Here is a 144,179-nt window from a genome sequence, read left to right as displayed (position 1 = left end):
GTTATAGTTAGGTGATGAATCTGATTGCATGAGCACTTTTTAATTTCTTGAACTGCTCTAGCTGACAAACAGCTGTTTGTAATGTAGGATTTAGAGACAAGCTTATTCTACAACAGAATGTAAATTATTCACTTTTTCCTCCCCTTTCCCTAAATAATCTTTTCACTGCCACCCCTTTCACCATCCCACAATCTCTTCTTGCAAAAGGCATTCATGTAAAATGAAGATCTTGCAGCCCAGAATGCTGGGTCTTTTTGCTCCAGCACTGAGCAGATTTGTAATCTCTCTATAAAGTTATTAGCAACAGCATCCATTCACGTGTTAAGAGAAAAATAATTTATTTTTCCTCCCTAAATACCCTATCTTACAAGTTACTCCATACATCAAGATGTGTGAATGTTATGCTGTTTCCCTTAAAAGATTTATGTGTTTGTGGCAAGAAGTAAAAATTATGTATTTCTTCATTTTATTACTCTTGCCATGTAATCCTTGCTGAAACATGCTGGCTATTACCATGCTCTGTAATGTTGTATATGACTGATACTCCCCAGCTTGGTAAAGATTGATTGCAGATATTCAACTAGATGACCTAAGCACTTGCCTTACATGTTTTATTTAGGCTATGTAACACATGGAGCCACAGCTGGGTTTGCTGAAGCACCACAATACATTATGTTCTTTGACCTATAAAAAAAATCCCTGCTCAGAGGAAGTGGGGAAGAGCAAAAAAGGCAAGTGAAAGCTTACTGAAAATGATATCCAGGAGGTAAGAGGCACAAAAAAGAAGCTGCAAAGAAGAGAACCAAGCTTTGAAGTATAGTAGCATGAAATATTTAAGGATGTCCACGTCAGTCAACATCTGCCAGCCCAAATGGAGAAGGTAGTGGTGTTTGCATTGCGAAAACCTCCTCCCTCCCCCAAGATTTGTTTTTATTTTGAGCCAGAAATAAACATTCCTTTTATAATGCACAACTTAAATTTCACCACTGAAACAGTTTTGCCTGATTTCAATCATAGTTGGACAGATCCTCTCCCATTTTGTCCATTTTGCCTTTGAGTATGATAAGCCTGCCTATGCTGTACTAGTAATAAGCTATTAGATGACAGCCTGATTAATACATGCCCTTATTTACCAATTTTGAGAAAATCTGGCTTCTCATTATTTCCTGAGAAGTGTCTTAAGCAGGGAAACATTAGAGGGAGAGTCAAGATCTGTAAGTCTTCTCTGTGGTTGACTGGTTATCCGCAGTACACCAGAACCATTCAAGTGCCACATAAAAGCCCTAGTATAACAGATCACCTTTCTTCTTTGTAAATTTTTGATATGATTCTATATAGCCATATCACAGCGCATAAAGACCTTATTATCTGGAAAGCATTCCAGAAACTAAATTTAATTTTAAAGAAATATTTCTTTTCTATCAATTAGCTATAAAATTTCTCATTGCTTGTCTCTTTAAAATAAAATAAAATAAAATAAAATAAAATAAAATAAAATAAAATAAAATAAAATAAAATAAAATAAAATAAAATTCAACCCAATTCAACAAATCTGATTGTATCTGTGTTCATAAGCACTGGGGGAAAGCAGACATCTTTGTTGATTTTTTTTTTTTTTAACTAATCTAGCAAAGATATTCAAGGTCTATTTTTCATTTTATGCAGTATAAAAATTATTCACAAATTAAAATGGTAAAATGTACTTTTGTGTGAAGAGGAGTGCATGTGACCTAGTATGTGATAACCATTTCTGCTGCTTCTTTGGAACTCAACCATTGTGTCCATGAATCCATCAAAATGCAGGGTTATGGAAGAAGAAGTGTGTCTGGGCTTGATCCCTAAGAGCAAAGGAGGACAGAACCACAGGATGCACTGAAGAATGCGTCTTCGATGCAGAGCAGGAGCAGTCATGGAGAGCTCTTTTCCAGAGTATCTAAACAGAAAGTTCCCTATAGACGTACATTGTGCCATGTTCCATCTTCCTCAAAGTCAACAATAAAACTCTGTTAAGGGATGTTGTTTAGCTAATACATATTTTTAAGATATTAAAACTTATCTGTTAATCGCTTTAAATCTATTCTGCTATTAGTGTTTTGTAACTATAATTTTAACTTATTTTTGTCATCTATTTGTTACATGTAAGAAGAAGTTATATATAAGAAGTCTAGGACACAGTTCTTCTACAGGGATAAAAACGCACCTCACAAGCGCACCTTCAGGGCAGAGGAATGGGATTTCAGGGCTACACAGAGCAAAAGTAAGTGAAGGTCCCCTTTCTAATTGCCATTCTGGGAAGACCGCTTCTCATGACCACTAGAAAAACTTGTCAGTGTACGTTTTCAGAAATAACTTTTCAGAAAACCTTACCATTTAGAATTAAATATTCACATCCTACCTTTAAGAAAAAAAAAAGGGGGGCGGGGGGAGAGAAGGGCAGATGACACTTAATGCCCAAGCCACCTGGTTTGTTTTTAAGCCACAGTTTCTTTTACTACATTTAAACAGAAATCGTACCGTTTTTGACAAGTGTCTTATTTGACATTTTATATCATTCATGTCAGTCACGCTGTACTTCCTAACGCAAAGTGACATGGGCAGCACTAAGTCAGAGTCACTTGTCATGCTGTTGTGTCTGCAAGAATAATCTCTATGAAATAGAATTTTTCTTAAATTCAGAGATGGAAGCAAGTGTTACTTACAATGAACTTTTCCTTTTCTCTCTGGAAAGCAGATGCTGCAGTGGAGCACATCTTTCTGCTTGCTTGAAGTTTTACTCCCTACCACAGGAAATTAATTATTCCCATATATGGTGAGGGGTCACTAACCCTCCCCTCTATCTAATAGTTTTGGTTTTGGTGAACAACGCAATCTTTAATAATCTGCTGTAGTTAGATTAAATTATGTTAGATGTTTAAACAAAATGTTAAAAAGCCAACAGCTGAAATGGGACTTGAGCAGTACCAGTATGAACTAGCTTTCCTCTACCTAAAAGGTAGTTATAGAGGAGATAGAGGTACTCTCTCTAGAAGGAAGCACAGTGATAGAGCAAGAAGCAACAGATGCAACCTGGGAAATTCCATAAAATTTCTTTACTATGAGATCAGTTAATCATTGGAATAGGTTTCCCAGAGAAAAGGTGGAATCTCCCTTGCTGAAAACATTCAAGATTTGCCTTGACAGGGACCTGAATAACCAAGTCCAATGCCCTGCTTTTAACAGGAACTTGTACAGGTGATCTCCAGAAGGCCCTTCCAACCTAGGCTTTTCCATCATTCCAAGATTCTTAATTGTGGAAAAAAAATATATGAAAAAGTTACTGTATGTTACCATTATTTCTAATTTCTTTTTCACGTATAGCATAGCAATGTATACTGGCATATTTCAGGCAAAATTAAATATAAAGCTGGAACACAAAAAATGTAAATGTCACACTTCCATTATGACTTAAGACAAAGATTATCGCTCACTAAAGGTCTGTACAGAACCTCACACAATGCTGTTCAAATCTGCATAGCTATGGGCACAGTCAACAAATGTTTCATAAATCATCCATCATTTCACTCTGTTTTTGCACAAATGTCTTGCACACTATCCCAAAAGACTATTTTTAAAAATATAGAAAACAGCAAGAGATCAAAGCCCCTGGTTATGAGGCTTTTGTTAAGAATTATGACCTTTCCCAATTCTTTCTGATCTGCTTACTGACACTTAACTAAAAGCCATAATATTTGGTGGTTAGTTGTGGAGCCTTGTCATGAGGTGCTTAAAAATACTTCCCTATGATAATGAAAACCACACACATAAGATATAAAACAGGGAGATCAGTTGAGAGTGTGGGTATAAACTTGCTTAAGATTTTCTGAAAAGGCAACTTTATACATAGAACAAGACCAGTCTGCTTATAGTGCTGTCATCTAACTTGAAGTCTGTTTTGTGTACTGGAGCAACTTTTTTTTTTTAGTAATTTTTTCCCAAAAGTGTTTATTCACTTGACCTGACATTATTCATAGACATGCATAGGTGATAGCAAATGCTTTCAGATAAGTTATATATTTACATGGTGAATATATTTATCCATTTTCCTCCCCTTCCTCTTGCCCCTGTCCTCCCCACAAGATCCTATAACTTAGTTATTAGAATAGTTATTTGCTCAGAGATTAATTTAAATTCTCATTTCTCCTCTGCCCAAATCACAGCAAGTATCTGGTTCAAGACACCCATACGTACAAGTGGAGTGGCCTAATTACCAAACCATGAGAACAGTCTGACCCAGGGTGTCCATTCTCTCCTGTTGAAGGTGTTACGCTTAACATTAGCTAATATCAAATGTCAATAGAACAGCAATATTCATATCTCCACTGAAAGAATATGCTACCCATCACCCTCACTGTTCCTGACACAGTGAGTGCTCAATAATTCATGCAGAGCAGAACAGCATTACATGGACATGGAGAAATCAAATTCAGGTGAACAATTGTCATACTTGGTTCAAATACTTAAACATGAAATTAGGAAAAGGGGAGAGCTGAATCCAAAGCTCCTGAAAACCTGTCTTCATACCCAGCCCCAAAGAATGTTAACAATCTCCAGTGTCATATATAAACAGTTCATTCTCTGTTTTGGGATTTATTTTTGTATGTCTTTCTAAAGTAAGACCATCCAAGTGCAAAGCAAAACAGAGTAAAAGGTTTAGAAGAGTGGTCATGAGAGAGTATTAACCATAAACTGGGCAATTCACAGTCCGCATATTTTTGTATTGATCAGACTTGTATCAAATGATCTGCTGTGATTTTAGCTCTGTTTCTGGTGGAAACTGATATTTGCTATCTCCTAACTTGTAAGGAAGTCCACCAGCCAAACGTGCATACATGCCTAATTATATCTGCTCTAGACCAAAGTCCCACCTGGCTGTTTAGAAGTTTGAGGACCTTTCTTAAGGAAACACCAAATCAGACAACAATGTTTACTTGGTTTCTGGCTACGTTAGGAAAACGAAACTCTGGGTTTGCTAAAACAGCAGGCGAAGTTCAGCAAAGCCAAGGGGATTCCTTGCCAGAATGGCATATGCCTGCCTCAGACTAACAAGAAAGCCAGTATTATCTCAGGTATAAAGGAAGAGTTTCCTTGGAGGAATCAGTAGTTATAAGTATTTAGAGTAGTATACAGTATATATATAATAGTTATAAGTATCAGTATAAGGCATTAATCAGCCAACTTCTGTTTCATCAAGTTTCTCTCAAGAGATTTCTTTTGAGATGTCTCACTTCAAAGATACTGAAGATACTATGAACATAAGATCCAGACCCGCTAATGAAATCTAGCAGGTTTTCCATAGATCCTCTGGGACATTTCACCACATCTGTCTTCCCAAACAGTTGTTTTCCTAACTTTAAGGAGAAAAGAGAATATGTCCTTCATGCATGTTATAACTTTTTATAGATAGGAGGTATGTATCTTTCATTCCCTTAACATCCTTTTATGCCCTCCTCCCCAACGCATACCAATCTCTGCTCATCAGATCCTCATTACTCAATCATTTCCCCTCTTTTTTGTGGTGCTTTGTCAAATATTTCTTGGTGATGTTAATATTCTGAGGACAGTTCTCAGAAAGCCTGAAAAAATAGCAAGATTTCTGTAAGCAAATATTACCAACCATTATTGGGGGAGAGGTGTCAGCCACAATTGTCAAGAAAAAACTGAGAATCCCATCCATGATACTGGATTAGTCCTTGGCTATTCCTCTGGCTATAACTCTTTCTTTGGATAACTGCACTACCGAATTAACAGGTTGAATAACCATGCTGTTGAATTAACATGTTTAAGTTGTTAAACGTATTGTTATAAATATGTATAAATAGAACAGTTTAAGTGTTCAAGAAGGATTTAAAGGAAAGGAAATTGCAACTAGGTCTTGAAATTACAGGAGGAAAATTTGAGCAATTTAAGTATCAGTCACATTACCCTTTTCAGTAAGATGAACAGCCGCATAACATACTTATTTTAAAGAACAGATAAGATTTAGGAAAGGCACAGTAAATGTCTTCAGTAGTCTTGCACTGAAGATCTTATTAACACTTCTGGCATTGGAATGCATGGGTAAAGTGTATACAGCTATATTTAGAGACACAAAAATTTTGGATAAGAAAGAAAGCACAGGACCGAATTACATGTCCAAATTAGAATAAGGCCAAGGCAACGTTTTATAGAATGGTGGAAAAGAGGGTTTACACAGAAGTCTTCTGTTCAGGGAGATTGACTGTACTGACACAGAAACCCAAAGATAATCCTGAGCCTGCAAACCAGTCTGAAACCTCTATTTTAAAACAAAAAGTTCCTAAACTGTACCAGATGATATTCAGTCCTGACATTAAAAATATTTTTATAGACTTTTCTTAAGGATTGTTTTGTAATGATAGATCAGGAAATCCATGAAAGTTGTAAACCAGTCTCACATGACTGCATCAAAAATTCCTCACCACAAAAACACTGTGGCTTCCTTTAACTATGTGCAATACAAACACCCTAACAGGTCTTCCCCCAGAGATTAGTGCACATGGTTGGCAAGTATAATGACCTTTAAGTTTTCCTTAGATGTGGTAAATGAGAATAGTGACTGGGCTCTCCAAAACTTTACAGCCCCCACTGGAATTACAGTCATACCTCCCTCAACAAAGGCATTTGTATCACTCAGTCCTAGGCACCGTACTTGATCAGTGGATACCATATGCACTCTACAAGCCAAGGGGAAGGACACTCTTTTTCTCCTGTAAAAAGAGAAATCCACAACATCCAAGATGATCTCATAATTTGAATTACCATTTGGTGCAATCCTGCAGTAACCCTGTTTCTCAAAACCAGAGACTGCAGCAGAAAAGCAGCGATATTCCTGACCTGCCCATCATCCTCCAAGCACTGGGCTCTAGAAACACAGCTTCCTGCCCCAGGCCCCTCATGAATCACCAGTCCAACAGATCTAGACATGCTTCCATTTATCGTACTGTCATTTAAAATTCTGCTGCATACCCTTAACTTCTTATCATCAACAGAAAGATGTAAAGAACTCTCTACAGCCCAAAAAGATATAAGAATGTCATTAAAGTGAACATAGCATTAGATGCTTTACTGGAATAGCAGAGGGAAAAATGAGTTCTTACTGCTTAATCACCCAACTTAATTGTTTGGATTTGTTTTATTATCCTAATTGTAATATTCTAACTTTATGGACATTTTCTCTAACCTTCAGTATGTTCAGATTCCTCGTCAAGTTCTAATTCATAACTGTTTGCCTAATACTTGAGGAATTAAGCCAACAAGACAAACAATTTACTGCAGCTCTTTAAAAGGTTACTTTTTAGTTTTACTAGGGCTTTACTCACTTGACACATTAGGAAGCACTTGCCTCGACAACTTGCCCCAGGTCCTGATACATTACTGCAGCAGTCAAGTTAATTTATCCGAAAGAGGTCTTACTGAACTCAAATCACATACTGCAGCATTTGCAGGATCAAGGTTTAAGGTCCATTACAATTTCAGTGCAGTGACAGGTTTTCAAATATCTTCTGTCATAGAGGAGGAAAGTTGAACAGTTGGTCTGAAAGACACAAGAATGAGACTGTAAATTGAGGCTATGTAAACGGAAGACAAGTTCAGATATCCTTCTTTAGATATTTAAAGTTCCCCTGACCCAGTGGGGAGTTTGAGATGGAAAAAAAAAGAGAGAGTGAGTACTGTGTACAAGGCTGTGGCACAGAGCATGACACTTGGGCCCTATTCTGTATTCAAGTCTCTAAAGCCATTAATACCCATGAGAGAAGAGTGTCAAATTATACTGATATGATGTAGTGTCTTCATGCACGCTATGTTTTGATATAGGTAGCAATGTGAGATACAACTTAGTCGAGAATCACAGCTTCTGCTTTTCTGTCTGTCTCTATGATCACGTATGATTCATTAACCAGAACTCAGGTAACTGAAAGAAATGAAAGTAAATCAGATCAACTCCTAGCCTGCATTCTCCTAACCTGCCAGTCATATAGATAGGCATAAATACAAACTTGTTAAAATGACTTAAACTGAGATTAAAAAAATGTCAGAGATGACACTAGAATATTTTGAGCAAAACCTCAGGCTTGCATTTGTTCTGTTTTCTCATTTTCCTGTATTGAAAATTCATGTTTTGCTTCATGTATGGGAAATGTAATAAAAGCAGTTAACAACATGATGTTAAGCTTCATTTGAACTGTTTGAGAAAAATCAGAATCTGTCCAGCCCATTAGTAAAATGAAAATTGTACAGGCAGAATTCCAGCACTTTTGAATAATTGAATCTAGATTTGTTCATTACAGTAACCTTCAGGGAACTATAATGCAGATCCATGACACCAGCAGCTCTAATAGGGACAAGAATGTGAATTTGACAGATATTCTCAGAATTTTTCAACACTAAATTGCATTTTGCTTACAGACACTAAGTATATGCTCTTTATATCTCTTTACACAGAAAGTTATTATCTTTTTGTCATGCTGGAGACTGTGACAAATATATATATGTGTATATATATATATATATATATTAGCAGACTGGGGTGGAAGACTCTTCTGTGCCCATCTCCAGGGACAGGGTTCTGAAGAGGTGACTGTGACAACAGAAAAAATAATTCAGATGCTGACCTACACCTAGTAGTATAAGTCACTTTGCTACTGCAAGACAAATTTCTTCTCTTCCTGAGGCTACCTGCACCTCATGCCCAGTCTTATGGCCCATCTTCTCTATTAATGATGTTTGTGTCAAGAAAAAATGAGTATCTGTTTACTAGACTTGTATGCTTGCAACGGACTTTTAACATCTTGAAGTAAGAGTTGGAACTTGACAACATTTAAGCTGTGTTGTGGTTTAACCCGGCTGGCAGCTAAACACCACACAGCCGTTCGCTCACCCTCCCCCCTCCCTCTCTGGGATGGGGGAGAGAAACGGGAAAGTGAAGCCTGTGAGTTGAGATAAAGACAGTTTATTAAGACAGGAAAATAATAATAACAATAATAATAATAATAGTGATAATGGTAATAGTATTAACAATAATAATGTGTAAGAAAACAAGTGATGCACAATGCAATTGCTCACCACCCGCTGACCGATGCCCAGCCTATTCCCGAGCAGCCGGCCCCCCACCCCGGCCAGCCACCCCTATATATTGTTTAGCATGACGTCAGATGGTATGGAATACCCCTTTGGCCAGTTTGGGTCAGCTGTCCTGGGTCTGTCCCCTCCCAGCTCCTGCTGCACCCCCAGCCTGCTCGCTGGCAGGACAGAGCGAGAAGCCGAAAAGTCCTTGGCCTGGTGTAAGCACTGCTCTGCAACAATTAAAACATCAGCATGTTATCAGCGCTCTTCTCATCCTAATCCAAAACATAGCACCCTACCAGCTACTATGAGCTACTTAACTCTGTCCTAACTGGAACCAGGACAAGCTGTTTCTAAAAATTTGGCATGAAATTGGATGGAAAAGGAGTTTCTACATGTAGAAATATTTGGATCTCATGTTGAATTTTGCCTGAACCGAAGGACTGCTTATCTTAATCCCTCTCTATCTTGACTCCTTTCATACTTTCCTTCCAGTATAGAAAGAGACCTCTTTGAAATGGATAGTGCCATTTCCTTCGATGTGGGAGGAGGGTGACAGAGGAAGAACACCACTGATATCACATCTCTTGCATCCTCTCTTGCTTTTCCAGTTCATTATTAGTATAGAATGAGATCTGAGAAATGGCTGTGCCTATGCATTCATTGGAAAAACTGCAAAAACTGCAGAATACCATCCCACGTTTGTAAGCAAGTGACTTTACAGTTATAGATAAATTCTGTCTATTGATAGACTATACAATATTCCCCAATCAGAAAACTGCCTGAGTTCCAGCACTTTGAAACTATTACATAATAGAAATGACAGAGCAATCAAAATGCAAACAGTTTTTACTGGTTACAGCTTTCCATTATTTATAGCTTCATCTCCCTTTTGGGAAATGCCATCCCCAAATTAAACTTAATTTTAGTCTCCAAAATTAGGCAAGTCCTATGACTCAGTAGAGGAGAGAATGTTACACATGCAAACTTCTAAATGGGGCGGGCAGTTTAGTCTATTAGAATTCATTAGAGTCTGAGTCATGGTTGTGAAACTGAATTTACTTAGGACAATAACCTTCAAGTAAAAATAAGTATGACAGTGAGCCAGTTCTCATCTCAGCACAAAGTCAGGCAGCCTCCAAGCTTTAATAACTGTGGTAATTCCTTAAAGTTTCTGCCTGGCAGGATTTAGGCTGCCTCTTCTACTTTCGTATATAAGAACTTTAGCACACATGATACCTGCAGAAATATAATGTGAAATTGGTATTTGGCTGCCTGGCATGTTTAGTCTGTATGATACCAGTACCAAGACACTAAGAAATAATTCCCAATCTAGTTAAGGTGTAAAATTAGAAAGAGACCACATGCAAAAATAACATGAATAAGTAGAAACAGCTGAAGTAATTCCCTTTGCACACAGCAAATAAAGTCTAATAATAATTTATTAAAACAAAATGTTAAATGTCAGTTGAAGATCCAAGGCTAAAGTACATCATGCTTGATCACAAGATTATTGACTGTTGCTGAAATAAAAAATAATTCTGAAAGAATTAATGCTCTCTGTCAACAGCTTCTCAGTTTGGCGGGAGATAGCTATGCCCCACTATGTGAGGGCGTGATTTGAGTAATTGCTTCTCATGGGCTGAGCATGAGAGAGGCTGATTTTCTCAGTTCTGACTTTGGAAAGCACTGCGAGAAAAGAATAACTTTAATGGTAGAGGATTTTTCTTCAATTTGTATTCTGTTATGGGGTCATAGAAGCAATAATGCTGGAGACAGTTTAGTGCAGTTTCAGACCTTGATACTGATTGGAGAATGTCAAGTTCTTGGTTTTATTCTTTCCTGGTTGAGCGGTGTGCAGTATTCATGTACACTCAGGTGGTTCCGAATTTAATTTTTTCCCTAATGTACATAATTAACAATTAATACTGATGCTTCACAATTCATTTAAGCATACAGCAGTCCTCTGTTTTTCACAGTGGCAGTTGTGTTCCAACTCAATTGGGACCCCCCTAAATCTATCCTTTAATAGCTTGCTTAATTTTATTTTTGTATTCCACAGTCCTTGATAACAGCAAACTAATTTCTATAACTCTGTTTGATGAAAATGTGCTGATGGAACTCATATTTCACTTCATTGACTGTAATGAGCTATTTCATCAAACTGTCCATGTGACACTATTATAGAGAAAATGATAAATTTACTAATTTATTCACTAGAAATTCCATTGGAAATTTAAAAAGGAAAAGAAAAGAGCCATGAAGTGAGTTACATTAGACTTCTACCAAATGATATGTCAGGGTCTACATGAAACAAAAGCACTGACTACTGCTACACTTAATGGAGTGTAAACATTAAGTATGTGTTGATTAATTACTAGGCTTGCTGAAAGTCGACAGAACAAAAACATGCTCCGTGATTCAGGTTTTCCCTTGTAAATATTTTCCCCACTCATCACATGTGGCACTGGTACCATAAGAAATCAGTTTCATTCATATACTTCCTCCCTGCCTGTGAGACCTCTTATCCACATTAAGGCACATGGATTTGGATAAAATCAGCAGCTGGCAAACAAGCTTTGTGATGGTACTGAGTCTTCCTAATCGAGCTTTGCAGCATGCTAAGTGGCAAGGCAATGATTCCTCCAGAGATCATTTTTTCCAAAGATTATTTGTATTTACCCCTTTTAAAAAGGAGTTATCTGCAACTACACTCTTGTGTAGGATGGCACAGTATTTTTGGAGGACAGTAGGGAGCATGTAATTAGACTATTCATCTAGTGTTAATAGTAGCCCTGAAAAAAAGAGACTATCACATGGCCTGCCTGGCTTATTTTAATTAGATGTCCTCCACCTGCTATTACAGTTATGATCCGTATATTTGATTGTTCTGCCAGAGACTATACTGAAACCCAGACATCAGCTTGGAGAGCATACCAAGTGGAAAACCACAAAACCAAGCAGGGACAATGGCTTACATTCTTCTTTGCTTCCCATTTCATGCCTACTCAAACCTGTAAATGCACACCCCCTACAAACTTCCTGCACTTGTTTGTTGTGGAAAGAGATTTTGCAAGAGGTTTACAAAACAAACAAAAACAAACAAACAAACAAAAAAAACCACCAAAATTAATTACCTTCAAATAAGTCTAAAAGCAGCAAAGATGGAAATAACATAATATTTTCTGTCATAGAAGATAAATTAGAACTTTCTGTTACAGTATCACAGTATCACAGATTTCTAGGTTGGAAGAGACCTCAAGATCATCGAGTCCAACCTCCGACCTAACACTAAGTACTCCACTAAACCATATCGCTAAGCTCTACATCTAAACGTCTTTTAAAGACCTCCAGGGATGGTGACTCCACCACCTCCCTGGGCAGCCCGTTCCAATGCTTAATAACCCTTTCGGTAAAGAAGTACTTCCTAACATCCAACCTAAAACTCCCCTGTCGCAACTTTAGCCCATTCCCCCTCGTCCTGTCACCAGGCACGTAGGAGAACAGACCAACCCCCACCTCTTTACAGCCTCCTTTAAGGTAACTGTAGAGAGCGATAAGGTCGCCCCTGAGCCTCCTCTTCTCCAGGCTGAACAAGCCCAGCTCCCTCAGCCGCTCCTCGTAAGACTTGTTCTCCAGACCCCTCACCAGCTTGGTCGCCCTTCTCTGGACTCGCTCGAGCACGTCCATGTCCTTCCTGTAGCGAGGGGCCCAAAACTGAACACAGTACTCGAGGTGCGGCCTCACCAGAGCCGAGTACAGGGGCACAATCACTTCCCTAGACCTGCTGGCCACACTGCTTCTTATGCAGGCCAGGATGCTGTTGGCCTTCTTGGCCACCTGAGCACACTGCTGGCTCATATTCAGCCGACTATCAACCAATACTCCCAGGTCCTTCTCGGCCAGGCAGCTTTCCAGCCACTCATCTCCCAGCCTGTAGCTCTGCTTGGGGTTGTTGCGCCCCAGGTGCAGGACCCGGCACTTGGCCTTGTTGAACTTCATACAGTTGACCTCAGCCCATCGCTCCAGCCTATCCAGATCCTCCTGCAGAGCCTTCCTGCCCTCGAGCAGATCGACACACGCACTTAGCTTGGTGTCATCTGCAAACTGACTGAGGGTGCACTGGACGCCCTCATCCAGATCATCGATAAAGATGTTAAAGAGGACCGGCCCCAGTACCGAGCCCTGGGGGACACCACTAGTGACCGGCCTCCAACCAGATTTGACTCCATTCACCACAACTCTCTGGGCCCGGCTATCCAGCCAGTTTCTAACCCAGCGAAGCGTACGCCAGTCCAAGCCCCGAGCAGCCAGTTTCTTGAGGAGAATGTTGTGGGGAACGGTGTCAAAAGCCTTACTGAGGTCAAGGTAAACCACATCCACAGCCTTTCCCTCATCCACCAAGCGCGTCACTTGGTCATAGAAGGAGATCAGGTTCGTCAAGCAGGACCTGCCTTTCATAAACCCGTGCTGACTGGGCCTGATCGCCTGCTTGCCCTGCAAGTGCCGCGTGATGACCCTCAAGATAATCTGCTCCATGAGCTTTCCTGGCACTGAGGTCAAACTGACAGGCCTATAGTTCCCCGGGTGCCATACATAATATTTTCTGTCATAGAAGATAAATTAGAACTTTCTGTTCTGCAAGGTTTAGAGGAAGCCATGTTACATAGGAAGTTTCTGTTTTGTTTTAAATCTACTTTGCTAAGATTATTGCTTTCATAAGCCACTTTATTTGCTCGTCTAGTCTCCTTGAAGGAGAAGATGATCTGGAAGACTAAAATCCCAAACAAGACAATTGTATAGAGAGCCCAAACAACAATTTGTATGGAATACCTTATATTCTGCTCACATGTAAATAGAAAACTGCTAACAAGGAGACAGCAAAAGGGCTTGTCTTTTTCTTCAGAACATGAACATATTAAGATAAGCCACTCCATGCTCTAAGCTGGCAACAGCCTGCTGAAGGCAGTGAGTAAGGAGCACCTTTTTCCCAGCTGCACAGTAGATTTCTTCTTAGGGTGTGTTACATGGAGAAACTGATCAATTTGCATGGTTTAAATCAAACCAGGAAGAAAGCAGTCCATTGATTTATTAATGACTTAACATCAGTCAACTAAACAGTCAAGATCAGCAATACAGCACATAAACCGCAATATTAGACACTTCCAGAATGTTAACAAATACCTACAAGTTTCTAACCACATATATTTATTAGTAATTTCAGATTTCCATCCCCCAACAACACCATCACACATGCACACTCACAGTTGCACACACCACCCTCTTTCAGGGCGTGAGGGTTACAAGCCCTCACCACTCTAATCTGGGAATACAGATTCTCCTCCTTGCACCCACATCTTGCTGGAAATGCGGGTGCTCTAGCTTTTTGTGAACCCAGGCTGCCATCTACAAATGTCCTTGTGGTTGAGAAACAATCCCATGTGTTCATATTCACATGTCTTTAGTTTTGTACCCTGTCCTGTTAGTCCGATGCACAGACCACAGGCTGTTCATGGCCTCTGACAGGGAGGATGCTCTTTTAGGCCTGGACAATGGTCATGATGCCAGTGAGTGACTTACGGCAGTATCAAACTAGGTTTTGTCTGCTGCTCTGCTCTCAGTTCGCTCCTCTCACCCCTCTCATGCTTTCTTTTTTCATGCTTCTTTTACACTTCTTTTCAAGGTGATTCCACCATTTATTTCAAGTTTCCCGGTTAGAGATGGGTCTGTGTGGGTACCCCCACAAGGGTATACCAATTGGTCCAGGTGGAGAAGGATGCTGAAGGCAGTGATGAAGCTCTTCTTGAGAAAGGATATGACATGTTTCTACCTCATGCATTTAAACAGCATCTAGTCAGAGAGAGCTCAAACTCCATCGGTGCAAAGTATGCAGCAAGCTCACCACTGATGGTACCTGACTGAGGAGGTGGTGGCTTGTATTGCTACCAAACTGTGCCTAATGGATTCCATTCTCCCTGCTTGGACTGGGTGCCTGGGGAAGTGCCATTTATCCTTCTGCTCTGGCTCTAGCTTTAATTACTCCTCAAATTGCCTTAATATTTAGACATTCAAATTACAAGGATCTTGTTGTGCTAAGGCAGCTAGCCCTTAGGAATATAACCTCCATATATCCTCTAGAAGTACAAACTTTGCTTTAGAAGTAGGTAAACACTGAGGAATTGAAGCTGCTCTCTTTTTGTGAGAGCAAGTATGCCACTCTCTAATTAAGATATAATTATATAAGTCCTGAACACTTCAAGTGCCATCAGAGCCCTCCTAAGAGATTTCCATGTAATAGGCCAATTACTAGTCCCTAGATCCTTATCCTAGAATTTGAAAAAAAAAAAAAAAAAAAGTGAGAGGATCCAAGAAAGATCGATTCTGATGCTATTAGTAAAACAGACCACATACTCATCTTCATGCATGATCATCAGTAACCACTATGCTGATGATACTTGTACAATATCTGTCTGAGAAGTGCAATTTCAGCAGGCTTTTCATAAAGCATAATTAGATGAATTAAACTGTTCCTGGTAAGTCTGCAGGCTTCAGAATGCCACTGTATGGTTAATTTAAATGTCTTAGTTCTAGTCCCATTTTCATCTTTTTTCTATTTTCTAATTCAATCTGTATAATTGTCTATAAACATGAATATAGTCCTGGCATAATTGGGGGGAGGGGGGGGAGGGGAAGCATCAAAAAAGGAGTTTCTTCTATCATATCAAGGAACACCTTCATCTCAGGAGGATGTGTGACAGCGATTTGTCTGCAGAGTATGGAAGCAGCTAGGAGAACCAAGCAGCCTTAAGTGTTGCTTTTGTACTCCACACTATGGCCAGGGAGCAGAAGAGGCAAATTAACACTTCGGTCCTCTCCATCAAATATTTAAATCTGGAGACTGTTACTATGAAGTGCTACTGCAGGTTTTTTTATTTGGTTGGTTATCCACCCACCCATCAGAGCCATGGTCCTCATAGCAGTGAGACAGAGTGGGAACACAGCAAAGATAATAAGACTTACAGCTCAGTATAATTAATATTAAATATTTCATCAAGTCAATTAAAATGGATATTGTTGCAAGTTGTCAGGCATAAGAAGAGGAAAGATCATTTAACAGAAGAGAACTGTAAAATAATTTTCAGAATCTGATTTTCTAAGCAGACTAACCAAGCATCAGAGACTAGCCAACCCTTTGTTTACAATACCCCCTTCCCCCCCCCCCCCCCCCCCCCCCGTTCCCTTTAGCTATGTTTCTACTCACATTCAAGATTAGCACAAACCCATCCATACCAATACAAAATCACCTATTTGTCACCTTCTCGGACAACATTCTGCCCACAATCCCTCGCAGACATCCTGTTTCTTACAATAGCAAAGAGTGTGATCCCAGAATCACTTTGTGGAGTAATGGACTATACTAATACTGGTAAAAACTAATTGAAGAAAAGCTTGCATTAAAAAATAAACTACCTAGCTAGTCAATCAGCTATCTAAAACAAGTATTTACCATAACTAAAAGAGCATAAGAAGCTTGAAATTGAAGGACTATAAGTAGAAGCTTACAGAAGTGCAGAATTACTAACAAATCTCGTGAAGAAAACTACATGCAGATTCTGAAATGCCAAGTTGTCAGTTGAGCTGAAAGAGCCATTTCATGACCAAAGGCCCTAATAAAAAAGAAATAAATATACAGTGTACTTAAGAAAGAAGTGACCAGACAGAACAGACACAGTGCAGAAATTATTTTAAGTTACAAGTCATCATAAAACTCGTTCTTTCTGTGGGGTGATGAATTCTACAAACACTAAAATCTGCCTAGTTCTTCAAGCATGTGATTCAGCTGGAATTTCAAAGTTAAGCTCCAGTTTCTAACATGTTGCCAAAAACTCCTGGCCAGCAACCTTGAAAATAAAACATGCTATGCACTGATTCAATTGCTCTCTTACTGTGAGTTGGCACAAACCACTCGTTGGTAGTTCAGGCAGAGTTTGTGAGCCTAACCCAACAGGCTATTTCATCGGCTCAGAAGAAAGTGTTGTTAACATAGCAGTCCATGTGGCAGCATAACTTGTTTTGATCCTGTTTGCATAGACAAGATCAAAACACTCAGCTTGTCGTGGTGTTTGGAAGCCAACCAAAACTTGCACGTCTGATTACTGTGTGCAAAACATGAACAAATCATGTTTTAAGAATTTTTCTGAAAATGCCAGATTTTCTTTCAGAGTAGGGAGGGAAAATACATAAACAATCTAATCTGAGTTATATTAACCACATAAGCAATTTATAGAGCTCAGAAGAATAAAAATTAATAGCATTTAATAAAAGCACAATTTCTATCTTATCAATATAATCTTAACAACATGTGAGTTTCTAACTGCATTCAGGTGATGCTTACTGAAAGAGAAGGCACTTTCTTGCACTCTGTCATTATTTAGTGATGGACACTTAACAACCTAGCTAATCTGAAGTGCATTAATGAGGCACTAAAATGTTTTAAGGAATAAAGTAGTTTTTAAGATTTTTTTGTTACATTGTATTCATTTAAAGGTAATTCATTTAAAGTTTGCTTGTCCTCTTGATAGGCATATAAAAAGGTTTGTTATACAGAGATATTACTCATTATTCATTTTCAGAGTTCATTTACCTTTGATTCATTTATTAATTCAAGCAGGCTTCACTGTTCTCAGAAAAGGAAAAAAAGGGTGTTTCATATAGCTTTGCACATTTATGGTGGATTAGCAAAGAAAAAGACAGGATATAGAAGAACAATTCATAACCCCAGAAGAACAATGTACTTTATATATATTGCTCATTTTTCAGTTTCCTCTAATTTTTCTATCCCATAACAATGATATATCTAAGGGCTGAATACAGAATTCTTCAGAAAAGAGAGCTTCCACTCCATTCAGTGTCCAAGGTGATATCTTAAAACTGGCCGTATCTTTAACAGTGATAATTTTGTTTCAGTGAATGGTGAACAGTTTTCAATGAATCAGTTCATTAATTGAAATTCAGGGAGATTTTTCTGTAGCACAAAATAGCAAGAGGGTTGCTTTATTTCCTAAACAAACAAGCAGAAGTTATGAAATTGAATTAACTGCTCTTAAAGAAGATAAGAAAGGATTAAGCAAAACTCTGAACACTTATCAGCTGGAGAAAGAAAAAGCATTAAGAGTTGGCAAGCAACAACAACAAAGTCTGAGTTGCAACTGTTTGCTTTACCTGTATTTAGAGAAATATTACAAAGGGAGGTACAAAGTTAGGGAGGTTTTCTGGAAGGGATCCTTAAAGTCGAGATGCTTAGACTCATAGATAGTATCATACAGTTTCTTTTTTATACCTCAAGAGTTCCACTTCAAGGCCCCTACAGAGTTGTGCTTGCCCCGCTGTCATAGGCATTCTGTTTTAAAACCCACTTGTAGCAACAGTTAGAAGTCTTTATAAGCTTCATCCCTACTTTTCTTTCTGGGCAGATTTTATTCATTTGCCTTTATATTAATGTTAGAACTTACCATTCTTTTTCCTTTTTTCTTTTTTTTTTTTAATTTATTTCTCTATGATGTATCTAAACTCACAAGTTTTATCTCCACTCATTTTTTATTTATTGAGATGCAGAAATCACTATCTTGGCAACAGCTGACCACAAACAATATAACTGCATCAAGATTGTATTGCAGCTAAGGCAATTAGCCCTGCTGAGAAACACTGCTCGTTAGCCCAGGAATTCAGCTAACATACCCGTGCTGCCTCAAGACAAACTCTGATCCTTGGCAAAATAGGCAGTTACTGAGAGTTACAGAACAGACCTAATACTATGTTTACTTTTTCTTTTTTTTTTTTAATCTGGAAAACCAAGCTAATAACTTTTTCTGAGGGAAATATTGGAATATGTAGACTATTGGTTGGGCTAGTAAGTTAGATGAGCCTGGCTGTTCCTCTGCCTTTCTTTCCCCTGGCTGGCCTTTCTGTAGTGACAGCAACTTAGCCATTTCCTCTCAGCCTTCAGGTGACAGAATTAAATTTAACCTACAATGATGAGAACCCTTGAGCTAGCACTAACACTACCTTTAAGATCAGTACTGTTCTGTCTACACACCGCTGTGATGGACTGTTGTGTTCTGGCTATTTCTGGGATCTGCTGACATATCCCTAGTTTCTTTTTGTATAACAAACTTTCCACAGAACATGCCAAAATCTGACTTGGCTAACTTATCCAACAGGAAAACCATCACACCTCTGTCAGACTATATAAAGGACAGAACAAGAGCAGACATTAAACCTAGATAGGCCAAGAATATTTCTTTTCTTTAAATATGAGTTATTGATGTATTGAGTTGTGTACTGTTTCAGGGTAGAGTTGCATGACTGAATTCTGTCCAGAAATGAATCTCCTAATTTCTTACTTGCTTGACTTTTATTGGTTGCAATTTTCTATTTGTAGCTTACTACACTGGAACAAAAAGCAGAAGAGGGCATAGGCAGTGGTTAGTTTTTCATCGTTGTTACCTTTATTTGGTAGGGATTGTCAGAGGCTTTTTTTCAAATAATAATTGTTGCTTTGAGAAGATAGTCAAATAATAATCCCCTGGTCATGTCATAAATCTTTTTTGTTAGGCTAAGTTCTACCATTAGCGTTTGGCCTTCTTATGCAATTACAGTTCATCAGGCATAAAAAAAAGTATTTGTCAGTCTATTAATTTCCCACTGGAATTCTCCATTACTGGTCACTTGAGTGTGGAGTGCAAGCTTCCTTGGGATCCAGCTGGTAGTGACCACTATCAGTAAAGAGGAATTCCAACCTCTGGTCAACCCTCCCCTTCTTCAGTATCTCCTAACTTTCTCAGAAAAATCTATCAAGCCAAAAATGTCTGTGATTGTTTTCAGCCCAGTGCTGAATTATTTTGGAAAGCATGAGTAATACCAATTCAGTCACTTGAGTTAAACTAGCATGAAAAATAAACTGCACTTTCACCATATGTCCTGATTGAAATTTTCAAGCGTGGAAATCTTAAAAATGGCTAATTCTCCACACATTGGTCCAGGTTGTTTTATAAATCCTCTTAGAGGAAGGAAAAATTATTCATGGCTAATGAAAAATGGTTCAGTAATTGTAAACTTATGAGCATTTAAAGTTACACATTTGTTTAAATTTTCCCTGAAATAAGGAGTGAGTTAACACTGCTTGAGTTTAGAACTAATCAATTACCAGTAATGCTTCCTTGGTGAAGTCTGTTTCAGCATACAATTAAAGTGTGGTTGCATCACATTTTAAAAATATTTTTTCTTTAAAAAAATACAATAAAAAACACTGACACAACATTAATGAAGCAAGGTTTCCCTCAAAATATGACTCTTCCTCCAGTATCAACTCTGTTATTCAAAACATACAGTACTTACGCTCATTTTCCTGCTTTTTCCACTTCCTCAAAGTACTACTTTTTTCTGTTGTTTAAATTGTTAACTTGCATACAATATACAGAAAAAATACTGTGACTGAAACAGCAAAATGATGTTACTTATCACATATCAGGGATAGTTATAGCCTCCATCTTCACAGGGAGAGAGGAAGAAGTGCTGGACGTTCACACAAAAGGACTGTCTTGCCTACAAGTCAGGGTACACCAAGCTCAGGAGTCACTGATTAGGGAGGAAGGAGGAAGAAGCTTTGGATGCCCCTTCCCCTCACAGTAAGTTGACATTTGCTTATACAGTGCTAGAGCCAAAGATTTCCTAGGACTCCATAGAAACAAATGGAAGAAGACAAATCTTGCTTTGAAAACTTTAATCTTTGAAGATAACTGCAAGCAAGGGAAAATGACTTATCACAAAAGTGGATTGTTAAATGAGTGACAGTGCCCATCCTGTCCTCCTCGATGTATTTTGTTTAAAGGCTGGGGAGGTAAAGTCAAGAGTTACAGCAGGTATTGTGTTAAAGCAGCCAAAGAAGTATAAAAATAAAAGTATGTTAAAAAATAATAAGAGGAAACAAATGAAAATAGGTATGGTGGAGTATATAATAGGAGGTTAGAAGATCAACACTCTTTCAAGGAAATACTGCTACATAAAATACAAATCAGTGGAGAGTATTGAGCTAAAGGTCATTTTTCTCTTCCAATTTCCTAACCAATCTCTCTGATGAAAGCTTGATCCATCTAGGATCAAGGAGCACACGGAATCTAGAATCAAAAGGAGCAAAAATTTTATAAAAATTAAATAAATATCTCTGGATTTGGCCTCTAGCATTTCCATTTGACCTATTTTTCACATTATTACCAGCAGGCTACAGCTTGATGTTAGAAAGGTAAAGCATCTGGGTAGTAGTAGTCAATAGTGTTCTCATTAAGTCTAATTAATGTTCTTAGAATTGCTTGAAACACTTTATTTGCCATACCAGCAAGGTCAAAGACTTACAGAAGTAAATTAATTGTAGCAGTGTTTGTCCTACTTGAAAACACCTGCAGCAACTCTTGAGACCAGGTGGTCAACGCCACTAACCTAATCCAGAAAGCAATGATATGAAAGTTAATGATCTTGATAGAGAAATGATCTTGTTGCTTTTAAAGTTTAAGATTAAAATATAAAAATAAAAGACTCACAACCTCTACAAGAATATTTTAGCGTAAGTAATAACACAGATGAGTCTCTGTAGAATGAGCATCATGGGATCTGTACATCCAGTGGTGCATTATCACCTACATTTATTCTTTTATGTTTCCTTTGTTTATTTGAGTTGTGTGTGCTCAACTGCATTAAATATTCAAGTGTTCGACAGCTCTATATTTACAGTACAGGCAACATTAGCTGAGCTTTCCATATAGGTCTGCTCACAGATCTATTGAATCTGACCACAGCATAGATTGTCTCCTCATAACAGCATCCAAATGCTTTTGTAACCATTCACATTATAGTTGAACTTGGTTGTGATCTCAGTGTGTATGATATAGAGCTAATACCTTATTGTTAGTCAATCATGAAATGTTTCTCAATATGTATATATACTTTCTTCCTCAGGCTATGTTTCAGACAACTTAAAATCAGATACAATATTAGTTTTTTTATGACATTATAATACATTTTTACTTTTTTTTCCCCCGAATGTTCTTATAGCCAATAAAAATAAATGAGATTCATATTTTTAACATTTTTATATTTTTGCCTAATTTTAAAGTCATCCTGACAAGTAACTACTTCCTGTGAAAGTCAACACACACACACGCACAAAATCATCTTGTTAATAGTGTGAACAGATACTAATAGTGGTGAATGCTTCTATCTTTAGCAGAGCAAACATTGCTGAGCAGATCAGTCTGTTACATGAGAAACATGGGGTAGGAAACTTGGCATATATCTTCCCTGTGTGACCTGATTTAGCAGGGATTCACTGAGAGGTCTTACTGCACAGGATGTTGCATCAACACACAGCAGCTGCCTCTTTTCAGTTTAAGTGGTTTTGTTATGGCCCTATTCTTCTTTCAGTTTCTTAGAGGCTAGTACACTTAAACAGGGAGGAGGTTTTCTTTTACCTCGGGGGATTAAGACTTGCATTGCCAGGAAATGTAGTCACTTGCCTACAGGTTACTTAAGGGGAAAAGAGATATTCTGCACTCTTGGTGTGGTTGTGCCACTGTGCAGCAGAGAACAAAGATTCCTTGTGGCAATGTTTCAGCAAAACTCTTTCTAAGGGTTAAAGTTTCTCACTTACGGATTGCTTTGTCCATTTAATTAGCTAGATTGCCAGTTCTCCTACTGAGAATAGGTTCACTTTTTTTTAAACTTACCTCATACTTTCCCAGTATGACCTTTACAGGACAGCAACCAAAAAGCTTCCAGAACAGGCTGCACTCCGCTGCAGTGGTGCATCACCCAGCAGCATATGGCTCCCAACAGTGGTTTCTGAGATTCTTAAGGACATATTCATCATATGTCCAAGTAGCACCCATGCCTGATAACCCTATGGATCAAATTTCCTGTAACGTGACATGACTGGTTTAGCTGAAATGCAATTAGTGAATCTAAATCTGGCTTTTAATTTGTGGAGCTATAAATATTGTGTGAATATCCAGATCCTCTGTATTGAGGACTTGGGAGCCTCACTAAACACAAGGATAGGGCATTCAAAATATCCTTGCTGAGGTGTCTTTTCACAACTGTAAAGATGAAAACAGAGGAACATACAGGGATACGAATACTTTCAATTAATCATACGTATTTACTTAAATGTAAACATTCATTCTGTCATCCTTTCTGTTAATTCAACCCTTCAACTCCAACACTGCAACTCAGTATCAGATCTAGAAATTATAAAGCACTGCTGCCATCTTACAAATACATGTGGATATCCTGAGAACAGACTATACACTGTGCAATCAGATACCTTATATTTAGTAAATAACTTGTATTTAACATTAAACCTACTTGTGCTTCTGATGTAGTTGCCTAGTAGCAAATGCAATGTCAGGTATTTTTATCTTGTGCAAGCTATGCTTCCATGGGCAATTATAATCTAATTAAAGTCATTAATGTTTATGCCCTAGGGAAACATTCAGTTATTTGTAGGCATCTGAGTTTTTCCTGTCTTCCAATCCTTGTTGTAATTTATGCTCTGTTGAGCACTTCTAAATATCCACAAGTTATTTCACTGCCACCCCAAAGCAATGCCACCCTGTAGCCTGTGGCATTGTTTTCAGTGCTTCTATTTAGAGTTAAATTGAATAAACATGAGTAATGTAACTATTAAAGTTTCAGAACTGGAGCTATGGCTTTGGAAGGCAGATTTTATAAAGTTTTCCTGTACACCAAAGGATGCTCAAGCTTTTCAGATCATAAATCATGCCTTAATCAGTGTTAAGAACTCTCTCTTTCAAATGCAAGCAGATATCCAGGAGTGCCCAAAAGAATACACTGGTGATTTCAAAACCTAGACCAAATATATGAGATGCTACAAGGCAATATAGGCATTATTTTGGAGCTAGGAGGAGCACATAGCAAAGTATCAGTAAGGTAAAGATTTTAAGGTAATATTGGAAATTTTCCTGTAATTTACCAATTATATGCCCAATCTTTTCATCACCAAATGAATAATGTTTTATAAAGCAATAAGATTTTCTTTCCAAAGTTCTACAAGGACTTGGTCTATAGACATTAAAGACAATATAAAGAATCCCACTCATAGAAGTAAGATGTGGAGCAAATTTCTGTGTCTATTAAAGCCAGTACGCTCAGATTATGAGACAGAAGAAGGAAAGGTGCCACCATTACCAAATGGTAATGATAGCTTCCCAGGTTTGAACCTTTCCTACTTGGAACTGAGAATTTTTGGGTGCTAGGTGAAACAGCTGGCAAAACAGCACATGATTTCATTTCAAGCAATCTAATTCAATTACTGCAAAGGGTGAGGGAAGTGGTCTGTGCATATCATTGCTGTCAGCCAGAGGAAGGATTATTGCTGATAGCCTGTGACAAGCAGAACATTTTCTCGACTGTCTGTACTAGTCTACCATCAAAATGTTCCCCATCACTGCAAAGAACAATCCATTTCAACTACAGCAATGAAAAAGTATTTTCTCATCCAGTGTAATTCTAGTTTTCAAACATTTTTCACTCCTTGTTGGTGTGAAGTCCCTTGAAGGTTTTCACAAAGAGAAAGCATGCTTTCCCTGGCATTCACTGATCAGGTTCAGCATGTTCTACAACCTGGTCTAAACAAGGGTTGTAAGGCTAGGCCTTTTTCTAATGTATCATGATCCATGTTAGCATGGATTTTATTCTCCAACACTAAAGCTGTTATACATGTATGCTATCTACAAACACTCAAGCATTTCACTCCAGGTAGGATTTCATACCAGTAGAGTTTATGAACTATAATTGTTCTGGTTTGGGACTAGAACTGTTTGTCCATCTTTATGGTTCTTCTGTGTGGGGCCAAGATAATTGTTCCAAACTAAGCTCAATGTACTTCAGTTTGAAAACTAGTGATAACCAAACATTTTATGACTAAAGCAGTTTCAGTAATTCCCAATCAGCAGCAAAAATGCTTCTTTTGGAACAGTTTCTACACAGAATTCAGCATGGCCAATTTGACCTTGTTTGAAATCTGCTAGGAACAGTTTTAATTAACACAATATTGGAAAGCCAGAAAACTACGAAATGTTCTCCCTCTTTTGACCAACTTTTGGCTAGCTTGACTTTACTCTAAATCTCAGATTTGAAAAAAATAAATGGGTAAAATTTGCAATAAATGTTCTATTTTTTCCCTTTCCCTACCTGCTTCCAGATTAACTCCATTTAGAATTACTCATTACAACAAAACAACAACAAAAAAAACAACCACAGATTTATGTAGTAAGAATTTAAACTATTCTGTGACAGGGTCAGTGGACGAAATACCTCTTCCCCCAGACTCTTTACCATTCCCATTGAGTTTGCTAGAATAAACTTCTTACATAATTTCAGTTACCTGTGCATAATCCAAAGTCATTCTGGAATCACGCACACACTCAGCTTTATTCAAACAGAGGAATTTTCAAGTCCCACACTTACAGACTGACATGGCCACAGAAATTTTTTTTAATCTGAAGTCCTTTATGTAGTATATGCTTTATGTAGTAGCTGAAGTGCTTTATGTAGTAGCTACATGTAGTAGCCCCATGATCAAGGCAGCACTTAATTGTGTCTTTAACAAGAAATGGGTGGAACTCAAGCACATACTGTCACATACCAGTTGTTCTAAGTATGGATAAAGACCTCAGTTTCCTTGGGAGTTACTTTTAACATGTGTAGAATTAAGAAATGCAAATAGATGTTCCATGAGGCTTTAGTCCCAATAATATATATATATAAATTTATCTTCAATGTTTTAAAGCTGATTTAAGAATACGTACAGAAATTACATTCTTTTTGCACGCTGGTCCATTTGCCATCCTGGAGGAAAATATCAAAAGCTAAAACTTTTTTTTTTTTTCAAAATAGGAACACATCAAACAATTCTGAACAGCTGAATCGCTTATATTACTCAGGAAAAGTGCTTGTCAACACTGAAGTATGTAAAGAACACAGATTTTAGGTTCCTTCAGCCTACGTTGTTCAGTGTGCATGTCAGTAAGGACACCGTAAGTTTAAGCGCTATGCTGAGAAGATTTAATTATCTGCTTTTTCCATTACATATCTCTAACCCACACTTTATTGTCCAAGCTATTAAATGAAAATTTGGAATACATCTACAGATGAAAATGGATTTATTTGATTAATGTGTGTATACAAGTGCAGGTTCTCTTGTGAACTATTCAAGTGTTGAGTTTAATTGAGCTACAGCTGGTGCTGACTATGTTTTCAGAGAGTAGGGATTTGCTGACTGATTGACTGTGTCTCCCTTTTAACCTGGAAGAAGATGCATTCAGTAAGAAGTGAAATTTCCTGATGATACAAAACCACAGGGATAACAGTAAAAAAGAGAAGAATGCATTGAGCAGAAATAAGGGCACATAAAATCAAGTAGCTTATACAGAAAGAGGGAAACTAGGCATACCAGTTAGAAAATATATTAAATTAGGAATTTTATTTGTAAATCTCTAACTTGAAAAAAAAAAAAAAAAAAAAAGAACGAGAACAAGTAAGAGCTGCTGTTTTAATTACGATGCAAGTGTCCTTTGCAGAGGCAGAATAAATTAAATTAATCAACTTTTAAAACCCTCCAGCTAAGAACACCTCTCCATTGTTGTCAGAGTTGGATACAGTTGTTCAAATGGCATCACAGAAAGAAAGCTAAGGAAAATCACAAAATCAGAAAAAGGAAGAGAGTAAATATTGGTGTCCCCTGTTCATGCAGGTCAAATATCCTATATGACCTGACATAATTAAAGTACTGCTTATCCTGAGAAAAAGGGATGTAACCCAATGCAAATTGCCAGAGTGCCAATGAAAATATAAAATAAAATAAAATAAAATAAAATAAAATAAAATAAAATAAAATAAAATAAAATAAAATAAAGCCATCTGTATATCTAAAATTATATATATATATATATAAAAGATCTCAGGCAGCCTTCACTGACTAGAATATAAATAATAATATAATAAAATAATCCCACACTTAACCCTTATAACCATTTTGGCTGAACAGCAGTAGTTCAGGACAATCATCCAGTAATAGACCAACGCAGGGCCTCTTCCCTGCTGTTCGGGGTATATAGAACCAATGCTTTATTTTCACGCTGCCCCTACTGTATTTTCCAACAGCATTAAGAGATTCCATGATGTCTTTCTTCATGTGTGAAAATCATTTATTTATTTCAGGTGGTCTCATTTCTTCTGTTTGATCTTTGTTCTTCTTTATCAGTAATTTCTTCCATGTCTTTCCATAAACTGTGATCTGTTCTTTACATGAAGGTTTCATACACTCCCCTGCTCCCCCCCCCTTTTTTTTTTCATCTCTTGCAGGGGAATAATACTGTAGTTTTTAATTCTACATAAGATATAAATCTTGTTGCTGTCCACAGTAATAAATCAAGATGTTCTACAAATGTGGTTTGCTTTCATGATTTATGTTTTTATTCATTTGGAAAGAATAGGTTCTACACAGAAATAATTGAGGAAATGTAATTGTTTAGGATATCTTAGTAGTTTTGAGCAATGTCCTTAATATGCTTTTGTATGCAGAGTCCAGGATGCACCAGAATTTCCTGTTTTTCCTCACTTTTTCATATAACAGAAGAGGAGCAATTTCAAGTAGACTCTGTGCCAGGTTTGCCAGTACCTCAAGGGCATGAAAGATGCACTTTTCAATGGACGTGAGAGAGCTGTGAATCAAGGCGTTTGGAACTAGGATGCTATTATGCCGCTGAGCGTTTTGTCTTCTAAGCTGTGTTTTCAAGCACAAACCTCTCTACCTGGCAAATCCTAAGCTACACTCTCATGATTTTGTGGCTCCTCCCTATTCTATAACCCTTATTAATAGATATATCTGTCAACAGCTGTCTGATTGGGCCAACCAGCTTCTTCTGGTGCATGGGGTCACCAACCAGCAAAGAGCTTTCTCCACCATGTGTTCAATATATTATGAATAAAAATATAAGGGTGGAGCCCAACCGACTGAATCTATTCCCAATAAATTCTCAATTAGTCTAAAGAATATATGCAGAGTATAAGACTTCATTCATGTGCTAGTCCTTACATCTCTTCAAAAATATCTATCCTTACCGTTCTGTCTTGAAGCAATTCAATGAAAAGAAATACTAAGCAACAGGAAAAAAAAATCAGAAAATATATATTCTATTATTTGATCGCTGAATATCAAGATGGCAGAGAGAGCCCTAAATTCCCTGACTCCTTTGTTGCAGTGTGCTCAACAAATACAATGCAGAATCAGTGGGAGCTTCTACTACTGACATTTCTCTAAATAGCGTCTCTTATGTCTAGATAGAAAAGAAAAGAAACAAATTGTGAAGAATATACTCAGCAGAATATAGAGAAGGTGTTTACAGTTTTGTGTCCTCCCCTTTTTTTCCTCTTAGGATGTTCTATACACTACACTAGAAATTAAATGTGTGTCCTTCTGGATTTTACATAGAACATTTAAAAGTTAGATACTAAAATGGCATCAATTAAAAATATTGTAGTAAAAAAAAAAAAAAAGAAAAAAATCATAAACTGTTAACAAGTTTAGCATTAACAATCTGAATTTCTTTAAATTGTACCAAGAAAAGAATGACAGCTATCACCTGATCCTCACACATTTGCACATACATTACCAAACGTGTCTACAGTGCATTTCCATTTTATTCCAACAAAAGGAGATAGTCTTTGCTTCAGCCAGCAAGTCCTTTATTTCTCCTGTACTAGAGTAATTAACAGCAAAGCTGTAAAACTTCTGATTCCTCCAAGGATTTATTGAAATCCTGCAATTTTTGATTATCTTTCTCCAATGCACTATTTATAAATCCTGCCTTTGAGACCTTTTATACAAGCTATTTGTAAAGCACGTTCAATTTGTAGAGTAATCTGGCTCCACCAAGTGACAACTGCTGTTATTGCTAGTCTACAACTGGACCTAAAATTACACAATTGGGTACTAAATATTAATCTGGTAATGTCAGGATTTTGTTGGAGAGCTTTCAACTCTAGTAATTTACGCACTTTAAGCAGATTAGGTTGATGCGCTGTAGATGATTAGTGAAAACACTGAAACATTGGAAAGAATTTATTTGCCCCACTTATACTGGATGATGTTGAAATCTGGTTTTACAAGTGTCCACACTATTAGTAACTGCAACACTAACACTTATAAGAATAACCATAGTAGGGTAGAAACAAGGCAGGAGAGCAAATTATGTCCTTGAAATTCATTCATTCCACGGTCTTCTGGATGCTGGACAGGTAGATAAAAGAGAAAGGCTCCTGGAACATGAAAAATGTGTGTAAATGAGCTTACTATACAGACTTTAATATAAAGGTCTGAAAGAAGATGCTTTGGAAGGCTCAAAACAAAGTGCTGAAAATCACAGTTTTAAGGAAGGCTATTTTAACGTGTATTCTGCATGCTATTTTTGAATGACAGGATATTCTGAAAGGAAACATTTTTAAAGCACTCCAGAGGAGGCTGAAGGCCAGGAAAAAGCCACACACAGACAATGAAACCGAGATTGCTTCGGATGCTGTCTGCATCAGTTCTGTGTACTCACACAGAGATCCTGGGCTTAGCTTTTGCAAGCTCACAGGAACATGAAAAAGTAGATCTGCTAAAACCTGAAACTACCATAAGGTATTTGCTACATTTCAGATTTCCTTTATTATCATTACTACTTGCAGGTTTGGGGGTGTGTGTGATTTTGTTTTGTTTTGTTTTGCTGAGGGAGACTACTGAAAGGCTGAACAAGTTTTCTTTTGCCTAGTTCAAAGTTCTACTTCAATCAATTATTACCAGAAACACCAATAAAATGAGTCAGCAGCTATTGGAAACTATCATAAGCCCATGCATACAGATAGGCACATACACAGAGGACATATAGACTATTAGAAATAAAATTAGTATCTTTGGCATTACAGTTCTCTCTGCCACTGTTTCTCTCTATAGTGGAGTATACAGGATATAGGGTAACACAGATAGTATTTGTTTTACTTGTGTTCATTTGAGAAGACTGCAGGAGGAGGAAGAACCCAGAAGCACTGTCATGGGCGAGAACATTAGAGAGATCACAGGAAGGAATAGACAGGAGATTCACAACAAAGAACAAAGAGCCTGGTGTCCAGAAAGAACAGAAAGAAATTCCTAGACAGGACTACACTGAGATTGTGGCTACACAGCAGCAGAAATCCAGGAACAGCCTACAAAGTCATGGTAGATGAGAAGGAAACAGTGCACAGATCTTATTTCTGCCCTGTCATTTCAAATTGCCTTAAATTTTCTTAAGTAGAAATGCAACTTTTTATTTAAATTAAGCATGGCTTCTTTTTGGTTTAGATTTTTTTGGTCTTTTGGGAGAGCTCATTATAAGATTAAAGTCTGAGGCATTTCCACATCAAAGCTGTACTCGACTCTGTATCTTGTCACAGGAGGGAACAGACAAACTTGCAGACCAATAGAAGCTGTTAGTGTCCTCAGTCCTAGTATTATTCTGAGGAAGGGCAGCGGGATGTGAATAAAATAACAGTGAAAATCACCTTTGGGTATGAACTGATTCCTTTTGAAGAACATATTGAAGTGCTTTTGTATATATTCTTTGTCATCTTGTGTTAATCTGTCGTTGAATATAAATAAAAAGTAAAAAGAAAGAATGAATCTTACTCTTCTTGATGAAGATCAGGAAAAAAAATATATATATACATATACATATACAATTTTTTTTCTCCAGAACTCTGTCCTTGTCTTTCTCAGATTTTATTCCTTTGGAGTTACACACTTAAGTACCATTTATATATGTGTATCAATGTCACATAAGAGAACACCAAATCTAGGGTCAAAATCCTGTTTATTCCAAACTATAAAATGACTGTTGAGCATAGAGCAGCTTAATCAGGCAGCAGAAAGGAAGGGAATAGGCAGGTAGAACACAATACAAATAAAAAAGAAAGTGTAAAGTGCACCAGTAAAACCTGTCCTGAAGGTCACATTGAAACAAAGAAATAGTGAGTTGCAATGTTTGAGGAATAACCTGAAAAAATTACATTCAAGTTATACTTTGGTGCAAGGCTTCAGGACAAAAATAAATAAATACACAAATAATAATAATAATAATTAAAAAAAAAAAAAGGCCAAAGAGAGTTTTCATGAAGCAACAGAGAAGCTACAATAAACCAGTACCACAGAAGATAAAACATCCTTAGCAAAAGGATCGAGGCAAATGCAGACTGCTATCTCTGCTTCCTCAATAATAAATGCTTCCTGGTTATCTACGGAAGACAACTGACTAAGACCTGAGCCTTTTTACTATCAAATAATGAATAATTTGATACATTAAATAAAAACAACATTAAAAATGGGTTGGCAGACGGGTAAAATATAGTAGTTCAACCTACAGGCAAGCATATAAAATATGACGTGCACATTGAGCTTCCATATTTTTTGTAAAAGTACCATTCTCCTACTTCTGGGACTTCTGTATTTCATATGTTTTACCCAAAATGGCCCAGTTTAGCTATTATTTCTCAGCTAGTATAAGTTGACAAAATGTGTGTGCATCTTGCTTTATATTTCCTTTTCCGATTGGAGCAGCAGCAGTCAGCATATCTGATCGAAGAGAGACAGTATCCATAGGAATGAAAGCAGAAAAGCCAGAAAGAAGCAGTTTTATCTAAATGAATATAATAAGAAACTAGACAGACTTTCCTGTGGCAGTTTGCACCTACTGTTTCCAAAACAAAAATGACAGGAAAGAAATGTAGGGAGGTGACAGAACATTGAGTGGACCCAGTCTCTGCATTTTCATTTTCTCTGCACCACAGATGCAAAAAACTGTCATCTTAGAAACTCAGTTTAAACAGTTTTGTGTTTGGTTCTCAGCAAACAATTACTCCATTCTAATTAATTTCACAAAATTTCTACAACATTGCTTTGTTTTGCAGCATTTTGAAAGTTTTCTAATAGGTCTTCTTCCAGCCTGTTTATACCAGAAATTGCTGGCTCACCTGCAGTAAAAAACTGGGAACATTGATTACATCCAAATTTATGACAAAATAGGTTAATCACTCTTTGTATTAATATTTAAATATTTTACAATGATTTTGTGATGTCAAGTGTTATGCTCTATTACAGTTGAATATTAAGATCAAATCAAATTTGGTCAAAATATCTCATTTTTCAAATGTTCCTAAATTTTAAAATACTTCTCAAGTCACACAAAATAAACCAAAAGAACCATGAAACAAACTCTAAACCACACTCTCTTTTTCAGTATGCTGCTTCTATGCTTCTTCTTTCTTAATGTAATCTCTAGTTCCTACTAGTGTATCTGCATATAAATATAAAATAACTATACTGACATTCATAGAATCATAGACGCATAGAATGGCTCGAGTTGGAAGGGACCTTAAAGATCACCCAGTTCCAACCCCTCTGCCATGGGCAGGGATGCCACCCAGTAGATCACGTTGCCCAGGGCCTCACCCAACCTGGCCCTGAACACCTCCAGGGATGGGGCATCCACAGCTTCTCTGGGCACCCTGTTCCAGTGCCTCACCACCCTCTGAGTGAAGAATTTCCTCCTAACATCTCATCTAAATCTCCTCTCTTTTAGTTGAGTGGAGAGAATATACTGAAAGAACAACAGCAACAATAACAGAAGACATTGCAGGGAATGAAAATCTGTAACACTGGTCTCTATAATACAGTCGCAAAGTAAGAGAATGATAGAGATGTAGAGAGGTTAAAATTGGCAGAAGTAGAAAGAAGTGCAAAGATAACAGAGCTTGGAGAATTCTGCCACTGTTCAGCTTTTCTGTCAGTCAAAAATCATGTCACGTATGAAGTCCACATCAGTTGCAGTTCAGCTGCCTTTCCACATCTCTTTTACCACTGCCATGCCACTTACAGCATTCTCTGGTGACAGATTTGCTTTAACTTTTGAATAAAGATCAGAGTTACTGGCAGGCTAAGCTGCAGAACCAAAACAACCCCAACACTTACAAGCTATTTTAATGCAAAACTTTATAAAGTCCTTTTGGCCATATAGTTATTAGTCATGTTTATCATCGTGAGCACTAGTCTTTCAAGTCCCTTATTTTTACCAAAAAAAAAAAAAAAAAAAAAACAGAAGTTTTAGCATGGTGAGATACATTATCAACAGAAGCTCCAAATGAAGGTTAGGGTATATTGCTTTTTTATAGCACTGACCATTCATTTTTCACCTCTACTTTGGGTTTTATATTACCCACAGCATTTCCTAGAAATTTGCTTAAGTAATTTTAAATAAATAAATAAATAAATAAATAATAATCAATAAAAACAAACAATCAAACAAACCTTCTTATGTTAATATGGGCAGAGTACCTAGAGCAGGCCTGAATGGACTACTACTGGGTAACAACATTTGCTTCCTTGTATGTCCTTAGTTATAAACTATGCCTAATCTTTTCCCCATTGTTCTCTGTGGTGGAGGGAAGTCATTAAAAAGTGCTTGTGTGGGACCTGTTGTGAGAGAACAAAGTGTCAATCTATATCTATGTCTTCTACCTACGAACAATGATTTGCTCTTTGAAAATCATTCACCCATGACCCAAACCTCTGAGAGCTGACTGCAGCAACACAACACCAGCAGGAAGGAAAATTGCTTTTCCACACTTCATAAAAATCTTCCTTAACTGAATATTCTGATCTAGAAACAGAGCTGATTGTCCACACATTTTTCCCTGCCTGATGACAGTGTGCTGTAGTCAATGTGCATGCAGTGATGTTTTTAATTATTTTTGTCCTTCATTTTGTTTTTCCAGTGGCTTTAGGAGCTAGGAAGGATTGTACAGTACCTATTGCTACAGGCCTCAAAAAAATACTTGTATTTGATGTCTAGTAGAGTAGTCATGTTTAAAGAGAGAGCTAGAACAAAAGAGATCAGTTTTAACCCGAGGTTTGCCCATATAAATCAAGATCCTTTCCACTGACATCACAGTCCATGGAGGGGATAGAGGCATACAGCAGCAGGACGCTGGTGGTACTCTGCTTTACCAGCACCCAGGGGTTCTGCACACATTAGTCACCTCTGATTATGACAGGTGTGTTAGCATTAAAAAAGTTATACCAAGGTACTCTATTGTACCCATGAATGAGTTTCTTTCCATTGTGTTAGACAGCATCATCGTAATCAAAAACCACTGTGCATATAAGAGAGCAAATTTTTGCCTTTGTCTCTTTGTGTCACCATTCTACTAGTGTATCTAAGCTATTTAATCATTCACCAGGAAAAGAAAAAAGGTCATAATTAGTGGAAAGCAATGTATTTATACAAACACTATAAAGAAAACCAGTCTTGTCAGTCAATATTCCATTCAACATATACCAAAAAACTTTAAAAACATTTTTTAAAAGCTTACTTCCTTAAAAATACCTAGAAACTCAGAACCAGTGCTAAGTCTTGCTTCATTCATGTCAGGCAGATATTGGTACAAGTTTTGGGGGTAGAGAAATTGTGGTGAGAAGGGTTGTTTCTGACTGCATGCTCTGCAACTGCTGCATGCTAGAGAAAGCCAGGGTTCTAGTCAACTGACAGGTGGCAAAATGAAATTAAGACATATATTCAATGGAAATACTGAGAAAATGTTAAATGTTGATGCACACCTTATTGCCTTGTGATTCCTCCTTTGCTCATTATACTTACATAGTTTCAAGATTTCAGACTGTTACTTACATTGTTGTAACAGGATTAAGACATCCATCTGGGATCTGGATCTTCCCTGGCACTGAAAGTAAAGATTTTGTGGCAAATCAGGCCAGTATATGTATGTTACAGTATTTTTAACAAATTATGTCTGTAGTAAAAGGGACAGTTGTATCTGACCCATATAATAATCATTGCATATATTTTCATCTCTGGAATCTCTCTCATAAATGGATTGAGATCCTTATTAAGCTTTCACATCCTCATTTATATTAAACTGATGAGTAATTGAAAACATTTTAGAATATATATGTACATCAAAAAGACATCAACACAATTAATACAGCTATGATGATTTATAGCTTAATTTTAGCTTAATGAAACACATGTTGTCTCACTTCAGTTAACTCATGCTTGTTTTCTTCTTACTGTATGTTGTTTTAAATGTAAGTAGGGCAAAGTATTTTAGAGAAAGAAAAAGATATAAGAATTCTTATTAGAAAATGGTTAGGGGTAATTTGGACAGAATCAGGAATATGCTACTAACGACATATTCCAAAGTAGAACTGGTTTGAATTTTAGCAGCTTATGGGCCTAATTTTATAAATCGTTCTAAAATGTGAAAAGAATAGAACACTAGGACACACATTAAAAAAACAATGACACCTGGATGACACACAATTCTTTTCATTCTTGCTGAAGGATAAATATCAAATGGCTGGCCATCAAGATCATTTTGGCTCCTTATTTCTACGGGATTTCCATCCAAACTTGGTCAAGTTAGTACAACAACTTTTTGCCCAGATATGTCTGTGCCAGCTTCTTCAAAAAATGTTTGCTTATTCTGATTTGGGAAGCAGCGCGTGCATGTAGCTCTCATGTACCAAATAGACTTCTTCATGACACTTCCAAGCTGATGATATCTACACAAGTCCTATGCAAAATTGATTAGAACTGAACAGTATGAAGGTATTTCAGAAAGAAGTCATCTGACAATCAAGGAGAAAAGCGCTGTGAAGAAGACTGAGTGGAGTGTGCAAGTCACAAGACTTGAGGACACAGCTGAGTCAGCAAGCCAGTGATGCTAAAATGATCCTCCACAACTCCACGGGTAATGGAAAGCCTGGCAGTGCTGTTTGTCTATGAACAGGTTCACCCGCCACCTAAAGGAGGGAAGTATTAGCACCGTGTGAGAGCCACTTCGAAGTTTGTCTTCAACAGAGAACACTCTGCAGTGTTAATCAATTTTATGTTACACATAAGAACATATTGTATATATATTTTGTCTTCTCAGTCGGTACTGTGTTGCATACATTGTAGTTTCCACCCCAAAATCTCGCTATCAGTCAACAGAGCATGGCTGCTGTTCAGTTCCAATCATTCCCTACATGACCCATGGTCATTAAGAAAAATGACTCAAAAAGGGGAGTCTAATCATCTGTCCTTATAGCGACATACATTTTATCCCGTTATTGACATCAATAGGTATTTTAAAAACATTTTCCAGCAAGGGCTGGATAAACTATACCTCTCAAAAGCATCTGCTAACAATGTTAAGATTTCTTTTATTTGAAGACTTTGATGTAGGTAGCAATAAAAGCAACTAATTAACATTGCATAAGGTATTTCATATCCGATTGCTTGCTCAGATGGTTAAAACAACAACTTTCTATGTATGAGCCCTTTACATAGATCGCAAACAAAATGTGTTGTACAACAGGATATAACACCACACTCAGACTAAAGCTCTGACAACATGCATCAAGAACATCGCCAGAATCACAGCTCTGATTCTTTTAATTTCCTGTAAATATATGAAATAACTCTTTCCTTTTAGTGTAAGTCAGTAAAGCTAAGATGAAAGAACATCTTTTAATGCTGCACCAACTTTAGTAACAGTAGCAGCTGTTTTGCCACATAAGTACATCCGCTAGAATTAAACAAATCTAGTGTATCGCTGACACCAATCATAGCATCAGTCTTCATAGAGGAAAATGTGAAATTGTTTAGAGCAAGAAGAATCAGCTGAGCAAGAAAAAAATCACTACCAGAGTGTCATAAATTCACTACTGATACTATAAATACTATGAAATAACATGGCGGGTGCAACCTGCCAATAATCTCATAAAAATACAAATTACTTGAGAATAATATAGAAATAAGCATACATTGGCAACAGTTCAAAGCAGATTATTGGGACATGTAATTTGGACATTAAAAAAAAAAAAAAAAAAGAACCTGGAGAAACATCTCAAAGTGTTTCTGAAAGAAATGTAAAAAGATTGAGTAACATTAAATACAATAGAAAAAAAAAGGTGATCAGAGGTTCTTTAATCTTGATATAGGCGTGCTCAAGGAAAAAAAATAAGTAATCAAGAGTAACAAACAAAGATAGCAATGAGGAAAGCATTCTTTTTCAATCAAAGCATAGTTCATTTAATCACAGTCACTGTGTATTTGTGCCAAGCAGATGAATGACTAATGGTTAAAAGACCTTACCAGCATTGCTGGAAACCACTAATTGCTGGTTGGGCAAATGCAAAACAGGTTTTAGCTTTACATGAAGCAAAGCTTATAGGAAAAGGCATTACTTTTGGTTAGACTAGTTGGTGCTGAGATGAAAAACAAATAACAACAAAAAAATGGAAGCTGAGTTCAATTAGATAATTTCATCCAGCACTTGGGGAGAGCTGCTTGCAAGGGTCTAGATGAGGTTGTTAGCCACTGTTGAGCAGGTATGCCTAATTACTGCCCATAAAACTGTGATAGGCCTGTAGGAAATCGATGAGAGGTTAATTGCGCAATATCATAAAACCGGTATTTCTATTACGTGATTTTCAATATTTGATACATTTTTTCCCCAAGCCTATGACAGTTTTTGTTTAATTTTGGGAGGTTTGCTTGGGGGCTGGAAGGACAGGTTGATAAGTATTTGGTAGACTAGGCAAGCAGAAAGAAAGGAGAAAAAAGATGTAAAGAGAAGCTAAAATTTTGTTGTTCTGGCCTTGTGTGACCCTATGAACTCAAAAAGAGGGCCTAAGGCATTTAACCTGCTAATAACTTCTCATGCTAACTCCTAAAGAAATTATGAGTCTTTTGTCTCAAAAGGGGGAACTTCTTTCCTGACAGGAAATGCAAACACAACTCTGTTGGTATCTGTTGATGAAATAAGAGAGTAAGGTGAGCAAAGTTTATTTACACTAATATAAAAACTACATAGATGAGGCTGGAGAAACAAAAAAATATAAAATCTTCCAAGAAGTAGAAAAGGGTATGTGTGTGCATCGTGGACTATGGTTTGTCATAATCTATAAGAATTTTTCCAGTTTGAAATCAGCTTGCCACACTACATCTAAGCTGTAATGAATGAAATCAAGTAGGCAAGAATAGCTGTTTTTAAAAAGTGCAGGAGCTATGAAATGCTCATTTCTCAGATACAAGAACACCAATTATTTCACTGTTAATAAGCTGCAGCTTAGCTGATTTATTTTTCTCCTATAATAGAGCGAGTTTAATCAAAGTTCAGCAGTCCATGCTCAATGAGCTTAAGTGTATAATCAGCCAGTGCAGTCTATGCAAAATGACACAACTGAGGAAAACGCTCCCCTGATCAGGTGGATCAGGAGAAGCGACATATCCCCATACCTGGCTTCAAGCCTGATGCTCCCCAGTGAAGGCTGCTATCCAGGTCAGGCTGCTAGCCTAGCGCAGACTTTGTGCTACGTTTAACGGCCTTTCCCCATATAAATCTCATGTTATGGTGGTTTCCATCTTATCGACGGTGTTTTTGAACAGTTCTTTTCATAAAACAAGACCGTGAGACGAGGTTTTCCTCAGCAACCCTTACGGTACTTTCATTTCTAGCTATGGTGTCAGGGATGAGGAGCATGACCCAAGAAGCCTGGGAAGGGCTCGCCTCACTCTTCTGTGAGAGCAAAACACTTTCAAGAGACAATTTCTTTAGGTAAAACGCACAGCTCTAACGCTAGCTTTCCCCCCTAGCTTTGCTGCTTAATAAACACCTCGCGTTCCGCCCCCGTTTCTCCCCGTTGAAGCCCAACCCCGCAGGGCCGCGCCGCCGCCGGCCGCCTCAGCGCCGAGCCCCCCCCAGCGGCCACAGCGGGCGCGAGCCGCCACAGCGCCAACGGCCGCAGCGGCTGCGCGAGCCGCGGGAGGAAGGGGGCGGAGCTTCGGCGGCCTCGTCGGCCAATGGGAGAGCGCGGCGCTGCAGTTTGAACGCCGGGACGCGGCACCAACGGTCGGGCCGCGCGCAGGGCTGCCCCCACTACCTAGCGGGCAGGCGGCGGCGGCTGGCGCCGGGCTCAGGCAAGCGGGGCGCGGGGCGGGCGGGGCCCGGCCTCCGCCGGGGGAATGGGGGGAGCGCGTGGGGTCCCTGCCCAGCGCCTCTTTGGGGGAGTAGGCGGCTGCTCGGCCCTAGTCCCGTCCCCCTGGGGAGGGGGAGGGCTGGTGCGGGGGGTGTAAAGGGGCCGGGGGCCGGTTCCGAGCCGCTGGGGCTCCGCTGCTGTCCGCTGTGCCTCCCCGCAGCCGGCCTCCGAGCGGGCATCGTGGCGGTGGGCACGCAGCCCAAATTGGGTCACTTCACCCAAAGGGTCACTTCTGGGTGCCTTCCGCAACTGTGGGACTCTCATGCGGCTCTTATGTGTGCGTGCTGATTAAAAACACCTCAAGTTTTAATTGTGCTTCTCTGTGCCTTTTCTGTTGGCATTGGGGAGCGCTGTGGAGCACTAGCCTAATGAGCGAGCTCTATGCCCTTTATGTTTTTGAAGGTAGAAGATGGCTGAACGCTTGAAAAAGCCCTTCAAAGACAGCCTGAGTGACATAAAAGAACGAATGAAAGAGAAGAGAAATCAGAAATTGATAAGGTTGGGTAAAACTAGCCAGAGCACAACAATGAAGTGCAAAAGACCAAGTAAGGCGCTCGAATATCCTAATTCATAATTTTTCTAATTTATCTATTTTTTAACCAAGTTGAAATACACACTGTTCCTTTGTAGCCAACAGCTCTGTGCAAATGAAGAGCATCCAAGCAAACAACAAAGCTCTGGCTCAGGCTTTGCAAGAGGAAAAGCTCAAACTGAGGGATGCCCAAACTACCATTCTTCATTTAATGAAAGAGTATCAAGATCTGAAGTTTCAGATGTTTGTCTTGCAAAGAAATCTTTGCTTCAAGCAAGCACAAGGACTTGTTGAGGTATTTTTAATAATAACTTATAATTCTGTGAAGCTGACCATTAGAATTTGCACCAGATATTCCACTGATATCTTTATGAACTCAAACGTTTCATAAAAGTTAACTTTTTTTCAATCAAAGCTGAAGGTACCTGGTAGAAGTGTCTTCTGATACAGGTATCTTCAGGATTTAGTTACTCATAATATTGGTGAGAGGATATTACATTGGTAGTTAATACCTGGATGTAACAGTAACAGCGTTGGGTTTTTTTTGTTCGTTAGACTAAACTGTCAGCCTTGAGTGAGATAATCTCAAAAGTTTCTAAGAACTTACTGGAGTCAGTTGATCTCCTTGGCCCAGCAAAGGACTTGTGTTCCATAGGTGTAGTAAGTACCTCTTGCTCTCTGTGGGGATTTCTTTCATTTTTTTCCCCTTATTCCTTTGAAGCAGCATAGATGCAGTTTTTGAGATTTCAGCCTTAGTATGGAGGTCTGACTAGTACCTCTGGGGGGTGTGTAGCAGGACTGAGGCTCGGCTATGAGGTGGGAGGGTTACCCTGATTTCCTATGGCTTTGTGTCTTATTCCATGTATCTTCCCTGCAGTTCCTTATCCTGCCCTCTATTTGTGTGATTGGGGTAGTGATTACTGTTTTGATGGAGCTGAGCATGTGAGATTCCACTGCATTTTGTGTTAGCCAGCCAGTAAACAAATAAAAGCAGCAAAGGGTCTCTCTGGCCCTTCTGTGTGTAACTGGGCTATTGTCTAAAATGTGGGTATGGTACAAGCTTGTTTCAGCTGTTTAGTTACAGTAAGACTTATTTTCTTGACAGAATCAGAGAGTGCTTTCTTCAGTGCTTGAAAATAATTCCAGTGCCATAAGAAAAATAAGTTCTGTGTAAGTATCTTTTGCAGATATGTATTTATATCTGAAAATCTTGTTACAGTAAACTTATTCTTCTGACTGGAAAAAGGGAAGAAATACAGTGTAATAGAAGTAGTTCACATTGTTATAAAATATATTGCTATTCAGTAAATACTACCTCTGGTATTTTCTTTAGAGAGCTTCCACAGCGTGCTGATGGAGGTGATCAAGTGCTTCCAAGTAGACTGATGGCTGATAGTGAAACAAACGAGCAGTCTCATTCTGTGACAGATACTTGTCAGTTACCTGGCAATGCCATTTCTTCAATCAAAGTAATTCTAGACAAAGGTAATTAGATCAAAGCGTCTGACATTACTTTATTCAGAAGCAGGGAAAAAATGTGTGAGTGTAAGTTTAAAACAAAATTACTGCTTTTGAAGTAATTGTGAAATCCTTTTCATTTGTTGTAAAGCTTAGGTATTAATATTGGCAACTGGCAAACTTTTTGAATGAAGATGCATAACAATGGGGGAGCAATGTGAAAATGGTTTTTCTTCTATACCTGCAATCTAGCTTCATTTATCTTCCAAACTGTTAATCAGAGTAAATTAATCTTGAGTCATGCATTATTTAAGAAATCAACAACTGTTAACAAAGTAAAACACTTAAAATAAATGACCTGGGGATAACCTCTCCAAACAAAACAGTTTAAAGGAAAATCCTGATGTAGTGTAGTATAACTGCTTTCTGTTTGGAGGCTGTAGTAAACATCACTTATCAAATCTCTGGAGAAAATTCTAAGATGGTCTTAATTTTTGACACATTTAGAACTTGAAAAAAAGTTCTCCAAATTGTTGTTACTTGGCATTAATATGTTTTCCTTTTCAATTACAAGGGCAAACATCTGATTTTCATGTGGACAACATAGTGTCAGAGCTGGAAAGTGATTCTTCAAATGGAGATGGATTTAGTACTGTGTTACCAAAAAATGTGTCCACCAGGCGTCGCTGTTCAAAGATGAGAAATCAAGATGAACTTTGCATGGGTATCTTGGACTGTTTGGAAGCACCTGATTCAACAAGAATGCCTTCTAAACAGGATGAAATTGGACTTGAAAGTCTATATACGTGTACTGTAAAAAACATAAATTCAGATATTTCTCATGTAAACAAGATAGGTTCAGAGCTGGTGTGGAGGCAGTTGGATTCTGAAGCTGCAAAAGTCAATTCAGACAACAGTGCTGATCTTAAGCAACAAAAATATAAAAGCAGAGAAGGCTCTCAACTAATAAGAGAGAAGCATCAGAAGGTAAAAGTGGAAGGGACTAAAAATACTTCCAGACCAAGACAAAAGAAAAGACAGGGTAAAGAGAATTCCAAAGAAAAACTGGATTTCTTGGGTGGCTCCAGTGATGCTTATGACTTCAATTTTGAAGAGAGTGTCCACGTTACACCTTTTCGACAAAATAAGGTCAATGACACAGATACTGTTGTAGATGACAAAGGAAATTCATCTGTAACTAATACCATAGAGTCAAGTGATAGTGAAGAAGATTCAGATGATAGCCTTTATGTACCTTATAAGAGTAAATCCAAAAAAAGGAAAAGTTCAGTGGACAAGACAGATGTGTCACCGGTCCACGTAAGGCCAAGGTCTAAAAGATGTTTGGTACAGCATGAGCAGAAACTCTTCAATGAAAAAGAGACTGAACGCAATAAATCAAGTGACAAGTCTGTTAGTAAGTATGGAAAGTGTTCTGTAATTGTTTCGTTTATATAAACCGTTGGGGGGGGGGGGCGGCTTTCTTCATCTTTCTTTTTGCAATGTTATGCTGTTTCTCCTTATTAAAGTCATTTAGTTCATTCTGACCATATCTTTTTTCCTCACAACAGAAGCAGGAATTAAAGATATGTTTTGTTTAAGAAATTGCTCAACAATTAGTTAACATTGTATTTCAGATGTGTTTCAAGATGGATTGAAGCTGGGGGGGAGGAGGGAGATCAAAAGTATAATTTGAGAGAAATGAAAAGATGGAGATGATAGTTACAGCTGAGAGTTTCTTCGTATCTAGTATGTTCATTGACATTCCCTTTTAGGATATTTGTCTGAGGTGTCTTAAGCAACTGTTGATACAGTATGCCTCACTTTTTTTTTTTTTTCAGAGCAATCTTCTGAACCATCTCGTGGTCATCTCTGTGATGTTACCAATATTGCTTCATCGCTCCCTAGCACTGGGAATGCACCTATTGTCCCTGAAGGCGAAAGACCATCTCCAAAACGCAAGCGTAGCTGTACTCTTATTGTGAGCTATAAAGAACCAAGTATTTCAGGGTAGGTGTCTTACTTTCCAGTTTGATATAAAGTTCATGATCAAATGAGGGATTTGAAAGGATTACTTAAATATTGGAAGTAAGTTCTTATTAAAAGATTCAAAGAGGAGTCGTGATTAGTAGTAGTGAAGTAGTTTGTGTGACATTGAATTTACTAGTTAGAAGATAATGTTTTTAATAAAGGAGGGAACAGAACTCATGTGTTTGTTTTTTTGTTTTTTTTACAGGAAACTTAGAAGAGGAGATCCATTTACAGATGTGTATTTTCTGAATTCTCCAATTTTCAAGCAGAAAAAAGATTCTAAACACAGTTCTATTAGGAAGAGATCTCTATCAAAATACAATGAGAAATTTGTTGGTTGTTGAGATTTCTTGTCATGCTCACAAAACTATGAAGAAAGGAACACTTTCATCCAAGAAACTATTATACCATGCAATTATGTCTAGTTGTCTAATAGTAAGAACATAAAGCGAAGCTTTTTGCTTTTAATCCAATAACTTTGTTTTTGGTGATGTAGGAGAGACAGATTACCTTTTATAATAACTAAGCTGATTCTATTTAAACTCTTTGGGGAGGAAACATTCCTACATCCTGAATCTGTGATTGTCAGAAATGTGATGGAAAAGATGGTGAATGAAATTTTATGACTTATATCCTGCTTCATCGGAGGCTCACCTGTGCCAGCCAGTCAGGCACTAAAGGTCTAAATTTTTTTTAATAACCGCGTTTGTACAGATCTTATTTATGTAATGGTTGTAGTTTCATATTGAAGCTCATAATAAATGTTTCTGTTGGAAAGTCAGAATTGGCTGTTCTTTTTGCAGGGTTTCCATAGTTGGTAGTAGAGTCAACTGTGGGTGTGCTGTGAGCCAAGGTACTCCTCATCTTATGCAGTATAGGCATGATTGGAAGCAAGATTGTCAGTTGTAATCTGATTATGTAGCTAGGACTCTCAAAATTATCAATGAGGGGTGGCTGGTACTGCTATGAACATAAGCTAACTAGATAGGAATAAAGAAAAGTAAGTTATCTGTGAATCTTGTAAAGATTGCTCAGTTGTGGGGACTGAGGAAGTAAACTGCAAACAGTTCTTGACCTCTTTGCTGTTAGGAACTTCATAATTCTGGACTTAATGTGCAAGTGCCTTTACAAGAGGAATACCTGCCACATGTGATACCACTTAGTACAACAGTTAGCAGTGAGCTAGAAAAACACTATTAGAAACCATCCAACAAGATTTCAAGGTTGCATAGCACTTAAACTGGCACTTTCTTTCACTTCAGAAACAGGACTGTTAATGGATGCATCAATAGAAAGAGGAAAACTGCATTCAAAATAAATGGGGAAGCACGAAAATAGAGGTTGCTCATTTGTTTTGCAACACTGCCTGTCTCACCTGTCCTACTTCAATAGGTAGAAGAGCTCTTTTCTATAATAAAAATGTAATGATTTACTGTTTTACTGGTAACTTTGTAGATGACTGGCTCAGCAGTTCTAATAAAAGCTGCATCTACTTACAGCTTGAGAACATCCAGTAAAAATCAAGTAATAAACAGCCTTTAGAGGTTGGAATTAAAATTTAACCTCCTACTGATACCCTAAAATTCTAGTTATTGATATTACCATCATCATTCTGAAACTGCCATTATCGAAACTTAAGCAGAATGACAATAACATCAGGTTGTTGTTTTTTTTTTTAGCAGATGTCTGCAACAGCTGTTTACTAGGCATTAAAAAAAAAAAAGATAGGCTAAGCAGCCCAAAGCAAATGTATTTATTTTTGGATAAGTTTGAAGAATCACAATTGTAGGAAGGATTCTGAGTCTAGCTCCCATCTGTTAACTAATATTCCTGGAAGTCTCTAAGAAAAAGACTGCCTTTTTTGAATGCTACTTTCTGCCCTCTGCACTGTACACTTCGTGACGTGGCACAAGACTCAATCTTACTGGAAAAAAAAAAATCTTTCATTTTCTAATTGTTTGTCAAGTAGTAGACAGATGCAGGTTTTAATTACAATATGCAAAATTCTACCCTCTGAGTAAACTAATGGTCACAGTAGGTAAGTACAAGTTCAAAACAGACTGCTTCTGTGTGTATCATATGTTGGTAATAAAAGGCCCTACTGGACAAAAACTAAGCAAAGGGCATTGAGACTTTTTGAACAGATAAATCCCTAAATTGCTTGAGTTGTTAAGGAGGCTGGAATAACAGCACTGTAGCTCAATTAACGTGAAGGTGGGACTGCTTGCAATGTTTGGAATCTTCACAGCTTTCCCTACTTTGCCAGCTCAGCATGGTACACCATAGCCAGTTAAGTGCTCCCAATGAACTTACGGACTAATTTCAAGGGTGTGTGGAAAATGCATTGATTGCAGTCTTACAGCTTCATGGTGCTCCACTGTGAAATTGTTTGAGTGTATATATTTATAATGGAAGAACTAATGGGAAAAAAAAGAGACCAAAATAAAGTAGGGTTTTGTACATATATAATTTAAAACTATTCTGTACCAATACAATATATTAATTTTACAAATGTAAAATTCATCAGCTGTTAAAGCATTTGCAAAACCACATATCCTACTGTAACTTTATTGCACAGTATCTATGAAAATATTAATTCTTAAATTAGAAAACGTTTCAATATAGAAGAGACAATCTGATTGAAAGACAATAAGAAAATCTACTCTGAAAATAACAAAATTTCACAGGATACCAAGCTTAACAGGTGCATCTGTAGGCCCAATCTACAAAAAAAGGATCATAGCATCTGGTACTGGCTATTAAAAAAAAAAATCTCACTGTACCTTAGTTATAGATCCAAATGTAGGTCAGACTAATCTCATGTGAAACACTGTTGCAATTCTAGTGTTAACATTTTTGAATACCTTATATACCACATTTACTACTTCCAGGTAGTTTCCGACATCTACTAGCTGTATTGATTTATGACTTAACATTGCACAGGCCTTTTGCAGGAATAAATTCCTTGATGCAGCATAGATGTTTTGTTTTTCAGCCTTATAACTATTGAGTTTTACCAGTGTATCATCTGTAAATATAAAACACCAAGAATGAGAATTAAATTTGTTTTTCACAAAAACAGTCATAGGTTATAGTTACAAACTCTAATTAGAAAACGTCAAGTGACAACTTTTTGGCCTATACTGATGATCCTCATTAGGAAGTTAGGTGTACCTCTTAAAATGTAGTGTAAGCAGCAAAATATATATATTATATATATATATATAACGTGCCCAATTTGAAGATATGCTAACATGAATTGTAAAATGTTAATATGCTCCTGGGTCTAAATAATCACAGTTAATAAGTATTTACAATAAAGCTTGGTAGAAAATCCAGTTTACCACAGAAGCAAGTATATAGGATAGAAGCTGTCATACATTGACTTTTGTGTACAATAGTCTTGTCTCTGTTGAATAACCTAAAGAATTTATCAGTGAAGAGTAGTAAATGGAGTGGATCATGAAGTGCATCATATCTAAATCTTCTTAAACCAATTAAAATTAAATCTAGTATAATTAAATTGGAGTCTCTGAAGTTATTTTGTGTACTTATGTCCTGCATAAGCCAAGTCATTATGACATCATGTATCTAGCCAGATATTTTTATTTTTTTTTTAAATAGTGGTTATGAGATTACAATTTGCAGGTTATATATTTATCAAAAAAAGAAAAAAAAGAAATAGAAAAACTTGCATCTATCAAAGGTTCTTTTTTCAGAACTGGCTGCTTTTATCTCACAGCTTCTCAACCAGCTGAGTATTTTATTTTAAAAAATAATATATTATAAAAAGACTCTATAATGAAAAGAGTGTTTCAGATGTTCCCTCCCCCTCCCCCCACTGTTGTTCTTTCTGACTGTTTTCTTTTTTACTGGAAAAAAAAAATAATAAAACTTTTCAAATAGGTACTGCATTAGGTAAGCTATAACATTCATTGCCCTGGAATTTTCTTCATATTCCCAAACATGTGCAATTTCCCATACTTTAAGGATTTTTCTGAGGCTGTGGCTGGTAAACATATGAACATATGATAATGGGCACACAAAAAATTTTCAAAAATTAAATATATTAAAAAGCATTTTAATAAAATAATTTTTGTAACTTCAGTATAATACATGTTTGCAAAACTGAAAGGGTTTTTAAAAGTGCTAATTATTAAACAGAAGTTTTTTGAAACATTATAGTCCCAAAACTGATATATAATGGTTTCCTCTGCCCATGATGTAGGCACACTGATTAGCTGTAAAAAAAAAAAAAAAAAAAAAAGACAGTGTCACTTGTCAATTAATCCGGCTTCTTTAATTTTTGTATAGAAGAATTTCTCCAGTATATTGGCACATTTGTAGTATTCGCTCTCAGGGGGGTTGTACTCTCTGCAATTTGTAAAGACTCGCTGCAAGTCTGCCATGAATAATTTCTTAGACACGTAGTACCTATTCTTGAGTCGCTCACTCATTGTTTTGAGATCTGTACAGGAAAAAAATAGATTAACAATGTTTGATTCAAATATTCTTGTATGCAATATCCCTTTATATTGATTTGTCACTTGACATAAAATGGCAAAGCTACGGTTTAGAATTTCTAATTGCTTTAATGGTTTGGTCACTGTTTTAGCTTCAAAAACATCAGTTGAGCCCCTGGAACTAAGTAATGATTTTGTGTAGAGCTTATTTTTCCTTCTTTAAAAGATTAAAGACTCATTCTTTTCTGTTCTCATATTTGTCTTGAGTTTCCTGTGGGTATCAGGTGTCCCTAACTCTCCTCTAACTGCTTTGTGAGGCAAAGCTGTTGTGAACTCTGTTGGAAGAGGCCTGAGGAATATATAAGCAAAGAATTTAGACATCTCAAAACATGTGTTAACTGTTTCTGTGCGAACACAGGAGAGAACAGACATCTGTCTGTACTACAAGCAGTACAGAAACAGCTGAAACAGAGAATTTCTGCCAACAGATACTGCTAGGGAGCAGAGACTAAAGACTTCTAGTGCAAAGGAATTAAACCTTACAACTTAGTAAAGTTACAAAAGTGATCTATTGAGTTATTATGACGTCCTGATTATTTCCCATGAGGTGTGGTTTTGTTTTTTTTAAAAGGAGATTTCACTTTGATAAAATAGAGAAAACCCTGTCATACTGACAAAAGAGCTTGCTGGATGCTCTGCAATACCTCTGACAAAAGAGTTTATTAAAAAGTTTGCTGAATGCTTTCAGATACCTCTTAAAATGATATATAACTTGCCACTTACTAGTGATGCATGTTTTTTTGCAAAAGCAAGGGTTTAATCAGCTGCCATTAAGTCTGAAATGTAGGTGCCTACATCTAAACTGTATGCCCATAGTCTTGAACCAAAAAGGCTGTTCAGCCCACCCTAAAGCAGACATTGCCTGGCTGATCAGTTACGCCACTCTCCTCTACAGTAAAAGTATGGCTCCTCCTCTCAAATACAACTTTCATATTGCAGATGGACAAGGAAAAAAAAAAAACAAACCCCACAGTACTTACTGAAAATAAGCAGCTAAAAGAACACTTAAATACAGTGTGTTGTGTTTTTTTGTTTGTTTGTTTGTTTTCCTATTTGAAATTATGTCTGAGTGATTTTTGTACAATATCTGTATGCTGGCAGTGAGAGCAGAAAGAAAGCAGAAGCTGATCATGAATCAAAATGCAGGTTGTGCTGGGTTCCTTAGCTGGAAAAGAAACAAAGGAAAACTAAACCCAAAGACCTCAACTTAATTCTAAAATGAGAGCTGCTTCCCCCACATCCAATGTAATAAATTTGAGCCAGAATAGGATAGATAGCATTCCTACTTCGAATTTGTCAATCCAGGCAGCAATTTCTTTGTATTTTTTCCAGTGGTTACTGAAAGATACATTCAGATTAAATTGCCATCTAGATCTAGTCTCTGCTCAGGAAAGCAGAGAAAGAAAACTCTGCCAAGGGATGGTAATCAACATTCTTTTTCTTCATTGCTAGAAAATATGTTTGTGTTAGGGATACAGGAAGCCAACTGCTATTTTATGAAGTACATAAATTGGTATATGCAGGGTAGGAGTCTATACAAAGCAACATGAACACTCCTTCACAAAATAGATTGATAGAAGTCTGCAATGAACTTGTGTTTCCTTCTCTAATAACATTAAAAGCAATCAGAAAGATGGAGGTATTTTATAAACAATGCAGGTACACCAGGATTCAGTTTTAAACCTGCTGCAATAACAATCAAAACAAGTATCTGTTTAGAACAGCACTGAATTGTTATAGAAATTACATGACAGACACCAAAAGCAAAGAAAAACACTATCAGCATTTGTGTACTTCCCTTTGCAAGTAAGTAACCTTGCATAAAAAATAGCTGTATGGAAAAAAAAAAAAAAAAAAAGAATACAGACAACTTTGGCGTATCTAAAACACAAAGATAAAAGTTACAAGAAATGATTCATATAATCTGTTGAATAAAATATTCTGCTGAACTTAAATTGAAGCAAGACCTTTGTTAAGGGTTAAATAGAAAACCCTGGTACTTTTGAAAAGGCGTTCTTTATGTGATTTAGAAAGATTTAATCTATTTTTCAAAGCAATTCAAACACTCAGATGTTCCTGAAAGTTTGCCAAGAGACTTTTTAACATACCAGTAGTTAATGCAATCACCAGTTACCCCACATATTCGTACAACTCATAAACCAGCTAACTACCAGAGAGTTTGAGCTGACTACATCATTTAAGAGCTCGCTAGGGACTTTCTAGGGTATACTGAGATTTCACATGTATACACCAAGAATGCTTCACAAAGGTCACAAACTAGTCATAAATTTTCAAATGACAGCATTGTACTCTTGGCACTTCAGTGCTGCAAGCTACCCAGCTGCAAGTAATATATCTTTTAACATAAAACAATCAGACTACAATTTGACTGCTATGTCTCCAGTTATAAAGATTTTTAAACTCTATACTTAAAAAATGTTAATGGAATTACCCATGGGAAACCTTATAACTTCATAATATCCAGGAGCTTCTGTTCTCTTCACAGGTTCCATGAAGGGCCAAGCGCTTTGATGGCTCTTTGGTAAAGAAAAAAGTAAGGTATCTAATATGGAAACTCTATATTAGAAATCATTTTAAAGTCTTTACAGAAGATAAACCAGAACACTCACCTTCACCTGTTGCAGGATAGTTTTTAATGTGCTGTAAAGTTGATCTGGATCCTTGGGCTCTTTACTTGAAAGAAAATATTAATACAAAAAGATTAACTTGAATCCCTCATCTTCATTCCTGTGATATACATCTTAACTAAAAGCAATTCCATAACTCAAGCATTTCATGGGAAAAAAATATATATAAAATAAACAAAACATTTAAGAACACATCCCTGGCAGATTGTATATCTATTTTCCAACAGATGGAAGGAAATTTCAAATGTCTTTGTTTAACAACTTTTCTCAAAAGAATCTCAAGTCCGCTTCACCATTTTTCACTGTTCAGCACTTACCCTCTTTCTTTTCCACTTGGTTTCCAGCCAGTCTCTCCTGTATACCAACAGCATGAGAGATTATATGAGAACTACAGTAGGTCAAAACATTAACTGAGTTATAGCAACTCTAAAAATATAAGCCATTTCAGCATTGACAAAGTAAAATGGGTTTGTTTTCATAAAAGGTACTCCTAATAGAAAACACTACAATCTAGCTTACAGCCCCATTCAGTTTCCTGCATGGCCCTCCCTCCAGACTGCAGAAAAGTTTCTAAAATATTCCTATATGAAACAGCCATTTTTAAAAGTAATTCAACATGTATTTTACCACAACCTCTATAAAGAATAAAGATGGCAAAGTTATTCCATTTGATTCCCTATGGACACAGAATAAACTGCAGAAAAAACACAGCTGAGGAAAAAAAAAAGATACTTAGATGTTCTATTTCTGTTTTTGTCCTGTTCTACGTCCATGTTTAGCACAGAATTCATTCTTGTACAGGAGTGCAGCACATCAGTGGTGACAGAGGGAAATTTCTGACTATATTGTGATACAAATCAAAGAGGGATCTGATGTAAATAAAATTAAACACATGTACATAAAGAATCATCACCCTGGGATGCCTACAGGAGTACTGAAGGCAGCAATTGTGATGAAAATGCAACAACCTTCACAGGTATCAAATTGACAGACTAAAAAACAATTACATATTAATCAAAAAGAAATATGTGACTATATTAGTATTTCTATTTTTAACCTTTCTTGGGTTGTTCTGCTTCTGTTCTACATTAAAAGAGGTTGATACATACTAATTCCAGGAATGCTTTCTATAGGAATCTGTCGTACTCCATCTTTGAAGCAAGAAAGGCCAGGATAAACTTTTCGAATCTGAGCTTGTTTCCTTTCTATGAGCTTTTTAATGATCTGTAAAAAAGCAGCAGAGAAAACACAAAGGAGTTGATTTGTTCAGAAGCAACCCAGAGGATTAAAGCAAAACTGTAATGGAAAACATTCACATCCCGAACTTATGGTCCCTTATAAATCCAAGCTGGTAACAGAGGCAAACTACCTGGCCAAACACCGATTCTGCAGGTGAGGTTAGCAAGTCTCCCAGATGCCTAGGTAGGCACAGATCGGGAAGAAAAGGAGTCATGGCTTGCTGTACTGATCACAAGCTGCAGGTTCCAGCAGATGTAGGGAAGGAAATTTCCTGAAAGCGGTTTGGGGAACTGGCTTTAATTGCAACGGCTGATACTTTTGGACTGCTTCTGTACCTCCTGGTCAGAAGTCTCAAGGCACATATTGAATGCACATATTTCAATAGCATATATGCTCATATTGTGAAGTTTTAGAAATAACTGTTGGTTTCAAAGCCTCTATATAATCGTAGGAGCTGCTTAGATATCAGTCAGAGATACTCTTACTGAAGATTTTATCTTTAGAAAGTCAAAATCGATGTCACTCTTTGTAACCAATATTCTACTTGTAAATGACAGAAAAGGCTTCCCCAGTCCAGAGGTTAACTCTGTTCGGCTCTGCAATCTCATTACCTCAATTTTAAGCAAATTGAGATGGTGCTTTTGATATACACTTAGACATCTACCTAAGTTTTGTGTATCCTGAATATGTCATTTTCAATATGGCTTACTTTAAAACTGAGTAAACAAATGCAAAATTGTCCAGACCACCACAGAGTCTGAGAGAATTCTTTCTTTGGAAATAGTAAAGACGGATGTATTGTTAAGCACCTTTACTCGCATACACATAGTATATTCTCTCAAAGAAGATGAAAAGAAAAAAATCAGACCTTCAATAGAAGTAATAGAAGTAACAAATGTTAAGGGCCTACAGCATACAGCAGCACCATGGCCACATTCTAGCATAACATAAAAATACCTTCAAACTAGTTGTAAAATGCAGCTTAAACTCATCTTGTAATTTAAGAACTCCTGGCTCTTCCTGATTAAAATGCACTATTCAGTCAGTAACATTGATTACTTAAAAGTCAGCAGGTCACAAAGCTTTGTGTAAAGGGATTTTTCATATTTTTCAGAATGAATGTAAATTAGCTACAAATCAGACAGCGCAAACTTACCAATGGCAGCCATAGGCATATACTCTAATTCTTTAAATAAAAGTTTAGAACCCATGAAAAGTTTGATTTTTAAAAGAGACATGACTAATAAAGTCCAATGTCCAGTACTGGCCCATACCACCAACTAAACAAATCAATACATAATCCAGACTGGGAACATTCAAAACTTTATGTATGTCCACAAATCATCTTCATTGCTTTTGATTTGACTAGAAAGGTGAACATGATAAAACTGCAGACTGTGAGGGCTATTTCTAAATTTCCTTGGAACAGAAAGAATAATAAAGCCTAATCTGTGTTTTGAATATCAAACAAGCAATCCTAAAATACAATTCAGAGGATTGTATATTTATTCTCAGAGAAGATACAATAGCAGTCATAGACCACTGTATAATAACAGCTTGCTTTCTGATAATAGTAGACATGGGATGTCCAGAGGATCAAGGCACTTCATCTCCAAGGAGAATGTCTCCAACTGATTGGGACAACATGGAATGCACACCAAATAAGAGAGTGAAGAATGTGTTGTAACTTCAAAACTAACTTCAGTTTTTGGAAGCTACATGTTTCCACTGCCATTAGGTATGTCTCAGACAAGCCACTTTAAAAGACTACTAGTCCACTACGTGCCCACCCCAATAACATCCCATCCCTGAAGGGAAGGTGATAGGTCTGGAAGAAGACTGGGATCTGAAGAGTAACCCAACCAAGCAGAAATGAGAGGTAAAAATCATGATCTGTGCTATATGGACTTTAGTTATTAAAGCCGACCTAATAAGTGAAGTTAAAAAAAAAATGTAAACTAAAATCATAGAATATCCTGAATTGGAAGGGACCTATCAGGATCATCAAGTCCAACTCCTGGCTCAGCACAGGACTACCTTAAAATTAAACCATATTTCTGAGAGCATTGTCCAAACACTTTGTGAACTCTGGCAAGCTCAGTGCCACGATCACTTCCCTAGAAAGCCTGTTCCAATGCCTGACCACCCTCTCAATGAAGGATCTTGTCCTAATATCCAGTGTGAACTTCCGCAGATACAGCTTCATGCCATTCCATTGTGTCCTATCCTTGGTCACCAGAGAGAAGCAAACTAAACGCATAGCCCTCAGATACTTTCTTTCTGCTAGCATGGGCTGAATAGTTCTACTGGACAATGATTGTTATATAAATAAACATTTTCACAGGAAAAAAAAAATGAATTTTAATAACCTTCGAAAGAATAAAGTTAAACTTGTAATTTCAATTTCTTTAAATACCCAAGAAGGCATTTAAACAGGAAGGTATTTAAACACAACTGGAAATGTCATAATTATTTTGCTAGAAAATTGTGTTATTATATGAAAAATTATGATAGAATAAATAAAAGACACCCCACATTAGCTTCAAAGGGACAACCTGGAACTTTTTTTTTGGGGGGGGGAAGGGACTTTCAAGTAAATACAGGACATAGTACAAACACCTTGTTCAAAAGTTACCCTCATGAACATTAGTGTGATTCAGAGGGTGGGGGGGACAGAAAGAAGTCAACAATATCAGAAAACTGCAGAACAAATATAGGTAGTCTCAGAAAAAATCTGTTATCTATAATGAATAAAATTAGCTACTAAATACTACCCAAAATATCATTACTTTTCAACATTTCTTACCCCAAGCCAGTAAGGTAGAACATAATTCTTAAACTGCAAAATTATGGCACTGAGACATGATTAAAAGTATTACTCAAATTTAAAATATGCACTCCAATGTTTAAAGCACTTAAGAGAAGAATAGAGAAAACCTGACACTAGCTACACTGTTTCTAAACAGTATTTCTAAACATCTAAACAAATGATTATGTTCAGTGCTTCATTTCAGCCTTTACCTCCTTTTGCTTTTTAATAATAACAGAAAATTCCGTGTAGGGGATCCTTGGATTTAATTCACATCCCATTAATGTGGCACCTTCATAATCCTTGATGTAGCCAACATATTTTGCTTTTGGTACTTTAATATCTTTGGAGAAACCCTGAAGAAGAAATAAACTTAAGTTATTATTATGCCATCTTCTTTTTAATTTTTTTTAATTAGAAAGCTATGATGATTTAGAACTAAATTCATCATAATGTTAAAATAAAATACAGATAATATAATGGAAAGAGTTACAGATCAAGGCTCACAGTGCTGCAAACACCTTCTTATGGAAGTTACTTTATACAAGAACAGTTAATTGCTTATATATATACATATATATATAGGGAGAAGAGGGAGGTATGGGAGATAAAGAGATGGAGGAAAATATTTTTACTACAGACACATTTCCAAAACTTTGGCATTTTAATATTAAAGTATGCCAGTCCTCTAAGTCATTAAGCAAGAAAAGTCAATGTTGAAGTCAATGAAACCTTTGTCCAAAGATTACAGTAACATCAAAGTGTCAGAAAAAATATATATATATAATTTTCACTTTTGTATTTCAAATGGAAAAAAGTAACACATCCTATTAAAAGTTCCGAAGTTATATTAGAGTCTTCATACAATTCTAAGTTAAATGAATAAGAAAGAGACAAAAGTGTTAATCAAGACACTAAAATACATAGTAAGACTCTCACTTGGGCTACATTTTATTCTTCTGTTGCAGTGATATCTACGAAACCTGGGTTTTAAAAAACAACAGCAACAAATAATAATAATAATAAAAGGAACCCAACCAGGATTTCTGCCTCATCATTTATAATCAGAGGCTTCAGACTTACTCGGAGACTAAGCAACTTCAAATTTGTGAAGGGACATTTCAGAGGTGAAAAGGAGTCTGTCTGCACAGGTATGATAATAGAATCACAAACCCATCCTTTAATTCATGTTGTATGTGTAAAGAATGAATTGTACCAGTTCTGTGAACAGAATCATAGAATGGCTCAGACTGGAAGGGACTTGTGGAGGTCATCTAGCCCCACTCCTGATCAGAGCAGGTCTCATCAGATCTGCGTGCTCAGGTCTGTGTTCAGTTTTGAAGACTTTCCAAGAATGGAAGTTCCACAATCTCTCTAGGCAGCATTTTCCATTTCACCGTCCTTATGGTATAAAAGGTAAGGATAAAAATCCTTATTTGCAATTTCCCACGTTCTATCTTGTGTCTGTTGCCCCTAGTCCTATTGCTGTAAGATTTTCTCTCTGAGAAAAATCTTACTCCAACTTTGCTTTATCCTCTGACTAGATAGTTGATGCTTGTTTTATCTATCGAACCTATTTGACAGATTAGACATCACAAGCTTTCTTGCACTTGAACATCATGCTTCATACCAGCAGGAGCAGCTATGAGCATGAGTTCAGGTAAATTCTAGTTTGTTGCGGGTATGTATGGTCCTTCTTTATACTTCTAGAATCAGTGAAGAAAGTGAATGAAGTCCAGAAGCAGCTAACCTATATCTGACTTTTTAAGACTTGACATATGATAGGCTACATCATGTAGTGATACAATACTCTTATATTCAGATGATTCCTTCAAAATAAAGTGCATTATATGCCAATATCATTACAGAAAATAAACACAAAGTACATTTTATAGATTTAAAATATACACTTAAAATCACACTACGCATTTTTAATCAACTAGTTTACTGTATCTATTTGTTCGGTTCAGTCACTGCTAGATGCTGACTTCTTGTGCCAAGTAATTTCTTAGATTGACTTACTTGTTTTTTGAAGTAGCCAATAGCATATTCATCTGCGTATGTGAGGAAGTTGAGGATGTTATGTTTGATGTGGTACTCCTTCAGATGGTTCATTAGGTGAGTTCCATAACCCTGTGTGAAACATAGGAGCAAAAATCCATCATGAAGCCTTTGAAGACTGCACATATTAGAAACTGTGGACTAAGAGTTATTACAGACTGGTTTTCAAAATGCAGCATTTCCTCTAGATCCTGTTTTAAAGATTTTGTCATAAGTAACTTGGTAAGCTATACTCAGGATCAAACTGTTTTCAGCCTTGTAAAGGTATCTTTGTGACCCAACAAGGAACAAAATATCACAGCTTCTACTGCCTGATTCGCTTTTAATATAAGAGAGACCAAAACCTAGACTCTCTAGGGGTAAAGTGTGCATCTAAAGGGATGCATTGCCCTGGGAGGTGCAACTCAAGGTGCATAATTTTTTTCTTAAGTTATTTATCATCTACTAACAGACATATTTCACCAATAACAGGACTGTGTATGTTGTAATAACAAAGCATCCTTTCTTTGCCACGTCACTTCAAATTTGCAAAGCAGTGGGACTGTCAGAATGACTCCTTCTAGGGGAACCCACTCTGACATGAGGCCTCTATTTTTCTGAGTTATGTGCACCTGCAGAAAAAGCTTCTGCCTCAAAGATTTCATCATCTGAATGGATCATAGGGTATAAAATGAAATTTTGAAACAGTTATTACCATAATAAGCAGCAGAAAATTATTGAGTTCCCAATCAAATAAATAGCTATACCTTTTGACTGTACACAAGAATAATTTCCATTTTCATTCAACGCAAAGTAAACAAAAGGTTCCTTTTATTCACAGTTCCAAGTAAGCTATAGTGTTGCCCTTCTGCTGTGTGTTAAGAAATGTGAAACAGACAGGAAAACACATAATAATGTGTTGTTCCTGCACATATTCAAATTTTAACATCATGGAGAATGACTGGATATTTATACAAATATACATGGAATGTTTTGTATGAAATTTTTACTTCTATATGTAAAACAGAAAAATAAATTAGAAAATACATGCTTCCAATTAACAATTTAATAGCCTCAAACATGGAAACAGCCAGATAAAAGCAAGTTAGGTAAGTGCTGAAGCTCAGCACAAAAATTTCATAATGACATATTTTTGAAAAGCCTGCCTCTCTAGGTACAAAATTAGTGTGTTAATCCAGGTAGTGTCTGGAACGTCTGGTGTTCAGACCTCATATTCAAAATGAAGCCTCGTGTGTGTAAAAATAAGTTCTTCTGAATTTGAGGAAGTTTTTACAGTCATATGCTCATTTGTTAAAGTGGCAGAAGTTATGCATCAAATACAAAGAAGTGTTTTGATGACTGACGACATGTTAAATGGCACAGCATTTCTTAGAACTCAGAAGTGCTCAAGACAATGAACAGGCTTTCTAACTGCAAATTTGAGAACTCAAAGAGGACAGTCTGAATGAAAAATTTTAATGAAAAATGTTTTCCTTAAATGCAAGTACCTGAACCATCCAAGCATTTCACTTCCCTTCTCATCAACAGGATGAAAGGAACAGCGTATGAGACTGACCTTTTATTTACACCTGAACCATTGCAATTTATTTCAGTAATTCTAAGACAGCTAAGCTCTAACAGCAAATGTCATCTTTTTACCTCTAAGAAATTCCAGCAATTACAATGACAATTAACTCAAATATTTTCAGTTGATCTATTATTTCCACAACCTTCACGGGATTTATTCATTCTCACAAATGCTTGCCAAAATCTAACAATTTTAAAGGGAAACTAAGTTAGGCATGGTAAAATTTAAAACAATTTTATAACATGATACCAGACTTTCTCAAAAACAATTTGACTTTTAAAGATCACATATAAAGCAAAACTTGATCCATATTTCTTGCTCCAGACTCAAAATAAATTAAAATATGAGTTTATTTTTCCCAAGAGTTTGCAGTGACGCCCATGGGTGAACATGGTTGTTTGTTTTGTTCTTTTCAGTTTTCTGCTGTTGGGGGTCATCTTGCTCAGAAAGGAATGTGGGAAGGCCAATTTTCAGAAGTAATCAACTGAACTTCACAAACCATGAGGCACCCAAAAGGTAACAGAAGAAATTGTGAATTATGTGTGCATCTGCAACCTAGCCAGGCACTCTGAGGAATCAGATTTTTTCTTTCATTATATTCTGAAATGTTAGCCCTTGAGAATCAAAACACAGCTTTGGCATCTTAACTTGTGTAGCGTGTTTCGTTGTTTTAATTTAATGAAAACACCTTTTACGATTTATTTAAGCATTGAACAGACATACCTAAAGCAAGATCTGTTATTGCTCATATTTGCTAAAACACTTCAAATATTTTTATGACAGGTGATTGCTATGTACGTGGGAATGTTCCTCTCTAACACTAGAATTGTATAAAATTAAATATAACCCAAGAACTAAAAGTTGTCAGGCTTGCACACAGTTTCCACCTGTTCAAGTGCTACAAACTCTAAATTAATCCACATCTCAGCTGTAACGGTTTCAACTGAAAAACATGTAGCTACAGCACCATCTAAAGGCAAAATCCTCAATGAGATACTTACAGTAGATCTATCTGTAGCCCTAGGGAAAGGGAGTTTAATCTCCTATATATTTATAGTGCTCTACATTCTTTCAACGTAACAGCTAATGCTCAGCTCTGAGAATATTTTGTGAAATTGACTCAAAAAAGAGCCTACAGAATAGCGTGGTTTTATTTTGAGGTGCATAACTATACCTAATTTCTTTGATATATCACATTTTCATTGAAGTTGTGTAACCCAATAAAGTGATTGAACATAAATTACAATCACATACAAACCGTACTTATTTCAGCCAACCATGAGGTGTTACTCTACACTGAGAGACAATTGCTGAAGACAAAGGAGTGAATAGTCCAAGAACAGGAGAAAAACTAACACTATTTCTGTTTTGAGGAAGATTTTATTTGTGTTTTTTCTTAGCAAATAATCCTACTATTATTGTAATGATTCTAAATCTGTACATATGTTTAGGTTTTCCATAGTATATTCAAAATCACTGTATCTTTCAAATCCTATTTCTGTTTGGTAGCTCAGTATATCCAATGTGACTAGCAAAATTAGGAGAATATGCAGTGGTGAATGGAACTCAAATGTATTTAATAAATTGTAGTGGAGGGTTATTATTACCTTAACTTGTTCATTGGAAGTCACAGCACAGAAAACAATCTCTGTAAATCCTTGGGAGGGGAACATTCGGAAGCAGATACCACCAATAACACGACCATCTTTTATTAATGCAAGGGTCTTGTGTTTCCTGAGGAGACAAAAATAACAGTCTCTTTAATTCATGTACATAGTACATCATGTGCCATTACCCTCCTTTTTTTCAGAAGCTTGATTCACTTCTTTCCATGATGATACTGTAATTGTATACGTTACCTTTACATTAGCTGTTTGTATCTAAAAAAGAGTTTCTAATTTAATATCATGCTTTGAGTTTACCATAAAATTCATCATTCGTGTAGCAAGGTCCCCTAGCCTTGCCAAGTACTCCTAGGTACTAGGATAATGCCAATAAATATGAGTTGCATTGCTTTCATTGACTCTATTCCTGACAGTTGTGCCACTGAGCTGTTCTCAGGATGATTTTTAGCCTGACTAAATTAGAAATTAATGGAGTAACAGGACAGTAAGTCCTTTCTAAGGGATTCTTGTTTCCTTGCATGAAGTCTGTATAGCAAAGTTATCAGTTTCTAACACAGCTAATCAAGCAAGAAATTATATTTCATATTTCTAATCACCCATTCCTAGTGGAATCGAGACCAGAATAAATATCCATTTCTGTTGCACTTACACTTACTGCCAGAAAAGATACAAGGTGCAATTTGAACTCTTATGTCAAGGGTCAAGAATTTTAGTGTCATCTTCAAGGTCTGGAAAGATTTACATGGCACCTGTTCTCCAGCTTATTCAAGACACAATACACAGTATCATATAAATTATATAATCAATACAGCAAATTTAGGGAAGGCATCTTGGGGGGGAGAGGGGTGTTGGCACTAAAAAACAGTAGTCTGAAAAGTAGTTATATTTTCAACAGTATGCCACTGTTGAAGTAGATTTTATACACTGTATACATTCTTCTTGTACTTATTTAGTGCTTTTTATTTGTGGAATGAAAGCAGCAATACAGTAGCTTGTGCTTTTAATTTTGTTTCTTCCTGTTTGAATTTTTAAGCAGCAAGATTCAGTAAGGATGGCCACTTTGGAAATAAGAGCAAAGGCAATAGTAAGTACACTAACAACTGATAATAAATACGTAATTATTATAATATGATAGTATGTAGTAAAATATATAATAAGTAATAAATAACAAGATATAATAAATATAGTAATTAAGTAATTAATAAATAATAGGTAATAAATAATAAGTACATTAATGTGGGAAGAGAACTGTTGGACTCCAGTACCCCGTACCTGATGCAGGTTTGTGTGTACCCACTACTTAGTGTAGGTCTCCAGCATGTGTCCCTAAACATCTTGGCAGCTAATGGGTTTCTAAGGTGTCCAGGCTATGTGCTTTGCTTCCTTTGGGTCAACTGTTTACCAAAGGCACATAGGACATTTTCTTGCTGTAGCAATATCCATAACTCTTTCTCAAGCACAGACTGCTCTCCAGACTTATCTGTACTGAAGAGCACTTTAATTGCCAGCAGTTCCCCTCAGCCTAGGAGAAGAGTCTTTCCCAATAAAGGAGGAGCTAGAGAAATATGGGAGAAGGTCATGGCTAAACACCATTACTTCACAATTTGTCTTGACGTTTAGTTATTGGGAAACCTGTATTCTTCAACCAGTAGCCTCTGCTTGAGATCACAGTGCTAATAAGATTCCTGAACTAAGATCCCAGTGCTGTCTCTGCCTCACAGCTGAGCAACACTTACCCCAACATATGAGAGGGGAAAAGAATCTGGACTGGTGCTGGCCCTCACAAGGACAGTGCTGTTCCTATCTGAGGAGCCCAGGAGAAGGCCCCAGGATTGGCCTCCTGTGCTTGGTGACTGAAGTCCTGGCCAACAGTCCACAGCACTGGGCTGCCTAGGCTTCAGGGACTGCATGGAGCCTGCAGCAGCAGTTTGTTGGCACTGAGAGAGTAACGCAGAGGGAAATGCTATCAAGCCTAAAAGTAGAGGAAATGGTTCCAGAAATGTTTTCATAACTGCTGCAGCTACAATATTGGGCATAGAGACAGCAGCTGATATCACTGGTGGTGGAGGCAGGCTCTACCAACAACCAGGCTGGGCAGCTGGCTGAGATCGGCTCAGGCAGAGCTCCTCCTGAGGTGCCTGCCGACATACAACGATGAGCCTACAGGCATGCTCCACTGCAAAGTGCTGCAGTCAGCACAGCGGGCCCCTTGGCTATTGTTGGACATGGATCACTCACACTCAGAAATTCTGGGAAAACAAACTGACTGGGAGTAAATAGGCATAGGCTCTGCAAGAAACACAATAGTGAAAAAGTGGACACTTGTGAAGAGAAGGTGAAGTAAATGGCAGGGCAAGAAAGATCCTCAGTGTGTTGAGCAAAAAGAAGAAGATTGATACCTGACAGTCTTGAGACTGCAAAGGGTTAAAATCAATAGCAAAAGAATGTTGTAAACAGGAAAAAAAAAAAAGAAAAAAAACCACATAAGGCAAAAACTAAATGGAATATAAAAATCAGAAGGGGCAGAGCTTAAATAGCCATGAACATGGAAAAGATCCTCCCTTTCCTCCTTGAGCACAATTCATCAGAACGCTAGGGTGGGTGAAGGACCCATGCAACCTGTGGATGCTGCTACAGCCAATGCATCTCTTTTCAAGTGCCTGTGGTGTAGAGCTGTACCCAAAGCAAGATGGGAAACTCGCACTAATAAAGAGAAAAGCAAAGCACTCTTGTGAGAAGTGATTCTAATCTTTCTCCCATGTTGACATAAATGCTGTTCTTCATAAATCCCTTATGTTCTTCTTGTTCTTCTTCTATGAAAAGCCTTCAATCTCTCTGCCATTTGGTTCACAATCTCCAAAGACAGAGGATGAAGCAGTCTGCAAATTAGTATGGACCCAGAAACCACTAATGAACACCACAACTATTTTCTGACTTTCAGTTCTAACGTTCATAAGTACAACATATGTAGGAGTCCACTTACCACAACGACACACCACTTGTCATTAATACAGCCACCAAAATGGTATTTAGTGACCAGCTAGACTAGCCAGGACTTACTGTGGCTTGAAGAGGTGGGAAAAGTGTAATAGGGGAAAAGGTCCCCTCCACATCACCTGAACTGGCCTATTCCTACACTGCTGCCTTCAACAAGCACCGTGCTCTCTCCATCTCACCCTCAAAACTCCTCTCCAGTGGTACTCACGGATCAAAGACCAAGCGTGTGATGTACTCCTTCGGCATTCGAGGCAGCTGATGAGAAAATACATTCTGCAAACCAACCAGCCACATCATGATCTTCTTGTTTGGCTTCTGGTTCAGGGAGTTCCCAACCACGTGGAACTCAATCACTCCCCTGCGCTCCTCCAGCCTCGCTGCCTCATCCCGAGCCGAATGTGCTGAGAGGAAGTTGGTCTATATGACATAAAAGAGGAACACAATCACATTTTGTAGATTTCACATCCTCTCATGAAAAAGCCTTAAGGAACAAACAAAACCCCTCTTTTCTCAAGCCGTCTTTTTACAAAAATAGAGCTACCAGCAATTACTTTTTTTTTTTAGCAGCAGAAGTGACATCACCAAATAAGCGTGATATAAAGTCTTCACTATAGTATACAAAAGCTTATTTAAGCTTCTTTTCATGATTATTTAGCAAAAGTGATGGTTATATCTCAACAAGTTCCAAAACTTGATGGGGGAGAGAACTCATCCAGTTGAAGCCTATGCTACTACGTCTTCACATTTTCTTTAGCCTAGCTAGCTTGGACAGAAGTAGTAATGGACTTGCCTACACATATTGCAAATCACAGATTTTAACAGCAGTGCAGGCATAGTATTTCCTTTTCCTTTCAGCAGAGCTTTCCACTACCTACACCACTGTCATAAGAACAACAACAACAAAAAGGAACATTTTAATTCCTACTGATCTTGTTGTTACATATCTGGCAACTGCATATGTATATTTGCATGGAGATTAAATTCATACAGACAACTTATTTAACTTTTTTTCAAGATCATTTTAGAATGCCAAAACATCTCCGCATGCACATACTGTTTACTTTTTAGAGCAAAGTTTGGCTGCTGGGTTTCTAGTCACTGCCAGTCTCAACATCCAGACTGGCATAGCACTTGTAAATATGCAGAGCCATAAGTCACGTTATATAGTTTGAGCAAGAAATGTAGGTGGATCCAAATCTTCATCACACTCTAGCTAAACCTTGGCAAACAAGAGCTGCTGGCAAAACAGTCTGGCAAAGGGAACAGAAGGAGGAAAAGCCAGCCAAAAAAAAAAAAAAAAAGTAAGCAATTCTGTACATGGCACAATTCTGCAATTCTGTTTTTCTCTTCCAGCAGAAGAAAAAAAAGAGCAACTGTGGAAGAAAGAGCAAATAACTGTTTAGCTTGGCTCTCCCGCACTAGACAGAAGATTTAAATTTGTGTCTTTCATTCTTCTGCAAGATTTGAACCTAACTTACCTTGTCTAATGAGCTACATCTATGATTAACAACAAAAAGCATACTCTAGAATTGTCCTGCAACAAAAGTACCTTACAGAATAAACTGGGATCAGCTTCCTCAGTATCACTAGTTTCCAAGTCTCTTTAAAAACAGTAACAAAGCATTAAAAAAATGTAGAATTATTCTTCATGTTAATGATACATTTCATCAATACTTCTTGCTTACCTAAACATATCCTCTCAAAGTCTGTATTTCTCTTACTGACAGCATGGTAAGTTTTGTGGACTTTTAGCTTTTCATATTTTATTCACATGGAACATTTATTTTAAATAGACCATTTACAGACAGACCAGATCTCTGCATTCCTCACCTCTGGCCCAAGCATTGCTGCTGGATCTGTAATTGTTGACATGACTTCGTTGATTAACTCAATAGGAATATCTCCTACAATTCTTGGTCTTTTTGAATCCTCCAGAGAATAAGGTTCATTATTTTTTCTTTTTTCCCCTATAAAACAAAACCAGGACAAATTAGAAATGACCAAACTGTCACAGACAGCTTAATCATTGTATTTGTGAAACCAGCAATGAGGAAGCAGACCACAACTGTGGACCAGTTTAGATGTTCTCAGATATAAGCAGAAGGTTAATTGCTTTCCTAATTAATTGTTTTCTGATAAGGAGCTAGGATTTACAGTTCTTTTTTATGGGCAGGAGAGAAATTTGCATCTTAAATACTAATATGCCAGGAAGTCTGCTAGTACATATCCACAGAACACCTGAACAGCATCAGCTGTTCAAAGTCTTAAACAAATCAAGCATCATGGGTGAAGAAGTACTGAGCTAAGCAATACGTAAGTTATTTCAGACTCCATTTCTTTGTTATGATGAATGCTGGGGCAAGATCAATGTTACTGCTGCACACACAATACAGAAAACCTTTGCCTTTCCATCAAACTGCCCTATATTAATAAAGTGTCATCCTTCTACTGTTACCTTGAGCGGTTATAATATATAACTAGCTACTGATAACACTTTGAACTCAACACATGCATAACATGTATAGTCTATCAGGCAAAATTACCACTGGAGGATCAGGGATCAATACATATTACAGCACGTACTTTCAGATAATATGAAATCTCATTTTTTGATTCACTGGAATTAAGTATCCATTATAGGGTTTTTTTCATCGTTTTTGTATACCAAGCAGCATATACAGTCTGACGTCATACATGTTTGACTCAGAAAATCCATATGAAGTTTCCAAATCAAAATATACCATGTTAATTATTAACTGCACTACGAACTGCAAACCAACATGTAATATAGCAAAAGCAACTAACTAAACAAATTTGTGAAAAAACATCCACCAAGGACTAATAGATACGATAATACTGAAAAAGCCATCTGCTAGCTCAAGATTTATCGAAGCAGCAGACCATCAAATATTAGGAAAGCATACAAACAGGAGTATCACTCTATGGTTACCTTTTTCCTCAATCTTTTCCCCTAAAGATCTGCTACTGGTCCTTGTCAGAGCCAGAACATCTAATTTTGACTTTGTGAACAGCACTTAGTGAGCTATTTTGTTTTCTCCTTAGCAAAATCCAAAATAATGTTGAGATCTCCTTTCTGAAACAGCCAGATAATTTAGGGCCCAGTATTTTTCAGATATTGTACAGACTGTTTTGCAACAGATACAGTACTTTAAGTATATGAGGATCAAGTTTTTCACTCCCTTTTTCACTTTCAAGCAGCATTTTCTTAGGGATATAATTTTATTGTTAACCTCCTTTCATTGTGGAAACTTTAATTCCTATTATTTCCTATTTTTTAAACAATTATTCATGTGAATGAACTTTTCTTAATTATCCTAACAGATTAAATTATTGTCGCAAGTCAGATTATCAGATTTATTTATTTATTTAAGTAATTTATCAAAAGCTTTCTGGAAATCCAGGTACACAAGGTCATTCAAAACACTTTCCAAATGCTCACCAATTCCTTCATAGATATATACAATTTGTGAGTTCTACAAAATGCATACCAAATTTCCACATCATCTTACTCACATACTATCATCTCTTCTAACTGTTTGAAATAGCAGTTTTACAATGTACAGTTTCCTGAATTCTCTTGGAAGGCCTTTAAAAAAACAATTTTGCATCTGTGGTGTTTCAGCTCTGTAGTGTTGAGGGCAAATCAAATGACAGCTCAGCTGCACAATTTAATTAGTTTGCTTGCATATTTCGTTTCACAAAATGAAAATAATATATATATAAATATATTATTCTTTTTGTGGCGACTACTTACTACTTATTTTACTGATCTGTAATAGAAAAATCTTCTCATTCCCACTTTTATGGCCATTTCCCAACTCGTCCTTCAGAAAGGAAGCTGCAGTTCAGGAGCCTCTTTAAGTTCCTCTGTAGCAAACACTGAGGCTAACGATTCATTTAGCTTCTTCAGCTTCCTTAAGGACTTACTTTACATGAGCTAGCGATCATCCCTCTGACCTACAAACTCTTGACAGGCTCATTAATCCTGAGGTGTTTGAAAAAGGAGAATTTATGCATTCATCATCTTTTTTTTTTTTTTCCCCAGAAAACTTTTTAAATCTAACCTCATTCAGTTCTTATGTTTAACCTCGTGTGTGTGTTCTTTACTTTATCACTCAGTTGCAATTTCAGTACTTTGAAAGATTAAAAATAAATAAATAAATAAATAAATAAGAAGCAATGGCCCCTTCTACTCTGCCTTTTCTGTAAAAATAAAACCTTTATGGGTTGTAATACATGTACTCCAAGTAAAGTCAAGTATTTTCAACAACCTTTGTCACCTATAGAACTCTTCCCATTTTAAATAGAATTTAAACAGATTGTTGTTGTTGTTGTTTTTCCAAATACAGTTGCCATTTCTGCTAGTTAAACATTACCATAGTGGAGAAAAACTTTGTGTGTCTGCATGTATGTGTCTTTTAGCAAGAACACCTCAAGGTCACTATTGCAGGGTGAAGGCAATGGTCATCATATACTACAACTACTGATAACATCAACGAAATAAAAAAAGCGAGTCTTCCTCTTCATTACCTAGGTTTGGGTCAAGGACAGAAGAAACTTTGCAAGCAGGACTCATGTTTCCACTGTTGGGTTGCTCCAGAGATGAAGGACTTGCACTGTATGAAACAGATCTTGCAACGGGAGGAGGATTAATAACTGCAATGGTATAAAAGACACAAACACACACACAGACAAATAAATAAATAAATAAAATCAGGACATGAAATTCATTATGGTGCTGACCAAATGACTGTCATGATGACAGACCCAGCTTCACAGTGACCCACCTGCCAAATAACACTAACAACACGCAACAGACCAATGACACTGGTGGGCAAGCAGAGGTGTTAGAACTTTACCTCAACATATTTTTCTGAACTTCTTAATGAGGAACTGTATCAATGCTGGATGACAGCATTAGTTTTACTTCATTGCAAATATCAGGCTTTATTATTCCGCAGTGCTGAGCACAAGTTAAGAAAACAAGCTTCCTTCACATACCTGCCAAGGCTGCTGACATTCAGCCTCATGAAAAGGCTTTTTGTAAGGGTCTATTGAAAAGTAAAAACTCATCATTCAACTTCAGCTGTCCACTCTAACAGCATTCAAAGGCTGGTGGGACAAATCAGTGAAGGGAGAACTTGTTGCACCAGTTTAGAGAATGAAACTACTCTTTCAGAAAGCCACAGAATAACCTCTCTCTAAATGAAAAATAAAAAATACCACGGCCAACAACAACAATAAAAAAGCATCCGTGTCAAATCACTCAACGTTCATCTGTGTCAGGATTTTTGGCAGAAAAGCCTACAGGGGAGGGGGAAGGGGGAATGAGGTGCCAGCTCATAATCTGGACACCTGCAGTCTTTCTCTCTGCATGCCTTTATCCTGGTGTCATAACCAGCAACAGCTCTTTTGTGCCATATTCATGCCAAGAATCCAGTGCTTAAGAGGTGCAAATTAAAACGAAGCACTGCAGAAATGTACATGACAGAATGAACTCTGAGAGCAAGACGATTTTAGGTTTGTAATGAACTTGTGCCTAAGGCATAATTCTCCAGTTCATGAAGCAAACTAGGAATTTCTGACCAAAAAAAAAAAAAAAGTCTGCCTCTGTCACAGTGGAATTTTCCCTATTACTCTCAGAAATTCATTATCAGATCCTGACACGATGGTTTCATCAACTGATAATCAGCAATGGTTACAAAATACTGAATTAAATAATTCCAGTCTTCACCTCCTAAAAGACTGAAAATTCAAATCAACCCCTAAACTGCATAAATAGATTTTAAATAGCGTTGAGCAGAAAAGAGAGGGAGAAGGGGAAAGCGAAAGAAAACTGTCATTGTCTTCCTGCAATTTTAAGGGACCTCTGAGGCACCCTAACAGAAAAGGGGTGCATAAAGCTGCAGAATAGCTGATTGGCCACATGAAAAGGAAACAAAGCAAGGAAAGGCTATACAGAACCCTGAAAATCATGTGCATCTGTCCAAAGACAATGGGACATCTGATGCAGAAGGTAAGATATTACTAAGGAGCCAGAGGACCGGTGTGGGGTCCTCATGCAAGGAGACAGCTGTTCTGCAGCCATTTACCCACCAACCATTCATACTCGCTCATCATGAGAGCACTTCTGCCACTTGCATACCCAGGAGACACGCCTCAGCATCCAGCCTGCTCCACAGGCACCTTGGACTAGCCAGATTCCATCATCAGGATGGGATCTTTATATGAAGAAGCACCAGAGAGTCAAACTTTACCTGTGCTTACTCAAGGCAGACTGATTTTGGTATAGCCTGCTATTGATAAAGTTGCATATCTAATTGTGACTCTTTAGAATTCATCAACTGCATGGGTATATTGTACTTTATACCAAGTGCTGCCTAATCCCATCACTAAATGCATCTTACCTGTCTGGATTCCTAGTTGGCCAGTTCGGGAAGTAGACACCATGAAATCCTGATCCCAAATAGGCGAATTTGGGCTGTATACTTCTTCTTCCAGCATTGACAGAAACCTAGGCACAAAAACAGACAAAATATTAACTTAACAGGAGCATTCAAAACAGGTTACTTTTCAGAATAAGCATTTGCAACTTTTTAAAATTAAAAATATTTAATGATTCTGTAAGAAAATGTTGGCCAACTCCTTTAAACCACACACACAGTCACAAACCAGAACAGACATCAGTATCTTAATTCAGTATAGAGATTTTACCTATGAAAATTTATCTTTAATTATAAGCAATACACATATAATTTGAAAATGCAGAAAGAAACAGGAGGAAACTATTTTTCCAGAACAAAATTAAGCACTAATAAAAAAACTAAGTTGAGAGATGCTAAGATACTGATGTTATACAGTGATGACAAACTATGTCTAGCTTGATAAACTGGTGTTTTGCAGAAGCACTTACCTCCTGCCTCATACAGATTTATAAAATCCCAGTGTTAATTACTAACAATGCTCTTAGGAAGACATTTCCATTTCTTTAAGTGTGTTACTGAAACATTTAATTGCATGTTTGTGCTTGCGTAACAGTATTTTTGATCTTACTTTAGTACACTTATAGAAATTATGCGACTTTAAACCTCTCTCAGTACTATTGCAAGAGAGAGAAATTCCACAGAGCAGAGTACCCAGAAATCCTGCCTTCATGTAGCTGATACATCAATTCCCTTTCTGAAGCAAGACAGCCGCTTATCCTATCTTACACAAAAGGGGTTTTCAGACCAGAAGTTTACCTGACACTTTTTCACTCTCTGTATGTAAAGAAACTGTCCAGCTGAAAGCAACAGGACTGCTGAGTAAGACCTTCTTGAACAGGGTGAGGATTTTCAGGATCAAGTCCTGCTGATGTATTTTATACGTAGCACATTTATATCTAAGCACAGCAATATGTGGTGCTAGCTGCTATCTATACAGCTGATAATGGCTAAAAAGCTACTTGACCATCCGTGACAGAGCGGAAGCACAAATTACACTTCGGCAAAGGTTGCATTTACAGGCAGCACAGCAACTCTGCACTCAGCCCCTGCGTTGACTGTTTCCTAGGCTCATACAGACACAGTCTGCGTGTGCTCACATCAGCATTGCTGTGCCAAAGGTGCTGTGCCAGAAAACTGCAGTCCTGGAAAGCCTCCTCAGTTAACATTTCTCATTCTTATTTGTTGGCTGCTGGACCTGCACACTCACAGCTGTGTCATAACACAAGTTCCTAAAAATATTTATTTTGAACCGCAGCTCGACTCTCCTGCAGGCAAGGAAGACCCTTTGAAGGTGCTCCATGCTGCATAACACCAGCCATGGGAGAGGCAAATGCTTCAGACAAGTACAGCCTGTAAAAGATTTAAAACACTATTCGTGTTTCATACAGGCCATCAGTAAACAGTGTTTTTCTTCCTTCTTTTTCAGATCTGAATATTAAGAGGAACTAAAATGAATAATAATGCTCTCCAAATTACTTTTCTAGGCTGCAAAAAGCATTGGAAATGTAGGGCTGTAAGCACAGCATACTTTACAGATCTGCTCCTTGTACCAATGTGTTCTTAAATCCTTTTTACACCTATTTCAGGGTCAGATTATGAGCCTATTCTCAGATATACCCAAGCACTCCTCTAACAGTTTAACCCAGAGACAATTTACACTCTTCAGAGCGGTAAAAGGCACTACTAAAAATAGTAGCGGCAAAAAAAAAAAAATGGATCTACCCAGGTTTGGAAAGCTCATGTTGTTTTTCATTCCCTGAGCACTAAACTTCTTAAGCCCCAGACAAGTAGCCTGCACAACATCAGTGCCACCAGCTTGCTGGTATATTCAGCTCCTTACTTGTAGGGAAGGACAGGATTTTTAAATATGGGATGCAGATCCAAGCCAACCTTGGCAGAATAAGGATGCTTTTAAGTGATGAATGATCCAGAAACCACCACCCTTAACCACCAGTAAAACTTTTCAAATGGACTAAAAAGCTCATTTGAAATGGACCAAAAAAGGTCTAACAAAGTCGAGAGTGCTTCAAGAAAACTCATTCTCCCACATACAGCCAAATCCAATTGTTGTTTAATTATAAGAGATTGTCATCAATACTCCAGTACAGGAACAAGTAATCAATATTAAATGCATGAGTTTAAGATTCACTGATGCAGCTTCACATTGACTACCATCTGCTCTTTTCTTTTCTTTTCATCTCTTCTGAAGGTGAGGTGACTACTTTCTTCCCTGCTACTATCTTGCATTAAACTGAAATGCTTAACTGTAAATAAACTCCAGTGCCACACCCCACTATTTTACTGCTCCATCACAAAAGTAGAAGCAAGCATGTGTTTTTGGAGAGCTGGACCTATGTTGCTTCCAAGGTCTACAAAAAAGAAGGTAAGTGACCAACAATAAATTCTAATAGTGAGTTCAGTCCCCTGGCAAGATGAATAATCCTACTTAAAAAGAAAAGCTCTAGAACAAACTAAAGCAAATTGTTGTGTAAATAAAATACACTAGTTCGAGCTATGGCAGAAAAAAAGCTGCAGCATCTATTTGTTACTGAATAAAAGAATAAATGTTTTTAAGCTGCAGATAAGAAACCTGTTCACACTTTTCCATTTCCACGTCAAAGCTGCATGCTAGCAGTTAGCCTTGAACACAGTTAAATTATGACCCCTTACTTCGGGAAATGGGTGAGGATTAGTGTTCGTTTCTCTTGAGGAAGCTTGTCTTTTTCTTGCCTGGCCTGCTCCAGCAGCTGCCGTCTCATTACAGTAAAAACAGAGCGAAGCAACGTCCTACCGAAAACCTGTGTGGTTTCATACCGAGGTAGACTGTCACAGAACTGAGGGACATTGCAATAACAAAGCCACCTGTAAGGGGGAAAAAGCCAGATAATTACCACCATCTAACATATGAATTAATAACTTAATGCAATAAAACCACTACCTAAATCATTTATAATGCATCTGAGAGCTATATGAAGGTATAAATCAGTTCCACATCAAGTCTGGACAGAGTTAATCAGCGTTTATATTGCCTTTTTTTTTCCTTTTTTTTTTTCCTTTTTTTATTTAAGAAAAATGACAGCCAAGTCCTCTTAGGTCTCCATATATTCTTTTTGTCTGTGCCCCAGTTTCCACAAAGTGCTTGTGCCAGCCAATACCCATATATCACATAAAATTTGTGTTGATGTCAGGGATTCTCTCCACAAGTCATTAATGAAACCTCTTGCATCTCTTGCCTGTGACTCCAAAGATTTCACCGTTAGCCTGTCCCATTTTTCCTTCTTTAAACTTCTACATTTCCCTACATATACACAAAAGAGGTGACATTTCTAACCAGTTCCACCCCAAACCAACTGCACTCCCATCCTGGTCTCCCACCAGCTGGCTTGTTTGCACTAGCCCTGACTCAATACTCTCATTTACCAGTAACTCTCTCCATAAAGAGTTTTGCATTAACAAGTACGTATTAAAATATAGCTTGTCATGTTACTGTTCTTGGAAAAAGGGATTATGGTACTGAAAAGGTAATTCAGGACCACACCCACTATGTAGATCATGATTTTATAATTTTAATTTTATAATCAAGGCTTCAATATCTGCGCGTAAGTGAACACAGCCAGTTGTATCTGTACCTTTAACAGAATCAGACCACAACCATTATGAAAACTCCAACAACGAAAACAAAAAAGTCAAGAACTGGATATATGGACATAAACAGATTGCGCTGGCTTCTACATTGCTTGTCTCATTCTCTAAAGTACAGCTTCTTGCAAAACCCTCTGCCAAGCTCTCGTATCTTAGTCAGACTGAGAACAACTTTGCAAACATAAGAGATGCATAAGGGTTGTTAGATATAGTTGTTCAAACACCTCTGCTCTATGTTCATGGCTGATAAAGCACTCTTCTCAAAGCACAAGGACATGTGTGAAACTGATAAAGGTACACTAAAATCGTCCAGTTTTCAATTCAGTGCAAGAATTCACATGGTGTGCCTTTGGTGTACAGGTTCTGCTTGCTCAGCACCCATAGCAGTGCCTCTAGCGACAGGGCAGGGAGTGAGCCTAGAGGAAGGGAGAAGATTAATCTGATAAGTTGGAACTAGATGGAAAGAGCCATCACTTTGGGTCTGAGAAAGCCTTAGGGACTGTGGACAGGAAGGTTTGAGAAATTGCAATTGACAAAACGATTAACAACACAAGTCACCAACCAGAGCCATTGCTAGCTATTGATTCCTGAAAATGTTGACTCCAGCCAACCATGGTTACTACATCTTTATCAGAAACAAACTGAGGGTGAAGATGTGCCAAATACAACCTTAAGAGCCCCATGGATCATCAGCACCTCTCCTTTATGTCAGGTAGTTGTTCAAGGAGATGAGACTGTAAACTGTCAAGTCTCCCAGTGGTACAGGTGTGATCTGGGCAAAATAATGTCTCAGTCAAACCAACTAGGACACTGCTACTAAATGGAAGGCAACTTCATGTTGCGGTGCATGGACAAATCTTGATGAGGTAACTCTTCATGGACAGGCTTTATGGCAGGTCAGGGTCTACCAGTTGTGGCATAACACATGCTATTAAACAATTAAAACCCTTCCAATTTTGTGGGAGAGGTGTGAACTGGCAGAGGGACAGAATACAGATCAGTGCCCTGCCTCACACGATCTCAGGACTTGTCATCTGAAAGCATCACAGTCAGACACAGAGCAGCATCACCAGCCACAGTCTGGACTTACACAGGATTTTGCTCTTCTCCTTTATGGAGCTGAGGTTTTTCAGGAAAAAAAAAAAAAAAAAAGCTGAATAACTTGCCTGAATTATTAGTACACGAAATAAGGAACTTATAGAAGGCTCTTATCTTAATCAGACTGAGAGCAACTTTGCAAATACAAGAGTTGTAAAAGGGTTGTTAGATATAGCTGCTCACAGGTCACTAATCCCTGTTCTTGGCTGATAAAGCACTCCTTCCAAAACACAATGATGTGTATGCAACTCTGATATAATTTCTCTAAAGTCATCACGTTTTCAATAAGCTTAGTGACTGCAGGAATTTACATGGTGAACCTATGATTTATGTGTGCTGTGTGTACATGTTTTTGTAAGCAAGTCCTTAAATAAGCAAAAGCACAATTACCTGGTGTAATTCACTTTATATCCCGCAATATCATCATTGGGTGATCTTAGTCTCCGCTGAGAAGGTGTCTCCAGGTGCCAGTAGTTAATGCGGTTCAGAAACATTTTAGCCAGTTCCACTATTGTCTGCCTTTCCTTTGAAGGTAAGTGGCTAAATTTGTACTGCACAAAATTATTCACACCCTTGAAACAGAAGAAGAATGTTTAATTATTTACCCTTTATTTTTTGTAGGATTGTCCTCAAACACTTATCGCTTTATTAACCATGTGCAAGAGAAAAGGTACAGGAAAGAAAACAAATACCAGAGACCATGAACTCCTTGCTGAGTCAGATTCCACAAACTGATTCTCCTGTGCAGAGAATCAGGTGCATCCACGTGTTTTTATTCTATTGCTCTCCAGCAGCTGACTTGCTGACTTAGAGGGAGACAAGGAAATTTCTTTTTCCTTGCTTTTCAAAGTTAAAAAAAAAAAAAAATGTCAGGGAACAAAGAAAGATCACGAGAGCTTTCTTCTGTTTTTTAATACATGCACAATTTTGCAGATAACCATGTTGCATGATTTATGTATTTCCTCTATAAAAAAGTATATATTTCTTCATCACCTAAAATAGTAAAATTGGGCTTGAGGACTTCTATTCAAGTTTTTGTCTACATGGCATATTATTTCTTCAAGAAGTGCCAGCATTTCACAAGTACGTCACTTCAGTGCACTTTGTATACCTGTCTACTTTTTAAAAATATATACTGAGAATAGTTAAAATGTGTGACTGTAACTGCTGCAATACATATATAATAAAAATCAATTATAATACTGCTGCTTAGCAAATAATTGTGTGATTGAGTTGCTGAACTGCTAAAAACAAAAAGGTGAAATTATTCCTCTATTTTAAGGGGAAGTTCTTTCAAAATAAGCTGTAAAAAGAGTTACTGTGCTTTACCTTCTTAAGCAAATTGAATAGTATGAAGAATGTGAAAAAAATACATTGTGCAAAACCTTTTTAGTAGCATATTTAAAGGTCTAGTAGCGTATGTGTCTTACATATGCTTATTCTTGTTTATACTCAAACTAAAGGAGAACCTAAGGTGAAATCTTCCAAGAAATTCAACAGTAAAGAACTCTGACTTTACTAAACTGTAAAAAGCAAGAGTTGTAAGGAAATACTTACTACACATAATGCTCTTCACATTTAAAATGTCCTGTTTAACAATAGAGCAGCCATTCATCCACCAGTGGGAACACATTCAGCTCCTGATTGAGTGAGGTATGTAAGCCTCTGCATAGTCTCACTGGAGTTAATGGGCCCACTTTTGTGCCAAAAGTTCATTCTGAGGAGCTTGCTAAACCAAAATCTGAATTTGTCATATGTTCTTTATCCACTAGGAATTATAAAAGCCTCAGTTATTCTTTGTTTTGGGCTGTTTTTTGTTGTGTGCCCTTTGAAAGAGAAGACTATGATCTCACTGAATTGGATCGTAGCATTTTCATTGATTTACTGAAGACAAAAGTCATTTTAATATTGGATTTCAAAACTTTGACAGTATTTTTCATCACTCAAGACAGAGAAAGATTAGAACTGCCACACATAAAAGTAGTATTTTAAGTTTCATTCTCTAAACCCACAAAAAAACTGTCAGTTTCAGTAAAGCATAAGATGAATGATGAGGGAAGTTAAATAAAGTAGCTATTATACCAATGCTAAAGGAGAAGAAGCTGCAGAAGTCTCCTACAGATTCAGCCCTTCTCCTAAAGTAATACACAGAAGCATTTGTAAACTGCATGAAATGCCAGATTTTCAAAAAAGTGTCTGTGTTTATAAAAGAAATAAAATTTAAAAAAAAGTTGATTGTTTACCTGTTCAATGCTAGGTTTCTCAAATGGGGGACTTTCCAAAGATCCTTCTACTACAGGTTTTCCCATCTGTAATATGCACTTCCTCAAAAGCTGTTAAAACATAAATTTAAGAAAATTAATAAATTTGCAAATGTATATAGGGTCAATGGAACTCGCTGGAACACAACACATTGCAAGCAGTGTTGAAAATCCCCTGGCTATGTATGTGCTTACTCAGTCATCTAAATTTATAGCTACTTAACTTCACTGTGAATTGCTTCATATCTTCTTTGAAATACACATAAAAAGCTTCTCTGACTATGTGTAGGCTGCGTAGTTAGCATTTATGTCAACTGCTTTTTCCCAATGTGTAAGTGAAGATAGTAAGAATTGCAGGTAGAAGCAGTTTATAGATGGGAGTTGGGGTCAGCTCCTGAATCATCTGGATGACTTTTGGAATAAGACATGATACACTGTAAGCACTGCAGATTCTAGCACAGTTGGCCTCTAATGTACCATGCCAAAAAAACAGAAAACTTCTCACCAGATAAAGTCAATACATGTGTGAGTGGCGTTTTGAACAGTGAAACTGGCTCATGTGTGAGAGTGAAAAAAAAAATGACAAAATCCTCCATAAATTCAGCTTACTTTGAACAGGTAGAAATAAACTTGCTTGGTGTCTGCATCTTCTTCTTTGTGGACACAGGTGAACAGATACTCCACATCCAGTACAATCCCCAGTAGCCTATTCATTTCTTCTTCAGACACATTCTCCAGGTGAGAAACATGAGCAGCTAAATGAAATAAAAATACAAATCTGTGAAAAGCCTATTGAGAGATAGCAAAAGTATTCCCCAAGATGTCTCAAACTAAGCTTTGCTTGTGAAGGCAAAGATCCTGCAATAACCTTATTTAAACAGAACTTCTTATCAGAGCCTACTGAAATATAGGCCACATCGGAGCCCCTCGCTGGTAATTCCCACAAGCAGAGGGAAGACAGCTGACTGGAATCACAGTCTGTGTTAGCACTTAAAACAGACCACACAAGTCCTGTCTGCCTGTATTAATATGTTGCAATATAGAAGTATTACATACATTTTTGTCCAAGAACTGTGCTTTTGAGAAAGTTTCATGAGAAAATACCCTTAAATCAGGTAACCAGGTGTTGATACAGGTAGCACCTTACCTCGTGAAGATAAAAACATATCGACTCCATAAACAGGCTTTTTGTTTTAAACTGGATAATACTGGCCAAATCTCATAATTTTATATCATGTAAATTCAAGCTATGATTTTTGTGCACTATTTTAACAAAGATTTTGCAGATTGCACATGCTCATTTGTTCAGAAGTGTGCGAAAAACCACCTTTCAACATCATAATCTTCAAGTGACAAAATTCCTTTATCAGCTCCAAAGGTAAATATAGTTCCACATTTGTAATTTTCGAAAGCTTGAGGTTTCTATATGTAACGCTCATGTAAAGCTGGTTTAAACAACTGGCTCCAGGAAGAGCAATTTAAAACAAAAAGTCAATTCCCAAAAAAGAAGGTATTTGCATTACAAAAAGCAACAATTTTAGCTGACTCCAGGCCAATGTACCTGAAAGCTATGCATATCCTTTCCTCTGAAAGGACAAGATATCTTTCAAATGAAAAGGAAAACCATTTAAAATGTTGAGCATATTTTTTATGTCTTTTAGTAACTTTTGTCAATATTTACTTATTGGACTGGTAGGAAATTTTGAACATAAATCCAATACCTTGAGAGAGGAAGTGGGCAGAAATAACACTTGACTCAAAAACTATCATATTTATTGGCCACCAAGCAAAGTTGTAGTTCGGTATGACAGCTGTCAAAACATTTAAATTCAACAAATTTGTGCAGCTTTAAGTAAAAAGGACACCTTGGCTCAGAACGTTAAAAAGATGCCAGCATTCATTTCCACTTAAATGAACATTTATAACAGAGCGTCTTGAGTCCTGAGCAAATTCTAACTAAAGGTGAGGTGGCCACCACAGGCTTCCTTTAAGGAAAAACATTCAGCAATCTAGGTAGAATAAAGGGATTTCATTTCTGTCCCTGAGCCAGATTCAATGGTATAATATTCATAGATGTCTGTTCTGATTTTGTAAAAGTAACAAATTCTCTCCTAGACGAGCACTGCATTAGAAATTGATAACGGAGTAAAGAAACCTCAGACTCAACTAATAAATGGAATAAAGAAAATCAGCATAAGAAGCCATTTCCACCTATTTTCAGTGACAGTACCCAAAGTCTTCTCGATTACTTAGGATTTGAAAATATTATTATATTACAGAACTATTACCCATACATTGAATTTAAAAAGGAACTTTAGATTGTATTTACTATAGTATATCATTTACTACAGAATCATCCAATGTTTGTACATCAATCCAGCCAACTGTCTTTGGATGTTCAACAGCCTGTTCACAAATTCTTGTGGTCAATAGTAAAAATACTTTAAAAATCAAAGCTTTAGTACACTGACATCAAATTCTGTGTTTCTCCCGACTAGAGTTTTACAGTCCCATTCATTTGCATTACCCTACTGGTACCTCAGTTGCTATTATGCTTACAAAAAAAGAGAAAATATCATGACTATATGTTGGTACAGCACATGAGAAGAAAGCAAACAGAAAGAACATGGCCAATGTAATGATTTCAATGATTTGAAGACCTGAAAAATAACAAGTTAATTAAATTAGTTATGCAAGTTCATTATGAAAACACTCAAATGCATGAATTAGAAGCTGTTAGAAAACAGACTAAGGAGGAATATGTCTACAATCTATCTCAAAATCAATGTTTATCTAAAAGCACAAGTGATGTATATAAGACAGGCAAACCAAGAAATATCGAAATACATTACGTGACGGTACATAGAAGGAACTAAAGACAACACTGGAAAAAAAGGGTTCCTGATTGTGTACATAGTATACTAACACATTATTTAATCAATTTTAAAAGTGCATTACTCTCAAGACACAAAATGTTTACCAACAGGAAAATACACTGTTATACGGGAGAGACCAATTAAATTTAAAAGAGAAGAGAGCCTCTGACTACATAACACCTGCTCTTGAGGCTGGTGGACAGTGAAGTCTCCTGGCACACAATTCAGTCACGAGTTCACAGTTTTACATCAGTGACTCAACACGTTGCCCAAACAAAAGAAATATTCATTAAAAATCCAGGCATGAGCCAAGCTGAGTGGCTGAGCCAGTTCCAGCCCTGAATAAAGGGAAATGAGAAGCAGAGTAGCTGGTGGCAAACCGTGGCACACCAAAGCAAAAAGTGTAGATGAGGGTCATGGGGAGTCAGACAAGGTGAAGAACAACAGCAAAATGGCAAATCAGCAGCCAAAATATTTTGATGCCATGACAAATTTAAAGCCCTAAGTCAGAAGTAGGACTGGTACTTGTGGACAATGCAACAAGAGATGTGCATCTAAACCATTTTAGCTGCTTTGGTGAAAACAAAAAAATACATGCTGTAGGTAAATAGACAGAAATAACCATAAATTAAATCACTTACTGTCAAACAGACTTGTGCACCAATATCTGTACTGGTTTGAAGACTGAATACCCTCCTCCCCATGCCCCGCCCCACCCCACCCCTCCAAAAAAAGATAAAATGCCTGAAACAAGACTAATGCCTAGGATAATCTTCTGAAAAAAAGAAAAAGGAAAAAAAGATATCAAACAACAACAAAAAATGTATCTTAGATCAGGTATGGCTTTAACCGACAGAGAAATTTATACACTGCTATTTCAACAGCTCCCTGAGGAAAAGAAAATGCAACGCAGATGATAATCTGAAGCCTGCACATCTTGTGGTCAGTCTGGTTTTAAAGGCATTCAGCAGGAACACGCTAATTTAGAGGAGATGAATAGGAAAATTATCTTGGAAAACACCATTGAAAGACAGATTTTGACTAGTGGTCTGAGGAAGCAGACAGCAACTCATTTCAGTTATTTCAAATGAAACATTGTCCTCATTAGCTCCAGCTGGCAGAAAGAAAAAAAAAAAAAGAGAAAAAAAAATTACCTTTTCTAAAAACAGTAATAAATAAAAATATACTTTATTTCATAAAGTATCTGTCACTGGTACTGGTTTTACAGTACTAGCTTTCCCTGGTTTACTGGTTAATGAGCGATTTAAGATTTTTAAAAGAACAAAATCAAGCCCAGCCTTTGGAAGAGCTGAGTTTTTCTACCAAATACATAGCATCCACAAATTCCAGTGAAGAACAGGGAACTGACAGGCATAAAATATCAAAAGATTAAAAAAAAATTAAAAAAAAATGAAAAGCCTCTTTCTTCAGGTGGAATGAAAGGGATGGGTAATATAAGCTACCCTGGCTGAATAACTAAAGTTGGCACAAATAAGCAGGATGATGAAAGGTTGAAACTAACTTGGCTAAAGAGACCAAAAGTTCTGTGATACTATGCTAATCTTCTCCTGCAAACAAAACCAGAGATTTGGGGTATCAGGAAAGGAATACATTGGAAAGCCCAGAAATAGATCAAAATAATGAGGACATAAAAAAGGGAGCAAAAAACACTATGTCCAGAAAAAAAAAAAAGGGTACCATACAAACCACCAAATACATATTATTTCCAAAAATAAATAAATGATTAATTGCGAAGGTTTTAGGTTTCCTTTTTTGTATTACGCTGTCCTATGTTACGGGTCACACCAACAAAAATTTAAAAACAACTATTTTTTTTAATTAGTTCTGAACTTTATTATATTTCATTTTTTATTATCCAGATTTCAGTTTGGATAAGCACAATTTTTTAAATAAAAATTAGTGCTTCATGTCTTTTCTCAGGAGGTGTGTGTAAAAAATAATTAATTTGCAGAAAAAATATTTACCATTGGATTATATATATATACATGAGATATACATGAGATGTACAGCTTCAGTATTATTTTGTGCGTCAGAGAGAAGGCAAGGTTATTTTTGTAGGTAAGAGTTCCTGCTTTATCAATGTTCAAGAATACTTTACAGTTTATTTAATTGTAAGAAAGAATTATTCATGTTGTAAATAAGGCTGCTGAAAGATAAAATAATGTGATATTAATTCATATGTTATACAAAGTATTAAAATTGTTATGGGTAGCTTTTGTATTTTAACAACTTAAAATGTCTGGATTACTAGAAGTCGTACCTCATTCAATTTCTTTGACATTCATTTTGGGGAACTTCTAACATATTTTCATCTAAGTTAACTGACTTTTATGTCCCACTGTAACACCTCTTCTAGCATAGCATCCTGAATTTCATCTTGCAAGAGTACAGACTTCTGGGTATAAGCACGTGGATACTAGGAGAAAGCCAAAATCTTACCTAGTGTATGGCTGCAGCTGCGGCATGGTTCAGTAAGGCTGACAACTGCCTGCTGCAGATCTGCCCGAGGGGGAGTGGGAGGTGGGTTGGGGTTCTTCCAGCCATTGCATTTACAAGATTCCTCAGCCTGAAACCAAAGTAAAGGAGTATCAATCAATAGCATGAACAACAAACAACAAAACCACAGCAATTTACTAAAACTGCCTTATTTCAAAGGCAATAAGTAGCGTTACTAATTACAAGCTGTTGACTTTTATTTATTTATTTTTAAATCTACCACACTGCTAGAGTTTATTTTCTAGATATGATCAGAAATAGAATAGTACCGCAAACAGAGAGATTATCCTGGTTCTGGTATGCAAGCTGTGCTCAGAAAAAAAAAATACACAAACTCTGGCTAATTCTTTTACAAAAAGCCCTCGCTCTAGGTCCTGTATGAAAGAAGCATTCAAACATTTCTAGCAACACATACAGATCCTATCAACACGTACAGATCCACCAAGACAGTTTTAAAGATTTAAACACCAACAGGCCATCCAACAGGCAATGTGTTTATCACTACTTTATCAGCTACACTTGCAACAAGAAATGGCGCGACTAAAAATAAGCACAGGTCCAGCCAAGCAGAGTTAACCAAACACTGAAATAAGCAAACAATAACTGCACTGGTCAAGGAAGTTGTCCAAAGCAAGGCTTGGCCACATCACCAACAGGAGTGAATGCCAAAGACAGCAACCCTGCCAACAGAAACGTGTCACACAGCATGGAAAATGTAGTTATAGTCACTTACAGAGAAACAACACCAGTGGTTTACAGCTAACAAGGATGACCACGAAGGGGGAGGTGGTGACCCAGGTAATCCCATTTCAAATCATTTAGAAGTTCAAAGTACCAATTCCTGTTATCCAAAGAGCAGCTTTATAGGAGGGATATTTTTTTTTTCTGAACATCCAAAAGTTCTTACTTATTTTGATGGCAAAGTTCTGATTAGATCTTCAGATGAGAATATGAATGCTGTTAGAAGAAAAGCATACTTTTCTGCTATTCAGAGATATCTGTGCACTGGGCTGTAATGAGATACTCATGAATTTGCACTGCCAAGACCTCTGTGAGGAAAGTATGCCAACTGCCGCATAATATTTATGACTGAAACAACCTTAGTAGGAAAAATGTGGTGTTAATATATCCAGCACTAATGTGTCATTTTTTCAAACTGATTCTGAATATATTTAATGCAATCTATTTCAGGAACCTATTTCATTTTCCTTTTATGTTTCCAAATCTCATCTCACCTACGGAAGAAGCACCCAAGAGAGGCAGAAAAGATCACAGCTTGACAGTGCTTGTGACTGACAGCTTCGTAGATTGATGGTAAATTGTTCTTCCACTCTAATTTCAATATTCAGCAACCTGAGCACTGCGACAACTGCTGCCTGCATTTTGCTGAGCGCCACATGATGCTTTTACCATCTCTTCTGCTTAAGTGTTTATCCAGCTGGACTCCCGGCCACTGGGTCAGACGACATTCGGGGCGGTCTGGCATGCTGGAAGGGGCAAGTGGTGTTTTCAGCAGCCAAAACCACCAGGATGACTCAGAAACCCACCTGCAAGTGCCCAGCAAAACCACTTCCACGTATACTTCCCTTGGAAAGGGGGCCAGCTGCATCCCCTGGACCCACCAGCTCTCCAAGCACTGTGTGGGTGTAGGCCACTGTGCTGTGGCTGTCTACCACAACATGTGTCTGTAGTGTAGCACCAGGGAGATTTCTATATGAAACAGGAAATCTGGGGAAGATTTATATACATACAGTCTCAGAAAATGCAACCTGGAAGGACTTACAGTGGATTGCATGTTATTTTTCTATCATGTTTTCTATGAGTAATATGATTGGCAGAGAAGTCAAGCAGGCCTGATGTTATTCTGCAGTAGAAACTGTCTCTTACAATTTCACAGGCATTGAGCCAGTTTTATTTTTGTTTGCTATCCAAACCTACAGGACCTACTAAGGTTTGTTGACTAGAAAGAGAAGCCAGTGATTGAGTGGCACCTGCGAACCAAGGATTGCCCTGTTGTGGAGACTGCGGACATCTGCAGGATGATTTGACCTCAAGCTAGACAAAAACAACGCCAAATAAGCTATTCACAATTGCTTCATAGAAGAGAGAATGTTGCCATGAGAGCTTTTGCAGTTAAAACAAGAAGAGACTGTCAGAAAATGAGATTATTGCCAAAGAAAATTCAAGATAGAATCATAAAGAAGTTCTCGAACAGCAACAGCAAGAAAATAACTGACTATTAGGTTAGGGAATTAGGGTCTGATTCTTCCCACTCAGTCGTCTGGACAAATGTTCAACTTTGTAAATTACTGACATAACATAATGCTTATTATTAATTGCCTTAAATCATACCACAATGGAAGATGACAAAAAATAAAATAAACTAGGCCAAAAGCATTTAGAGAATATCTTTCTCTGAGTGGAACCAGCATTTCACAGAAGCTCACCACACAATGTTTACGATCAAGCCTAAAAAGCTATAAACAGTGAGTAACTACACAAACTTTCGTGTCACACAATAATTAACAGCAAAGATGCAAACAAACAGATGTATGAATTGTGATAACAGCTCGGTTAAACTGCCAAAAATAAATATCAACCCACCCACAGCAGAATAAAAACAGTGTGTTCAGTGGCAGATTTTTGTCAGCCCTCGGTAGTACTTGCTTGCCAGATCTTTTTAAAGCAGATGTTAATTTGTATTGTTCAAAATATTCTAGAGACCTTTCTCAAGCAACTATTAAGGGTGGGTCTTTTTTCTATTTTTTTTTTTTTAATCCTTTCTATAAAACACCAGAATCAGCATAAAAGTTCTGTTAACCAAGGGGAAACACAGCCCGAAAAGGTCCTCTTAAAAACTAAGCTTTCATTGTCGATGTTGATAGTGCAAGTATTTTGTGCTGAATGTGCAATGTGCATTACTCAGTGGCTTAAATTGCCTACTTGTTACAAGTCTTCCACTGTCTTTGTTTTGTTCATTCAGTCCTTTCCTTGGCCATCTTCAGCTTTTTCCTTTCTTTCTTTTCTTTTTTTTTTTTAAATGTCAGTCATCTGCTTTTCATTAGAAAATAAAATATGACTTCACCTCCACAAAAACTTAATTTAAGTTCAAAACAGTTTGGAGGGGATGGAGGAAAAGAAGCATTTAAACTAGCACATCCAGTCCTTGGGGTCTTGTTTTCTGGGACATCTGTGGAGCTTTGATAAAGCCACTGCAGAAAGCTGGGGACTTCTGCTTTATTGAACCCTGCAAAGCCACAAATGCCATCTTTCCAGGCCCAAGGATCACAGACATTGTACCTTAAAGGATGTTTTTTTAATAAAACTGATGAGTGTAATGTAATCAAACACAACAATTACACACCAATGCCTAGTCTCCCCTCAAAACCAGTGCAGAAATTACATACATTCCGCACTGCGTGGTATATTTTCAATCAAATTTTTGACACCTTCCATGTACTACATGTATGGTACTACAGTGTAATAACAGCACATTTTAACATACATTTTTATTTATATTTATGCCCGTTAAGTGGGTTTCAGGTCTAAATTATAATGACTCAGTAAATACTGTTACAATGTTATGCTGCCTAAACCATTCCTTCCCCTTTCCGGTGGTGAAATGGGCATAGGAACAGGTAAGTTTCAACCCAACTTGATTACAAAGCAAAAGACCTCAACAGACTTAAAGCTGACTTTCAAAACAGCTGCTGCACTGGGCTCTTTTCAACTCAAAGCCATACAGTCTGCCCTGTCTCATAACTGCAACGCCAAGCAGACTCAACAGATTACAGACACACAGCACCACAGGTCTTGTTTCCGACAAGTGTAATTACTCCAGAAAAATTACTTTCCCTCCCAACAGAAAAGCCAAGTAAAAAACCCTACTGTAAAGTTTTCTCCTGCAAGCAATAATCACAAAATGATGCTTTTAACAAAGAACATCAAACAAGGCATAACAAAAACATTGATGAATTTAAAATGCATGTTTTTCCTACTCAAACACCCAGTACCCAGCAACCAGGCAGTCAGATACTGCTTGGAGATCTACTCATATGTACCAGGAAGGGATCTGACCCATTTGTCTTTAACAATATGAAATCAATTTAGTGTTCAGCTCTAAGGACATGTTCTTCCTTTATTAGTCAATCCAAGTATTGTATTCCCCCTACCCCACCCCACCCCCAGGTTTCTCTCAACTACAGAACAGATGTAGGCTACCGTATAATATTTGTTATTAAAAGCAAGGATCTAATTCCCACCTTGTGAGGTTAATGGTAGATTTCTTATTTAATTTAAAGAAAGATGTCTTAATTAGGCCTGCAATACATAGCAAAACAGATTCACCCCACTATGAAAATGATTGTAAGAAAGGTTTAATGTCCTGTATGTCTCCTATATACCTCCTCAATTTCTCCAGAAAACATTCATACATTTTCAGTGGAGCTTCAAGGAGCTGTACTCCTACAATACAGAGTTGAGACAAGTAAGGCAGTCAAGTCTGCGTCATCTTAATCTGCCTTATAAAAGTCAGGGGAAAAAAAAAAAAAGTAATTATGGAAACCACAGTACATAATCATACCACGAACTATTTTTAATGTGTGGGAGCACGAAAACACTACAGAGTTCACTGCTGGATCAGATGTGGGGGAAAATGCCCGTACCAAGAGTCAGCAGCTGCTCTGGAGCCTGGGAGACCCAGAGTTTACTTCAGACTCTGCCGCTCACCTGCCGTGGGGTCTCAGCCAAATCTTCTCATCTAGCCCTGTTCATGCTGTTTGTTTTGGTTATTTAAAGCATGGGGTCTTCAAGGAGGTGTTATTCTCCACTACTTGTGCAAATGCCTTAAGCTACAGGGCTCAAATTACATTTATCAGCCAGCATCCAGGCATTACTGTAACGCATACAGTTAGAAACAAGCAATTTTACAGAAAAATTAGTGTACTAAAATAGTACACATTTCAACATATTGTTTAAGAAAAACTCCCTATGGGCTGGAGAGAGAGTTGTATTTTTACATACTGTAAACCAGTAGGGAGAAAAAAAGAAAGCCTAGAAGACTTACACACATAAATATATTTAATGAAGATGGAGGATGAAGTCACACAGTGCCGCTTTTATATTAAAGTGCGGCACGCTCACGTGCCTAATGCTCAATTTCACACTGGACAAAACCAAAACGATGTATGCAGCCATTCATACATACACAGCTGTAAGTGCCAAATACAAAACACTCCACAAATACAGCACTACTGTGTACTTCTGAAAATCATGAAAACTGCGCCAGCTCCTAATATATATCTTATTGTTCAGAATATGCATTCCCCACACACAAACCCAGGAGTTTAAAAAGCTGTTTCACACAGAAGAGCCTGCTCTTGCCCTTCCACCCCTTTTTATTTTATAGGAGAAAAAGTCAAGTGGTGCAGCTCCACGGTGGCCACTCTCCTGTCTCAATTCTTTACCAGAAAAACAAAACCAAACCATTAAAAAACACAAGCACACAGATTTCTTTAGTCCCAGGCCAGGGCAAGAGCTCTCTAAACTCAGCTCTCATTCTGCTTAGAATATGTGCACACTGAAGACATCTTTGCCCATATTTCCCAAGGGATGAAGCGGAGAGACAGCTAAAGAAGGACCAGAGTGTTCCCTCTTGGGGACTGGGTGTCCTACCGCAGAGCAGTGCCTCACACCCCTTTCTGCTCACAGTGTCCTCTCCAGCACAGCATATTTTTGCTGTCACCAGACGGACCTGCACGCTACACAGCCTCTGACTTCTGCTCTTCAGCTCTAGCGAACCCATGCTCTCTGCCTCTACTACTCCCAGCATCTCTGGGATTACGTTTCCAATAAGTTCTGTGTGCTGAAGCAGTAGGATTTTGCAGTGAATTTCACATGGGAAAAAGTTATCAGCACTTAAGGATGTCGTCACGTATTTTCTGCACTCCAACTCGTACAGCTCTACGTGGATCTACATAAGATTAACATATGGCTGCCACTTGAATGAAAACAGAAGCCTCCTTCGGAGATGGTGCGAGTGTTTGAGCTCTCGCACTCAAACACAGGAACACACAAAACAAATGGCACAGAAGTTGCAATCCGGAGCAAGAAAAAGTTCAAAGTTCTCCACACTGCTACAGCTCCTTGCAGACCGCTAATGTTCCGACCCAAGCAGTGTAGTTTTGGAGCTCCTGCCAGGTGCTCAGGAAGAAGTACAGCACATCCTTCCACCCAGCTGCATCCTTCCACCGTACCCCACAGGAGACAGCGCCTGATTAGCTTACAAGGATGTCCACTTGCTGATGTTTTGAGACCTGAAAGAATGCTCCCTGCTGCTGAATTACTTCAGGAAAATCAGGTAGAAAAGGTTGGGTTTGCATTCTAATCTTCTTGTAGCGGCACTGAGTGCTGTGGCTGCGTCTTGCTCCCGGCAGGGGAGGGGGATGAAGCCCCGCGGTGCCCCCAGCCATATGTCTGGCCCCATCACTGGAGTGCCAAGAGGGACACAGCCAGCTGGGACTCCCACAGAAGAGCGGGACCTCGAGGGCTGACGAGGACACCCCAGCAGGGCACAGGCAGCGTGAGCTGTCACCACACTGCGCCCCACCAGCCCTGCGGGAGGGACAGAAGGGCTGGCAGCAGGCTGCCTCCCCTCCCTCACAGCTCTCACCTCCCTGCCACCAAGCACCCGTGACAGTGCACGTCTGGGGCTGACGAGTCCCCAGAAAAGCAGAGTGGTTCGGTAGAGACAAGGCTGCCTGCGCTCCTTCATGGCGCAGCCACCTCTGCAGGGCAAAGCACCTGAGGAAAAGGCTTCAACCCTCATGAAGATCAGCTGGAGGTACGTCAAGGGAAGGAAAAAGAACTAAACGGGGAAGAGAAAAAGTGATTCATAGACACAGGCACACCCATGAAGGCTTCACATGCCCCGCATCCAGCATCACTTAACAGCACGTCTTGGTAGCAATAAAGTATTGGGGATGCAAAGTGGAATCAGCACTAGGAAAGCTTCAAACCTCGTCTCCCAGCCTTCAACAAGGGCCACCAGCTTCATGTGCACTAGCTGCTCTTTTATCTTCCTGACACTTGTGTAACCTTGCACATCCCACAAGTGCAACAAAGCTGAAGCAGAGATGCCTGCACATTTGTAAACAGCAAAGAAACTGAAGCGCGCAGCTTGCTTAACTTGCCTTCACATGACGGCATTGCGACATGCCTTCAGCAGGCGGTTCAAGCTCCTCACATCACCAGAATGGGTTACGGACGCAAACTAAGATGCTTCCTCGTGTCTGTCAGCTTTTAGTCCCAACTTAGACCCAACGTGTGCCTTTTTGGGGGTTCCAAAGTAAGGGAACAGAGGGAGTAAAAACCACTTTTCTCACAAACAGCCCAATTATTTCCAACACAGAGAGCGTTACTAGAGGGTTTTATCTCAGCACTGCCAGCCTGAACCTGTCGGTCTCCCCATGCATCCAGGAGTACACCCATGCAGCAGCAGCAGAGCGGCCAGCAGCCCGAGCTTTGGCCACACGCATCCTGCACTGCACGTGTACACGCACGGACGACACCACCGGCTGTCACCAGCCTCCGAGGGCAGGAGCAGCCGCTCTGACCACGCTCCCTCCACCTCCAAAACCACCAGGGGCGAGCCCTGCTCGTCCCACCCAGCAGCGAGCTGCAGGTGGAGGGCAGGAGCGTGGAAAGGGAGGGATGCCCGGGGCAGGAGCGTGCGGAGGGAGGGATGGATGGATGCTCGGGGCAGGGCGAGGCAGGCAGTCACAGCTACGTGACCGGCGAGGCCAGGGCTTGCCGGAGCCCGGAGGCCGCGCCCCGCCGGGGCGGCTGGTGCCAGCCGGGGCTGCCGCCGTGCCGCGGGCACCGGAGAGGGCGACACCGGGGGTGGGGGCGCCCCGTCCGTCGGCAGGCTCAGGGTTTATCCTCGCGACCCGCGGCTGGAGAGCCCCGGGGAGGGGCGGAGGAGCCGCCACTTCCGCGGGGAGCACCGGGCCGCCGTCCCCGCCCGGCCCGGCTCGGTTCGCCCCGGCACGGCCCTTCCCCTCCCCGCCGTCAATCCCCACCCTCCGTGGGCGGGTGGGCGCCGCGGCCGGGTACCTTGCAGGCGGAGTAGACGCCCAGCTTCTCCAGCTTCTTGGCCCGCGGCGCGGCGCGCAGCTGCGCCTTCTTCCCGGCCGTGCGCGCCGAGCCGGGCCCCGCGGGGCTGTCGGCGGCGGTACGGGCCGGACCCGCGGCGGCCGCCACCCCCCCGGCGGCCGGGGAGCCCTGCTGCGGGCCGCCCCCCGCCGCCCCGGGCCCGGCCCCGGCCCCGGGTCCGGCGCCGCCGCCAGGCTCCGCCATGCCCGCGGCGCGGCGGCAGCCGCCCGTCCGGCCGGCCGGCGCCCTGCGCCCGGCCCTAGGCCCTCCCCTCCGCCGCGCCGCCGCCGCCGGCTGCTCCCCGGGGGGGGAGGCGGGAGGAGGGCCCCGGCGCTCCGCGGGCGGCTCCGGCCCCGCCGGCAGGGGGGAGCCGGCACCCGCCTCCCGCCCGCGCCGGGTGAGGGGGGCGAAGGGGTGCGGGCGGCGCCCTGAGCGCCCGCGGGAGACAGCCGGGCTGGGGGGAGGACGGGGGGTGCCAGAGCCGCCTCAGCACCCCCGTCGTGCCGCCGGTTTTGAGCGGCTCGGGGCTTTTTAGGTGGTTTCTGGTTGAGGCAGCGTAAAAATGTCAGTTTTAAATACGGGATAATTCCTGGGGAGGCTGCTCGATGCCTCACCTCGTCCCAGAAGGAGTGTTGACAGCAGTCAGCCTATGTACTATGAAGGAATTGCCTTCTAACCGGGGGCAAAAATTAAGCAAACGGTCCCACCGCAGCAAGCGTGCTCGGTGCGTGGAGGTAGATGTGCGGTTCGGAGGAAGCTGCGCTCTGCCGCACACATGTAAAAATGCGGCCGAGCCGTGAGAAACCACAAATGGCAGTTCTATAGGAGGGCACCACGGCTTGAGAGGCTGGGCGTTTGTGTGGGATCTGCAGCTCTTTGATGTGTAAACCCGAGGCAGCAATATTAAGAGCGAGGGGAATCCCATGGCATGAGGACCTCCTGCAGCAGCAAGGCCTTGCACAGGGCAGGCAAAAATGACTGGACTTCTGCAAAGTTAGGAGAGATGTATAGCGGGCATATAGGAGGCAGGAGGAGTGAGAAAACACTTTTCCTGTGGTCTCCTCCTTCCCTTGCCCCCATTTTCCCTGCTACTGGTGATATTCTGAAGAATTAGGTTATATGGTGAGTTGACATTTTCATTAAATGAGGGAAAACAAAAAAAATGAAACAAACAACAAAACCTGGAGGACACACCAAGCTCCCTTTCAGAATGAAACAGTGGGGTATTTTTGTGGGAAAGGGCGATTTTTAAATTATTATTATTATTATTATTATTGGCTGAGCTTTTAAAATCAACAAAAGATTGATGGGGACCACTCTGTTCCCTCATCCACTTTAGGAAAACTTGAAGGGGGGGGGGCACAGCACCTGCCCCCACCCCATCCCCAGCCTCCCCGTGGGGACCCCGGCGCTGGGGAGGCCGTGGCAGAGGCTGGGGCCGGTGCAGGGCTTCCGAGCAGCCGTGACAGTGACCCGTAAGATGGCTGCTGCCACCCCCGGTGCCTTAAGACGGACTGTTAAGGTGGAGGAGCCGCTGCCCCGGGAGGCGGCGGGGAAGGCAACCCTGCCTCAGCCGCCGGCTTTGCGAGAATTAACGGCACGGGGATAATATCGTTTCCTTTACATTTGCCGGAGAACTCTTTGGTATTATTAGTGGAAGGGGCAGGATGACGTTTTGGAATAGCAAATAGCCGCCGCGTGGTAACAACCGTGTAAGAATAGTTCTCTGCACCTCTGCGCTTGCATTGCTTTGTGCCGGGGAGGCTTCCACTTTCCTCCCGGACCTGAAAACGAAACTGTAATCACTTGGTTTCACTTTCAGCTTCCCCACCGCTCCGCTTCGGCAGCAAATGTTACCAGCGAATAGCCCGTCTGAAACAGTATATGGGCTCCTACCGGTGTCCCATCTCAGACACAGGCTCCTGGCTTTGCTTGGAGCTCCTGTAGCCATTCCGTTCTCCCATTGTGTCGTTTTCCTTTCTCTCTCTTCTATATATATATATATATAAATCACCAGCCCCAAATAGGTAAATTATTTAAAGGTAAATAATTACCTCTAAATGGTAAGCTAACGCTGTTTAACCCAGCATCAGTTACATACCTATATGCAAACGAATTACAAGTTTCAATGCTGAAAAAACTGTTACTATTTTTACAGGCTGAGTAACCCCCCTGAGGTTTATTAGGGCTACTCAGTGCTCTTCTATGTCTGCAACTGTACAGGCAGAGTTCACAGGAGTGTGCTCTAGGCGTAGCGTAAAGCAGCACACTGGTTACTGTAAAGGCAAAAAACACTTCTCCAACACTTCCCTCTAGAAGCCTCAAGATCATGGCTGTTTTACAACACTGCCTCTTCTCTTTCCTTTTTACCTTGCTGCTCGCTAGGTAGCCAGAACAGTAAGTCTGCCAGCCTGTGGCTACGGATACAGTTACTATAGTAACATTTACAAACACTAATTTCACTCCAAATGCAGTACTGCCTGCTATCACGGAGGAGCAACTTAAAAAGAAATCACTCAAACTGAAGATAGGTAAGACTTTCTCTTATTTTTTATGCTTATATTTTTAGCAAGTTTAAAATCGTTGTTCTCATTTTAACTTGTGCTACTATATCATTTAAAACAAAACAAATTCCAAGGATTTACTTTGTCTGAAACTGCTCTAGTGACAGCTAAAATACTACATTTGCACTTTTGGCAAGAGTAAACAAGGAATAGTTCATTTGCTGGCCAGAAACTTACAACTATAACTTGGGTTGTGTTGACTTGTGGTAGCTTCAGTGAATTTAATTTGGCCATTACAGGTTATACTACATTTGGAAAGCAGAAAAATATGACTGTGTAGATGTCATTCGCAGCTTCATATAGTTAAGCTGAGTTTTTCTGTTGGCTGAATTTACCAGCTAGCATGTATTCATTTTCTAATTGTAATGCATGCATAACTCAGTTTGAGCACAACAGAATCACTCCAGTGCTTATTTTCCATCATTAAGCATGCATTATGAAGATCCTAAATTAGAATCAAACTCAAAGCATTGTCTGAAAAGCCCTCACCACATCTTTCAGTTTCTGTCCTTCGGGGCACGTCACTGGGTTTGCACAAGAGGAACTGAGTCTGAAAGCAGTACTTAGCAAGAACTGAGGGTGAACCCAGCTGCCTCCTGCCCCTGATGCCTGGCTCCCGAGCTCAGGTGAGCAGCCTCTGATCCCAGGAAGGCTGCTCATCTGCCCCACAGCCAGCCAGGAGCTGAATGAGACATCGTGCCAGCTCCTGTGCTTCTCAGGTCTCTCTCAGGCTGCTGGTGGCCCTGATGAGGCTGCTGCTTCCAGCTGGTGCTCCCAGAAGCCACCACATCCAGGTTTGCTGCCATCGCCTGAATTCACCCAAAACACCAGGCAAGCTTAAATGCAAAAACCTGCACGGTATTCCAGCAAAGGAGACGGTTGCACTTGATGCAACAAAAAGGAAAATTAAAATGCAATTTAGGGTGTGTCTGGTGTCTGCTTATTACCCAGTTGTCATCAGGAGCTTTTGGGGCCTATCTTGGCCACACAAAGAGTGACTCAGCTAATAACAGCCTGACACTGAACTATGCTGCCTCTCCGAGAGCAGCCTCCCTGCCTGCTGCCCAGCTCCACAAGCCCATCTGACCCCATCTCCCAGCCCAGGCAGGGCTCTGTGCCCGACCCCACACCTCTCCCCCTCTCCTTTTGTTCAAGATAGGACTCTTCCTGCTCTCCCACCTGTTTTTATTCATGCCATTCAATGCAAATAGAGAAAGCAGAGCTCTTCCCCCTCTGGGGAATTTCTCCAAGTATAAAATCCCATTGTGTTCTTTCATTAGCACATTCCTTGTGGGTTAAGTGGCCTCCCTCTTGGCCACCAGGCATTCAGTTCTGCTATCAATATTTTATGAACCACTGCAAGTATTAAGAGTGCAAAAGTTTTGTTCCTTATGCTCTCTCTAACACCTTGTCAGCTTCCCATGCTGCTTACATGCAATATTAATAATGTAGATGGCAAACCTTACCAGCAGGCCTTTGTTACAGAGAATCTCGCACCCCAGTCATCCCATTTTTAAAGAAAAAAAAAAAGAGAAAAAAATGGAGAAAATATCATTGCAACACTCAAGACTGTTGTAGCAACACAAACTTTTTGCAAGTGCCAAAGCAATTTGCCATTTTTTTCACTTCTTACCCCGAGCATGCTACTTACGACTGCAGTCACAGTTTTGAGGGACCAAAACCAAGCGAGAAGCTGGCGGCTGGACTCAAGCAGCAGAGGCGCTGCACTGCCTTCACCAATACAACACAAAGTACACACAAACCAAGTTTGGAAGCTGTTTGTTGATGTTGTTTACTCACCTGCAGTCACTGTGTAGCCTTACACTGTGTAGCTTCGAGGTGGTGAGAGCTCTCCATTGCTTCATGTAGGCATAGGACATATCACCTATTTTTCACTTACCTCCTCCTCCTCCTGCCTCCCCAGTGTTTGTGTACTCCATCCTCTAACATCCTTTTTGTTCCTTCCTGCTACCGGCTACATGGCAGGGATCTCCACAGTTCCCTGGGACCCCACTCGGCATATTTCAATCATACGGGGAGGGTTTTTCACAGCCCCAGTGGCAGCAGGTGGGTGCCAAGCAGCCTCACACCTCCTAGCTGTGCTCAAGCCATCTCCAACCTACACCCTTGATACCACACTGATTTAGACAATAAAGCCACACAGAAAAAATCCCTTTTATTTTTGTAAAATGATCACCCCGCGCAGGTCCTTGGTGGGTTACAAACCAGTGCTTCTGCCCCACCACACGGACCCAGCAGCTGGCACCAGCTGCAAAATAGTTGTGGTGTAGGAAGACCTACTTTGCCTTTTTTTTTTTTGCTCCCATTTCCCAGTTCAAGTGCTTCTTCTTGGTTGAGGAGCTGCGCCTCTTTTCAGGTGGACAGTGTCACAAATTACAGCTCTGACTAAGACGACCTAATGACAGAGACAATTTCAAGATGACATGAAACCAATAGGCCAGGAATCTCATGACTCCAGTTTTGGACAACGCTTAGGAAGATAAATGAGGAGTCTAATTATCTTAATTTATTCCACAATTATTTTAATTATTAATCAGTTCCTCCTTCCTTGCCTATTATCAGGCCAGTGCTGGGAGTGTTCCCAAGTCTTGGAGGCAGGCGCTGCCCCCGGCACAGCTCGTGACTCACCGGGTTCACCTGTATCTCTTCCCACACGTTTCGCAACAGGACTTCCTTGCAGCTGTGTTGTTGCTGCTGGGAATACAGTAAGTCAGGTGCTATGCTGACCTAGGCTGACTCACCTGGGAGAAGATGTCATGCTCCTACTGCAACATCCTCTCTGCAGGTGGGTTGGGAGGCCCAGCACTCCTAACACTGGTGGAAGGCACTGGCCACCCCTGCCTGTTCCTTGGCAGGGACCTGCAGCACGAGGCACATCATGCTCAGGGAAGGGCAGTCCTAGCAATGTTGAGTCCCTGTCACCATTTCTGTATACAGGTATGACACATTTGCTTGTTCAGCAAGAATTCGCAGTAGTGCAGCCTGTTTATACATATTAGCTGGTAATACGGTAAGCTCAGCGAGACTGTGACCTCCATTTTACATCACTCAGCCCTTCTCTGCCTCCTCCTGTCACCTGCAGGCAGGCAGGCACCTTCCTGGTGCTGCTCTCAGCATTTCAAATAGTGAGTTTTCTAAGACCACTAACATGTAGCAAATAATAATAATACAAATCTCAAGGAGGTAGGTGTTCTGGACTGGAGACTGTACAATTTAATTGCTGACTGACAAAGGTAAGAGAGGAAGAAGCACGCTCTGGGTGGAGACAGGAATGGCATGTGTCAGAGGGAGATGAGGGCATGTGGGACTTCTGTTTGTCTACAAATCAAATCCTGGATCATTAAAACTCCATGAGTGACATCTTCACTACTTAAAAAAAAAAAAAAACATTGTGGAGACAAACTGCAGAAACAGAAAATAACCCCTCCTTGCTATATGAACAGCAAGCAGTACCAAGTACCATAGATACCTGATTTACTGAGATAATGGTATTCTCAGCCACACCAGCCCCTGGCCCACAGCTATGTGGTCTGCCTCCGTTCTGCTGCTCTCACAAGTAGGGCAGCGGATGGGCATGGCACAGCAGCCTCCCTTCCATAGGAGCAAGATTGAGAGCTGATCAAATGGCTCTTTACTGGGATATATACAGTAAATAAGATTTTTTGCCCTTGAAAACACATGTAATCTCAAACAGTGGTTCCTTCCCTGTTCTTCTCCAACTTTTTTTTTCCTGCACCTCTATTTTTAGCTCAGAACATTAAATGGTGCCAGGTTTAGGCTCCCTAAATAGGCACAGGTTTAGGCTCCCTAAATAGGCACAGGAAAATTGCACTGAGCTAGAAAGCTGCATTTTCTCTTTCCCTTTCTGAGAGCTTTGGCTTCATATATTATGATGGCAGTATCTCACTGTTATCCTTCAACCCTACAGCAAAACACTTGCAAGTCTTTATCTGTTCCTGATGAAGGAGATGCAAGAAGAGAAGGAAATGCAAACTAATCTTTCAATTCATAAAAAATTAACAAAGGGTTTTTTTCCTTTTTTAAAAAAAATCATTTTTACCATGTTTTTAGCTTGTAAAATATATGAAGCATGCATAAATAATGCATTCATACTATAAACAAATCTAACATCAAGGCTGTCCTTTTAACAATTATGAGCAAAATGATTTCAACTGAAGAGTTGTAGTATATCTTGTTATTCTACATGAATTATTATATACAGCGTCCTGGTTATTTACAAATTGTAATAAACTACGACCATTTTTGTGCTCCAAAACAGTGATTTATTAACATTTACACCCACTTAGAGAGATATATACATCTACAGAATGTGCAAGTGTTAAGAATTAAGTTTCCTGAGGCCAAATTAACATTTTGTTGAAAACTTTCAACTTCCTGGCTGTAATTCTAAGGGCTTTTATATACACCACATGTAAAATGGGTTCATATTTAAAAGGCTGACTGAAAACAGCTTGCCAGATTTTCTGTGTATATTAGCCCTAACTCTTCTCAGACATGAATGCGTCATTACGAAGACCGCAGTGAAAAGGCTTGTGCTCAAATTCAGACTGCAAAGTAAATGAAGAGAGATCTGTGCAAGCTTGTCTTCTGCTGATAGTTCAACCATGCACCTACTTATTTTGCCCCACTGAATGGTGCAGCACACCTGGAGGATTTCTGATGCTCATCTTTTGAGAGAAGGACTTTCCTCCAAACTGGTCCTACAGCAGATGAGAGCTGTAGCTGCTTGCAAGCCCACCTCGGTAAGGACAACGTATATGATGGCATCAAAAGTTTTGTGTTGTTGTTGTTGTTTTTAAATAGTTCTACTAATACTTCAGCAGGTATCACTCTCTACAGAAGAGATTTTCCTCTTTACAATTTTATATTGCTCTACCACAGCTGCTCACAGGTACTTGGATTCTTTAAGATTCTTAAATCCCAGAGGTGATGGACAGAAGGAGTAAGAAAGAAGGAAGTGTCCTTCCCAGCTGAAGTCCTTGAAGAGGCAACAGTTGCACAGTAACTGCTTTAAGGTGTGTCTGTATCAAGTTTAAAGACAGAGCCCCAGAAAATGGACAAGGTCAAAGCAGGATGGTCTTGCCACACTTCAATGTGGCTGTCAATATCACCACTGCTGAACCACTGCTGTTCATCCTGGTGGTGGATTAGCGGGAGCTTACAAAGGCTACAAAGTTAGAAATCTACGAAGAGAGATTACAATAAACCCTATAACAAGTACATTTTTCCCCATTGTTTCTCATCCATAAATACTAAACACTAGATAAACAAATTCAAGGAGCAGGCGTATTACCCAGAGATCTAAAAGCTCAAAAACTTCTTGGCCTACTTGATAACAGTTTCGCTATTCCTTATGCTATCTTAATGTAGAAACTGACATGTTCAAAGAGCATCCTACATTAAAAGAACATTAATATTGCTAAGTCTAGCTCTTGTGAGAAAAACAAATTACATATATGTGGACGATATTTTATTGTCTTATAAAATCTTTCTTTTTCCAGTTGACCTCTAAATTCTTCACAACTAAAACTGATGCCAATGAGTGTGATTGATTAAAGAAATATACCAATGCTACTGGCCCATGCAAAATTGGAAGTCTTTTTTTTAAAAAATCTTAAACTCAAATGTATATATATATATATATATAAAATACAGACCCACTACACTGCTGTGTCTGGAAAGTGATGAATAGATACAGAAAAGCTGATCAAGAACTACTACATACTTGCAGTTTTTAACAGTGCAAAGGCAGAGGGCTATGCATCAAGTCACAAGGAGGAAACAAAGAACTCACCGAGACCTCACTAAGTATAAACCCAAATTGTGCTATGCATTTTATATTCCAAACTTTTACGTTCTTGAATTTGTTGTATTACTAATTTTTAATCACAGTTCTTACATCTTTTATGTAATCTCTTATATAAACAGGGGTCACACAGTATACAGCAATGTAATTTAGAGCTTATAAGAAAGTGAAAACAAGACCTAGTATCAGTGAAAATTCATTGCATATTGAACTCTTTTATAGAATGACATGGGAAGAAAAATCACAAGACAAAGCAAACCCATCTGACTTCAAACTTTGCACAGACGAGGATCATCTGGAGGAGGTCACAATTGCACCTGAGAATGAAGATGCCAAGTGCACTTCAATTTTTTGCTCAGCATGTCAACAAGCAGTATATCCGCACCATCTTTTTTACCATAATAAAAAACACAAAGCCCTAACTTTGCTGGGCTACAATAGCTCACAAACAGAGATGGACAATGAAACACTTTTAGCTCAGAGGCAGAAGCTAATTTCAAAATTGACCAAGCTTCCTAAATATTCTGAAAGACATAGGCAGAAGATTGATTATTCATTTGAGTTCCTTATGGACAATCACAGTCCTACATCATATTGTGATCTCAACACCAGTCCCGGTATTCTTAAAAAAATAAAAAATTTTTCAATAAAAGCATTATCAGTTTGCCAAGATAAAAATTCCACATGGCAGGGAGACATGGAAGACAGATTTTTTGTGGTGGACAACTATGGAAACAGGTCAGATACGTGTTTTCTGGGGCTAGTTGATGGCTATCACGGTGTGACAGCTGCAGAAATGGTTGCAGCAGAGCTTCCACTTTTATTTCTTGATCAGCTTGCTCAAACAGATTCTTCCTACAAAAAGACTGAAGAGGAACAGCAAATTCTAAATTCTTTTGCCACAGTAATCGAGGCAGACTACAGGAAAAAGGAGATGATTTTTTCTGATAAACAGGACAATGATGAGATAAACAATACCAAGAATTACAAATGGATTCACAAAGCATATGCCAAGTCCTTCTGGAGAATGGATAAACTTTTACAACTGGGAAGGAATGAAGTTTCCAAAGTTCGATGGAGCGGCTGCTCAGCTGTTACCTGTTTGATGGAAAGACTCCCCAGCAAAAATACAGATGGTAACGAAGAAGAACGAACACACTTTGAAAACAGCACACATAGTCCATTAACCAGGACAGCTGAGGACGTTGCTGGGTTACTGCACATTGCTAACATAGGTATGTACATCTCACATCGGATTTTTTTTTCTCCACCCAATAAAGAGAGAAAAACAAGCTAATTCAGAGGTTTACTGGCAGTAAAGATTTGGAAATACAAAGCTGCAATTGCTTTAAATTGACAGTGTGAAGGAGGCACAATAAATTCCCTTGTAATTGATACCAGCATCAGGCAATAAGTATCAAGCTTATTGGATGAGAACCCGCAATATGATATTTGAGTTAAGGTAGTAAATTTACTAACAAGAAAGACAATTAGGAAACACTGCATATTATGCAAGTGATCTGTGTAAAAGTAGAAATTTTTATTTATTTAAAGTTAATAAGATGCTTAAGATGTCATCATTTTAGGGCAGGCAATCATGAACTTTATTCTAGATCTGATAAGTTCCTTGTGTCACTGGAACGTGCTTAAAATATTTTCTGTTCTTTTCAGTCAGACTTAAGTGCCACTATATTTTGCCACAAAGATCAACAGGAAAGGGACAATGCTTTGAGATGCTTCTTTATGAGGCAAAAAAAAATCCACATTTGGATAAAACTGATCCATATTTTAAAAATATAGCAAATATATGCTATTCTCCACAAATCTATGGAATGCTATAAAACAACTTGAACCTGCACTGACACTGAAATATGTAACTGCAGTCCCTTTCCTCAGTTCTCCCAACACTTGTTGCTATATCCATACTTTCTCTACCTTCAACAGAGAGTTTTTGCTGTCACCTGCACTTCGCTGTTACTTGTAATAAAACTGTAATCTAGTGCCAGATCACATTCTTGCAGGAGATGCACTCTTACCTTTAACTGAGTATAGCAGCAAATCAGAGATAGAAGTTGTAATGTTTTCAGATTTAACAAATGCATGTTTTCACATCATGGAAGACGCCCCCCCCCCCCCCCCCTTTTTTTTTTTTTGCAATAAGCTTGAGACATAGGATGAACGTAAGAAAAATTAGAGAATTTTTATTAGAGAATTTGCCCAACTTAAGTTTTCTAGCTGTGATTACCTGCCTGCATCCTGCCCTCCCAGATGAAATTTTATGCTGGCCTCCCTCATTTAAGGATACTGTAAGCTCAAGCCCTGTAAATGAGGTAATGCATGAAAACTGATCAGAGATGCTTCGAGCCTTTTATGATTAAGCCCACATTTTTGAACCAGTTCTAAATAAACATTCATTTGAACTAATACATTCATTTCCAACTCAATGCATTACATTGAAGAAAAAAGATTTGCACAAGCTTCATTTTTTCCCCCAGGAATGTGTTCTTACAGCAGCATAAACATGTTCCTTCAGAAACAGATAAGGAACTGAAGAGAACGATCAGATTTGCAGAGCAGGAGATGGCAGCACTGCTTTATTTCATACCATGTAAATAGGTCAGCTGGTTCTTGTTGACTTTTCTGCCCTGTCTCTGGTTTGCAGATGAACTTGCATCATCCAAAAGCAAACTAGATTTTACTCTTCCTTGCAAAATGTTTCACATGGATTATATTATGCCCTTTGTTAGGGTTTCAGTTGGGGGTCTTACTCTGAGGGATCAAAGGAAGTTTTAGACAATCAACTCGCTCTCCATGGAAATCAGACTAAGTGGGAGGGAGCAAGAATACATTCATACTGCAGATAACTTAAGATATTTACATTATATAATCAATAAAAAAAAAGATGTGTTCTTCAGTTTGATAGTCTGAATAACCTTCTAGAGAAATATGCCTTCACATGGACTATACTTGGAGCTGTCCCCTACACTAGATAATGCCAATACTTCCCAAGGAATACAACTATATAAGCACTGCCTACTTACAATCACTTTTCAAAGTAAATCTGTGCCCTGCTCTAGTCAGAAAATATTAATTATGCAATACAAATGAACACACTGTAGCCAGCTTTGCATCTGCAATGCAGCCATCCCACCCAAGTTCTCTTTAACACAACACTTTTGCTAACACATGGGAACAGACCAACAGATTCTCCAATACAAAAATAGTCTCCTCCCAGTGAAGCCACAGGGGATCTCAAATACTGCCTTTCAGAGATGCTTTCCTTTATGGTCTCCATTCAAGACTGACGAGGCTAGTCACCTGCAGTGTTGTGATTTGCAACACTTTTTCCACTCATACCCTTTGGATTTCAGGAGTGTTGAGGGAAAGGTAAAGTACCTATTCCTACTAAAGGAAAGAAATTAGTCTAAAAAGACTGCAAGAACTCCTGCTCCCTTGGGTTCCCTATGCAAGGAATACATTTAATGCATGTTAGTAAACTGTAAATCCTAAATAACATCCAAATTATTTTTCAGGTACTAGAAACTATGTATTGCTAAACGTAGTCTGAACCTGAAGCTTTTTGATGGGTTAGTTCAGATGTAATATTTAGAGAGCACACTCTCCTAGAAGAGTATTTGAGAAAGAGCACTAGACATCATCCATATGTACCCTTGCTTAAACACTAGTCAAGGTATAACATTTCCATCAGACTGTACTTCAGGCTGAATGAAATGTCAGATTCCTCACAGAAGGTTAGCTGTAGTCAGAAGAACAAGAATCTGGTATAGTCTTATGGATACTGGGAGAAAGACACCATAGAAAACCTTGCTGTAAAATGGAACTGGATTGATGGTCATATTGTTCTATTTTTACTATCACAGGTAGCAATCTCAGCTTCTATTTTTCCTCTCTCCCCCAGTCCTTAGCAAAATACTAATTACTGATGTAATAGCACCAAAAAACCAGTGCGCTATAACTCAAAGTATTTATTTCACTTTTAGGGAATGTACATGCAGTTTTATGTAAAAATGGCAAGAGTTATTGCCTCTCAGAAGAGCACAGCACGTCTAATGTATGTGAGAGAAAACGCATACTTCAGAACGGTGGAAACATCAGCACTAATGAACCAGATGGATTAGTAGAGGGTCACCTCAGAACTACAAGGGGTCTTGGACATCATGGAGATCCAGTACTGAAAAAATCTGTTATACCTGTACCTCATAGCATCTCTGTCCCTATTGATAATTCTTGCCAATTTCTTGTTTTAGCTTCTAATGGGCTTTGGGAGGTTTTGGATTATAATCAAGTATGTGCATTAACACTAACAACATTCACTCATTATTTGAGAATGTATGAATATGTTCACCGAAACGGGGCCTCTCTGTATAAGTGTCAGTATTTGATGACCCTCTCTGAGGAGGACTTAAATGGTTCAGAGGCCACTAATGGTCTGCAAGATGGAACAGAGACGCTGTACTCCAATCAAGACATTTTTCTCAGCAGGTCAAAAGGCAACTTCACACAAAGCAAGCCAAGATGTTCTAGGAGTAACTATTTGCAAAGTGAAGGCAAAGTTCCTAAAGAAACCGATGACCACAAAAACCAAGCTGATCCAGAGCTGTCTCTCTCCAGTAATGATGAAATAGGTCCACAGAACAGAGGGACAAAACAGTCCGATATTAGCGCACAAGGTGACCCTGAAGAACTGACACAGTCAGAGGACAGAAAAATTTGTCTATGTAACAGTTTTCAACCACATTCACATACTACAGCTCAAGAAGAAACAGACACTGACACTTTCTGTGCAACCAATCCAAGTCACATCCATAAACAGCTGCAAAAGAATGCACTTACAATAGGATCTACAAACATGAAACAGCCTCAGAAAGATACAGAAACATACGTATCTAATTATGACTCAGACCCACACCTGGCAGAAAAAATGGACTGCAAGATACTCTGTGACAAACCTGCAAGTTACACTAGCCAGCAACTGTTAAAGACCGCATTGCCAGTGGATTGTAAAGCACCAACAGATTTTGAACAAGACACAAAAATGTATCTGTCTGACTGTGAATCACAAGCTGCAGGAAGAGGCTGGGTCACCTCTGAGAGGCTCTATGAGAAAGCAGCAAGCTACATCGGTGAACAACTGGTAAAGACTGCATTAGCTGCAGGTTCAAGAGATAACATTACTATTCTGATTGTACTTCTAAATGGATGTGATAAGATACCTACCTACCTCAACATTTGAAGATTTATCATATGGTAAGTGGAGTTCCACAGTACATACAGCACAAGCTTACATTTAGCTGAGCCATGAAGTTACACAAAGTCATCTTAACTGCTGACCAGGGGAGTTAATCATACATCTTCTCTCAAACTGTACAAATGCAATAAAAGCTTCTGAAATTCACAGTAAAAAAGAGTAATCACAAATCTTTTTTTTTTTTTTAACCACTTTATTCAAACCTGAGCACCTCAATATAAAACTAAACACTGGTGAACTGTCATTTTCCTTGCTAAACCCAGATTACTGCAAATTTAAAATCTGCACAAGTTTCTGCTATCAGTTCAACATTTAAATAGACTAATTCATCTCTTCTGACACACTTGGTAGATTTCATATAATGAAAATAACTAAAAGAATTAGTGCAATATACTGGACAGATCAAAATAAAATGTACTTTGGAAAACAAAGTTGCAAAGTTCATTACTGACAGAGAGCAGTACTTATGTTACAGATACAGGAGCATCATTTATTACTGTTCTAGCCGTAAAGGAAGAACTTAGAACCCCCTTTGATTAGAGAGGAAAAAAAGTTAGCTTTAAGTAACTGTACATTCTGTATACCTTTAAGCAACTCTTAAATATTACAGAAAGTATTAAACAAATGTAGACTACAATGCAGAGTACCTATTTACAGTACATTAATATCCAAATTCAAAATCAAGTTGGATGTCCATAATTGTTAGTGCACTATTTTTTTCCTTAGGGGAAAAACAAACTGTAATGGCCAGCAATGATCAAAAACAAGAAAGAAGTCACAGACACCAAGTTTGTTGTGGTTTTACTTGAAGAGCTCTTTACAGTTTGCAAAGGAAAAAAAATCCTATGTTGTGAAGTTGAATTTACTGGCGTGTACCTTCTGAACAGATTAGAAATGAAGTTAAACTTGATTTATCACTATCCTCTTCAGACAACTGGTTTGATATAATTTACAGTGTACCAACTAAAACTCCACTTTCCTGCAAGCATAGGGTTCTTAAAATTGTTAATGCAAGTATTTGTAATTAAATTATTAAACTATGGAATGTATAACTAAACAGTAGATACCTGCAGAAACAACTGGTTGCATCAATACTGTGAATAAGTTTAATTTTTAGATCCTGTTTCTAAAACTGTTTTAAAGCACAATTGAGAATTATGAAAAGTTCAAATTCTATTCATTTTAACAGTAATCAGTATTGAAGCTACAGGAACTGGCCAATTAGGTCCATCGAAAGTAGTTCTTCTATATCCCTAATGGTGAGTGATTTTTAAAACCATTCAACTGAAGGAAGTTTATTCCGCTTCCATCACTCCTCTACTGCTGAAACATTACAGACAGTGGTGGATACATGCATGTTAAAATTTTAGGTCAAAAGAAAATTCTGTATCATAAACTTGACTATTATTGTAAGTCTCTTCACTGTTTGGAAGCTGTATTGGGCCAGGTTAAGCACTCCAATTCCATGGTTATTAACAGTTAGGAAGCAGAAGAATATTCAGAACAGTTTAAAGCAATTGATGTTTTAGTTACTACAACATTGACTCTTGGGTTGTTGTGTGGGTTCAGTAAGGTCTACTCCTCTTCCTCTGGCAGAGTTGGCTCCTGTACTCTGTGGTTCATTCTTTGGCAATTTTTTTGCTATAAAATCAACAAGAAATAATAGGTAAAGCTGAGATTGTTCTGATGTTAAATCATTTGAGTACACGAATAGTCAGCACTTTATTACTCTATAAGCATGTCAATATAATCACTATAAAATCTGATTTGATTCAGCGTTTTGGTAATAAAAGAAGTTAAGACACTTAACTTCTTAATGATTAACTACCTTATCTGATATTTAGAAGTGAAACACTTTAGTACCTTGAGCAGTAAAAAATATTTGCCCAGGTATGCTATGCCAGTAAACGATGGCTCTTGCTTTAAGATCAGGATGTTAGGGCTGAAAGATACAGGAAGACTGAGAAGGGATAAAACAGACAGAAATTGGTCAACCTACTGCCCAGCTAACTAGACAGAGTAAGTATTGCTTACAACATAAGTAGTCCTCAGCACTAAACCAAGTTGTGTTCCCCCTTCCCCTGACCCACCCCCCCCAAGCTGTACCCTATCTTCTGTTCTTAGGAGTCAGTTGACTGTGCCAACTTCTTTTCTGTCCTTGTAGCTCAAGTGCACCTTCCCAGTCAGTCATGAAAAATATTGCTGACAAGCGCTACCCTTATAAGCAGCAGGTCTTTCTAGCAATTTCTGACAGAAAGGTAAGTTCTACTTAAGAGGACTTAAATGGGGCTGTTTTGCCCATGTTATCAGGACCCAATCACCATCCCTGTTCTACAATTTGGCTGCGGCCAGCTTTTCAAAGAACAACTTTTTCCTAAAAGGAATGAAATACAACTATAAGAACAGGCAGCAGTAAGAAAATTAGCACATCAAATGAGATAAACTCAGTTAACAGAACCCAAGAGTTCATGTGACGTTAAGCTGCAGAAACAGTATGCAGACATGGCATCAGTAGAAAAATGCCTTCACAACACTGCAGCATTAGATTCTAGCTTCCAGATTCAATTATCATTGTCTCATAAGAGGTATGTTATTCTAAGTTCCACACCTTCCCAAGGCAGTATGCAACCTGCTGCAAAAAATGTAACATTAAGAGGTACATTTATGTATTTGCTCTCACATTCTTATACTAATTTGATAAACAAATCCTAGGTACATTTTATGATTAAGACAAAGTATTTGAAACTTTCAGTGGTTAAGTATACCATGAGAAAGGCATATTTGGCTTTCTTTTTTGTCTGTAATAGCAACTAAGACAGTTATACGAAACTTGCTAACAGAATTAAAATTAATGTAACCTTGCTTAGCTATTACAAGTTAATCCAAACGTTTAGGTGCTTGACAGAAGACCTGCGAACGTGCTTCAAGTAAATTTTTCTGACTTATCAGCATCATGAAGGAGCTGAAGTGGACTAAGGAAACTTCAGTAACACAAAGAAAAATGATTTACATGGAAGACTGAAGGAGCTTGTGATGATATGAATCTCAAGAAAACAATTCCCTTAAATTCTCAGTGTGTTCATAAACTCACCAATTGCCATAAATATTTCATTTACGTTCATAGATGTTTTGGCAGATGTCTCCATGAACAATAAACTGTTGTCATCTGCGTAAGCCTGTGCTTCCTGAAAGATAAAATAAGAATCATAGAATTATTAAGTTTGGAAAAGACCTCCAAGATCCTGATCCAACTGTCCCCCTGCCACCAATATTACCCACTAAACCATGTTCCTTTCTTTGAACACGCCAAGGGACGGTGACACCACCACCTCCCTGGGAAGCCTGTTCCAATGCCTAACCTCTCTCTCTGAGAAGAAATTTATCTTAATTTCCAGCCTTCACATCCCTCCTCCCCCAGTGCAGCTTAAGTACATTCCCTCTTGTCCTATCACTAGTTATTTTCGAGAAAAGGCTGACCTCCAGCTCACCACAACTTCCTTATCGGTGGATGTAGAAAGAATGCATAAGAATGCATTAGTTAATTAAAAAAATGAAACTCAGTTACTACACACTGTACTGTTACTTCTAATAAGGGACAATTTCTATTCCGTTTTGAAAGGTTTGTTGAAAAACTCATGACAATTTATTCGTTAGCTACGAAGAAGTTACGACTCCATCAAACAATTAAGCATTCAGAAATGCAATCTTAAAAAACCCTACTTGTCTTAAAAATATCCCAGACTAAACCTACCGCAAAACATAATAATGGAAGTATTTATTTAAAGTATTTATTTAAAGTAAAGTATTTATTAAAAAGACAGCTCTGATTCAAGACACTAGCTTGAAGACAGTGATAGCAAGAATGAATACGCTCTAGGAAGGGCCATCAAATGTCAAGAAGTCTATTATCACCCCTAGAAAGAACGCAGTTTCTGAAGCACCTGGAATCTTTCAGCCAAGGCAGATTGATCAGAACAGTTTCATTAACCTGACAGAAATTCACTATAATAAAACAAGTTAGGAATGTCAAGTGTCTTGCCATGTTATCTCTTTCTCTAGTCTGATTTTCATCTACTCACTCTGTATTTCAGTTCCCTATTTTTGCCACTTCCTGTTAGCCAGTTCAACTATGAATCCCTAGTGTCTTATGATTATGTAATTGCCTTTGAATTCATCAGGAAATCTGTAAAAAGCCAAACTAGAATACCTATGAAGAAAAAAGAAAAAAAAATCTGCAGGCTTCTATATTCAATTAAGTAACATCTGCTAAGACCCACGTAGCTGTATCTGAAGTAACACATTGACCAATACCTAGAAATCTGCATTGTGTCGTACAGTGAGAAAATGTTATCAAGCCCATGAGAAGACGATGAATCCATGTTAACAAAAAAACTAACATTCGAAAAACATTAAGAATGCAACTTTAAGAATAAAAAACAGTAAAGGTAGTTCTATGTTGGTAACTAAATTTGATTACTTTTTTGGACTGTACACATATATGATTTGTTACATACCACAATTTTTCACCAAATTTTTCCATGATTTAGTTTTATGGTACAATTGACATGGAAGTATAAAATTAGAAAAATCTAGATGTTAAACTCTGGCCAAAAACCACCTAAAATTGCTGCTAATGTTTGTTAATAATAATTCTAAAGTTATGAAAGGATTCATTACTGTACACAGCAGTATCTCACACAATGACACCAAATAAGGATTAAAACAGTAAGAGAATTAACGAATAATAAATATGATCTTAAGAAAATTGATTCAAAAAAAAAAATGATTCAAAGAAAATTGATTCAAATTCAATCAGTCATGAATAAACCAGAACATCTCTAGTGAGTTTTTATTTGCTCTGCAAGCCGTTTTCTGATGACTTGGTTAAACTTTTTAGAAAACAAATATGGAAGAGAGCGCACAGGTATATCAGCTATAACAAAAAAGAATACCATGAAAAGCACAATTAGAAGTTGAAACACTGCTTCAACAATATGCCCTAAACAAGTTAAGTGTGTCAATCACCTTTGTATCATACAATAATCAAAATTCCCCTGCTGACAAGGCAGAGAGAATTGGTTTGCATATAGAGTTTGTTCCTAAACTATCTCATCCATTGACACTCTAGTTACTGGTAATTTTGGATAGAAGGCAGGAGAATAGAAATTCAACTAGCCTTTAAAGATACACAGATAAATTAGTTATTCCTCAAAATCAAACTTTACTTATTCAAAAGAAGTCTATTGGTACATATCACTTGTACAGAAATAGACTTTTCAATAGCATGTAGAATTCAATTAGTCTCAGCTGACGCTTATATTTAACAGCATGGCCTCTGTAACAACTAGCTAGCCTATGCAAATAAGCTCCTCAGTAGGCTTATTCACTTTCCACTCCAACAAAATGCTATTTCTATAAACAGAAGTTATGTACATACCTGAAAATCCACAGCTCTTTTGTTAGCTAGATCAGCTTTGTTTCCTGCTAAAGCTATTACAATGTTAGGACTTGCTTGTCGCTGAAGTTCCTTGACCCAATTTTTTGCTCTGGCAAAGGACTCCTGTAAATGATTGCAAAATGATGTAGCTTGAGTATTACCATCCTTTTGTACTCACCCATTATCCTAATCTGTTATCTCTACTTCCAGCGAAATGCCAATTGATGCAAGGCTGCTACCTTTGTCCAAATAGGCAAACTCCAATTTACCAACAGTCACATTTAAAAAAAAAAAAAAATACACTCCTAGCTTACTTCTCAAATATGCTTAGATGGGACAATGCTGAAAAAGTAAAGATAAGATTTATGTAGCCCAAGTAAGGAAAGAACTAGTTAAGCGAGAAAATAGGAATTTTAATTTCTCCTCTGAAAGATTCAAGTTTATGAATATATTTGAAGAGTCTCAAACATTTTCTAACTAATAAGAACTGGCTCCTACAATAACAGGATGCCAGGTTTTTGAGGGTTTCGTTTTTTTAAGTCTCATTTTACCAAAAGCAAATGAAGCATATCTGATTTAAGTTCAGATAAAAAGAAATCAAGTAATGTGAGGTTATGGTCTCAATGGTTTGTGTTGCCTTTCCAATCCTTACATATTACTTGCCAGAATAATATATTAAAACTTCTTTCACAAATTGTCACTAGCAGTGTGGTGAGGGTAACAGTTCGAGTCAGATGAAATGATGTAAAAGTGGGTTTGAAAAACCTCTGCAAGGTTTTTTTTTTTTTTTAATGTAAAAATGCTAGAAATGGTCTTTTGGCAAGAAAAATTTCCAGGCACAATTTAACATTACATGATCAACTGATACAGACAAGTCAGTTAAAAAAAACAAACAAGGAAAGAAACTCAAGAGCACTAAACTTCCAAATCCCTCTTGTACCTCTTTATATTGTACTTACCTCATTTGTAATGTCGTATACAACTATAGCTGCTTGTGCTCCTCTGTAGTACATGGGTGCTAAACTGTGATACCGCTCTTGCCCAGCTGTATCCCAAATTTCAAATTTTACCGTTGTATCATCAAGACACACAGTCTGTGTTAGAAAAGCAGCTACAAAAAAGATAGAGGTGCTGAAACCATAAATCTGCTTCTATCTACATGATCATATAAAATTATATTACTCACAGAGATACATCAGGCATGATTTCCTTGACAGTTCAAGCGTATTATTAAAATATAACAGGTCTGAAGCTGGTAGATTGGAACTGATCAACAGAGAACAGTTCCTTAATCAGCCAGCCTTTCTTCATATTAAAGACATAAGAAAGCAATAATTCGAAAGATTTTTTTTCTAATACTGAATATGAGTAACCACGACTTCTCTCATATCTTCTAGATCCACTTCATCTTGATACAACAGACAGCACTCCTTCATGATATACTCCAACAGCTCAGATATTTACAGTCTACACTCCATTTAGATTATTTGAATAGCATGTTAAAGCCTTGATTTGCAGCTCTGACAACTCCACCTTTGCTAATGATTGTGGAAACAAATCACTTCTGAGAAGTCCTTGTTCGTAAAGCAGCCATACAGGTGTATTTTTCACCAAGCCATCTCAAGAACTACTTTCAAAGCACAATTTTCACAGCCTTCAGTTTCAGGGAAACTTATATCCATTGCCACTACAGCTGAATATTTGCATACCTAAAACCTGGATCTGTCATTGCCCCTAAATAATGGTCTTCTATTTACAGAAAACAGTACGTAATGGATACCAAGTCTTCAAGCAGTTACTCCTAGCAGTATTTTCCATTCAGATTACAGTTACATATTACAAATACAAGGGTGAATACACACATGCTACAGAAACCACATTAACGAAATTAAGCTAGTATCTCAATGAAATGCTAAGGGAAGCCCCCTAGTTGGCAGAAGTGGGGGATTCATCACTAACCATACTCACAGAGTGCAGCCAGTTTAAACCAAATGCCTGAAGTGGCACGGACCAACAGATGTTAGCCTGTCCCAAGCACTCCAAGCCATTGTAGCCTATGAATCACTCCTGAACTGCTGTAACTTTTGACTCAACTTGTTACAATAAAACAAAAGCAAGTCACTCTTGCTTCACAAAGGACACTAACTACCATAGGAGAAGCTGACAAGTCAGTGGTCAGATGCTCCCGCTTCAGGGGCATTAGCATCCATTGGAGATGAGCAAGCTGGTTGGAGAAGGGAAAGGCTTTGATGTTCCGATGTTAAATCACTAAGTTTCTAAGGGCTAAATATCCAAGCACTGGTAAAACAGGCTCCTCTTGGTAGCTTCCCAAGCAGCCTAGAACCAGAAGACAGACCAAAAAACCACAACCAAAACACACTGCACCATACTAAGGGTTTCCTCCTCAACCAGCTGAATGTTATATTTCTCCAAGGCAGAGACAGGAATGCTAAATGAGTGAAATTTGACGTTCTTAGAGGTATTCTTTTCAACATAAGAACGTACTTACACTCCACAAATGAAGGGATGTATTCAGGAAGAGAATTAAAACACCGGTTTTATTCTGGGCCACCCTCTTGCTTTTGTTGAAAGGAAGCTTTCAACCACCACAAAAGTGTCAATTAATTTCAGCAAACAAGGTATCTTTCTTCTATATTGCAAGGCCATACTTATTTGATAATCAACTGTGTTAAGGATGATAGACTTTCAAGATAATTAACATCAATACTTTCGTCTTAAGCAGCTAACAGGCACCGCTACACTAGTCTGAAGCAGAGAAGTCCAGTTATCAAACACGACCACCATCTAACATGTCTGCCTTGAACTGCACTCCTTCAGAAGTTCTTACTCAGACTCTCAATGCACGTAAGCCTCCCTTTGTTAAAAGGCCCTTCTGTATACAAAGAAAACTGTGCCTAAAGCCAATACAGGCTACAGTTGCACAGCTTTCTCTATAGAAAACTTTCTGAACCCCAACATTGCTGCACTTAGTATCTCTCAACTGTATTTCAGCATTTCCTTGCTTCTGTTTCGTGCAGAAGAGGAATAAGTTAATATAGAAATTACACTAACGTGCACATATTTGAGCTTGGAGTTCAGTCTTGTTTAATCTTTGTATAGCTTTTAAACAGTGAAATAGAATTTGAGTTCCCTCTCATTCTACCAAGACACTAAAACAAGAGAAAACAAGAAGGAGGTTAAATGAATTAAACATTACTGGACTTTAACAATGAATTTCACTGAATATAGTGTGTTGTTTTTTTTTTCATTTTAAAAAAGCTGATACAATGAGTTAGCTTTTCAATATATCATTGGGAATGCTCTCTATACTACCACATAATATATGAAATAATACATAAATCTTTCACACTAACACCCATCCCCAAACCATTATAAAAAGTACAAAGACAAAATTGAGCATTAGTAAGACTGCTAAAGGAGAAAAAAGTGGTTCTCCATTTATGCTGACAGATATACAAAATAAATACATCTAACACCTAGAAACAGGGTAAAAAGGTGATGTAATGAAATTTAGCTTGTCTTCATTTTTGTAAGTTTTGTAGATTTTAACATTTTGACAACTGTTCATATGTAAAGACATGGATGACTGAAAGGGCTTGCCATAAATATTATAGTGAAACAACCTGATTCATGCAAGCAGCAACAGGAGCTACAGGACAATATTGACCAATCCATATCTTGTTTAATCTGTATGCCATTACGCCATTTTAAGAATATGTTTAAATTTATCAAAGGAAGCTCAGTAAGCACAAACAACTTCAATATACAAGTTAGCAGAAGAAAACAGGGAAAAAAATGAAAACGGCTCACAGTTAAAAAATCTTTTTTTTTTTTTTGACTTCTTACAGTCAGCACAAGGTTTTTTTCATGTCACAAAAATGTAAAAATAGCACATTAAATCCTGTGATTAATGACAAAGAAAGGTGTATGTAGACAGATAGCAAGTTCTCCCAATTCAAAAGCAAAGCCAGGCTGCATAAATACCACCAGAACCTTTAGAAAAAAATGCATACAGCACAATTAAAAGAGCCACACACAAACAAAATTCATCCTAAAGTCCACTTCTCAGAACTATGCAGTTCAAGCACACATTTACTTTCTCCACTTTGACATGCATGTTTCCTACAGCCTTGTGCCAACTACAGTTTTTATCTTGGTAAGTTACAGTTCTCAATAAAGAGGTGTAGGGCTCAGATTTGATCCTTCCTGTCAATGACCCATTCTTGAAGTGCCACTGCATTCAAGGTTGTCAATGCCAAGAACATAAATTCAATGTGAAATAAATAAAAAGGGTAAATTCTCACCTCCAATTGTACTTTCTTGAAACTCATGAAACTGTCCTTTTACAAAACGAAGCACCAAACTTGATTTACCAACTGCAGACTCTCCTAGAAGTACTAATTTGAATTGGCAAATTTTATTTCCAGCATTTGGCCCATTGGGTCTTGTTGCTCCTCGATTAGCCATGCCCAAACTAGAAAGAAGTCCTTTGTTTCAAGTTCTTAAAAGCAAGTCCAGGATTCAGATCTCAGTGGTGCTTCTGCTGGTAACAGCCTGGTTATGAAAAGACAGTGAGTGGTATTAACAAGCAAGGAAAATCTAATTCACCAAATGCACCAAGGATTACATATAACATTTTACTAATGCTAAGCAATACTCAGAAGTCAGTAACAGTAAAGAATGCAAAAAAAAAAAGAGGAGACTATGGAAATCCCAATCACTGCATCAAGTTCTCTGCAAGTACATTTTATCAATTCATATTTATAATTTATAACAAATGCAATTTCCTTAGATAATGCTTTGTACATCAAGATCTGTACTTTTTAATACCTTTCCTAGTTAAAAATATACTTTTAGAAGTAAAACCATAACGCTTTGCACATGCAGAAAAATTTAGTCTTTTGACCACTAAGAAATCCAGATTACTTTGTGCAAGCCAGAGACGCATCAAATGGTAATAAACTGAAATTTCCAGAACTGATTTCTACATCCTAGCCAATTGATACGTACAAGAGATCTTTGTTAAGAACATGTGTTAACAGTGTATTCCTTAGTATATCTGCTCTTCTTGTAAACTTCTTCAAAAAAAAATCACAGTATTTATTCACATGGACAAAGAAGCCTTTAGTCTCTGCTGTTCTCACTTCCAAGCCAAAGACATATGCTTTTACACACTTAATAGTGGAGATTAGATCTTTTCACATGTAGACGCTAACGTAATGAAAGACTGGAATAATATTTTCTATTTTCTATTTCCTTTCTTCTCACTTCCCAAAACAAAATTCCAAGCAAGCCTGCAGGAAGAATACCCAAGTGATGGTTACTCAACTCTCAGGAAAAAAAAAGCTTATTCATTTATTAAAAAACCCTTGGACTACAACTTTGTCCTACTGTAGATGGTTACATATTTGAATTAGATACACATGTTGAAGATACAGCTTTTCTAGCGTCTAGGATACAAGCAAGTTAGTTTGGAGCATATTCTCCCAGTGCAGAGAATGGTTTTAATATTGCAAAATGAAGCAAATTTACTACCTTCAAAAAAGTCTTGCTCTTTCTTTGCTATGGTAAAGCTACTACATTTTGAACCAAGTAGTAGCCTTAATGATTAGCTATCTTCCCATTTCAAAACATCAAGGACAGCTAAAATAATTCTGTATCAGGCAGCTGAGGATTCCAGTTTGCTATACACCTACCTCAGACAATAAGCCTTCATTTTCCTTCCTAATTCTCCTTCTGCAAACTCAGGACAAGTTCTGAAGAATAGACTGCTTCACAGCTCTAGCAGAACCCCATCCTCCACTAAATACTCCCTTACACCCAAGTTTCACAAGCATTATGTAAGAAATCAAAGCATAATTTCTGCACTAACATAACATTTAAAATGAAATGATATTTTGTTTATCACTGTAAACAGAACTTGAATATAGGTCCTAAAACAAAATATTTTTCAACATCTTTAAGATGCATCTGTTTGGTCACGTTGTTCCTTTTCCCATACCTCGAAATAATTTAACTTCTTCCAGGTAGGATATTCCAATTTTGTATTCATCCCTGTCTGCCTTGAGTTTGTGAACTGTTTGACAGTTATGATATCCTTAAATCAACAGGTTTTTATTTTGGTTGCACAACTTAACTATCTACTTTTAGATATACATTTTCTCAAACACACAGAAGAAGTGTGCCACATTGAAAAATTTTATAGTAAGCAAAAAACCCCCTGCATATTCCACCATCATCACTATTAACCTCTATAATTACACATTAAAATTGTCACTAAATTAGTATTGGTTTAATATTTTAGAATACAGGAATGGATCTAGTTATTTGCAAAACAATATCAGGCCTTTCATCCTTATAGCATTAAAAAAAATCATGCACAGCTGGTGTGTTGGTTCTCAGGCAAGATTTTTTTTCCAAGTTGTGGAGCAACTTGGATAAAAGTGGATCAGTAACAAGGAGTTAACCTCTCCTAAATTACGTACAACAGGAAGCAGCAAGGCATGGCCAACAAATAGGTAGCCCAGAATCCTGTTAGTGATTTGTTTATCCTTTCCTTTGGAAAAGTAATGAAGACAATTAAGTTTTTTTCTGTTTTAAAATGAAACAACTGTTCGCACTGTAGCATTCTAGTATGTTTAGGTAACCATAAAATAATTTTAAACCTTTAATCTTAATTCATGTTTTCTAGACTCTGGAGCATTGAATAAGACATAAGGGATAAATCCAGTGACCGACTGAGTTACTCTTTGGAGCGAGTGATTTCTAGATGACATACAGTGAGGAAATCAACCTACCACACTGGTTACTCTCTCTGATGACTTTTTTGCTTGTTGCCTTGCACATTAGGAAGAAAAGGAGACATGACAAAACAGGCAAGACTGATTTAACTCACATTTATTTCAACTGGTCCCTTAAAGCCCTTAGTTACTCCGACTATGTATCTTACACTTACAAAGCAGTTTTTACTACCCCTTGCAAAACTCTGTCAGGACCTAGAGATGAAACAAGTTGTCAAGACAAATACTGAATTTTTATGGATGTTCAACCAGAAATCTTCAAAGTTCACACACCCCTCCCCCCTTTACCAGAAATCATTCTGGACACTCAGGTATTGTGCAAAAATATCCACTTGTCAAGCTGACAGACATCACACTACTTCCAAGGCCATTGAGTCCTGAAAACATACTGCAAACGTTCTTCATTCAATAGGTGCATCAATATGTCTAGTAAATTAACAATAAAACCCACCTACCACAGTTGTACCATGCAGTTTTTAACAGCTCAGGATAAAAAAAAAAAAGACTGAAAATCAGACAGAGCATACCCAACTGACTTCAATATATAAAAGTCACTATCTTCTATAGGAGTGCATGAAGTCATCACCTTTTAAAAAGTTTCAAATTATATTGAAACTGTTCAGTAAATTCAAAATCATCATACAAACATGAAAAATGAGGAATACTTTCTTAATCTGAAGAGACATGGCACAGGTGCGACATAGCCATTACAGAATGATATTGACCTTTCTTTTTAGACTGGTGTGCTGAATGTACTAGGAAATAGGATGTAAAAGTAGACTTCAATAGTACAGACCCCACGTATGCTCCAAGCCTCAGACCACACTTATTTTCCAGTTCTTTAAGTCATCTGTAAAATACTGGCTTTAGGAGGCATAAGAAAGCACCACGCAGAAGACAGGAATGCTACTTTCAGTACCCTACAAACACAAACTACAAATTTAATTATTTTTTGACAAATTGCTTTCAAGGCAACTCTGAACACTTCCTTCAAGAGCTCAACAGCTGCACCTATTTCTTACTCTTAGCTTCAGTCAAAGTCTCCAGGAAAAGATCCACCAAACTGCCCCCATCCAACCCTGCCCCTGCCAGTTTTGTGTACTGAGTAAATTTTGTAATCAACTGATGTGTTTGGAATATCTGAAGAAAGAAAACCATACGACATTTTCATTCGTCTACACAAGAAGTATACAACAGTTTGACTTAAACCGGTACATCTGGATGTAAGGAAGTTACTTTTATGTAAGAATCTGCTGAGGAAAATACTATGAAAGTTTTTAAATGTACGTCCTCATATGAATAGAAATGGAACAGATTGTTTTACTTGTATGGAGTTTAATGCGAGAACTCCATCATATACTAGTAGGCAAGGACCATTTTGCAGTCATGGGTACTACAAATATATAGCTCCTTCTGGTGAGTAGGAACTTCCGCTCTTCTCCTGAATATCCCCCACTGGGATAGCATCTCCATGATGAAATGCCAAAATAACAAAGTTTACAGCATATGATTAGGAACATACTTCTGTTACCAAGTACTCCTACCAAGCAATTTACCAGATGCTGTGTGCTCTCATCCTTTTAGAAGAGAAATTTCTATTCTGCTAGGTAATCCTTCCTTGTTAATGATTTTTATTTATTGTAGAGAGAGAAGGATCGTAATTATATTCATAGAACATCCCATAAAATTTCTTACATTTGAGTCTGTGAGTAGAATTCCATCAGTCCTAGCCAATACCTACAAACTCACAACTTAATGGAATAATTCACAGCCATTTAAGCATTCAGATCAGTGCCTATTGTAAACAACAAGAAAGCTAATAGAGAAGTATCAAAACAACACTTGTGTCAAAAGCCAACCTACTAAAGGGATTAAGACAGCTAACACTGTTCCTACAATGAATGCAATTAAGTGCATAATCAAACACAAAGACCACCAGAAAAAAATCATGATAGATTTAAAACTGAAACATTCAACCACTTGAAAAGACTTCATATTTCAGAGCAAATAACAATGTTTCTTATCATGAGCACAAGTAATATTGTAGTAATTTCTAATTCATGAACAGAAAAAGATCATGTAACAGGGAGGTGGCAACCATTGAATAATTTCTTTACACTAACTACCTTCACTGTTTTAAAAAGAAGTATCTAAATAAAATTATTTATTAAACACTCACACTAATGAAATTTGCTGTTATTCCCTTCCAGGGTTGACAAAATTAATGTGGCATCTTACTGCACCATTCAAGATAGCTGTACATATCACTATCTAAACATTTGTTGTATTTAAAACAGTTTATATTGAAACGTAATGAGATAGTAAATTACAGAACTGAATCAACGCAGTCACTGCAAGAAATTCATAGCTTTCCAATTAAATGTAATAGCCATCTCATCAGCTCATATGAATGAAGTACAGTACTAATTGCTTTGTGATAAACTGGTTTATTATACAGGAAACAGAAGCAATGATGACTGTCCTATCATTGTTCCTAGCCACCTTACCTCAGCTAATATCTACTTTTTACTGACATTTCTTACTACAAGATAAAAATACCACCTAGGCAGGCCATCTATCCTGCCTGCAACACTGAGAAATCACCACCAAATTGGAAAAAAAATAATGAAGATATCATGCTTTTTATTCGGTCTTAATAATATGTGGAAAGAGCTCTGTAATTTCAGTTTAGTTAGCAAGTCAGTCTGTCTTCCATCCCCAGGCTATGAAAGAAACAAAGGTAGGAAAAAATCCATGGAAAATGTTGAGAGAATAGTGGCCTTTTATGGGCCTATTGTTTGAAACAACATTTTGATAACCCTTAAACAATTCAGCTCTCCTTGAAAACGCATAAGGACAGAGGTGTGTTCCTGCAGGATGCCTTCACCTGTAGTTCCAGCTAAGCCTTAGGCAGAGCACACGCCGTACAGCGGGCCCGCCGGTGTCCCCTGGATGGGGACGTGCTATCTTTTCCTTCCCATCTTACTCATCGCCCCCTTCTCCAGCCACAAGCGAAAGGGAAAGCGAGGGCCCCATCACCCCACCTCCCCCTGCACACCGCAAAAGGGACTCGCGGGACGCGACCCTGCCTTGGCAGGCAGCCCGGCCGGCGACAACCCGCAGCCGAGGTGCCCCCTCCCCGCCCCTCGGGGCCCTGCCGCCGCCTCCCCTCCCCCGCGGCTCCCTTCCAGGCACGGGGATAAGGGGAAGTGGGAGAACCGGGGGCGCCATTTTGAGACAGCGAGAAGCGAGAGCGGCCTCCGCTGCCCGCAGGCCCGGCTCAGCGGCCCAGCCGCCCCGCGGCTCCTCACGGCGGCAGGGGGGCGCCCTCCGAGCCCAGCCCAGCCCAGCCCGGCCCCTCCTCAGCCGCCGCCGCCTCCCCGCCTCACCCGGCCACGCACGGCGCCTGTCTGCCCGTCCCTCTGTCTGTCTGTCTGTCCGGCCGGCTGGGCTGAAGGAGGAGGAGGAGGGTGCGAGGAGGGCAGGGGGAGGCGGCCCCGCGGTGGGGGCGAGGGGCGGGGGCGCAGCCGGGCCTCACCCAGAGCCCGCCGCCGACTGCCGCCGCCTCCTGCGCCCCGACCCAAACACCCGCACGCACGCACACGCACACGTATTTCCGCCGCCGCCTTCACGTCACGGCCCGCACGCCGCGTGCGCTTCCGGCTCGCGGCGCGTCCCGTGGCCCCGCCCTCCCTGCCTGTCTCCCCTCCCCCCCCCCCCCCTCCATTTTCTCTCCCCCTCCCCGCTGAGGAGGTGGGCACCCGTCGGTCCTGCCTGCTCTCCAGCGGCTACCCAGGGCATGCCTAATCCCAACAGGGAATTTAGCTCCTCTAAATAGAGCCCTCGCCGATAAAGTTCACAGATAGGCTCAATATCGAGTGCTAAAGCTGAAGCGAGCATGGTGCCGATGCAGACAAGTCTCCCCTGCTAGTAGTACACGCACACGTTGGGTGATGTTGGGTGACGCACCCTGCTCAACACAGCGTTGGGCACGCATCATCCATGTTCCGCGCTACTGGGGCGTTGTGTGGCGCCTCGGCAGTCCTGCGTGCCTTTTCGGTGTCTAGCTCAGGAGGAATGTTGAAAGGTTAGAAGGTGATTCAGGGAAGGCCTGTAGGGATGGCGAAAATGGCTGGAAAACTTGCCTCACAGTGGAAGAGGCGAAGACCTGCTGACCTTGTCAGAGAGAAGGGTATGCATGGTGTGGTGCCACGCATGGGACTTCTGTGTTAGAAGCAAAACAGCAGCAATAAAACAACAACTTCAATCAAGTACATTTAATACACATTTAGTACATTTAATAAAGGCCAACTGTGAGATCTTGAAGGAAATCTAAAGAAAAATGTATAAGAAATTTAATAAGTTTATCAAAAATTGTACCAATGATTAAGTATCATTAAATGAAAGTTGTCTAGATAATCCATCACTGGAATATTGAATCAAAATTTGATACTATTGTCCTCTTAAAATATACTTTAGTTCAACCACGTGAGAAAAAGTTATTTCCATCCTAGGCAGACCCAGCATGCACATAAACAGTTTTGGATGAAAACAAAATATTACACAGTAAATCTTTAGAATGACATGAACTAAAATAGAATTTAGAGAGCAAATACTTATGTGGCTGCAGGTGCCTGCTGGATAACCCTATGACTGTAACACAGAGCTACAGTCTCTCCTCCTCTGTGAAACTCCAAATCATTCACAGCTGGTTGAAACTGACAGCAGGAATTGCTGTCAGCCAGCTGGTCAGAAAACAGCAGAGATTCACTGTGAATGTATGAAATAGAGGCAGGAGAGCATGCAGCAGTAATTAAATGAGTAAGTTTCATTTACCATATTTCAGGCTCAGTGAGTCCATGAACGTTAGCAGTGAAGATGAGTTTCTTCTGTTGTAGTCTGTATTAATAGCCATGTAAAAAAAGGCCTGAAATCACCAGGACAGCCATTCCAGTGATCATGTCTTCATATTTTATGTCATCTGGGGTCATATGTCGTTGTTAAACTACCAAAGTGAAACTTTGCATTGGATGATGTTAAAAAAAATATTATGTTAGTAGGTCATGATTTCACCAGATGGGGTTCTGTATTTTTCAGCATTTCTCACAGAATTTCATATGTTCTGTTCAATCTCTTTGTATTTAAATTTAAATATAGATGTGTAATAATAAATGAAGTTGTCTTTAGAAGATGTGCAGAATCTCTTTATTCTGTTTGAATTTTCTTATTGGTTTCACTTCTCCATTTTTTTCCCCCTCATGCATCCATCCATTCCAATATCCTCCTTTCTGTCTTTCCTCTATCACTATTTGTGTGCATTTTCTTTAATCATATCATCCATTGGTTTGGTCATATCATAGCATATAGAATGTATGCAGCACACAAAAAGCCATAATTTTCTATTTGTAAATGAGTTGAATAAAAACAAACAAACTGAAAGTAACCACAAACAACAGCAAAGGATATCACCACAGTTAGTGTCCATCAAGAGTTTCACAAAATTTAAAGCATTTTACATCAAGTTCTCTGATCTTAAGAGACTTCAAAGAATTTACGAACTTAGAGAGTACTGTGATGGCCATCTACATCAGGACCACAGAATGAGAACTGTGTTGCAGAACGTTGGCTCTTTCTGCTTCATAAAGAAAAATACACATTTTATGTGGTTTCCATTCCTTAGTTTCAGCCAGTGCAAGATGGCACTGTACTGTGGGTATAGGATGTCAGAAAATAGTGGTAACATTCAGATGACAAACACTATTTATCAAGAAGTACTTCTATAGAAAGGAATATTTTTCAACTTTCTTTCAAAACAGTTCTCTGGAGATCAGATTTTTTTTTAACACAGGAGATGGCATCTTCACACTGAAGCTAATTTGACTCAAGAAAGATTTAATCTTTTTTTTTTTTCCTAAAATGGAGTATAATTTTTTTGTTAATTTGTTAGCTTGTCTTTAAAAATTATAGATCTTTCCTACCCTGCAAGTGTTCTTCCTACACACCAATTAACTTTCAATCTATGAAAGAACGAATATGACACTGATTCCTAAAATAAGCAGAATTATAGGCAGAAGGGGCACCCTTTTTATTGGATACATATGCATAAATTTTTGAGTTCACAGTTTGTATCTGCATAATGAACTTAAGAAAATACAGGTTAAAAAAAAAAACACACTTTTAAGAACATCTTTCTCCTATTGTGTATCTACTCATAATTCTCAGCATATTATGCTGAGAATGCACTCAATCTGGCTTCTACCTGGATGAATCTTGAATTAATTTCATATGAAGGCAAACTGTCTCCATATTCATCTAGAACTATTTTGGTTTCATTTCTGTTACCTCAAGGTTCACATTTTAAGGAATATATATACGTGTTTCCTAACAGGGAATTAAAATATCTATGCACTTATTTCAACTTAATAGTGAAGATTTTTTTCTTTTAGTTGTAGGAGGTGAAAGGGATGTACTCATCTCTACCTTTTCAGAAGTGAGTTTTCTATAGCATAGACTCTGCTATAATAATTTACGATAGAAGCAGCTCCTGCAGATAAAAATGTTTTCCTGCTTTCTTTGGCAACTGGTTGTATCTCTATGGAAAACAGCCAGTGAGGCATCATCGTCTTCCACAAATTGGCTAGCAAGTGAGCGCATTTTTAAGATCAGGTAAGATAGCTCAGCGAAGCATGTATATTGCTAGTAGGTTTCAAATTGATTCATAGGAATCCTCATCTCTGTTGAAAAACACAGGGGAACAAAACAGAAAAAGCTTGACTTGTTACTGCAGTAAGTATTGCTTTCACATTGCCAGGTGCTGTTTTTCTGACTTTGATACAACCCACTCCAGCAGGGCTGAGTGGATTCTTTCAATTAGCAAGTGCGGCCACCTACTGGGGAAAAACACTAAAATAAAGTCACAAATAACAATGTACAAAGTGGTATACCTTGAGTACTGGCAAATGGCTAGGTAGAAATTCAACAAACAAGACAATAAAAGTTCAAGTCCTGGCTTCAGCTTTATCTTATTCCCTCCCCTTGCCGCCATATAATTTTTGTGATATTACACTGCTCTTCCTCAGAAGAAATAGCTTTTCCTCTGCTGGCAGCTTTACCTGTGCCAAATTATTCCTTTCAATCATATCAAATTTGTCCCTGATTTCTAACACCTGCAGTTTTGTTCAACTAACAATTTAGCCTTTACAAGACAGATTAGTACCTGACAGAATAACAGGTCACAAGCAAAGACATAACCAATCACTTTCTTTCACTTAATGAATTACAAATAATTACTATATTACTTGGCAGGAGCACTCTAAACTTAAAGGTAGCAACAAAAATGATTGAAGGAAGTATAAATGAACCAAACATTTTAAAAATTTGCTGAAGCTTATTTCCCAATTGATTGTGTATATTCTATGTTAGTGGTTTCTATTAATGAAAAGGGGCACCAGCAATGGTTAGACCTAAATAAGAGCTGAAGATAACGTATGTTACCTGGAGAAGATAAAACAATTCTCACACGTGCAAGCCGATCACACCACAGGCATGTATTGCTGATGTCCCTGACCGTTAGAGCAGGTTGTCAAGTGTCCCTAAAGTCTGGCAGGCAGCTCACCAGAAAGCAGTCATCGCTGGCCTCCAATCTTGTGTTTGTAGGGCAGGTTCCAGGGAGTTCAGCAGTCATTGAGCCACCTTCGTGTAAAATCCTTATCAAACAAATGTTAGAGCTGTGACTAAAATGGCAACAGCTGGTAATGTTTGTTAATTAATTACGGGTAAGATCTCTATGTTTACCTGAAATCAGCTTTGCCATCGTAGGAGGATGGAGAATGGAACAGGATGTGATTAAATGTAGATGTTTTGCTGGGAGGAAAGTGAGCATTTACTAAGCGTCACCTGAGAGTGAGCTAGGCTTTCTGAAAGCAGCTGGGCTTCTAAGCGACAGGGAAAGTTGGTCGGGTTTACCAAAGCTGCTTTTCTGAGCTAATCCCTCTCCGTTTCCACAAGGCAAATTAACACTCGCATTAGCGTTCCTCCCGAGGGGCCGGGGCCAAGAGGCCGCCGGCGGGCGCTGGCCGTGAGGGAGGTTCGGCAGGAGCCGGCGGTGCCGCCCGGGGCGCGGCCGTTACCAGGCCAGCGGTGAGGGCCCCATGCCGCCATGGCGGGGCCGCTGCGGCCGGTCTACGAGGGGCGGTTCATAGACAGGTTTCCACACATCTCGGCCGTGAGTGCCAGCGCCGGGCTGGGGGGGACCCTAGATGCTGCCCCCCCCCCCCCCCCCCGCTTTCTGGGCCTTGCCAGGACCACGATCTGGCTGTGGGCTGAGGGAAAGGGTTGCAGCGGGGGCAGTCGGTGGGCTGCACTCACTGCGGTCCCGGCTTGCCCCCAAAATAAAGCCACGGGCTCCTTTCTGTCATCATGCTCGCCAACACCTTGTGTGAGGTGTCATAACCCAGTTTGACCAGTTTGACTTGGTTACACCTTATTTTTTGGTTGTTTTGCTTAGGCAGGGAAGTTGCTTCCAACTGGCGATACGGCTGCGTGTTGCCTCACTGAGATTGTACCCAGGGTGAGTTTGCTTTTCAGATGCTCCTTGTTAAGCTTCTGTAATGATTTCATATGAGTAATTGTGTCTATATGACAGACAGGCCCTAAATCTGTTACTTCTGTTCATGCTGCCTTTATAAATAATCAGTGAAATCTCGGCAATTTTTTCCCTTCTCTTTAGAAACTGCTAATTTCATTTTTTTTTAGATGTTAATAGTTTTTGTTTAAAGGGAAGAAGCTGCTAGTTAAAGAAGCTAGTAGGATTCTAAAATGTTTCTGATAGTTATTTTTCCATCTGCATGTTTTACAAAATTCAACATGCCTCCTTAGGCAGGACTGAAGAGAATTATTTTACTGTTTTTTTGCTGTTGATACAATTATAGTGATCATTATGACTTCTGATGGAGTACCTTCTGCTTTATAAAGGCTGCTCTGTTAGAGTTGTGATCCCCACTGGCCCTTCCTGGTGTCCCTGAAGAGTTAGAGGCCTTTGAAACACAAATATCCCCATGGTGTCAGCTCTCCTTTTAAACGTGCTTAATAAACAATACAGTGGTTAAAAACATTTCTGAAATTGACTCGCTGATGAGGGACTTGTTGTGAATTATATTGAATGTTTCTGAAGTTTGTAACATAACACATGTAAAGAAGCTGTTATTTGTCTTAAAGCCTAAACCAGAAATGTGAAGCTTAGGCATTTTCTCCTGACTTCTGTTGGTGGTGTGATTAAATTTAAGCTGGGCTGTGTAGACCTTGTGTTCAGAATATTAACATCTGCAGGAATGCAGGCATGTTTTATTGTCTTAAAATGTCTTTCTATTTTGCTCTTACATCTGTGGAATCACACTGAATTGGCTGTGGTATGTTTTCTTTTCATTAATATTTTATGGAAAACTGCTGTAAAACTGTTTTTTCTTGCCTTATATATAGCCCGTTACTCCAACTATTGTGCGAAAGTTTCGAAATACGACAAATCCAGCTCCTGGTGTTGAAAGAATATTCTGTGGCAGAGCAGATGATCCTGACATTGCAGCTCACTTGACACATGGCATACAGTCATGTTCTTCACTTAGTGTAAGAATGTGTCTTGTTTCCTTTTGTTTGGGAATGAACTGCTTAAGAATGTACTTAGTAAAAGCAACTGATTTCTTCGTGATCAGGGACAAAGGTTTGTAGCTGAGTGATCACTTTGTGGTATTTTACTGCTGCTGTGAATTATCTGAAGTCTGAGGTCAACTCATAAGATTTAGTTAGTATAATTGAAAAAGGAAAGTAGTTGAAGTTCAATCACTTTTGTTGAATAAATTTTGCAATGACTACTGAATTATTCATTTCATTTCAACATTTAACTGTCTTCTACCCACAATTTTTCTGCTTCCCTCTTTCCTAACAACAGAGGTAAAATCTGTTGAGCTATTAGCAAGAGAACTATGATCTGAGAATATACTTATAGTTCAGCATAATTTTTCTGTATTCTCTAACTTTTGGGTTGAAAATGATTTTGTTAGATAAAAAGTGCTATTTTGGATATGGCAGCCAATTTTGTGTGTAGTCCGCACGAATTATGTTTCTAAGATGTAATCAAACAACCAAAGAGCTCATTGATGATTTTTATCTCATAATTATTGTTCAAATAATTGATCTCTAAAAATAATAATTGTGTTAGTAAATACAGTTTGCTGATTCATTTTGGCAGGTCAATAATAAACCCTCTTTTGGATCCCCATTACTTTGATGGGTAGTCTGAAAAATAAAATGACTTGAGAAGATCAAAGTTCCCTGTTTTGACATTTTTTAAACACTTTTTTTCTGAGAGGCTGTGGTCTGAAATTTTGTTTATCAACAAGGGGAAAAAACTTGCACAAAATTAAAAAGTTCTGTTTTATAATATGTACTTTATTTCTGGAGATTTAACATAGTATTGATTATTAGTGACCTTACCTCACAATGTAGTTCTGTTTTGCAAATTGGTAGATAAAATTAGGTCAGTTTGATCATCTAAGATCTCATTGCAGCTCTTAATATCAAACTGCTGTTCTTGTGTGTGTTTGAGGGGGTAGCCGTACTGATGTGTGAACGATTAAAATTTGTTTTTCTGCCTTTTGTGTTGTTTGTGACCTCTTTAGGCAGCTACATTGATAAATCCACTTCCTAAAACTAATTTTCAACAAAAAATACAAGATAGAAAAGAAGCAATCTACTTTAGTAACCGTGAAGCACCCTTGGGCAAATCACATGATCAATCTCCTATGTTACCTAAGGGCTTAGATATAACTAATACCACATTCGGAGTAAAAATCATCCAAGGTAGGAAAACTTAGTGTTAAAAATGGTTCTCCTAAGTATGAGATAACCTGCAATTTAATATTTAGCATATATTGTATGCTTCCAACAGTTCTGGTTTAATAGAAAACTTATTATAACAGGTATTGAAATGGATAAAAATATACTAGTATCTTTCAGTAATGATGAACAAACAGGCTACTGAAAACATTTTGTAACTAGTAGGGCTTTTTTCTGGGTCTAATAAAAGATATTACCTTGACCTGTGAAACTTTCCTCCACAGATAGGAGCTAGTAACAGATGTGTTGACCATGTAGTCTCCTCACAACAGTTAGGCTCTCAGTTTCTCTTAGTCTACACCTAGTCCCATGTCATCATGCTGTGAGATTCATACTGCTTTTCTAGTTTGGTGGAAGCATCATACTTCCACGTTATTAGCATCTTCTCTAACAGGATATTGTTTAAAATTTAAAAACAATCAAACCCATATATATATATGCTCCTTGCTTTTCAGATGCACCAGCTGGAGAGCTTATAAATCCACCAAAAACTTTTGAGGAAGTAGATAAAGAAACCAGAAAAGGACATGATCTGTACATTGTGTCGCACAATGATTATTATGCAGGTATGTTCAAAGGCTAGTAAGAAGTCCTATAAAAAGACCTAATATGAATAATGTTAACTGAACCTCTTTGTGTCTTCAGAACTTGTTGGGCATTACTTTTTTTTGAGATATAAGCTATTTATTTTTACTTCTCTACTAATACAATATAAATTATTTTAAAAAGTAATGATGTGAAAAAAATCAGATATACAGCTGAAAGAACGCTACTTGTTTCTGTAATGATAGGCCACTTCATTGTGGGTCTAGTAGGTAATGTAAGAGATTAATAATGGAGTTGAAATACTGATTTCTTTTGGGTGCAATTTGAAAAGCAGACTATTTCCAAGAAAGAAGAAACTCTATGCTCTAGTTGGTTAGTGAGTTTGCCATTGTCTATGCCTTGGAGAGCAATCTGAGGTTTAGACCATGGACTGTAAGACCAACTCATCCCAGTTCTTTATACCTTTGTGTTTTATTAGGTTCCAAACAAAATTTCAGGTCACCTAGACTTCTTGACAGGGAGCTCAGCATCAAGCTCTGTTTACAAGGAATTTCAGGTTGCTGCCTGTCTCTCTGGAATGCAAGTTCCTCAGCTTGCAGTATAGTGCCTGCACATCTGTCCTGCAGTCTTGGTCTCTGCCCTTCCAGCGGTCTTTACCTCCACTGCTTCAGACTTCGGAGGCTATACTTGCTTGAAGTGATCTGCTCACTATAGGTTACCCTTTATCTCATAGGTCTACACGGGAACAGAGTGACAAATACGCAGGACGTGTTACTTTTGCTGCCACTTCTATTTTTCCCACTTCCATCTTTTCCACTTACATTGCTAGACTTACGATGCCAGTCTATAAAATTGGCATTACAATAAAATTGCTCATTGTTGCTAGTATCAACAATTTTGTAGGTGGTGGCCCAACCCGTAAGAAACTGTGATGCAAATATTTCAGTAGTAATAATGTAAACTTCATATGGAGGCTCTTATGGAGAAGTGAATTTATGGTACGTTGTTCTCTCACTGAGAAATTTTTCTCATGCAGAATATGGTACTATTGCTCTAAATTGGTTAAACTTGTAATGTTATTTCCCCTCCTCCCCAACTTTATTAGGTGTTCTAGTGGAATTATCTGTTTCTGTCTCCTTCATAACTTCTGTGCACAGGATCATGGAGAGGTCAAACCAACTGAGCAGCTGGAAGACTGTTTATGTAGAAGGAAAAAATACCTCAACTATGTGTTCCAGTTTTGAACAATAACATAAAATCCCATGCTGAAGTACAGCCAGAAGAAGCCTTTATTAAAAAGTGTGCATGAAGAATATTTTTTTGAAAGTTTTAACTGCAATTCTTTTCAAAAGTTGATTGAAAGAATAGGAAAAATAAGTACTTTGTGTAAACAGGCTACAAGCACGTGACATTCTATTACGTGAAACTTCATTTTACAGGCAAAGCTGTATTAATAGATTCATAAACAAGTAGGGTAACGTCTTGTTTACTGTGAAGTCAGTGGAAATGTTTCTATTGAAATCAATATAACGAGTATATCTAAAAGTGCAGCCGATCAAAAATATTTTTTCCTTTTAGTATTATTATTTTTTTAACAAATAATAAATTTGATGATATATGCATGTTTCTGCCTGAGTACAGACATGATAAGGTGCTTTTGTTTGCATGATTAGGCAACCTGGTATTTTTTCATTAATTCTGTTGGACTTGTCTTTAGCTTTTATTCAGACATAAAAGAAGGTGTAATGGATATTCAGCTATTTTATAACTTGGATAGTTTTTGAGGCTTTTTTGTTGCCTTTTGTCCTCTCTTTTGACAATGAAATTAATCTTAAATACTTAATAAGTATTGCATGTGTTACACAAATTTTATGTCTTTGAAAAGAATTAATTAGTTTTTTGCTTTTATTTATTGTTTTATGAATGAAGGTATCTATTTTAGTGTATTAGTATATTTTTCTTGCTGAAGTATTTTAAACAAATCAAAATGTTTCCCTTCCCCTTCCTGCCCCCCCCCCACCGCCTCACCACAGGGGAAGCAATAAGTAGGAAGTATGACTCACCAAACTTCAGCAAGTCTTTTGTGTATGGAATAGAAACCCCTCACTTCAAAGATGGACGAAATGTATCCAAATCCTTAAATTGGCTCTGTGATCTGCAATGGTAAGTTGCCATGAGTTAACTAGTTAGAGGTGTGAGTTTTAAAGAATAGTCTTCATATTTGAATATAATTTTACATCTTGCAATCCTGTCCTTTGGTTTGATAGCCGTATTGAACTGAATAGAAAATGCAAGAAGTATTTTTCAGAATAATTTATCCAAATCAGTTCTACCATAGTATGGCAGCGCAATAGTTGGCATTTCTTTAACATTACTTAAAGGCCTCTTTGATTTTTGAAATAGCAAAACTTCTCAATTACTCAGTTTGCTTTTCATGTGAAAGAGTTGCTGTTTTCTTCTAGCATATAGTATTTTTGAATGTTATTGAGCAGTTATTGAGTACTATTAAACAACTGTTTGAGAATTATTTTCAAATTTTATAGGAAAAAAGCAGCAAAAATTGTATCCAAAAGAAGTGATGATTTCAAGGAAAAATTTCAACCTCAGGTTGGAAAAGTCCTTGATCCGTAAGTAAGCAAAGATACCTTCCAAGAACAAAATCTCACTCCTATATGCCAGGTCTCCGATGTCTTTTTTTGATCTTAGATAAACAATATAACTGTGTTTAGAGCTTCCAGTGCAGCACTCAGTTACAGGAAGGGACTCTTCTTGCCCAAAGTAGACCAATAAGTGTGGAAGTTACTAACAAAGGCTGTATCGTGTTAAAGTTGTTCTAGTGTTTAAATGGTCTATATCTGAATTTTTCAGATTTGCACTAGTGCAAACCGTCCATAACACTTTTGTCTTTTGCAGTTAGGAAGGTTTGAAAGAACTGAAATGTCTCATGTACTGCTTGGAGACTTACCATGTTAGATCACCTGTATTCATATGGAAAAGGACATGACACTAAATTGTAACTTTAGCAGCATGTCTTAATCTCAGTTGAGTCATTACAATGCTTCGTGAACCTCAGGTGATCTGTAAGAGTTTTTTAAGTTCACAAAACAGTGTTTATGGAGCATTGCAGTTGTCTTAAGGCAAATGGTGGTCAGGATCCAGCAGTGCTATAAGTCTGGGTTCCTGAATATATACCATCTGTCTGTATATGTACTACTGAATGTATACAAAGGCTGTCTTTGCAGTTGCCTGGTATTTCTGTATAGTTGGAGACCCACAAGAAACATTATTGACTTTGGTAGCCAAATTTAATTTTAAGCTCAACATCACAGGCTTAAGTGACTCTGGAGACTATGCCCTTGGTACCTATAGAAGGTGAATGTTTCCCCTTTCTGTAGGGAGAGTCACTTTCTCCTGTGTCCTTCATGGTGTGCTTAATGTGAAGGAGATCTGGATTGTGAGCAACATGAGGCAGTGTAATCAGTCAGGGAATCTAGGTTGCAGTGCAAGCTCAAATCCAGCACTAATATTACCAGTTAGATACAAAGCTCAGTTTGTTTTGTGAGTTTTACATCATGATATAATGTATAATGATAAGAGAAAATTGTACCTAGTAGTATTTAGATTACTGTGCTTCCATCTCTCAGTAGGGTTTTTTTTTTTTTGTAAGCAAGAACACTTCAAATTTGATGGTGGTTTCTGATTCATGTAGCAAAGCTTTAATTATTAAACATGCAGACAAAAATGAATATTGACTCTTTTTCAAATTAAGGAATAAGTTTTTAATGTTAACAGCAGCATTTTAATTTTCATTGCTTCAGTTGGAGATCTGGTTTGTCCTAAACATTATTAATATCTGACAGGTGTGCTGTAAGGGTTTTTTCTCACTTATTTCTGCCATTTTCATAGAAAAAATATTTTAGCAGTAGAATGTTTATTTTTTTTTTGCTTTTTTAAACATTTCTAATGTTTACATTTGGTTGTGTTTAGCAGCAAATGTTCTAAGTAGGCTTATAAAGGGATGCTTTTCTGCAGTTGCAAATTCAAGTAGTGATGAAAAAATTTCAGGTGAACTATATGTATAATTCCTAATTATATAACAGATAATCACATTTCTTTACTAATAGCTTAAGGTTTATTTTTACTGTTAATAAATTACTTTACAATTAACAAAGAAATGTGCATATTGACAGTATAGCAGAAACTATGAATGTTCCCCCAGGCCATACATTTGGAATGTTACTCCGTCCAGATGAATGTGGTAAGTCTTGTAGTGGCAGAATAAAATATTACCTTGTTGATGAAATGATGTTGAAGTAATTACTGTTAATTGTGTAGTGAATAATTTTCCTAAAATCTTAGAGGTAACACTAAATTTTTGGAGGGGCAATTTGAGAAGGAATAAAGAAAATTTGATTTGTGGATTTTTGTTTTTGTAAGACCCTGTATCTGAATGGAAATGAAACAGGAAGCAAGGAAGAAGGCAGGAAGCTCATATTGACATCTAAGTGACAAAGTTAAATTGTGTCTTTCCTCATAATGATTTTTCTAGTACTTCTACAAAAAGAGTAAAAATAACAAGCAATAAATGAGAAAAATAAGAATTTATTGAAGGTGGTAGAGAGACAAAACAATAAAAAAGATTCATTTTCATTATGGTGAAATTTTGAAAGCTACTCAACTCAAATAGCAATTGTTGGAATTGATGATATTTTAATGTAACTACTAATGACTTGGAAATTGCAGTGAATAATTAAGAAGCAAAAAGTGTAAGTGGCTCAAAATTATTTAATTAGTCAAGTCCAAAGAACTTGGCTTAAATTCTACATAAGCCCGTGTACATGCTTTACTATGCAGGGTAATAAAGTTAAATACGTTGAATGTGTATGTATGCTTGCCCTATAAGGAACTTCAGAAGAACTGATCAAACAAAGTTAAAAGAAGGCAGAATGACAGCTAAAATTCATTCTTAACAAGTAGAAAATAATGCATGCATATTCCTGTTTGCATGGGATTAGATGAACTACTACTATATAATAACTGGACTCTGAATTAACTTATTGTGCTCCAGAAAGTGGCTTCGATGTAATGGTGAGGACTTAGATAAAAACTGTAGATCAGTGTATCAAAGTGTTTGAAAGTACCTAACAGTATTAGGATACATATGAAATGGGAAGAATAACACAAAAATAGTACCTTGTCTTTTTAGAAATCACTGATATATAAGTACTTGAAATATTACATTGAATTTTCCATTGGTTCATGCAAGTATCTTGTAACACGACAGGTTTGAAATGATAGATTAATAATACATATTCTTTTGCTCTTAACTACCTGGACATAGAATAACTCTTACTTCTCTCAGAAACTCTTGGAAGCAATGAATGGATTTGTGAAGCTATATTAAGATGTTTCAAAATGTTCAAGGTTAACTGCATGTGAGTAGTGAAATCATCGTGTGGACCATTTGATCTTTGGATGGCCATGTCAAATGTTCAGCAGTGCTGAAAATCAGCGTCTTGAAACTGAAGTTCTTCTCCTCAAGACTCCAAGCCATTTTAAAAGATGTCCATTTTCTGTATGTGTGCAACTAATTGAGGAAGTATTTATTTTTTATAGGAGTTGGCGATCTTCTTCACTGTAGGGCTCCAAGTGAGTTCCTCCGTGGTAAAGACAGAGAGAGAGCTGTGCTAGCTGCAGTTCGGCAAAGTTTGAAGAAAGCTAACTATGAAAATTTTGATATGTTGCTAGAAGCATTTAGGCATTATGATAAGGTTAGTGCTTTTTTAAAAAAAAAAAGTTTGACATTAGCTCTTCTGTGTCATGGAGATACAGACATGAAGAAACATAGTAATAATGGAATGGTTGATGCCTGACTTTCAGAACGAATCTTGGTTTTGCCTCAAGATGTACAATTAGATTGCTGAGCACAAAAAGAAACCATGAGTAAATTTAAATTCAAAATCTGAACACAAGAATAATTAATAATTTTAAATGCAAATAGTGATTTGAGATTAAAAAAAGTCAGTGTGACAGTGTAAAAAAACAGCAATATTACTCGTCTAAGATAATGTAGCTGGATATGTATGTTGGAACATTTTTATAATAGCTGTTGTAACAACTGTTTTATTTATAATAGAATGGTGATGGAATGATAGACAAAGATGACCTGCAGAAGTCCTGTTTTCAGCTTAATCTGAACCTAGATGATGAGCTCTTGGATTCCTTATTTGACTATTGTGATTTGGATAAAGATGGTCTGATCAGTTATCTGGAGTTTGCAAACTTTCTTAACTGGAAAGACAAAATGGCTGTTAAAGAATTTGAAGAAAAAATAATTACAAAAGGTAGGTGAGTTAATACTGGAAAACTGCGTGGATGATCTTGTTCCTACAACAGCTATTGAAAGGACCCTGCTGAAGTAGAGTAGGTGCTCCTTTAGAAGAATAGGATTTTGAGAGTCCTTTCCTGCCAGCCAGTGGTAGCAGGAGATAGGAGAACCTTAGATATAAATGTATTTCAGAACCCAGGAATTTTGCTGCATTTGGAGAAAGTAAAAATTTCCAAGAATCATTATAAAATATGCAGATTAATTATTTTATGTCATGTACTTTATAGTTTCTCAAGGATTCAAGCAAAGTTGGTTTTTTTGTTTGTTTGTTTTTATCTGTTCCTTTGTAATGTGCTGATAATAAATCCTGTCTGTTCCATAATTTTTGCTTACAGGGAATAAAATAAATGTTCCTGCTCTGTCTGGCACAAATGCAGATGATGAACCACTGCTGAAGCAGGAAGATCTTGTATTAAAAGAACCAGGAAGCTCAGAGAAGACACCAAAAACACTTACAAGACCAACAGACAGTGTATTTGCAGATTATCAAACAACTTCTTCTCAGTATAATGCTGTAGTAGGTGGTCTCCCAACAACCTGTAAGTACAGTGGACTTTACCTCTCACTTCTAAGCATTATTTAAGGCAAAATCAGGAACAGGTTTGAAGAGTATGCTGGTGCTGGTACTACTGATGCACAATAATGAAATAATTTATCTAATCTAGGTTTGTTTAGGATTGTGGCTTGGAAGTTGCCATGGCTTGTATGTTTGGCATGGATAATCCATTCAAAATTTGAAATTTAGTCTAGATGTGCAAAACCTCTGACACGGTCCCACATGACATCTTTGTCTCTGTGTTGGAGAGACATGGGTTTGATGGGTAGAACGCTCAGTGGATAAGAAATTGGTCACATTCAGAGAGATGCAGGCGACGACTCTGAGCAGGTGGAGACCAGAGACAAGAGGTGTTCCTAGAGGATCAGTACTGGGACCAGTATTATTTAACATCTTTGTTGGTGACAAGGACAGTAGGATTTAGAGCTTTTACAGGCTTGAGAAGTGGCCCCATATGAACCTTATGCAGGACATTTTACTTGGCCTTCTTGAAGTTGACCTGGGTCAGGGCAATCCCAAGCACGAGAACAGGCTTGGCAATGAGTGAGTTGAGAGCAGCCTGGCAGAAAAGGACTTTGGGGTGTTGACTGTTTGAAAAACTGAATGTGAGCTGGTAATGTATGCTTGCAGCCCAGAAAGCCAACTGTATATTAGGCCGCATCAGAAGAAGGGTGGCCAGTAGGTCAAGGGAAGTGATTCTTCCCCTCTACTCTGCCTTTATAAGACCTCACCTGTAGTATTGTATTCAATTCAGGGGCCCACAATGTAAGAAAGATGTAGACCTGTTCGAGCAAGTCCAGAGGAGGGCCACAAAGATAGGAGAGGTGCTCTAGCCCTCTGGTCATGAAGACAGGCTGAAGGAGCTGGGGGTGTTCAGCCTAGAGAAGAGAAGGCTTCGGGGAGATCTTGTAGCAGCCTTCCACTACCTGAAGGTGGCCTATAGGAAAGATCGGGAGAGTAGTGACAGGACAAAGGGCTTTAAACTAAAAGAGGGTAGATTTAGATCAGACATTAGGAAGAAATTCTCTACTATGAGGGTGGTGAGGTACTGGAACAGGCTGCCCAGAGACGTTGTGGATGCCCCATCCCTGGAGGTGTTCAAGGCCAGGTTGGATGAAGTTTTGAGCAGACTGACTTAGGAGAAGGTGCCTCTGCCCGTTGTGTGTATGTGCAGAATTAGATGATCTTTAAACTCCTTTCCAACTCAAACCATTCCATGATTCTATGCTTTTGAGAAATTAAGGTGATAATTTTAGGATAAGATCATCTTGGAATCATCTAAAAACGTTTCTCACTGAAGTACTCCAATATTATTGCACTATTGCCGGTTCTCAAGATACATGATGTAGTTTGAGATAAGAATTCTAAAAATAAGAAAAAAGAGAAGAAGAGGAAACTCTTGAAGCTATGTAGACAAAGCATCAAATTTGCTCTCATCTAATGCAAAATGTTATATCCTCCCTGGCAGTATTTTTACATATAGGCTTTTCCATATTATCTATTGATTGATTTCCATAGATTATCCAGTGTGTGGCATTCCAACTATTCGTTCAGATATTCCTGCTCCTCGAATTCGCCGCATCAGTGACAGAACTAATTATGGTGATGAGGCAAATGCTTATGCATTATTGTTCCCTTCTGTCTTCAGTCAAAAGGGGGTGTATGAAAAAGACTTTTTTAAAACAAGACCAAAGGCAGAGGTATGGTACTTTTCTTCAGAATATTCTTCCAAGACAAATGTAATACTAGCCATGTGGGAGTGGAAAGCTGTATTATTAAATAAGTTGTAAAATTTGTTGTTCCAACATTGCCATCTTTCTTTATACCCATTCAGACACTTGAAAAATATATACTCTTCACATTCGAAGTTATTCATAAAGATGGTTGATCTTCATTTTATTGAGATCTGACTTCCTTAGGTAATAGAAGGAAGTATGTTATTACTCACGTGCTCAAATGCTGTGTTGAATGAGGGTTGGTAATTAATCTAGGGCTTCACAGCCTGTCTTCCATCATTTTTGCAATGTGAGAAGAACAGAGCAGCTGCGAAATTTCCATCTTTGGACATATTCAAATTTCTGAGCAATGACCTAAGTAATATAGTTTAATGGTGAAGTTAGTCCTGCTTTGATTATACGGTTGGACAGATTAACTCCGGAGATCTCTTTCAACAGACGTTATTGTATGATTCTATAAGTAGATAGAATACATAGTCTTTAAAAAAAAAAAAAAAAAAAGCCCCAAAGGAAGAATTTTACGCCTGTATAAAACTAGTTTCTATCACACAGGAATCTTCAGTGGAAAATTTTACCAAGGCTGTCTTCCCTCAAACTCCCAAGTTTTGTTAATGGCAAATTACTAAATTTTTTCCATCTGATATCTCTGTGGGCTGCTACCACTCATCTCACAGCCCAGAGTTCTTCAGTCATAAGTGGAAGGAACTTTGCTTCTTATTCAGTATTGTTTAGTGCTTGACTTCTTTATTTCTATGCTTTTTAATGAAAAAAAAAATACTAAGAGATCATTATTTGAAGATATATGATTTATAAGATTCATCATTTGAAATATGATTTATGAGACAATGCTAAAAAAAAAAAAAAAAGAAATTCCAATCTAAAATGAAAAAAAGCCGTGACAACCTCTCCATCTCTACTAGTCATTTTATTAGATAAATATTCAGTCATAAGGAAATGGGTCTGAAACTTGTGTATATGTTTTACAGAAAAGTGTTGCTAATTAGTGGCTGAAGAAGTAAATGTTGTATTGTCATGTTCTATAAATATCTGTAAAATGGCTTGTCAGAATGTCGTGAACGTGAGCACTTACCATTTTATAACCCAGCTCTGAAGCAGGAAATCCATGCATGCAGAATATAGCTAACAGTAAATAGAATTCATGCTTCATTGAGAAGCCCATTATACCTGTCAAGCATTAGAGCTCTTCTCTGAAGTTATAATGTGGCCTGAGATGTCATACTCTATTGTAGACTATATAGGCTATACAGCGTGCAGTACTGAACCATCTTTGAGTGTGTTAAATCACCCAATACTCATGAAATAGATTAAATCAAAAGACTATCGCTGACACTTAAGTATTTTGATATGGAACATTAATATTTTCAAATGTGTAGTAGCTAACTAAATGTTTTCAAATGTGTAATAGCTAACTAAATTATTTGAAAACCCAACATCATGTCATACTATCAGTTTTTGAAATGACCTGTAGAAATGAATGAGAACTCTCTTCTTTTGTATTATGAAGAGATGCTTTATAGAGTGCTTAAAGAAACTGCTTTATAGTCAGGGTGTCTGAAGGGCCTTCTGTTTTCTTCAGTGGAATTCATCATACTCTATTGAAGAGAATAGAAGTTATTTAACTTAGTAGTAGCGTGTAATTTATATGCAACATGATCATGTTGATAATAGGTAAGGGCCAGATTAAGCTGTCTGTGCACTCAGTCGTCAGTGGTTTAGTCAGTGATTATTTTATGGCTGTTGATGAGCTGGGACAGAGTTGTATTTTAATATAGTAGGAATGAGTTACAAGAACATGTAGTTCTTTATGGTCCCTACAGTGTTATCTATATTTGATTTTTCAATGTTGAAGTTGTTTCAACATTATTAAGTGAACTCAGTTTTGTATACTACAGCTTTCATCCCAATAAGATTGTTTCACTTAAATGGGGGGAACTTCTTTTGTTAAGGATGCAGGATGTGGTCTGTACTTTTTAATTAAGAGAGGAAGAATATTCTTTGGCAAATTGATTGCCAATATATGTAAAAGCTGGACTCTAAAGAAAATGCCAGCCGGAATTACTTGAGTTGTATTATTTTGTAGGTTGCACAAATTCTCCGCAACATCAGTATGAACATTTCAGATGAAAGATTTGAAGAGATATGGAAGCAAGCCTGTATGAAACAACAGAACGAAGAGGTTTGCATACAAAATGTCAGGAATATACTGGATGAGATAAATGCAACGCCCAAAGACTAGAATTAGCAATTGTTTTGTGTGCGTGTGATGCATATATTTAAATTGACATCAGTCATAATTCTGGTGCTGAATACAATAAACATTTTAAATAGGATGTTTTTATATAACTAGAGTTCACTGTTTATTGTCTTTCTGAATACTGCATTCACCGCAAATTTATATAAATGTTTCTGCCCTAGTTGCAGTTACTAGGAACCGATATCCATATGAAGAAAAGAGGATACATGTACAACATGTTTGTGAAAGGAATTCAAATTTTTGTCTTACATTCTTTATCATTTTTTTTAAAACATTGTTTCTAAGTCTAAATCATAATACTTTAGAAATGGACACTTCTGCATTTAGGATTTTTCTCTCTCTGGAAGACCTCTTAAAGATAATTATCATAGAAAAACATCTACCCTTGTTTCTAATGTTCTATAACTCCTCGTCAGTAAAATGGTAGCAAACAGAGAACTGTCTAGGGTGTTATTTGATGTGTTTAAAAATCCGTGTGACAAAGTGCTTTACAGTAAGATACTTGGTCGTGGGTGTGGGGCTAAAGCATTTTCATGAAGTAGACACCATAAGAATCAATCTGTTAAGTGCAAAAATAAATGCCCAATTGTGCGGCAGAGGGTTCTTATTCTATATCCCAGCTTATGGCTATTAGGTACTAGTATTGAATTTTCACAATAAAAAAAGAATGGATATTTAGAAGAATATTTGCATATTACATAAAAATACAGACTAAGTAGTCAGAGAAGTTTAGGTCTTTCAGAGTGCTAACTGTTCACCTTTGGCTAGTGCAATTTCTTGGGAATAGTGATCATAGACGAAGCCTTGTGAATCACTATGGAAATCCCAATGAATATATTATGAAGTAAAGTAAGAATAAACAATGGAAAGTAAATAATACTAAAATCTGCAACTGTGAATTGAAGTGTTCATTCTTTACCTACTTTACTGAGTTTGGTATGAAACCAATGGAAAGTGTTTGGTATTGGCAGTGAGAATAATTGCTTTTAGATTTTTTTTTTCAATTGAAAAAAATCTAAAAGAAAAATCCTTGCCCAATGTGATAATAGAATACAGGATTTCAGGAACAATATTGCTTTCTCACCTATCAGTGCTTCCATTATGTTACAACAGCAAGATTTAAAGAATTATTTAATGTTGGTGGCCAAAATTGTTACCAAGTTCTCAAATGTAAGTGAAGGTTGTATTTATTTTAAATACTAAGAATGATTGTGTAACGTCAGTTTAAAATTTAGTTGTGTTGCTTTTTTTCACTTAGCACTTGTGATTGTTGAGCTTACTCTTTCACTGATTTTCTAGGAGTTTGTAATTTACCGGTTTGTACAAAAACATCTCCCTTCTGGATCAAGTAACAACAGAAAATGCTGAGTCAAGTAATTCTGAAGTTTTAGCAACAAAGGGTTCAGTGACTCATCTTTTTAATTATTATTGCAGAATTTTAATAGTAGCTGTCTTGCATCATGTAGAAAAAATGTGCTTTCTGGTATCTCCAGGGAGCAGCAGGTAGTGGAAATCTTTCCTGCTGTGAATGAAAGTTGTTCTGTACTTTTGTTGCCTTGCCTTCCCATCCTTCTGGATCTCTCTGCATGCACTGGGAAGTGTGCAGAAAGCAGACTGACAATCTGAAGTGAAATCATGACAGAAAGATGAATGTACTGCTAATTTAAAATTGCATTTATTGCGTCAGGATTTAACCACCTCGGTGCAGTTCCCTAGAGCTCCTCTGCTCATACAAGGTAGGAGGGAAGAAACCTTTGCCTTCATGTGGTCCAATTCCAAAAGTATCAGACAGAATTACTGTTAAAGAACATGTTGCTGTTCTTGTTCAATAGAAAATTTTGGGTGAAAAGTTTAAGCTTACTACAGAGAAAAATGGGGGAAAAAATCAGATGTGAATATTCATAGAAGAGATTTTTGTTTGTTCAGCAGCTAAAAACTGTATACCATATTTTTGGATCTACTGTAGAGATGCCCCCTTTCATTCCTTTACTTTCAGTAGAATATTTTCCTTTGTCAGTGAAACAGATTTAACATCGTTCTTGGGCAGTCAGCTAAATAAGTCTATAATAATCATAATACTTAAAAAAAAAAAAAAAAAAAAAAGCCCAGTTTTGGCTTTTCTTGAAACTATGTTTCTGACCTCGTACTAAAGGTTTCCTTCTGAGTTTGTATTTTATATGTACTGGAAGTGCTGCTCACCTAAACTTACCTCTTTTATAGAAGTAAAGAGAATAATGCCTGCACAGAGCTGTAAATTCTACTTGTAGGTTGTTGTTTTCCATTACATGCTTATGAGACCTCTGAAAAATTTAATTTCTGTGACACAGCCAGTTAATTCTGTGGAGTTTCTGAATCCTTTTGTTTGTTTCCTTTTGTTAAATGCTTTATGCACAGAGTCTTCGTGAAGATCTTTATACTTCATTTTTGTCTTTACAACATGTATGAATTCAAAGATACATTTATAAACTTTTAAAGCTCCAAGTTGTGTTCGTGATTTTGTGGTTCCTATGGGCCATATCCAAGGCAAAGTTTTCTGGAAATGGTTAGCAAAACAACCTTCACTATGACTTAAACATGCATTCTAAAAACAAACACACAAATTTAGCACTCAGGTAGATTTATTTTGTTAACAGCTACATTACAAAACAACAGGGATTGTAAGTATGTTGATTTTGTAGACAAAACAAGTAAACAGAAAAATCTGATAAAGGTAAGTGTCTAGGCAAAAAAAAAAAATCTGGCCAAATTTTCTTCATATAATTTTCTTAGAAGTCGGCACTGGCTAAAATACACAGCACATTCAGATGTTAATATGCTCTCTCTCCATTCATTTTATCTGTGTGTCACCACAAATAGTAGTCCAAAGAATAGCAGATTTATTAAATAATGCATTTTAATTGGTGTTGTCAAGTGAATTCTTAAGTTTATCTTAGAGCAAATGTGTTGTTTTCCAGTGACAGAGTTGGAATTTTTTCCTTCTATGGAGCATTTTCTTCCCCCAAAAAGCCATGCCAGAATTACTGACTTTCAATAGTGGAAAACACTAACCTGTAAAAGATAAGGCTGAAGATTTGAATGTGCAAAATTATTTGTTATTTTTATATTTCTGACTTTTAATCTCTAAATGTGAATATTAGCATAGATAAGCCTACAGTTAATGTGGCATTTGGCAGTGACTTCTGCTATGTAAAGCAGCTGCTGGACTCAATTATTCTCTTTACTGTTGTCTAGTGGAAAAAATCCTGCTGTGCAATGACTCATGTTTGGGATGCTAGAAAATCCAATCCACTGTTTCACAGAAATCTACAAGTAAGTGTACAAGTAAGTGTAGATCTTGCCTCAATACTATTACTATGTAACATCAATATATGTCTTACAAGGAGTAAAAAATTTAAACTTTTTTTTCCTCCCAGTAAGTAAAATTACTGAGAATTGCCGATTTCAGTGATTTACCTGACTTAAGTAAATTTCCTAGTCCTGGAGCTCATTTTCATGAGTGAAAGGCCTTTTTTTGTTTTTATTGTTAGTTTTAAAACAACTGTGTTTAATTATTTAGGTAGTAAACGAAATGATAATAATACTTTTTTTGCTGTGAATACTTCAAATCGTTGTCTAAGCAGAAAATTGATTACCGGGGCAAAGTGCTCAGAAATACAATTTAAGTCTTTGTCTTGTTAACAAATATGAATAGGTAGGATGTTTTTGGAATGACTTGTGTGGCTTAATTAGTTGGTGTTTTGCATTAGGAGGTATTTCTTTAGAAAGCGGTTATTTATGTTTGATAGTGTATTCTTGGGTACCATCTGCCTGTGTGGTTTTACCTTGCTGAATGGCCAGAATGCTTCTCTAACAGATGGGTTAGGATTTGGAGCATGCCAAAGAACCACTAAATGCAATGTGGTAGGGATAGGATCTGTATTTCTTTATTACTGTTCAAAACTGTATTAATTTTTGAAAATGCCAACATAGATTATGCAAACCCGTAGGAAAGATTTTGGCTTCTTTGACCAGTATTAATCTGCACAGGGAAAGGTTAAAACAGTCTTCTTTGTCTTCCAGTTTTCTAAGTGATGTTCTTGTTGATTTCTGCCAAATGCATGTGGTCTCTCTGAGCAGCTTGGAGTAGCTAGAAAACTTATATATCCTAGGTCCACGTTCCTGTGATTTCCAAATAGGTTGTCACATGCACAGAAAATACATATTCCTCAGATTTTAAGTATATGCAGGTGTGAATTGAAATTATACTGTAGATTAGGTGGCAAGTTCTACGGTACCTCCATAGTAAATCTTGGAGGTATTCCGCGTGTTTTCAAAGCTCACTCCTCGTTCCAGTAGCTAAATGGAAATTAAAACAGTAAAAATAAGACCTGATCCGAAAGAAGTGGAAGGCTTGGGTATCACTGAGAGATTATATTCACGTAGCTTTTGCCAGTCAAGTATTTCTTCCTTTATTAAGAGGGATTGTATATTCTGCATCTTAAAATAAATCTTGCTTGAGGTATGTACTTACTAGGAAAGGTTTTACAACACAACCAGAACAAGAGCAGGCAGTGGAGTATCTTAGGAACACTTCTAGAAATGACTTTTATATAAGCCTTCAAATTTTCTGTAGATTCTAGACAATGTCAGATTTTGATTTGACTTTGAGGTGAAGCAAAGGACTGAAATAAGAGCAGAAGGGTTTTCAAAAGATAACAGTAAATCACAAGTGTTTTTTTTTTTTTCCTCAGCATTCTTCAAGAGATGGTAGAAAGAGGCATGTGCAATCCCCTGTAATACTTGACTAGAAGTGTGTTTCTGTGCCTTTCCCCCCATCCCCAGGAGAGCGACAAGGCTGAATGTATAACAAAATTTAGGGCTAACTTTTGCTAGTAAGTAATGAATATTACAGAATATAAAGAATAGCTGTACCATGCAGCCCAAAAGCTCTGTCTAGCTCAGGGATCAAAGACACGGCTATGGGAAAGTAGCAGTTCAGGGCAAAAATGCTATTTCTAGTAATCTCCCATTGCTTCAATCACTTGAACTTCCAGAGCCTTTTTGAAAAGGATATATTTTCTTCATATTCAGTGATCTTCAACAGACTTGTCGTAATGAACTTAACCCAGTCTGCTGTTGGAACTGTGATACTCCAGCCTCTACAACATGTTTTGGTACGGAATTTGATACCTTTAGCAATACACTAAACAGAAAATCTAGCTCCTTTGTGTGTTTTAAAATGAGGATTTACTATGATGTAAAATATTTATTCTATTTGAAGAAACAATAAACAGCTTGTAAACACCGTCAGTGGCACTCTTGATTTTTATAGGGTATCATATATTTTTCCTCAGTCGAGGGACTGCTTGCTTAATGATTTCTTGTATACAGAGTATTTCAAAATCTTCATTTGGCATGTTACTTTTCTCTGAAGCTTTCATGATTCTGCAGTACCTTTTCTGAAGTCCAGTGAACAGGGATTTAAAACTGGCAGGTGGGAGCTTTCTCCTGTCTTAGCTCATTTTCCCTGATGATTCTGAGTAATGACTACTACATTTTGAGCATGGAGGCAAGGGTAGTTGCAGGGATGTCTTGTACAGTTATAGGGTGGTTTGTATGGACTGAGTAAGGTACTGCTTAGTGGAGCACCCTTGTGAAACACAGTTGTCTGCTTAATGCAGACATAGTCCCCTATGACCTGCTTTTCTGCTGCAAATACACGGAGTCAGGTGGATTTGATTCCAGTTTGTGAGTTGTGAAAACAGGATTTGGTTCAGTTAATACACCTGGACAGTCAGTCCATTTTCTTTCAAAAAGTGCTTTCGGGCTGTTGGATGGAAGATGAAGCTGATCATCAAACTGTTTTTGCTTTAATAAATGCTCTGTTCAAATGTCACTATGGTACACAAAGCAAGGCAAAGTTTAAAACTGCTAGTGAGAGGTGTTTATTATATTGAGATGTAATTCTTTCTCTGCGTAAATTCAGCAAGAAGATCTAGCTACCTCTTACAGCAACAATAGGACC

At 38.1% G+C, this 144,179-nt stretch overlaps 5 protein-coding genes across 17 annotated transcripts; 3 read left to right on the top strand and 2 right to left on the bottom strand.

Moving 5' to 3' along the window:
* The first annotated feature begins 39,088 nt into the window (after positions 1-39,088).
* Positions 39,089-44,109, top strand: SGO1 (shugoshin 1). 2 transcript variants are annotated; one of them, XM_080579714.1, is made up of 9 exons: positions 39,089-39,245; positions 39,707-39,849; positions 39,935-40,131; positions 40,392-40,496; positions 40,942-41,006; positions 41,170-41,321; positions 41,869-42,711; positions 43,136-43,304; positions 43,531-44,109. In XM_080579714.1, the coding sequence occupies exons 2-9, from the start codon at positions 39,714-39,716 to the stop codon at positions 43,667-43,669; spliced, it is 1,806 nt and encodes a 601-aa protein (XP_080435840.1). In that variant the 5' UTR covers positions 39,089-39,245; positions 39,707-39,713; the 3' UTR covers positions 43,670-44,109. The 2 variants fall into 2 exon arrangements, with proteins under 2 accessions (XP_080435840.1, XP_080435841.1); XM_080579715.1 differs by lacking the exon at positions 40,392-40,496.
* Positions 44,110-45,773: 1,664 nt separating this feature from the next.
* Positions 45,774-90,064, bottom strand: KAT2B (lysine acetyltransferase 2B). Of its 2 annotated transcripts, XM_080579705.1 has the most exons (18): positions 89,807-90,064; positions 81,638-81,764; positions 76,911-77,056; positions 76,284-76,373; positions 74,431-74,612; positions 71,971-72,162; positions 69,223-69,329; positions 67,346-67,471; positions 64,625-64,761; positions 63,003-63,211; positions 59,780-59,906; positions 56,567-56,677; positions 54,757-54,900; positions 51,606-51,720; positions 50,814-50,850; positions 50,479-50,542; positions 50,301-50,385; positions 45,774-47,793 (listed from the first exon to the last, which is right to left on the bottom strand). In XM_080579705.1, exons 1-18 carry the CDS (start codon positions 90,047-90,049, stop codon positions 47,600-47,602), a joined length of 2,436 nt encoding a protein of 811 aa, XP_080435831.1. In that variant the 5' UTR covers positions 90,050-90,064; the 3' UTR covers positions 45,774-47,599. The 2 variants fall into 2 exon arrangements, with proteins under 2 accessions (XP_080435831.1, XP_080435832.1); XM_080579706.1 differs by lacking the exon at positions 50,301-50,385 and having other exon boundaries at positions 47,553-47,793.
* Positions 90,065-90,225: 161 nt separating this feature from the next.
* Positions 90,226-119,166, top strand: PP2D1 (protein phosphatase 2C like domain containing 1). Of its 7 annotated transcripts, none has more exons than XM_080579713.1 (5): positions 90,249-92,376; positions 92,911-97,466; positions 98,480-99,492; positions 102,259-103,525; positions 115,676-119,166. In XM_080579713.1, the coding sequence occupies exons 3-4, from the start codon at positions 98,481-98,483 to the stop codon at positions 103,509-103,511; spliced, it is 2,265 nt and encodes a 754-aa protein (XP_080435839.1). In that variant the 5' UTR covers positions 90,249-92,376; positions 92,911-97,466; position 98,480; the 3' UTR covers positions 103,512-103,525; positions 115,676-119,166. The 7 variants fall into 7 exon arrangements, with proteins under 7 accessions (XP_080435837.1, XP_080435839.1, XP_080435835.1 ...); XM_080579709.1 differs by lacking the exon at positions 115,676-119,166 and having other exon boundaries at positions 92,911-97,193; positions 97,333-97,466; positions 102,259-104,988; XM_080579711.1 differs by lacking the exons at positions 90,249-92,376; positions 115,676-119,166 and adding an exon at positions 90,226-90,242 and having other exon boundaries at positions 97,333-97,466; positions 102,259-104,988.
* On the bottom strand, positions 103,699-123,440 carry RAB5A (RAB5A, member RAS oncogene family). Of its 2 annotated transcripts, none has more exons than XM_080579742.1 (6): positions 123,279-123,440; positions 113,289-113,538; positions 109,923-110,074; positions 108,964-109,086; positions 106,618-106,711; positions 103,699-105,167 (listed from the first exon to the last, which is right to left on the bottom strand). In XM_080579742.1, exons 2-6 carry the CDS (start codon positions 113,449-113,451, stop codon positions 105,052-105,054), a joined length of 648 nt encoding a protein of 215 aa, XP_080435868.1. In that variant the 5' UTR covers positions 113,452-113,538; positions 123,279-123,440; the 3' UTR covers positions 103,699-105,051. The 2 variants fall into 2 exon arrangements, with proteins under 2 accessions (XP_080435868.1, XP_080435867.1); XM_080579741.1 differs by lacking the exon at positions 123,279-123,440 and adding an exon at positions 119,174-119,414.
* A 152-nt stretch (positions 123,441-123,592) lies between these two features.
* Positions 123,593-143,459, top strand: EFHB (EF-hand domain family member B). Of its 4 annotated transcripts, none has more exons than XM_080579720.1 (14): positions 123,593-123,658; positions 124,291-124,353; positions 125,262-125,405; positions 126,458-126,638; positions 127,130-127,240; positions 129,254-129,383; positions 129,764-129,847; positions 131,411-131,478; positions 132,837-132,991; positions 133,357-133,564; positions 133,944-134,147; positions 135,683-135,864; positions 138,002-141,484; positions 142,906-143,459. In XM_080579720.1, exons 1-13 carry the CDS (start codon positions 123,614-123,616, stop codon positions 138,155-138,157), a joined length of 1,731 nt encoding a protein of 576 aa, XP_080435846.1. In that variant the 5' UTR covers positions 123,593-123,613; the 3' UTR covers positions 138,158-141,484; positions 142,906-143,459. The 4 variants fall into 4 exon arrangements, with proteins under 4 accessions (XP_080435846.1, XP_080435847.1, XP_080435844.1 ...); XM_080579718.1 differs by lacking the exon at positions 123,593-123,658 and adding an exon at positions 123,864-124,008; XM_080579719.1 differs by lacking the exon at positions 123,593-123,658 and adding an exon at positions 123,864-124,008 and having other exon boundaries at positions 138,002-141,496.
* The last annotated feature ends 720 nt before the right edge of the window (positions 143,460-144,179 follow it).

Source organism: Anser brachyrhynchus (genome assembly GCF_964034855.1).
Source record: "Anser brachyrhynchus genome assembly, chromosome: 2".
Lineage (NCBI taxonomy): Eukaryota > Metazoa > Chordata > Aves > Anseriformes > Anatidae > Anser > Anser brachyrhynchus.
Note: the sequence above shows the minus strand (reverse complement) of the source record. Positions and strands in the feature narration are given on the sequence as shown.

Coding starts and splice junctions, on each gene's coding strand:
- KAT2B (XM_080579705.1), bottom strand. CDS start 90,049: ATGGCGGAGCCTGGCGGCGGCGCCGGACCCGGGGCCGGGGCCGGGCCC. Junction 64,762..67,345: donor TGTCCTTGACCCAAACCTAG/GTAATGAAGAGG, acceptor TTTGTTTTATAG/GGGAAAAAAGAAAAAATAAT. Junction 50,851..51,605: donor AGAAAGCATTCCTGGAATTA/GTATGTATCAAC, acceptor GTTGGTATACAG/GAGAGACTGGCTGGAAACCA.
- SGO1 (XM_080579714.1), top strand. CDS start 39,714: ATGGCTGAACGCTTGAAAAAGCCCTTCAAAGACAGCCTGAGTGACATA. Junction 40,132..40,391: donor AAGCACAAGGACTTGTTGAG/GTATTTTTAATA, acceptor TTTGTTCGTTAG/ACTAAACTGTCAGCCTTGAG. Junction 41,322..41,868: donor CAAAGTAATTCTAGACAAAG/GTAATTAGATCA, acceptor TTCAATTACAAG/GGCAAACATCTGATTTTCAT.
- RAB5A (XM_080579742.1), bottom strand. CDS start 113,451: ATGGCTAATCGAGGAGCAACAAGACCCAATGGGCCAAATGCTGGAAAT. Junction 110,075..113,288: donor TCAAGAAAGTACAATTGGAG/GTGAGAATTTAC, acceptor TCTTTTTTGTAG/CTGCTTTTCTAACACAGACT. Junction 105,168..106,617: donor TGAAATATTTATGGCAATTG/GTGAGTTTATGA, acceptor TTGATTTTATAG/CAAAAAAATTGCCAAAGAAT.
- EFHB (XM_080579718.1), top strand. CDS start 123,943: ATGGCGGGGCCGCTGCGGCCGGTCTACGAGGGGCGGTTCATAGACAGG. Junction 127,241..129,253: donor GCACAATGATTATTATGCAG/GTATGTTCAAAG, acceptor GCCTCACCACAG/GGGAAGCAATAAGTAGGAAG. Junction 131,479..132,836: donor ACTCCGTCCAGATGAATGTG/GTAAGTCTTGTA, acceptor TATTTTTTATAG/GAGTTGGCGATCTTCTTCAC.
- PP2D1 (XM_080579713.1), top strand. CDS start 98,481: ATGACATGGGAAGAAAAATCACAAGACAAAGCAAACCCATCTGACTTC. Junction 99,493..102,258: donor ACTGCACATTGCTAACATAG/GTATGTACATCT, acceptor TTTCACTTTTAG/GGAATGTACATGCAGTTTTA.